General features: G+C 42.4%; 5 protein-coding genes and 1 long non-coding RNA gene across 18 annotated transcripts in view; 2 read left to right on the plus strand and 4 right to left on the minus strand.

Annotated features, from left to right (window-relative positions):
- LOC131721086 (uncharacterized) overlaps positions 1-1,448 on the plus strand; it is an 8,101-nt gene extending 6,653 nt beyond the window's left edge. Inside the window, exon 2 of the long non-coding RNA XR_009319849.1 lies at positions 426-1,448. This is a non-coding gene — a long non-coding RNA (uncharacterized LOC131721086). The remainder of the gene's footprint in view (positions 1-425) is intronic.
- A 3,812-nt stretch (positions 1,449-5,260) lies between these two features.
- LOC117401366 (sphingosine 1-phosphate receptor 4-like) lies at positions 5,261-8,908 on the minus strand. 2 transcript variants are annotated; one of them, XM_059014279.1, is made up of 2 exons: positions 8,737-8,908; positions 5,261-8,092 (listed from the first exon to the last, which is right to left on the minus strand). In XM_059014279.1, exon 2 carries the CDS (start codon positions 7,977-7,979, stop codon positions 6,816-6,818), a length of 1,164 nt encoding a protein of 387 aa, XP_058870262.1. In that variant the 5' UTR covers positions 7,980-8,092; positions 8,737-8,908; the 3' UTR covers positions 5,261-6,815. The 2 variants fall into 2 exon arrangements, with proteins under 2 accessions (XP_058870262.1, XP_058870261.1); XM_059014278.1 differs by having other exon boundaries at positions 5,261-8,097; positions 8,737-8,907.
- Positions 8,909-13,165: 4,257 nt separating this feature from the next.
- LOC131721080 (hemicentin-2-like) lies at positions 13,166-22,319 on the minus strand. Its single transcript, XM_059014277.1, has 9 exons — positions 22,266-22,319; positions 21,139-21,417; positions 20,305-20,613; positions 19,611-19,883; positions 18,492-18,767; positions 17,311-17,586; positions 16,259-16,534; positions 14,837-15,112; positions 13,166-14,725 (listed from the first exon to the last, which is right to left on the minus strand). Exons 1-9 carry the CDS (start codon positions 22,309-22,311, stop codon positions 14,595-14,597), a joined length of 2,142 nt encoding a protein of 713 aa, XP_058870260.1. The 5' UTR covers positions 22,312-22,319; the 3' UTR covers positions 13,166-14,594.
- A 5,641-nt stretch (positions 22,320-27,960) lies between these two features.
- LOC117401211 (hippocampus abundant transcript 1 protein-like) lies at positions 27,961-43,837 on the minus strand. Its single transcript, XM_059014153.1, has 12 exons — positions 43,607-43,837; positions 39,102-39,197; positions 37,060-37,122; positions 36,059-36,186; positions 35,579-35,693; positions 34,429-34,647; positions 33,695-33,808; positions 31,873-31,944; positions 31,319-31,431; positions 30,678-30,775; positions 29,865-30,031; positions 27,961-29,486 (listed from the first exon to the last, which is right to left on the minus strand). The coding sequence occupies exons 1-12, from the start codon at positions 43,688-43,690 to the stop codon at positions 29,274-29,276; spliced, it is 1,482 nt and encodes a 493-aa protein (XP_058870136.1). The 5' UTR covers positions 43,691-43,837; the 3' UTR covers positions 27,961-29,273.
- A 2,237-nt stretch (positions 43,838-46,074) lies between these two features.
- LOC117401214 (unconventional myosin-IXb-like) lies at positions 46,075-106,277 on the minus strand. Of its 11 annotated transcripts, none has more exons than XM_059014222.1 (42): positions 105,918-106,277; positions 90,317-91,228; positions 78,805-78,899; positions 76,240-76,302; positions 74,666-74,765; positions 73,916-74,013; positions 73,191-73,320; positions 72,752-72,841; positions 72,506-72,622; positions 72,037-72,171; positions 71,598-71,719; positions 71,215-71,356; positions 70,572-70,767; positions 70,403-70,478; positions 70,105-70,197; positions 67,148-67,261; positions 66,087-66,126; positions 65,399-65,521; positions 64,753-64,833; positions 64,362-64,472; positions 63,836-63,958; positions 62,985-63,134; positions 62,475-62,632; positions 61,114-61,923; positions 60,927-61,020; positions 59,006-59,172; positions 57,932-58,065; positions 57,146-57,309; positions 56,776-56,883; positions 56,491-56,667; positions 56,082-56,120; positions 55,436-55,547; positions 55,183-55,256; positions 54,709-54,901; positions 53,971-54,099; positions 53,546-53,651; positions 53,075-53,206; positions 52,622-52,745; positions 51,898-51,942; positions 50,748-50,863; positions 50,403-50,530; positions 46,075-49,694 (listed from the first exon to the last, which is right to left on the minus strand). In XM_059014222.1, exons 2-42 carry the CDS (start codon positions 91,151-91,153, stop codon positions 49,261-49,263), a joined length of 6,480 nt encoding a protein of 2,159 aa, XP_058870205.1. In that variant the 5' UTR covers positions 91,154-91,228; positions 105,918-106,277; the 3' UTR covers positions 46,075-49,260. The 11 variants fall into 11 exon arrangements, with proteins under 11 accessions (XP_058870205.1, XP_058870206.1, XP_058870204.1 ...); XM_059014223.1 differs by having other exon boundaries at positions 67,148-67,234; positions 73,916-74,016; XM_059014221.1 differs by having other exon boundaries at positions 73,916-74,016.
- Positions 106,278-109,280: 3,003 nt separating this feature from the next.
- Positions 109,281-115,636, plus strand: LOC117428839 (vesicle transport protein USE1-like). 2 transcript variants are annotated; one of them, XM_034047798.3, is made up of 8 exons: positions 109,281-109,450; positions 110,213-110,262; positions 110,381-110,459; positions 110,659-110,811; positions 111,032-111,044; positions 111,263-111,293; positions 111,710-111,872; positions 114,332-115,636. In XM_034047798.3, exons 1-8 carry the CDS (start codon positions 109,349-109,351, stop codon positions 114,512-114,514), a joined length of 774 nt encoding a protein of 257 aa, XP_033903689.2. In that variant the 5' UTR covers positions 109,281-109,348; the 3' UTR covers positions 114,515-115,636. The 2 variants fall into 2 exon arrangements, with proteins under 2 accessions (XP_033903689.2, XP_034767667.1); XM_034911776.2 differs by lacking the exon at positions 109,281-109,450 and adding an exon at positions 109,520-109,759.
- Positions 115,637-126,240: the final 10,604 nt, after the last annotated feature.

Here is a 126,240-nt window from a genome sequence, read left to right on the forward strand (position 1 = left end):
CACCTTGGTCTAGCACAGGTGTTATAAATAAAAACGACACAAACTGTTAGAGGAGCTGCTGGCTCAGTGGGATAGCACATGGGATTTTAGAATCATTCAGGTTTATAAGATACAGGATGCCTGTCACCACCATGCCTTAGTTTGAACCCACTTGTATCAATGCTCTGCAACAATGGGGCCAGAAAACTAGTTAACGGAGACAGTCGGGGGAGCGCAGGTACGGTCCTGGTTGTGTGAAGTCGCCGGTCTTCCTGGTTTGCCATGATTATTAATCTGCTTTATCATACTTTGCTATTCTTTACAATGCTTACCTGTGTTTTGCATGCTTTCACTGTGCTTTATTACACTTTGCTGTGCTTCTACTATGGGAAACGTTTATAAGGGTTCCCCATCTTTGAATTCTGTGTATCTGTTGTCTTTGACAGGGTCCACAGCCATGCAGGATCAGGTGTGGATCAGAGGCAGCCCCCCAACCCCGCCACCCCCCCGACCGCTGCGGCAGTGTGGGTTCCTGGCATCGTGATTTGAAGCAAAAAAGGAATCAAAAATCACATTGCCAGGGATTTCCACACAGCCACAGTCCTCAGCGGCCTGTCACTGGGGATGCGACTCCAGCTGTCACTGTTCGTGGGACGTGTTGCAACAGCAGACGAAACCGAGAATATTCTCCATTCTAAAACATCAGTAAAATCCATGTTACTTTTCTCAAGGGCTTGTCTTTCCTGCATCACCCAGCAGCGCAATCTCTTTCTGAAGGCACAGAGCTTAGCTAATTGGCGAGCATTGTTCCTCCTGGTATGTTGTTCACAGTGGCTAAGTTCAGTGCCCTAGGAGAGCATGAGTCCGAGATCCGAGCTTGCCTTTCAAGGAAGGAGAATCTAAAGCAGCAGCCCGGAAGGGAGCCTGGCAGATTGCTCAAAAAGCACTCAGGAATGTTGCATGCAAGCTGAGCCAGTGCAGACCTGTAGAGTTCCACTTCACTCAACCAAAAGTGTGTGTGCCTTTGACAATTAACAGGAGGTTTACAGCAGAGCGGCCAGAGCTTAGAAACTTTTAGGTGAGTCAGGATCACAGGCACCCTGCCCAGTGTCGTGAGCGGCTGGGAACTTTTCAAGTACAGTAAGTCTGCTACACCTGGTTATTATTATTATACCATACTATACTATACAGCTATGGCCAAAAGTTTTGCATCGCCCTATAGAATTAATACATTTTGCTTCATAATGTCGAATGAAACCTGCTGAATAATGTTACGTTAACATATTGAATTACACACCGCTTTGTAGTTTTCCATATACTAAACGAAAAACTGACAAAAACTGAAACACGTGATATTTCGAAATCTAACATGAAATACTGTACTACTATTATGGCTTCCGGTAGACTTTTGCAATATCATTTTGTAGTTTCTTTGATTACATGATGTTAAATAAAAGATCTAAATCATGTTCCTATAGTTTTTTTTTTTTTTTATGTCTCAATCCTAGAATTCTAGGCCATAGCTGTGTAGACCCAGGGAATGTATAGAAGTAGAAGCAGCAGATTCAGCTGATGTTAATAATAATAATACATTTAAGGAGCAACAAGACATGTGCTATTTACTGGAGGTCACTGCATTGGCTGTGAAGTCTTTATTTTATTCCACTTGCATTGGCCATGAAGACCCAACCCAAAGCAATGTTCCCTCTGAGCTGACTTGTAGCACCAATGGGGTTTGGATCTCCAGTGCCTACTGAGCTGATATCAGTGTGTCTACAGAATACTGGCTCAGTTCAGCAGGAACAGGAGTGAAGCCCAATTCAACACTGTCCAATCAGAGTGCAGAAAACCTGCAGCACAGCCAATAATGTACCTTCAAACACCCAACCACATGCCCCGCCTCCCTATTCCCTTTACATAAACCAGCAGATTGCGTAGCATTTTGATTGGTTGTTACATGTTTAAAAAGCCTCGTTTTCTGATTTCTGACGCTTACTGGCTTTGATTCGGTACGTGACGGGTGCTGTAAAAAGGGAGGGGAGAGAGAACCGCCAAGGTAATGTTTGGAGCTTCTACAGACTGGGCTGGTGGAGATGCTTCTGTGGCCCACCTGGTAGAACACTATCTTTGAACATATTATCGAAAATGAAGGGATTTTTTTTTTTAATCAAGTGGAAAATAAAATATTTTATTAACAACTTATTTTATGAATGCTTGTCTAAATGTATTCACTTAAACAGCAAACCCCATACTGGGGATCTATCTTTGTGAGTGCAGTAATACTCTGCTTGTTTGCATACTCATAAGCAGCAGATCCAGGCACATTGTAGCCCGAGCTTCTGTCTGGGTCAGCATTGACTGATTGGCATCTCCTTGCAGGCTATTAGCTTCCTGCTGTGCTGCATTCAACTGCCACAATGTTTTTAGCAGTTCTTTTATATCTGTTCAGCTGCCACCAGGGGCACTGGCTTTGCATGGCTTCCATCATATACAGGGGTTACAGTTTTGTTCAATGGCTTTCAGCACCCCCAAATTGTTCCAGTGCCAATGGCTGCCACCACCTGTAACATAGCCTCTTAAACAGAATCTGATATCATAACTCCTCAAATGAAGACCATGACACTTAATTTGCTAAAGAACTACTAAAAATCAAAAGCAACTGACAATACACAGGAGAATGAAACCCAGATACTAGTGTGGCATTGACCAGAACAGTACACAGAGGGAGTAACGCAGGATGGAGATTAATATTAAGGGAGTGGAACAGGCTCTCTTTCCAATAAAAAGACCCACACCCTGTGGCACACAATACTTAAGGACAGTAACAAGCCCAATCAAGTAAGGAGGTGCACTCTGCTCGGCTTGGGAAGGGTTTCATGGCTGGCTGCCTGCTCCCTTGCACCACACCTGAATGCATTCCCTTCAGTAAAGAGAAGGATACCGAGTCTGCACACAAGAGTATGAACTCACAGTGTAACATTTCAATCAGGACAGGTGTAGCGAGACAGAGGGGGGGGCTGCTGTGAAAGAAGGAATCAAGTGATATCAAGGGGATCGGTTTGTGACACGCTGGATAATTTATGGCAGGTAACTTATCAGTTAATCAACAAAGGAATTTCCGAAGGAAGGCTTGTGTTTCAGAGGCTGGCAGGGTGCTGTCGGGGGGGGGGGGTCGTGAAACTCTTTTAGCTTGCCGTTTCATAAATAACAAACCAAAAAAAAACAAACCAAAAAGGAAAACTAAACTCAACTGTAAAGGCAGGCAGTTTCCACATTATAAAGGACTGCGATTTCTGAAGCATTGCTGAACCAGATGGGCTAGTGGAGTTCTTCTTCAGCTCATCTTACCTACTTTACATGGCCTGCACCATCCTTTCATTGTGCTGTCCTATGCTTTCTCAAAGAAAATGACAAAGATTCATTAACGTTCTGGGTCTACGTTAAAAAGTGTTGGACTCCTGTGCCAAAACCCCAGAGCCACACCACCCATTCTGCACATGCACATGTTCATGTTTTGAACTTGTAACCACGCAGTTCCCCCCCCCCCTTTTGATTCCCTCTAAGCTCTGTCTCGACAGTTTCTTGTAAACTGTGGTTCTTTTAAACAATCGGGGCTTTGGGACTGGCAGGTGAATGGGGAATTAATCTAATGCAAATCCTGGATGTTTTTTTTTGTGAAGAACTCTCTTTTCATTTGGCACAGACATTACTTTTACAGAATGCCTTTCAAATTACCTCCTGAGTAACTAATTATTAGGCGAAGATTGCAAGACAGGACAAGTACTGGGATATGCACAGTGCCCAGGTGTTGTGGCAATGTTTCCTTTCGTGCTTAATTATCGTTGGCACTCATTTACTGTATTTAAAAGATCAGGGATTGTACTATTAAAAGGATTCTGTGTTTTTTTTTTTTTTTTTGCAGGGAGGAGTTGGTGGGAAGGGTTTTACTGTAATTATTGTTAGAACTTTCCCCAAAGGAAAAATACAAAAAGCATTTAAAATATATATATATATATATATATATATATATATATATATATATATATATATATATATATATATATATACTGTATATATATATAGGAAATGAAGGATTCGGAAATCCTTAATTGAAATATAACAGCAATAATACTTTCAAATAACTTTTTACTGCCAAAAAAAAAACCTAGCCTTCTTATTGGGTATGATTGACCTCCACTTTACGATGTTATTGTTTGCCTTTTATTTTAAACACATGCCTCTTTGCTTCTACCTATTAGAATCCTTATACCCTGCACACTTGATCATATGGCACACCACATGGCTCATCTCCTTTATCTCTGTTTTAATTTTTCTAACAGTTCCTTACAGGCAAGCTTGGTGGTCCAGTGGTTAGAGAAAGGCGCTTGTTATCAGGAGGTTCCCGGTTCAATTGACTCCCTGTGTGTGACCCTGAGCCAGCCACTTAACCTCCTTGTGCTCCATCCTTCGGATGAGAACTTAGGTAATAAGCCTCAAACACACAGGCATCGTTTTTCACACAAAATAATAAACCCACTCAACAAGGCCACCTGTGTTCCAGCTGTGAAAAATGAAAGCAAACGTCAAAGTAATGAGAAAAGTTTGGAGCTGGAGGGAATTCTCCTTGTGTTCCCCCAGACTGTGGATCTATTTGTTTCCCACGCTGAGATGTAACTGTAGAAAGCACTCGCTAAAACCCTTTCATGCATAGCGACCTCATGTGGGAACGGATTAAAAAAAAAACTCTCTTCTACTCTTTATATGGGAACATATGGAGGATGCAAATGCCTGTAGCCTCATATGAGGATGCCATTTTCCCCCATATAAAACAATGGAAAATAAAAACATGTCAATGGAAAATATATTCATTATGTGCCAATATTTCATGCAATTATTATTATTATTATTATTATTATTATTATTATTATTATTATTATTATTATTATTATTATTATTATTATTATTATTTTAATACATATATCTTTTTTTAAAGAACATGTTGGCTGTTTTTTTACAGACTTTTTTTTTTATAAACTGCCTCTACACATTTTCCATATTTGGTATGTTAATTGTATTTAAAATATTGTATATAAGTTCTGTCATGTAACAGCGCCCCCTTCTTGAACAATTTAGAAATGTCGCAAAGTTCAAAACAGCACATGCAAAAGTTTTGATCTTCCTTAGTTTTAGGGGTTTTTTTTCTGTAGTCAACTGAATCTGAGAGTTTGATCACAAGTAGAAGAAATCTGGATGGAAAGGAAAACTGATTCTGTCAAAAATAAGCGGGTCCCATTTGATAATAATTATCTTTATTGGTATTGCTTCAAAAGCTACATTCAATACATGTACAGTTTTACAGCATTTTCCCACTAGAGGGCGCGCACAGCTTGCGTCAAGACTATTCACACTCTCCTACAGTTCAATTATATATAAAGCTAACAGAAGAGCATCTACACAACAGGCTGACCGCTTAATTTTCAGATGCATTCATAATCCCCTATAATTAAAATATACAGCCAAACCAGTGTATAAGATTACCTCTCTGTACAGCTCCTAATAATAGAGGCACAAGTGGTCTTTATGTCCAGTATGGTGTCTATTGGTGGTCTTTAAATACAGGGTAGACTTACATCCCTCATAATCCATCAGATACGTAGGTAGGACCTCTGTATTTACATACCTCAACAACGAGTGACTAAGCAATACAGTTTTAATTTCAGGTCTGAGTAAATCTGTTCAATTGCTATAGTAACCATGCCATATAAAGCAATGCTTTGCTGTGCACTGAAGCATTTTAAAGATCTTAGCAATCATAGCCTATAGATGCAACAACTGCAGCCTCTGTGCAATCCATCAAATACACATACAGTACTCACAGCCTGGTGCAAATGCTGTGCTGCATCACAATTAAAGTAGGTGAATGGACATAAGTAAAAAATGTCACAGCTATGCATCTACAGCATTGGTTAATAGGGCTTTGCTAGCAGATCTTGGCTCAGTCTGCAAGTTTTTTTTTGCCACTCATGCTTATAATTCAGGGGCAGTGACAGTGTTAGGGTCTGGCCCGTTCTGACTTCCTTCTCCACAGCTGCATGCAAATCTTGTTTGAGGAGCTCCTCATTGGATGTGGAGCAGAGAAACAGCAATGCATGAGGGGACTCACTCCATTTCAGGATCTAGTCTGAGATACAGTCCACTGCTTGATGTTTCAGAAGAGGAGGACTTATATCATCAACTAACCAAGGATGGGAATGCAATCCATAGAGTGCCATGCTTATCTGATTCCTGGGGTTTTAAAAGTCTTTTGTACATCGCAATTTTTTTTTTTGGACTGCAGTAACTCTTCGCATTACAGCTATAGCTAAAAGTTTTGCTGTGGCCAAAAGTTCTGCATCACCTAGAAATTTAGGATTGAGACACAATTAAAAAAAAACCCAATGTGACCATAATTTAAATCTTTTACTTAACATCACGTAATCAAAGAAACCACAAAATGATTTCGCACAAGTCTACCGGAAGCCATAATAATGGTACAGTTTTTCATGTTAGATTTAGCAAAATCACATTTAAAATTTTTTGTCAGTTTTTCGTTAAGTATAAGGAAAACTACAAAGCGGTATGTAATTCAATATGCTAACGTAATATTATTCAACAGGTTTCATTCGACTTTAGAAGCAAAATGTGTTAATTCTGTAGGGTGATGCAAAACTTTTGGCCAAAGCTGTACAGTGCAATTACAAAAGATGTGAGCAACAGCCTGAGTAAAAGGAGTTTAGTTGCATTGTAACTACACAACCGTCTTGTTTGTTGCACATCCCTAACCCCTTAAAGCCTCCCTACCCACTGGATATGGACATCGACATGGACACGCAGGAGTTGGTGGAGTTGAGCCGGCTCTTCTTCGCTCTCCCTGCCTCTGGGGAGTTGACGCGGTGCGCTTTCCGGAAACTGTTCCTGAAACTCTCCCGCACTTTCAGAGAGCTCTCCGAGGAGACCACTGTCTCGATGGACAGCAGAGAGGACGGGTCAACCAGGCCAGTCTTCAAGCAGAAGCAGCACAGAACGCTGATGATGGCCTTGCGCACCTCCATGCTGCCCAAGGAGTAGATGATGGGGTTGATGGCTGAGTTGAGGACGGCCAAGGCGATGGGCCAGTCCATGCTGTAGAGCTTGGCACTATTGGGCTTGCAGAAGAAATCTAGGAGCAGGAGGACGAAAAGGGGGCTCCAGCAGATTATGAAGGCGCCCACGATCAAGATGACGGTCTTCAGCAGCCTCAGAGACTTGTTCCTGCTGCGTGATGAACTGACCACTCTCTCCGTGCTGTGTTGGACGTGGAGGTAGATGGAGATATACAGAAACCAGATACCGGCCAGGATGACACTAAACATGATGACGCTGAACAGGATGTAGTTTTTGGAGTACAAGGGGAGGAGAGTGGAGCAGTCCTGCATGTTGCAGAGGCAGTTCCAGCCCAGCAGAGGCATGAGACCGATGCCGAAGGCCATCACCCAGCTCAGGGCGATCAGGACGTAGACGCGGTACCTCTTGCGGGCGGACTTGTAGGACACGGGTGTCATCATGGTGGTGTAGCGCTCCACGGCGGTGAGCAGCAGGCTGAAGATGGACGCGGCCAGGGCCACGAAGAGGATGCCTTCCCGGAAGAGCCATGAGCTGGGCGTCAGCTGGAAGGTACGCTTCCCGGACAAGCACAGGTTGACAATGTAGGCGATACCAGCCAGGAGGTCGCTCAGGGCCATGTTGACGATACAGATGTAGATCCAGTTTCTGAAGCGGATGTGGGTCACGATGGCCACCAGCAGAAGCAGGTTCTCCATGATGATCAAGCAGCTGATGAAGATGAAGCCCAGCTTGACCCCGTCCACCCCGTCCGTCTGCGGCCTCCGCCTTGTCAGCCGCCCCGTGTGGTTGTAATGCTCCAGGACGATGTTGGAGTTCCACATGCCGTACATTGCAGAGCACGAGCTGATGTTTTCCATGGTGAGCAAAAAGCTGAAGCTCCTTGAATTCTGGGACTCTGCTTCTGTCTTGTTGAAGCCCCCTTGGAGAACGTATCGTCTATGACTTCAACAAACCACACACTGTCAGGGAGCTGGGCTATGCAGAGAAAGCAGAATAGCAATTAATAGGATGCAGGACGCTAATAGCACTAGTAGTGCGACACCCCAGCACTTGTCCCAAACTCTCATGCGCTCTTGGTTATGTTAAAACCACACATAAAAAGAACCGCATGTTTTGAAAAAAAGTGAATTTATTATTGTAAGAAATATTTTCCAGTGTAAATTTCATAGTGAAGAGCTTAACATAAGAATGTATTGTTTGCTGTGTAAAAGTAAACACTTTAACATGTACTATACTGTAGTCAAAATGTAATTACATGGGAAATATACAAATGTATTTACAATACAAAACGCTTCTATACATATACAAATATTTATGCAGATATTCATAATATATATATATATAATTTTATAATTTTTTTTTTTTTTTGCTAATAGTAATTGTAATGTAAGTAACTACTGTACTCTAGTACACATAATTGATTACAGTGTAAATGCACGCAGTGTTTCAGCCTGCACAGGTAGTTCAAGTATAATCTGTATAGATATTTGCAATGTCAGTGTTACTAGATGTAATATCACCTCAGTTAGAGGATTACCCTGCAGATGTTTTTCAAACAATGTAGCACTAAACCTCCACTATACTCATTACAATAGCTCCCAATGAGTCACTTACTCGTTTGTTTCCTCTGATGCAAGCCCTTCTCACTGCTGCTCCGCTCTGCAGCCTGTCTCCTCCACACACTGGCTTGTATCTGCAGATGCTTTCTGGTTATATATAGAATAAGGGAAGTGAACTTTCTCTAGCTTCTTCACAGGTTGATGCCACTCATGTTCAGCGTTGTAAGCTACGAGGTGGAGTAACACACCCTCTTCAGAGACCGGAATCTTCAAAGGCAGGTTACTGTGTGACAGAGTGCGTGCAGAAGGTTGCGCCTGTATTGCAAACAGAGCGACACGAACCCATTATTCAATTGTTCGGCTCGAGCGCTCAACTGGTGCTGATCGTTATGTAGCACTATCTGCACCCCCTGCCTCGGTGCGTCTCAGAGGCATGGTTTTATGAAAGAGCTCTAAACGGACATTTCTTGGTAACATTTTAGTTTAGGGACCCGTTATAAGTGCATGTATATTTTCTATAAATTAATTATGTATTGAGGTATGTTTTATCATTTTTATAACACCTTCAGCAAAAAATTTAAAAAAATTAATAAAAATTCCAACGTGTGATTCAGTGTTATTATTTCCGATGATTGTCAAAGTAAAGAACATGATTAGTGACATGTTTATGGAATAGTATATAAGAACATAAGAAAGTTTACAAACGAGAGGAGGCAATTCAGCCCATCTTGCTCGTTTGGTTGTTAGTAGCTTATTGATCCCAGAATCTCATCAAGCAGCTTCTTGAAGGATCCCAGGGTGTCAGCTTCAACAACATTACCGAGGAGTTGGTTCCCATAGCTGTCCATTTCTTTAAGTAAGCAGTGTCCCCCACCTGGGATTGAACCCACGACCCTCCGGTCAAGTGTCCAGAGCCCTAACTGTTGACCTTCTGGATATTTAGTCTCATACTGGAGAAACATATTCAACCTGCATCTTCTATTTTTACACTATGAACCTACATGACTAATAAATAGGCAATACTTTGTAAGAGTTAACTTATTTGAGGGCAAAAATATGATTTTTTTTTATTATTATTTCAGATGTAGTTAAACCGTAACTATATTGTAACTTTAAAAATGCTTTTTACATTTCGTAATTTTGCTTAGCATTGCAATTTACACGCGAGGTCTTGATACGACATTTGAAGCTTCTTACAAAAGCGTGTCACATTACACTCGAAAACAACAATGCTCCGCGTGTTTACAAAGACTTCTCAGAAATGATAAGCTAACTTAAACCAGACCGGAAAACTATCGAAATCTGCTTTATCAAATGAAGCAACACGTCCCCACCCTTCATTAACATTGGGGATATGCAGCCGAGAAACCGATTAACAGCTGTTTGTAACCCTCCCGACAAATATATATATACACACACTCACATATTAGATGTTAAGGCAGGGCATAAACTCCGTAGAGCATTGCACAGTATTGTTCAAATGCAGCTTTTAATACTGTCATTTTATTAAATGTATTTAAAGACTAAAAACGTGTGTTTGTATGCATTAAAAAAAAAAAAAAAAAAAAAAAAAAGCCAATTAAATTGTGGCCGGATTTATAATTTGTCGAGAAAATACATTCATCACATTTTCTGACACACTTGAAGAATAAGAGGAAGAGTTGAATCAGTTATTTAAATCACATTTATAATTTTAGCAGTCCAGTATCTAGAAATGCAATTCCACTGTCATCTTTGTGCTGAATTAACATTCAGCTGGGTGGAGTCGATTGGCTTCTTGCCAGAACTGTGGTTTTTTTTAAAAGGCTCGGAGCTGAGAAAAAAAAATGTGGTTTACTTTCCCATGTGTAAATGCACATGCCTTATTCAAATCAACCTGCAGTCGGTTCTGGTTAAATGGCTACTCGCTGAAGCTTATAGAAACCTTGCTGTGTGCAACTGAAGGGACTTCATCTTAATGTTTTACCATAGTACCCTTTTAGCCTTTCGGTCTCCATACTTTACAGATACAGGTGCAGTGCCCCATATCGTTTAAAATAGCAGAGAGGGTTATTATCAGTGTGCAGCTCTGGGGTCTAGAGGTGTCATGTGATTTACATCCAGAAACCTGGGTTCAAATATATTATAGTAAAAAAAAAATAAGCAATTGATCTGTGGGACTGTGATTCTTTTAAAGGATTGTGGGGTGCAGCCAGCTTGAGCTACTGCCTAAACTGTTCATGTTGTAACTGCATTGTGATGACACACAACACAGTGTGATTAAGTGATTCCCAGCTACAGCACATGCTGCAATAAGACTTTACAAATGTGCACTGCGACGCTGCTGTTTCCAGTGTATGCATTTACCAGGCTTTTTCATGCTTTGCCATTCTTTCCTATGCTCTTATATTGTGCATCTTCCTAGGGTGTCACAGTAAAACTTTGTGGTTGATCTAATACAAAATAGAAACTTGTGCCAAGGGGGCCCTGCCTACAGAAACAGGTATTGAAACTAATCTCTGTGACACAAACGGAGCCCCGGGACAGCCGGTATTCATGAACACTTATTATAATTTATTTATTTTTTGCTGCTGCGCTATTAAGAAACTAGATAACTAGGCACTCTCTGCAGTTCCAAGGCAGTATATCTCACAGTATATCTCTTTGCAGAAAAAAAGGTCCCGTTTGTCTTCTAAACACAGGTCTGAGAAAAGCAAAAAGGAAAAAACATTCTTTGCCACCACATCCTGAGGTGGAAGCTGACCTGTTTGGGAGTGGCGCATCACCTCATCAAAACAGACCCTGCAGGCAGCATTCAAACCACAACCCAGAAGCTAGATGTCTTTCAGTTGTTGGTGTAGAAGGTGAGATTATTCGAGTAAGTCTACTACTGTACCAAAATCTGTTTATTCTAATTGATGCCCTCATGAAGGTGTAATACCCCATCCAGTATTCAAAATAGGGTTCATGTAGCAGACTGAGGCTGCGTTTAAATTGGCAACTAGTCTCTCTTTCCTGAGCCGTTACAGTGCTTGTAACCTCATCTCATCCACAGTGCTCACAATACATAACAGCAGCGTGACGCACACAGGGAGGCTTTGATACATGTCCTGTGAAATGCTATCAGAATAACAGACACATCATGGGTGCCTGCACCTTTAGGGGATTCAAACAAACTGAAAAGCCAACCAGGCCTGGTTTGTGATTGTAGACTGGACAACAGCCAGCCATAACAACATATACACATACACACACAAGCGAAAACACAGTAATGATTACAGTTGTGTTGTCCATTCCCAGTCCCTTTTGCTAAAATAGAAACATACAAATTGTAATACTAGGGTTAACATTGGGTTTGGATTTCAGGTTAAGTCAAGGTAAGGGTAAAATTGGCAGTTTGACATATGCACCAAAAGTTAATAAAGTCTAAACATAGAATATTTGAACAGCAGAAACCTACCTTAGACCAAAATCTTACATCGTATCACATGACACTATACCAGTGATTCAAATATAAAACGATTTGCTTTCGAATAGTTTTCTATTGAACCCATTCAGTACTGAACTATTTCATCTAGCGCCACGGCCAGCTATAAAAATGTATGTCGCGTCATGCAGCGTGCAATAAAAATGCGATAAGCAGTTTAGTTAACCAGTCCTGCATCTTCTGCACGCTAGAGGGCGTTATCAACGACATACATTTACTCACAATAAACACTTCACCAAACATCGTACCCCATAAGTACTGGCTCTTCAAAAAAAAACACTTTAAAAATGATGCTATCACACCTTTAATGATTGTAATAACAGGATGTCGATTTTAAAGGCAGTGCTAAAATTACACTTAACCTGGCTTGTCTGATGTTTGGTGCCTGTGTGATGTTACCACACCCTGAAGTGTCAATTCCTGGCACTCTTAGCTGCTAATAAATGTGTGATAAGACTTTTTCAGAAGATTTCTCTTAAAACATCAGGGTGCCCTGATTCAGTCCAGTACTACTGAGCAATATACTGATTTATTGATCAGCGCGAGTGATTGATCGGTCAATTTTTAGTTTCCTTTTACAAACATCTATAAGCAAGTTGATATGTTTGTGATTGTTAACAAGGGATACGTTTGTTACAATTTCATTTTAATGATGCACCATGTTGGGTTATATGTAGGACTAAAACCGCTAAAACACCTCTGACCCAAAAAAAAAAGGATATCGGTGTATAGCCAATAAATACCGGAAAACACCGGAAAAACTGTGGAAATCGATACTCAATTCACGTTGACAACCCCTTTCCTATTAAAAAAAATACTACTAAAAAAAAACCCCAAAAAACTACATTTTGACTTGTATCATTGATTCGCTCTGAATACTTTGAACCCACCCCAGTTGCAGCACATCAACACATTTCTATTGGAGACTGGCGAAATTTAAAGAGAGATTACAATCAGGAATGGAGGCTTGTTCGCAGGATTTAAAGTTGTATTACAGTTAAGATACGGAGGATTTAAAACAGAATTGCAAAATGCCTAAACACACAAAAACCCCAGAAGAATGTGCCCGTGACCAGAAGGATTTCGTTGTGGAAGACAGCGAAGGAAAGAAGGGACAAAGAAGGTACTGTCCAGTCACTACTATCCACATTTTGACAGAAAAAAACGCATCCAGGTTTTGGAAAGTAACCGAAAACAATAATTTCATACAGTATATAAAAAGCGAAAGCCCCGAGTTTTGACATAAAACTCGAAAATAGCTAAAAAATAAGCATTGAAAAATTAAATTAATAAAACCCGAAAAAAAGAAGCCCTAGGTATATGTTATAGTGCAATAGTGTATGTTTTAAAACCCTGTACAGCTACAGTCAATATTAATGCTAGTCATTTTTACCATCCCACTATTTACAGATGCATTAATAATGATTTATAGCAGAACCCTAATAGGTGATACCTATTTAAAGAAACAAAAATCAAAATGACACTCTTTCAATTTTATCTACCATATTGTTTTCTTTAGTATTAGCCCAGAGAAAAATGTCTTTGCAGTGTTTTGCTGAATAATGTGATAAGGCTTTGTTATTGACTTGATAAGCATCTGACACTCAAAGAGATGGATTACCACCCATTCTCGGAACCACTCTAAATTGCTAAATATACATATTGCTACATATTGCTTAACGTGGTAAAAAATAATGTCTCAAAGCTACTGGCACAACATTATCAGAAAGGAGAGCAATGAGCAATAGCTTTGAGCTTCGGGCCAAGCAGTTTTGATGTTTTGGATTAGGTGCGTTAAAAAAATAAATGTAAACGATATGAAAATACATATTTAATCTAGCACTTGTGAAATAAGGCACAGACGGTAACATACACTAACTTGTTCTGCAAGAACGCAGCATTATTCCTTCATGACAGTATATGTACAGCAACAAGCAGAGGCGTACAATTAAAATATTTACACATCTTTGGAAATACAGAATATTAAAGCAAGCCGAAGTTTTACACCGAGATTAGCTGTGAAGACGTTATCAGTTCGATGGCCCAATCTACCTCGCCACAGTGGGCTGAATCAGATCGAAGTCTGGGCTGATTAGAGTGTGAAAGTTTCGATGCCTGTGTCCTGAGATCCATGGAGGACAGGACAGAGCTGGGGAGTTAGGAGGAGTAGTGGGTTCTGCCACATTGCACCTCTGCTGGCTTCAAAATACAGCTCAGATAACGAAACACAAAACTTAGCCCCCCCCCCCCCCCCACATTACACCATTAGTCCACATCACAAAGTCACTGCCCAGCTGACCACTCAGGTGAATGGCAGACAGGAATGGGGGGGAGAGGGTGGGTGAAGGTCAAGGCACGGTGTCTTACTGTAGCCAGCACCATTGTCCCGCTACGCTTCAAAAGCCACAACGAAACAAAGGTAAACTAGGGGAAGAGCATGCAATCACTTATGGGTTTATACTGAGTGAAGACTGTCTGTTCTTTCTCAACCGACCCACAAGAGCTCCAAATAATGACAAGACCAGTGCGGGCAGCGCAGTGGCTATCGTTATGGTCATGGTCTGCACTCCGTGTTCACCTGAAACCACAAAGAGAACACAGGGTTAGCCTCCACACATTTGAGAACCTGATGCACGCTGTCCTTGGCGGTACCGACATGCAATAAATGCTTCGACTTGACTGTGCTTACCCGTCGCTCTCACTGTTGTGTTACTGTGGATTTCCCCCATTTTGTTTCTGATCAGACAGGTGTAAACCCCGAGATCATCAGATCCCAGGGCATTGATCCTCAGCTGGGAATTCTTCCCGGATTCTGATATCTCCCAGTGATCCTGTTTCTCCGAGCCCAGTTTGAGCCACTGGATATCCGGCTTGGGATTTGCATCCCAGCTGCAGTTGATTTTCAGAGACTGGCCTTTATTCCCTGTGATGACTCCAGAGTCGGCTCCGATATTCCTGGGACTGTCTGGAAAACAAAGCAAGCGACATCAGCATCACCCTTATTAAGGTTTACGATAGTAAAAGCACAATGAAATGTAACAAAGCAAAGTGAAAGTATGGAAAACACTGTAAAACCGAGAGAGGTATGGAAAGCATATTACCTTTGGTTACACATTGTTAGAAACTTTCAAACAGTTTGTGGGAGTTCGAAAAGCTGCCCTGCCATAACTTTGAAAAAAATTTAAAAAGCATTATAAAATAGATACATAGATAGGAAACCTAACATGGGACAACTGCAAGAAACTGTGTGCAATAACCCTGCGGCAAACATCTAGAGCAAATGTAAGAACTGCAAACAGATGGTAAAGTGTGGTTGAAGAAATGTTTCATTTCAACAAAAAGACAAAAGCAGATGAGTCCAGGGACTATTTTGCCGTTCTTTTCCCATGCCTAGAATACGTATTTGCCAGAGTTTAACAGTGCGTTACCATGCTGCCCTGTGCTTTAATACAATTGGAGATTCTTTTACAATATTACACTGCAGAATTTAAAGCCCTCTCATTTTGTTTTTCTCTCCTCTCAGAGCCCCCCTCTCTCTCTCCCCACGACATTCTCTTGAATCTTCTTATCACTGAAGTTACGCGGTCTCATGCTGACAAGCAGCGAGTGTCGAAATCTGATGAGGAAAAATTGCACCATTCTGAGACTTTCCTGTTTATTCTCAGTGAGACTTGGACTGCGTTCAACTTGGCACAGCTGTATGGCATACAACTGTGTGCAATACCTCAACCAGTGTGCCATATTAGGTTGTAAAGCATTAGAAAACAACTAACATCAGTCCAAGTATAAGGCAAGGAAATGCAATCTAATGCGTGACTATACTTTGAACCAATGCTGTTTTTCCACTGCCATTAAAACCATTGTCGATGACTGCCGATTGCTGATTTTTGCAACAAACAATAACTCTGATCAAACAAGCACAGCGCTACTCAATTGCGGCTCTTATTGAATAACAAATAGTATTATTTTTGTACACGTGTTTTATATGTGCTGGGCTCTCGTCTAGATGGTGCTTGCGGTTCCAAATTACAATCAATCAATTTATTAAAGCACTAAGTCCCTGTGTCTTCAAAGTTCAACAAAAACATTCCAGTGTTCAAAGCTAACTTACACAGCACGTCGAGCGTTGTGGTCAGGGCCTCCCTGCCAACGACGTTGCTGATTTCACACTGGTAGGTGCCGCTGTGCTCGGGGGCGAGGGAGGGGGCTGTCAGTGTGGACTGCCCCTGGCCTGTAGAGAGGCTCCAGCTGTCTGGTAATGTGGAGTTCAGTTTAGTCCAGCGGATCTGAGGCTCTGGGCTGGCGTCCCCCCTGCAGGTCAGTGTCAGGGGGTCTCCTTCCTTGACTGAGGGCTCAGAGGGGGTCAGTGAGGTATTCTTAGGAGCGTCTGTAAGAATTCAGAAAGATGTCACCTGGAGGTTTCACATCCAGTTATTGATCTTACAAGTCTTGCCCACTTTGTGAGATCTGAGACATTTATAGCTTTGATTTATCACATACATCTTGATCAATGACCCCTGTCCTATTTGAGATTTTAAACTGGATTGTAACTTAAACACACAACCCTATGAGATCCGACTCACTCACAGTCTGAAGTCTTGTATTACTATTGCAATAAACAATTTTCTCTAAGCACACACACTGTACAGACACATTAAGTGTCTCCTATCACTCGCTTCACCTAGTGGCCATATCAAATAATACCCTAATACTACAGCTGCCCCTTTCAGCAAATCGCATCGTAATTGCAAATGCAGTTACGTCTTAATGGAGATTGGTTAATTCTAGTATGGGAAATATTTCATAATCTTAGGAGCTTTTGTACGAAGAGCACACAGGATGTTGTAAGCAGCCTCAGAGCCTATGTGTTAATGTGCTGTAGTGTTACGTCACGTGTAGTACAGCCCGTGGCTTGGCTGTGTGGAAATGGGGAGGTGCATTTCAGAAGCCACCTTGGATTTGCTCCCGTACCCCAGGTTGAGAACCTCTGTTCTAAAGTAAGTAAAAGCCGTTTGGGACGCTGCACGGTTACAATAGACCCCGGAATGGCAGAATAAATCAATCAGCTGGAATTTGAATAGCTTTAGTAATCAGTACACATGGGCACAGTCGCTTTTCACAGAGGGCAACATCCCAGTGTTCCTGTATATTAAATGAACTTACACAGCACGTCGAGCGTTGTGGTCAGGGCCTCCCTGCCAATGCTGTTGCTGATTTCACACTGGTAGATGCCGCTGTGCTCGGGGGCGAGGGAGGGGGCTGTCAGTGTGGACTGCCCCTGGCCTGTAGAGAGGCTCCAGCTGTCTGGTAATGTGGAGTTCAGTTTAGTCCAGCGGATCTGAGGCTCTGGGCTGGCGTCCCCCCTGCAGGTCAGTGTCAGGGGGTCTCCTTCCTTGACCGAGGGCTCAGAGGGGGTCAGTGAGGTATTTTTAGGAGCGTCTGTAGGAATGGAGGCATTTGTTTGCTTTATATATTCCTGTACCTTTATTCTTGACAAATCACATTTGTAAAGCACAGTTTTTTTCAAGTATCACTAAATGTATGTATTGTAGTTATTAAGTTAGCTAGTTAGTTATGTGAAACTTTTGCTGTCTAATAAAGCCCTCTGCAATGCACATCTTTTTCCCAAGGGGGTCATGCAGGATAGCAGTCATGCACAGCCAATTAGCCTTCAAACCAAAGCACCCTGTAATGCACCAATAGACCAGCTTTACAATAGAAACCCTTGCATCCAAACTACACTGAGGACATGGAAAAGTTCATATACAGGGCTGGGTAATGGTGACTTTATGTCCTCCAGTGGAAAGTATTGGGGACACTCCTCCAGTCTGGATAACAGACAGTTTATTATTTACATAACGGTACAACACACACGTCCGACACGGCAAACCTTAAACACTGCTGAATAATGCATTCGCGCATGCAGGAAGTGCAATCCAGCAGGAACTCAACCTGTCCTTGCCTGTCTGTATACTGCACAGTAGATCAGCTGCGACTTTCAAAATAGAAGTGAAGGGCGACATCTGGTGGCCTGACATGGTAATTCAACAGAACCAATACAATACGTGATGCTTTGAGCTTTCAACTCAGTTGGCTCCACCTGTTTAATACTATGGAGCCCACTCCCTGGGGCCCCCCAGCCAAGAGAGGCCACTTGACGTGAACAGAATTCAAACCAGCAAGCTCCTGATTGCATGCTTCACACTGCACTCATTGGTGCCCAAGCAAGGTGAGCCACAGGGACCCTTTTTAATTTGAATTGCTTTAGTAATCAGTACACATGGGCACAGTCGCTTTTCACAAAGGGCAACATCCCAGTGTTCCTGTATATTAAATGAACTTACACAGCACGTCGAGCGTTGTGGTCAGGGCCTCCCTGCCAACGCCGTTGCTGATTTCACACTGGTAGATGCCGCTGTGCTCGGGGGCGAGGGAGGGGGCTGTCAGTGTGGACTGCCCCTGGCCTGTAGAGAGGCTCCAGCTGTCTGGTAATGTGGAGTTCAGTTTAGTCCAGCGGATCTGAGGCTCTGGGCTGGCGTCCCCCCTGCAGGTCAGTGTCAGGGGGTCTCCTTCCTTGACCGAGGGCTCAGAGGGGGTCAGTGAGGTATTCTTAGGAGCGTCTGTAAGAATTCAGAAAGATGTCACCTGGAGGTTTCACATCCAGTTATTGATCTTACAAGTCTTGCCCACTTTGTGAGATCTGAGACATTTATAGCTTTGATTTATCACATACATCTTGATCAATGACCCCTGTCCTATTTGAGATTTTAAACTGGATTGTAACTTAAACACACAACCCCATGAGATCCGATTCACTCACAGTCTGAAGTCTTGTATTACTATTGTAATAAACAATTTTCTCTAAGCACACACACTGTACAGACAAACTCTGTGTCTCCTATCATTATCTCCACCTAGTGGCCATATCAAATAATACCCTAATACTACAGCTGCCCCTTTCAGCAAATCACATCGTAATTGCAAATGCAGTTACGTCTTAGCGGAGATTGGTTCATTCTAGTATGGGAAATATTTCATAATCTTAGGAGCTCTTGTACGAAGAGCACACAGGATGTTGTAAGCAGCCTCAGAGCCTATGTGTTAATGTGCTGTAGTGTTACGTCACGTGTAGTACAGCCCGTGGCTTGGCTGTGTGGAAATGGGGAGGTGCATTTCAGAAGCCACCTTGGATTTGCTCCCGTACCCCAGGTTGAGAACCTCTGTTCTAAAGTAAGTAAAAGCCGTTTGGGACGCTGCACGGTTACAATAGACCCCGGAATGGCAGAATAAATCAATCAGCAGGAATTTGTCCTATTAGAGATTTCAAACTGGATTGTAAGACACCAGGGTATAGTCATACAACCTGTTACAGCTTCACAAGATGGACGTGCAGATACCGAAGCAGGAGTATTGATCTATCTAGCGGACTGATTACAAATCATTATTTCCATCCCTGAACTTACAGGAAACCTCAATGGTTATGCTGAGCTCCACTTTGGTGGCTTCGTTGTTGAGGATGCAGCTGTAGTTTCCGCTGTCGCCCGGCTGCAGTGCCTCTATGTGCACCAGTGAGAAGCCCGCGCTGACAGAGAGATTCCAGTGACCCGGAGGACCCCATGCTCCCTGGCTGCCTAGCTTTGCCCAGGAGATGCTGAAGGAGGGATCTGCCTTGCATGTGAAGGAGGCCGGCTCCCCCAGGGGCTTGCGCAGGAACGACGTGGACATGGAGGGAACAACTGCAAAACAAGTGATGGGGTTACATGGGGACTGAGGAGATTCACTTTCTAAACTGGGAAAAAAGTGCCCAGTATTAATAATTCCAGTTAAAGTTCTATATGAATTCGTTCTGTGAGTTAGGCGTTTTGTTCCTGCAAAACCCACCATGTGACCAAAAATGTGGGATATGCGTCACGCACATTTGCGTAAATGTCGTTGTCTTTACTTCTGAACTGAGCTGAGGGATGTCTCACTCACTGTGTACATATTTACCGCAACAAATATTTTCACGTGAAAATTATACATATCCTATATATAAACTGAATTACAGTAATTCTGCTCATTTTGCATTTGTGACTATTTCTTGCCAGCAAACATTTCAGTGTTACTGTTACTAAACAAGTGCCAAAATGTACCCGAAAGCTTACTGAAATGGCTTACCTTGAAAATGTAACGGCAGGGTTTGGTTTTTCGTTTTTATCAGCTTGTTTGGTAAAACCAGGTCTGCTTCGCATCTGTATTCTGCAGTTGTGGCGTGAAGCTGCTGTTTTGTCCTGAGCTCGTAATTGTAAAACGTGTCGTCTGCGCTTTCCTCTGCGCCGGCGGGTCCTTCGATGACACGCTCCCCGTGTAACCAGCGCATCTTCACTGAGCCGGGAGGGTACACCCCATGCAAGGAACACGAGAGGCTGAAGGGCTGCCCAGAGACCGGCTCTTTGGGATCACATTGCACGGTCAGATCCGGCAGTGCTACACAAACAAGGCACACACAAATCATTCACTACCGTATACTGAAAGATATGCAGCAAGTACGACATACCCTCCACTCCCCACAATGCATTTTATTTATGTTTCTTGTTTATCGTTTACATGTAGCACCATCTAGCTGAAAAAGGATTTTAATAAACACCAGTAGAATTTTTTCACAAGTCTGTGTCTATTTCCTGGCAGGAGATGGAATTTAGAGCATTTTACAGCACACCACAATCACTCTGGATTGCTTTAGTCACCTATGTGTGGTTATCCCGGGATTATAAAAAAACAAGAATGTCTTATCTGATTATCTGGCAAAATGCTCTAAAAAAATAAAATCTGTGTTTTAACCCGTCAGATTAATCAAATCAACACCTTAGTTTCTGCGTTTATATTTGTAAAGTTGTTTTGAATACACCGATGCATCTAAGTTTAAACACCATTTCATTATGCATGACGTACACATTGTCCTGTATGGAAGTCAAAGTCACGTTTTAACAGACGTAGCGTGCTGTTACTTACAGAAGACTGTTAACGCCAGTATCTTTCGAATTGTTTTTTGCTCGCACATGACCATGCACATGTACGTTCCTTCGTGTTCAGTCTGAGCGTCTTGGATTTCTATTTCGCTGAGTTCCCCGGATGTGCGAGGTTTATAAGGGAGAGCGTCGAGACCTTTCTTCCATTCTGGCTTTCCATTGGGACAGGTAGTGGAGCAGATCAGTGTGATGCTTCCCCCAATCTGCACTGTGGCATCAGCGGGGCTGACTGCTATTCTGTCGTCTGCACAGACCACTGGAGCTGTAAGATAAAATTACATCTGATTCGAGGCTTGCATGTGCTTCTCTGGTATACCTGCTTGAAAGAAGATCCAAAAAAAAAAACCTAAACTAATTCTGGAAAAATGAAGAGCACTCACATTAAAATATTTTGCATGTAGTGTAAGATGGGAAGTTTATCCGTTCAGGGATACCAACATATTATTATTATTATTTATTTCTTAGCAGACGCCCTTATCCCGGGTGACTTACAATTGCTACAAGATATCACATTATTTTGACATACAATTACATTATTTTTTACATACAATTACCCATTTATACAGTTAGGTTTTTACTGGAGCAATCTAGGTAAAGTACCTTGCTGAAAGGTACAGCAGCAGTGTCCCCCCACCTGGGATTGAACCCACGACCCTCCGGTCAAGAGTCCAGAGCCCTAACCACTACTCCACACTGCTGCCCTATATTCAGTGAGGAATGGGACTGAGTAGTGGGTCAGAATACTGTTATCACCATTTTTCTGCTGCTATGCAAATATTTAGATATGCAAATAAGTTTGATATATACCAGCTTTAAAAAAATATTATAAAGTTACTAAACCTTGTTTTTAAGACATCCAATTAAAACATCATGCATGTCTGTTTCCTGCCATCTGATTTATCTGTACATGTTAGTCAAGTCAGGTCTTAAAGGATCCCAGCGATTCTGCATCACCAACATGGCTTGGTGACCCATTCCATCCCCTCACCACTCTCTGTGTGAAAGAAGTGTCTCCCTCCCTCTGTCCTTAGTCTTATATGGAGCTCACGGGCACCAAGGCAGCAAGGTCTGCAATGAATATATTAAACAAGAAAATAACAGATCACTTACACTGAGGTGCCAACAGCAGAATGGTAAAGATGAGCAAGACTTCCATTCTTCTCTCCTCAGGGCTCCTTCTACAATGGCAATGTCGTTTTAGGGTGTGCAGTATAACGAGGATAAATGAACAGCAAGAGTGTGAGGACACTGTGCTAGAAAGCCAGGAGATCAACGTGAAGCCCTGAGGTCTCTGTTTTGCTGACTGGTTTGGTTTGTCTCCCGATTGCATTTTTGAAGTGATCTGAAACAGGGTTGTGGGGGGCGGTGGTGTTTTAATGCTCGGGACCCCCTCCCTCATTCTTTGCTGATACGTCCCAACGTGATTTATGTAAGGAAAGTCCCCCTTAGTTTCTGGCCCCCCCACCCTCACCCACACACTTCCTCTCCTCACGCACACACATACTCTCAAACATACCATAGATTTGCTATAGAGTGGACAATAAGCCTGTAATTTACAGACACTTGCTCTCTCTTGCTTTCAATGCTCTTTAAGCCTGATATCTGTCATTAGGTGTTGTCTAAATTCCTATTTCAGGTATATAAAATAAATATTGATTGATTGGCAAATATAAGCCATTTTTGTTAATATTGCATATATATATTGGTGGATATTGTATGGTTTGTCCTAAAACTTACACGATTCTTACAGTATTGGCAGCAAAATATGTTCTTGTTTGAATTTTTGCTGGTTTGTTTCAATGTAAACTTGTAAGGCTTCTAATTTGGAAACAGTTTGCTGGGTTTGATCAACAGATTGTCGTGATAAAGGGTTGCCCTAAAACCCAAATGCTTATTCTCTTAGATATTGTTACATGGATGCTTTAAATCAGGATATGCAAACATTTCACACACAACACTATGGATGAACGTCTGCTCCCTGCTGCAGGTCACATGGTCTGACTGCCGCTTATTCCATTGGAACGATTAGGGTGCGATTAGCCACCAGGAAGCAGAGTCAGCATTTCATCTACACCGCTGTCTTTGACACATCTGCACATTTTTCATTTAAGTTTAAAATACATGCAAAGAATGAAATAAGATCTTCAACTGGGAATGTAGAATGGAAATGTCATGCGAAAGAAAATGTGTTGTAACGTTAAATCAGTTTGCTGAAAATGACTTTGGCATTAAGAACATAAGAACATAAGAAAGTTTCCAAACGAGAGGAGGCCATTCAGCCCATCTTGCTCGTTTGGTTGTTAGTAGCTTATTGATCCCAGAATCTCATCAAGCAGCTTCTTGAAGGTTCCCAGGGTGTCAGCTTCAACAACATTACAGGGGAGTTGGTTCCAGACCTGCATTAATAGGGTTGCTATGGTAACTTAGGCTTAAAATGATTGGAGAGACAAAGCATGTGCAGAACTGTCTGGGGAATGAAATATGGTGAATAATTAACCACAACAACATTGTAAAAGAGAGTAGTTAGCGGTTGGTTGCACTTGAATGGAGTAACATCTGAATAACTAATATCTATTGATAGGTACTAAGATAACAAAAACTAAGTGTATGTTCTGAGCCTGCCATAGTATAAATACCAGGCATAGAGGCATAGACAGACAGAGAATACCTCCAGGATCATGGTGGACCATCAGTGAATCAGACTGAGGGCTCTTTCCAGGGGGGCAATTAATCTGATCACTTGCCTATCTCTACTAGTGGCACATACTGTATCTAAACAATAACTTGTAATGTTAAATGTAATGTGGGTACTTCAGAACTGATAAATGGTAAATATTATTAACATTTAAAACATGGTCTGGTCTCACCCTTCTAGCGTAACAAAGTAGTTGATTCCATGTTTACCTTAATTGAACCTTACAGGAATAGTCTTAATAGTACTAGGGGTAAGAACATGGATTAAAACCTTGGCTAGCTTCCCTAGATTTCCCATCTTTGAAAGGAACATGCCTTTGGTCATATCACAGTGTTCTATAAACCTAAACCATTTTATTTTCCTGTTATGACTCCTGCACGCAAGGATGATGGATTGGGGGAATGCCACAGTCCACTGTTGAAGTTTCATTTAAAAATAATCCAGCCAGTTATGAGAGATTTAGCACCTCAGCTCCCCCAGGTGGACATGTTGGACTCCAAACTGCTGCAATTGTATCTATAAAACTTTACTATTCATCAGTTTTATTATAGAGAACACTTGCAAAACTTTTGGCCATAGCCGTGCTGTTTCCATCAGTGTGACGCGCTTGATTAGTTTTATTTAGTGAGATCTAAAGAAAGGTATGAAGTATCACAGGTTCCTGTCCTATTCCGACAATGTGGTATGCAAGAAGCAGAGGCCATGCACCTGGCATAGCTCCTATTTACTTATAGTCTTGTCTTTTGAGTTATGAACAGGGGTCATATATACAGCGAGGGAGCAGTTCAGCTACGAGCCCCGGTAAGATTTTTGGGTCGATTATTTTTTGCAGGCATCCTGTAAGTATGAACCCTGAACGCTGGATATGACGGTTCCTTTGAAGATAAGAAAACGTTCTTCTCGCTATAAAGTTCCACAGGAACCCACAAGAGAAACTGCACTCTATAATACAAAGGGAAGGAGTGTGAACATGAGTGGGAAAACACTGGCGAAGGAAGTCGTTAAGGGGAATGTGACGATGTAATTGATTAAACTTACAGTGTTGTTTTAGGGCCCTTATTGTAACTGCTGTACGTTTCATTGGATTAATGACCAAGGGCATTTGCACAAGATTAATCAGCAGTACTGAATGTCATGAGAATGTTATTAAAGACTCATCTGAAACGCTTTAACCCAATAAAAGCCATTGTCCTCATTTGAGGACTGTCATTTTGTGGAGCAATTTAACTGGCATCTATCTGTTATTTAAATGTTCTTTGTAACTATGTTGTTATGATAACTTGCTCTGATTTTGTTAACTGCAAAAGTGAAGTCTTAATGTAACTGTTAATTCTGCAGATCTAGATCTTCAGATGCTTTTATGACTCCTCAGTATAAAATAAGAAACTGAAGCCTAAAGAACGATAAATGACTTGGTGTTTTCTTCCCCACAGTGAGATAAAGCTACGTGTTGTGCTTCAAAGCAAGCGTGAAATTTCACTGGTCTGACTGCATCCTCGTCTAACTTGACTCCCCCTCCCAATTAATCAAATCATTAGACCAATTAAGTAATTGAGAGCTCGGGTGGAACAAAACCCAGAAGACACTGCAGCCCTCCAGGAATGGAGTTTGACAGCCCTGATTTAGAATGTATGAAATTACATAAATACAGCTTGTGTTCGGAGATATATATATATATATAAATAAATAAAACTTATTTGGTACTCAACAGGTTAATGATACGAGATGAGTAAGAAACTATATTTCAAGGTCAATCCATTTAAAGAAGTTGCTGAATTGGCTAGTTTTATTAATGTTACCTGGCACGTGTGTTTTTCAAGAAAGGGAGATTTTAAAGGAAGCAAGCCCTCGGGAACTTCCAAATGAGTTTACTGGACTAAGTGTTGATGAGGACAATGGCAGGTGATAACACTGTCCTGCCTATTGCTTCCTTTATAAAGAGACAACTTCTACTTCAAAAGTCTTGATGTGCAATTTACAGTTTCCCCTTATGAGCAGGAGGGGCAGACCAGTGGGAATGCTGACTCTAATGTAAGTCATGCAAAGCAAAAGGTCACAGGATGTAACAAAAGCATCGATTTGCACTCCTTTCAAGTGCATAATGTGGGTATTTTACCTGTGTTTGTTTTTGTTTTGTTTTGTAATTAACATGTTTGTTTTTTCCCTCAAAAAAAGAGAAATGTATTCTTTTAAACTTTGAAGCCAGTATCTCAAAAGGAAACTGGCTTTACACCTTATTAATGTACCCTTCCCCAACAGTTCGGAGTTCTGTCTTTCCCATGATTAGATTTCTCATCTTGTTGTTGACTCTGTGCACTATACACTGTACACTACAGCAAGAAGCAGGTGGAGCCAATAGAGTTAAAAGGTCACCATATCACCAGGAATCAAAAACAACACAGACCTGCAAGCAAATTGGCATTCAGTTAGACAAAATAGAGAAAAATCATACAAACAAATCAATAAATCCCAATTTAGCAGAAACTAAACTTGCAAACACCACACACACATTTTCATTTATTTTTTCTTTAAATGGATGCTATGTCCTTTAAGGGATGACAGCGGCTTGAAGTCAAATTAACAAAAAACAGATGGGACAGTGGGTTTCATTTTGTTGAAGCAGGGTGAAGGTTCACAACTTGTTCACAATCTTATACAAATAAGAAATACTTTAGGAAACAGAAGAGAGAGTCACCAATCTAAAAACACTTTAAGGACAGACTTTCCCAGCACGGGAGACAATGCACTTCCTTAAACTGTAATAAGATAAAATACTTTGAAACACAGAAAGATTGAATAATTGCTGGATTGCTAAAGGAAATGTGAAGGAAAAACAAATAGCAGATTTCAGGCCAAACAAACTTATCTGTCCCTTGAGTGCAACAGGAAACACTGTGGAAAGTCGAACTCGAACTTGCGATGTCCAGACTATAGAGCGCATCCTGCACTCCACGTGGAGCGCCTTTACTGGATGCGCCACTCGGGAGCCCAAGGGCTGTTTTTAAAGTGTTTACTCGCACGCACGCACGCACGCACGCACGCACGCACGGTCCCATTTTGTTCTCTGCTGCTAAATGAGCAACAGCTGCCAAGAACACATTGTTAGATTATTGCAATTGTAGTTTCTATACAGCTTGGAAAAACAGGTTATTTTCTGTGTAAATTCTCATTAAATGTTGATGCTGGTATTAAGCACGTTATTGCGGATTGCAATGTCAGTGCCCAATGGAGCGTTATCTTCCAGTAACAGCACATGACCACTCAAAGCCATTAAGGAGTAGTTTACTGTAAGCACATTGCTCCCTGAAGTCATCCTTTATGGCACAGCAATGATTTCCTTTACTTCAAGGTGACTCGACTTGTATGCATCCAACACAGAAGCAATGATCTAAGTGACAAGGATGTGAGGTAGCAGTCCCAGCCTTATCTGAGAATTGAAACAATAGCGCATAGCTGTCCAGCATTGTTGGCTTACTCGGGAAACCATACATAAGAAAAATGATTGAATGATTAATCATTAAGAACTGCTTGACCAGACTCCTCACTGTCTCGGGACTTCAGTGCTAAAACAGGTCACACGTTTAAGATAAGCCGTTTCTGGACTTGAAATGATTTCAATAATAACTAATATGAACCATACAAAAGTACAGTTTTGTATGCTGATCATTTTGCTTTGCGTTCACGAAGATATTTTCAATATCAGCTATAATCTTATATTAATCATATTCGAGCACACAATGCAAGTCTCTGACAGCACAGCAGAGAACTATGCAAGGTTTTTGCTTCAAGCCCAGATGATCCAAGTTTGTAATTTAACAGTATTACTGCAAATGAAACACAAACGAGATTAATAAAGAAGTGGTTACTATTACTTTCCTTTGAGAGTCATGGTTACAGTTATAGTTCAGCACACGATCCTGCTTTGCAGCGTTATTTAAAGTTAATTGCAAGGCTCTTGCCTGGACAATCTGTTAACAATTAAAACTCTGAAGCCACGGCTGGAGACAGGACCAATACTCTTCTTGTTTTATTTTAAAATCCCTGCATTTTCTTTAAGCCACATACAAACAATATTCCACTGAAGCCAGGAAAAATAAACGTGTCTTTAAATACTTTTTAAAAAATGTTTTTAATTGTGTTAATAATTTAAATAATACATCAGTTACAACATTTACAATCCTTTTTTATAATGCATCATCATAATAATAATAATAATAATAATAATAAATTTAACTTCCTATTGCTGCAGCACAAAATGCAACACAGAACTCTTATTTTCAGTCAGATCCTTGATCAACAGTAGAAATCTTAACTGTGTGTCAGCAGTTAAACCACACCCAGACTGCAGGACTTTCAAAAATAACCCTGACAGTAGAAAAATCACAAAGTCATTTCTGTTAAAGCAATGTTGACATTTACAAAGACGTGGTATTAGGAGAAGTAAAACGAACAGGATTATATAAATATATATATATATTTATATATGTATATACTTGCTCCAATGGGAGCAATATTAAGATTACTAACCGTTCAGAATGCCAATTCTTCATTCAGGTAATGTAATGTTAGTGACTTTAAGGCAATTTATTATTATTTTTTTTTCCTAAGAGATTTTATGTAGCTTCTGCTCAACCACCCATGCAGAGAAGGAACCAGTCCTCACAACGTTTACTTGTGGGAATTACCCAAAATGTACCAAGGAAACCAAATGGCTGGTAGAACAAAGAGCATTATACTAAAAAAAAAGAAAGAATCACAACAAATACAAAATGGGAAGAAAAAAAACAAAACATTTTATATAAAACAGAAAATTTCTGATCTTCGCAACAACATTTTTGGCATCTCGTGGACAATTAATGCGCTATTGAAATGCACAATGAAATTAACTACAAGCCTGCATTCTGCTGTACATTGCATATCTAGTGATTTCCTTTCAATCCCGAGTGGTTGAACCCATCCACTTATCTCGCCTCAATCTATAAAAGTAAGCCGTGGCATTTGAGTTTCAAGTTTGACGACGAAGGTTGGCTTTTGTTAGTTCTTACCCAGTCTATCCAAGTCTGCAGTTTAACCTTTGGACTGGGAGTATTAGTGATTTTGTTTAGGCTCGTTCAGACAGAAGCAGAAGAAGCAGCAGAAGAAGAAGCAGAAGAAGATAATTTTACAAGCCAGAAAAAAAAGAAACAAACAAACAAACAAACAAACAAACAAACAGTCTGACAGAAGCACCTTTCTACTCCTCCATCGCCCCTAATTATAAAGCAAGCTCCAAAGTCCATGCCTGCCCTTCTTCCTGTCTTCAACACCGAGTGCAGACCCAATCCGTGCTGATCCTCACCGCTGGGTGCATCAACGGCCTTCTCTTGAAGCATTCTTGATCTCTGAACCGGGTGGAGAAGCTCCTGCTCCCCCTGCGGCTCTGGCTACACGTTGCTGTCCTCCAGCAGGGGCTCCTTGCTGTCCAGGAAGCCCGGCTGGGGGCTGTGGAAATGGCTCTGGGCTCCGTTGCTGTGCCTCTTGTAGCTGCCTGGCCTCACGTTGGGGCCGCTGTGCTCAGGAACAAACAAAGCAACCAGGATGGAGAGGAGGACAGAGCACGCTCCGAAGAGAAAGGGCGGCCCGGGAATAATGGAACTCTAAAAGAAGATGAAGTAAGAAAAAATAACGAGAGAGAAATTGTCTTTACTCAGAAATTGACCATTTTTGAGTTACCCACAAAGAACCATCATGTTTTCTGCCCCTCGCGCAATTAACCATGTACTAATGATGACAGATTCAAATCAGGTCATTTATCTCTGTTTTATGGACACTGCCATTGCTGTAGGCTGTTCGTGATGTTACAGCTACAAGCTAGCCACTGAAATACTAAAAATAAATACGCATTGGAACACCAAGGCACATTCAAAACTTACACACACACACACACACACACACACACCTCGCTCAAAGTGAATTAAGTTATTTATCTACTGCAAAACTGGAAACCGTTCCTTTTCACGACAGGAATCCCTTACCTCGTCAGTGGGGTTGACCATGTTGGGGTTGACAGCTTTGTCCAGGTCTTCCCCGTCATCTATTTTATTGAGCTCCACGTGGAACAGGTAGAAGACGAAGCCGTAGAGAGCCGGCCCCAGACCGTTACACAAGCCCCGGATACCTGTGACCATTCCCTGCACCACTCCTGCAGGAAGGAAGCACGGGTCAGGGGAACAGAGACTCAACCCTCCAGATTGCACACGAGGACTGCTGTTTAATGCGCAACTCGCTTATAACACATGAACAAACATTTTTACAAAGTTAAAAAAAAAAAAGCAATACACTTTTGCTGTTTCGTTGCAGCATTTTCCCTCAAGAACTTTAAAAGTTTTTTTTTAAGCACGTGCAAAGTGGAACTTTGATCTTCATTTCCTTTCCCACAATCAGCGTTACATTTTACTTAAAAGTGTACGGGATAGATTTTTTTTTTAAATCCTGAATTTCTTGTAAATAACTGTAATGTTATCATATAACAAAATTAAATAAAAAAGGCTAAACACTTGCGTTTCTATTAAAACAAACAAAAAAAGTAACAAGGCTTGTAATCTATCCAGGAAATGCATGTCCAGACAGTGTTTCCTTGCTATGTTGCTATCAGACAACACGTGTGAATGCAGCGAATCAGTTAAAGGGTCCTTGCACAATCAAATTTAGCAGAAGCACAGTTTCCAGCCACACCTGACTTGTCGGGAATCAGATTCTAAAGCAACGAGGGCACCCTGACACCCAGTCACGCTGCACCACTTTAACCTTCACATGAGGAAGGCGTCCTGCACAACAACGAGTCTTACCCTGCTGATCGGGGTCCGCGTTCCTGGACACTATAGCACTGATGGCTGGGAAGGTGATGCTGGACATGGCAGCCAGGGCACCTGCTGCCCACATCATCCTGCATGGGAAAGAACGGAACCCGCCTTCATTAGGTATACAATGGCAAGCAGTGTCCTAGGTGCTGGAACAACACAACACCTTTAATGACTGGTGCCAAGGGTTAACATCTGCTTGACTTATATATATATATATTTAAAAAAATATAGGGCAGCAGTGTGGAGTAGTGGTTAGGGCTCTGGACTCTTGACCGGAGGGTCGTGGGTTCAATGCCAGGTGGGGGACACTGCTGCTGTACCCTTGAGCAAGGTACTTTACCTAGATTGCTCCAGTAAAAACCCAACTGTATAAATGGGTAATTGTATGTAAAAAATAATGTAATTGTATATAAAAATAATGTGATATCTTGTAACAATTGTAAGTCGCCCTGGATAAGGGCGTCTGCTAAGAAATAAATAATAATAATATAAAATCAAGCAGATGTTAAACCTTGACTGCCCCCTTGTGGTCAATCTAAAGAATACAGTCCAAAACAGCATTTAGTAGCGCAGTGATCTTTTAACCTGCAATTCACACAGTTTATGGCAGGAAAGGAGGTGCTCACCAAGGCTCTGATCCGAAGCCATACCAGGCTAGCTGCAGGATCTGGAACCCCAGGCCCAGAAGGATGGTGTTTTTGTTCCCTATGGATCTCATCAAGACACCCAAAACCACTGTCTAAAAAACAATAAAAAAAAATCAATCCATCTTTTTCAGCACTGCAGAACACATATGCATTCTGATTGACCTGCGTTATGCCACAAAAGCCTTGGATTGGCTGGGCAAATATTATACAAATGTCACAAATTCATAATTCAAAAACTGAGAATTCTCAACAGGTACAAAATGACCTGTCAAAGCCAATGGACATGCACATGAATAGATAACAAGTCCGATCCAAGACATTATTTGACTGCCCAGACATACAGATTGATTAACAGACAGACAAAGTGCATCAGTGCTTAATGCAAAATAAACAAAACCATTTCTGTCGCTCATGCAACCTTCTTCAGTGCAATGCTTGACTTTTTAAATCTACTTGCCGACCATTTTTAACTGCGAACAAAAGAGGATTGCAGGCAGATTACGAACAGGTTTGTAAAACACGGCAGTGCTCACCTGGGCCAATATAGAGAGGATTCCAACCACCGCTATGAAGGCAGCCACTGTGTCAGAAGTGAACCCAATTACCTGGAGATGAAGATCAGCAAGGGGGCATGAAACACACAACACACTGTCATACTGCACCAGCAAAACAAAATTTCACAACACATGGACTGCATGCAAACAGACCGCTGGGGACGATAAACCTAGTGAGCTGGCAATGTGTAGTGAATGCAAATTGAATTTTAAAATCAACTTGTTTATTATTTTAAGCCAAACCTACAAAAGCATCAGGAAAATATTTTTTTTTACAGACTCACTACTTTGTGTCCATCTGGATTAAAATGAGTAAATGCTTAACCAATAATGCACCCAACCTTGGAAGAACTCGGCTTAACTTTATCGTCCTTCAGAGTTGTGCAACATTGTCAGACTTCTATTTTTTTCCATTAGGCACAAGTGGTTCAAACTGCACCTCACAATGCAGCAAACAAACAGGTGTGGGTAAAGGGTCAATACTGGGGCTGGAGGGCTTTGTGTTTCCCTTGCTGGAGGCTGGTATAGGTAGCAAGCACAGTAGCTGGGAGGGTGTAAACCAGAGACATCGTTAAAAGGTGTCAATCACCTGCACAAAGAGTTGAATCTGCTTGCAGGGTAAACAGCGAGGAAAGACAAGTTCGATAGGATATTACAAACAGAAACCCGATGCCCAGCATGGAAGGATCAAGAGCTTTACTTCTTGCTCACCGAGCAAGTTTGTACTTTTACTCAAAGTGCCGTTGTCGCCATTACTCTCTTTAGCTAGACTGTTTTGATAACTTACTCAGATTTTGTTCACCGCAAACGTTAAGTCTAAATGTAACACATCTAATTACGTAAATACAGCTTGTGTTCTGATTTTTTCAAAGGAAATGTAATTTGGTAATGAATGTGTTAAACAGCACGAGTACAGCATGCGAGTTAGACTTCAATTTATCAGGGTCTGTGAAACAAACCATACATGGCCCAGTTAAATGTAGAACTTTTTTTTGCACAATAACTAAACATCTATGTAAAAAGGACACACACACTATATATACACACACACACATATGTACACAATCAATGTTGTGTATTTAAATGAGTGACATTTCAATGCATAAACGTGTGGACCACAGGTCTGTTCACACCAAGCGTTCAGTTTTTTCTACTGTCGTCTGTTTGTACAGCAGATGTTTTTCTAACCACCTACAGCCCTCCCTGTGACCATCACTCAAGCCTCCCTTTAGAAGTCTAGACTGAACTGCTGCACACACATTGCAAAGGGATCAATGTGTTCATTACAGAGGGCGGCAGCTGTTTTGTTGGAAACCCCACCTCCACTTCCCTCAGTAGGATTGCTTTGTTATTTATACAAGCAGGTGGGGAGCCCTATTGTTTTCTTCCTGCTCCCAGTAGAACCTGAAGTTAATTGGATCTCAGTGAATACTACAGTTTTAAACCTTGAAGAAACGAGCATAACTGGTAGTGATAACAGCACAGGTTGGACACTGGCAGACAGACAGAACTGGATCCTGGAAGAGTTGTGTCAATGCAAAGAGATGTCTGTCTCTCTCTAAAACCAGACAGGTGGTTCCCAAGACACTCGACTGCCTAGTCATGTTTGTACGATTGTCTGAGTTACTGAAAGCAATAAGTACGTGCGGGTTTGGCTTCTAAATCCCAGTGGTGTTGACAGGCATATTCAGAGATAATTGCCTGATTTTTTTCATACATTCAAACCTGCCCACTGTGCTGTTATTCTGGAAACTCACCCAGTGAGTGTAACAATCAAGGAGCTAGTGATATATTATATTACCTGTCTCAAGTAAAGGAAGAAACATGAATACTGTCCGGCTTCAGGAAGGTAGGAAAGAAACACGGTGATGCATATGAGGAGAACCGTCGAGTCTTGGCCCACCTTACGAAGAGACTGGGGAGGGAAAGGAATTGATACACAGTCAGTGCAATACTGAATTAACATTCCACCCTTTATCAAAAGCAGAAGACTGCAACCCTAACCTGGAAATAGATCATGTGAAAGATATTACCTATCCTTTAACTCTGGCTCTTGCATACAACTAAACTCCCCACACGATTACAACGTCTAAGGGTTAAAGCATGTTGTGTTTTTGTATCAGGTTACCTGTCAAAGCTTTTTGCACTCCTTTTTAGAAATGATAAACGTTGCTCTTACACAACGCAGGTGCTTTGTTTAATCAAATTGCTTCCAGGTGTGGTGACATGAACAGCATCCCCCACCTCACCTCACCTACTAACTACCTGTTATTTATTTCAGACGTCATTTCTTCATTGGATTCATTTGCACAGTATCCTTGAGTCGTTTACAGGCAATATGAACGTGAACATTTTTGCACCCGAATACATTTCAAGCAGCGTTTCTTCGAACAATTTCAAGATTTGTCCCAGCACTAATATACAGCTACAGACAAAGGATTTGCATCACCTAGAATTTTAGGATTGAGACATAATGTTTTAAAAAATTAATTCTATGGGGGGGGGATGCAAAACTGATGTTCGAGGAGCTCTCACAGAGAAGGGGTCTGCCTGTTCCCAGGAGATGGGCGCCCCCCAGGATGCTGGGCGCATCTTCTCGGGCAGGGACTCTGGCACTGCCACCAGGATGAAGCAGATGTCCAGCAGCGCGATGGCGGTAGCCAGGATCACGACGACGGTATCACCGTACTCGTGAGACAGGTAGGCACCGATCGCCGGGCTGGTTACCAGGCTTGCAGCAAACGTGGCCGACACCTGGAACAAAAACAGGAACGTTACAAACAAAAAAAAAAAACAATGATTTACCATGTCTGTGTTAAAATGGAAAGAAGTCTTTGGTTAAACATTGAAAATCTTCATGACTGTGCTGTAACCAGCTGCTCTCCAGCTTGTAAAACCTGTCCTGGGTGATCACCCTTGCTTCTCAATGAAAGTGGTCTGCTGCTCGCTCACTCAATAGCAGGTTTCAAAGCATGCAACAGGCTTCATTTGTTCTGAAGGCAAGAGGTCTTTTAGGGGAGTGTCAGTTCTCCACCTATTCACTGCCCCCAGGCAGCTCCGCCAGTTTAGTACACCTGTTGTTTATATGAAGAGAACTTACTGCAGCTTTTGGTAAATGTGCACTCTATGTGCAGGGCAGCAGTGTGGAGTAGTGGTTAGGGCTCTGGACTCTTGACCAGAGGGTTGTGGGTTCAATCCCCAGTGGGGGACACTGCTGTTGTACCCTTGAGCAAGGTACTTTACCTAGATTGCTCCAGTAAAAACCCAAATGGGTAATTGTATGTAAAAATAACATGATATCTGTATAATGTGAAATAATGTATAATGTGATATCTTGTAACAACTGTAAGTCGCCCTGGATAAGGGCGTCTGCTAAGAAATAATAATAATAATAATAATTACGAAGCGCCACGGGACGGTCATCAACTGTAGTGGAACTGTAGAGAAACTAGAAATGCAAACTCAAAAGGCGCGGCACAGGAGTTGCTATACGGTCACATCCTTTATATGGTGCTTTAAGGATGTCCGCATTACCAAGAACAGACCTCGAGAATGGATTTCACATAGGCTTTCCTCACTGGAACCTATTTAAAAAAAAAAACGCCTTTCTACAAGCAACCTGGGAATTTTCTTTTTTTTTTTTTATTTAATGCAAATGAAATGTAAATGCAAGAGCTGTTCTTACCAGGCCGTAGGCAGTGCTCCTCTCGTGCTCCTGAGTGATGTCAGCGACATAGGCAAATATCACCGAGAACGTAACAGCAAAGACTCCAGACATTGAGATTACTGCAAAGTACCACCTGGAGGGAAGCAAACAGGCATGACAACAGCAATAAAATACTAATGAAGAAATAAGATTTTAATAAGGTTTAAAAGTGTTTTTCATTTTTCTTAAGAAGTACTAATAGTGGGCTGCAGTACCTAATGCAGCTGAACAGGTGGGCCTCAGGTAAGTTTGAGAACCCCTGGCCTACAGCATAAGGAAAACCACATTAGTTTATGTGAAAATAAATGTTACATTTTAGAGCCAACATTCTGCATGTAGTTGTTCATTTCAAATCTAGCGTTCACACACACACACAGCCTGCTCTGTTGAAGCTATCCAAGTACAATCCTAGCAGCAGTAACAGGGGCGATGGAATGCGAGCGTGACTGCGAGGCTCACCAAGGGCTGATCTGCATGAGAGGTATCGGGGCGCAGGTGAAGAACACAGTCAGCAGGAGGAAGGACTTCCGACCCCACACGTCCGAGAGAGCCCCAATCAGAGGGGCGCTCAGGAATGACAACAGCCCCTTCACGGAGAGAGAGAGAGAGAGAGAGAGAGAGAGAGAGAGAGAAAGGGGAGCGAACATTAGTGATGCAACAATTCATTCAATACAGGTATGCATCGTTTGTATTGTGATACAAGGCCCACAGCACAGCACAGCTTGTAGCAGTTCGCCAAATGGTCCTTGAAATTAAGAAGTGTGATTTATTGATCATATAAATATATACCGCCTTTCCGATCTCATTAGATTTTTTGTCTTTTAACAAAGTAGCCCATCGTTAACGAAATTTATATTATACATACAGGTATCACATCAGGACCTTGGCGCATCATGACCAGCCTATAGTGATGCTTACTGGATCATGACATGACAGAACATTACAAGACGAGTGAAACACTGCTAGTGATCTCTCTGATCTCCTCTCAACTGGAAACTGGATTCGACAGACAGAGGCACAGAAATTAATTCTAGAGTGGCCAGCTTTCCTAACCTTTCTAAAGTCGCTTGAAAAGGGATGAAGAGACCTTTCAGTTCCAAGATGAAATTCTGCATGTTTGGTCGCTGCGCACTATTTCCCTGATTCAACAGGTTTGGTTGTTTGGCGCTTACTGATTACAATGCTGCCACTGAAACTCTTTTGATTTTATTTATTTAAAGAATGTCGTTTAATGTTCTCCAAGACTAGAAAGTGTTTTGAAAACATCAAAATTATTCAAAACATTTTTTTTTTTTTTTTTTGCATAACTGTATAGTCTTTATAACTACACAATCATAAGCCTGAGATAAAGTCTATATAAGATACTGATATACTCCTTCAATTGCCTTTGATAGGAGCCAGGCAGACATGGAAATATTCCACTCCTTTGTGTGCTTATCTAAACACTGCTCCTATCTTACCTTGACGCCATGAATTAGCCCGTTCATTAGAAATGTGTGCTGCGGGAAAGTCTGACGCAACACCTGTGAAAAGGGCAACAGAGGGGAGAAAATACAGGGTCATATTCAATGATATTTCTGCAGGAGAACCTGGAATGTCAAAGACGAACAAAAGCATTTTTCTTCTAAAAGGATACAGATAACGATTCCTGAATTCAGTTTGTCCATGCTGACAGTAAATTGCATCTGTACTGTACAGCTGTGGCCAAAAGTTTTGCATCACCTAGAATTTTTGAATTGAGACATAATACAAAATAACAATAAACTAGAATTTAACTATAACTTAACATCCTGTAATAAAATAAACTACAAAATGATATCGCAAAAGTTTGAAACCTCGCATTTTTTAATTTGTCATTTTTTTCGTTCAGTATATGGAAAACAGCAAAGCGCTGTGCAATTCAATATGTTAATGTCGCATTATTCAGCAGGTTTCATTCGACTTTATGAAGCAAAATGTGTAATTCTATAGGGTTTTTAATATTTTACGATTTTTCTGATGTGCAAGTCAGACAGCGAAATAAGGGATCACTGTAAAATATATTTTTAAAAAAATATATATATATTATATATATATATATATATATATATATATATATATATATATATATATATATATATAAAAATCAGCGAGCCACTTTGCAAGGCTGCTGTAAAACCTATTAGAAGGACGTCCACCTCAAATGTCAGGTCACCATTGTAAATGAGAACCTGTTCTCAGCTGGTCTTTACCTGGTTAATAAAGGGACTGATTGATTGATTGATTGATTGATTGACATCTTGCAAACATGGAAGTGTGTTTGCAAGGCAAGACCAAACCGGTTGGCAACGTGGATCAACACAAAACTGCTTTACACGGCTCTTAAGCCAAGCATCTTTAGCTTTGCAATCATTATAGAGGTAAGCAACCATTTAATTTGAAGTTGACAAATTGCAACAAGTCTAATGGAGGGCAGAATGTAATATAATGTTCAAGCCCTGGCAATAGTGTTGGTACTTCCCGTCAAAGGATGCCACAAAGTGGAGCATCATTTGGAAAAACTCTTAAAAGCTCAGCCACTCAAAGTTCTCTAATGAGAACAGTCCTTTGCTTAAGCCAGTGGTTCAAAATGGGATCGAAATCTCCCTGTTACTTTACATTCTCACAACTTGTTATTACATCTGTGACTGCATGCTTCTGTGTACACAAAAGTGCCTTTTATCCTCGAGTGGGACTGGACAGAATCTGTTATATGGGGTTCAAAATTACTTCTCTGTTCATTAGTAAGAGCCACGCTCAAGTGATATAAAAAATCAGGAGTTTAAATATTTGTGTCACAGTGTGTTTTTTTTTATTTTGCAATCATTTTCTTAGTTTCCATCGAGCTTCAGATGTGATTTGCCTGGCTCTTTGATCGCCGAGGAAGTGACAAATTAACAAGTTTGCTTTTGTTCGTAATTAAATCTTTCATCGAAGCCGGTGCTAGAACAGGAAACATCTACCTCACTAATGAATAGGCTTAAAGCAAGCAACCGATCACAGAATATCGTTCCCAACGGTGACTTGTTTTCTTATCTCTGCCCCGACTGCAGGAAATGATGAATCCGTAGGGCAAGTTTACTGGTTGTCTAGACAACCCAACGATAGCCACATGCACAAAAATAAAAAATGACAAAACCCTGGAACGCCTTTCTGTTATGAATCTGCACCTCCTTATAATTCACACTCAAAACAAACTTACATTTCTTACAGATGACTTGCCAACGTCTACTAATCACTAGACCCAGATCCTGCACATCAATATCCCTTCACCCTCAGTGAGGTTTAAGAAGACACACCTGAGCTTGATAGCTTTACACTGCGCCTAATCAAGCTTGGATTTAAATCTGAAATGGGCGAAACTGCTATGCAATAGGAGTCTTGTCTCCACCCCTTACGGCACTGAAGAGCTAATGTTTAGCGCACTAATGCATGCAAGGTGTGTTCTGTGAAGCAGCCGTGCACACAGGATTACAGTACTTACAGTCAGCATTGGGGTTGTAAGCAATCCCCAGGCAAAGAACTCAAGGAAAATGACGACCACTGCATGGTAGACGCTGGGCTCTCCCATCCCTTGTGGCTGCAAAGAAAAAACATGATAGCATGAATTCTTTAAATCAGCTACAGAGTGGTATAGATATTTTTAAGATTTGTGAGAATGTCTATCTGATAGGAGGTGAACTGTATACTTGGGTTAGTATTTCACATACGAGTAATATACCTCAAGGGTGTTTTTAACAAGGTAGCATACAAGAAATATGTAAAGCATGCAACCCAGCTCTGCTCAGCCATGTTATTATTTATTATTATTATTATTTATTTCTTAGCAGACGCCCTTATCCAGGGCGACTTGCAATCGTAAGCAAATACATTTCAAGTGTTACAATACAAGTAATACAATTAGAGCAAGAAATACAATAACTGTGATGTATATGCTTGGTTGTTGCTGATCTGGTGCAAGTTCTTGTGTCTTTGTCTCCTGATTTATTCATATTCGTAGACTGTAAACTAAAATTCATAATTTAATCAATCTTAATATTACATTGAAACACAAAGATCACTTGAAGAATGTGCTGTAAAAGAGACACACTGTCTGCATGAATACCAGCTGCCTAAATACAAAAGAACCATCACAGTGCCATACCATCTCGGATATATGATGCAAACGTGTCTTGAAAACAATAATGGGAAGACGTTTGCGTCTCGGAGTCTCCTTGCCATTGTTTGCACTACACACGGTTGACTGTCCAGTTTGTTTACATTCCCGGACAGTAGTTTTGGCTGCAGGCACACAAGTGGCTCCTGCCCTGAAGCCTTATCTCTGTCAACTAAACTGGTGGGATCCTGTTTCTACTGGGCAGTTCCACAAATGAGGCGACCTCACAGTCCAGAGCCTCCGAATAACACACATACGGGGGGTCATTTCAAAGGTAATTAGCTATAGTTTTAGAAAATACAGCTTATTTATGGAATGAGTCAAGGGTTTGACACATACACTAAACTGAATGCAAACCAGATGATGATTGACATGCATCCAGGGATATGTTGTAGTTATTTTCTCGTTGTGATTTTGAACTGCATTGTGATTTACTGAAAGGGTTCTCCTGTTTAATAAGCACTTGCAAGTCATTCTGTTCAGACCCACGAAGAACTATACAGACGAGTGTAAAGTAATATCTCAGCTACAGCCAACACCACTCAACAAAATTCCTCCTGTTGTCTACAGCAACAGCACTAACTAATCACAATGAAATCCAGGAGTGAATGCTTTCCAGCAGGGAGGGCTCTAGATCAGACTTTCAGCTGCATGCCGTTATCGGCAGACCCGGGGTCAAATGGAATTGCAATTATAATTACAGCAGAAGTTTGCCAAGGACCAATTACAAACATATATATATAATTCCAATTGGGTGGAGTTTTGTGTGGTATAAAAACAAGGGCAGGGAAGCTATGGCAATAAAGTGCAGAGGATGTTGATGCAGCTACAGCAGCTGTAAATAGCCTGTCCTCATTCAAAACTGGACCAGCGGACCTGCTGCAACAACACAGAGCTGTGATGTAGATTTCAGTCGGGCACGGCGCTAGTACATTCAGGACTGCTTTGTACCCCGTGGGTCAGAACAGAGTGCGATCTGAACCACTAACTCTTCTAAAGCTCAAGACTTCAGGGGCCGTCCACAAATGATCGACTTTTTCTGAAAGCGTACAAAAAATGTCCTCAGTGTGTGTACATGTTTGAAGCTTTTCTTGGGCTTATCAAATTCAGCATGTGATGATAATGTTGGATGACCCCTTAGTTATATGGGTAGGAATATTCACCCTAAAGCAAGAACTCAAACAAGATCATTTTACAGTATTGTCAGTTTTACACAAAACTGCACGTGTGTTGCTACTCACTGTACAAACCAAAACATGCAAACTGTTAAATCACTAACCTAATGGTTTCTAACTAGACTGCATTTCTAATGGCTTGAGAGACATTAAGCCGCAGAAGAAGCTATAGGCTACTCAAATGACGCAGAACAGATACGTTATCTCTGGGTTATCTTTCTGTATCGTTACTGAAGTGTTAAGAGCAGCTCCGGACAATCCAATTCTGGCCTTGGAGAACTAGGAGAGTGGGAAAGTTAAAAAGCTATCTGGCATCGCTAGATTTGCTCTTCAATAGTGAAAAATGGACTTCGATTAAAAGATAGCAGTTTCGTTTTTTACAAGACAAAAAAAAGGACGTATAAATTAATATCCAGTTATTTTATGACCGGGTTGTGAATACACAGCAGTATAAATATCATACCTTTGCAACTTTTTTTTTTAATAAAGTTGTGCTTTATTGATAGCCAAATTAACTACAAATCTTGAATGGTAAATCTGAGGAATCTGGTACTACCGGTGTGTTCAATTTGAAAACAGTTCAATTCAATTACCGGCCAATCTCCTTCAGGATCACCTGCAGCACAGGAGCACCACAGGGACGGAAATAAGACAGTTGTGTCACCTATTCCCGGTTTAATTACAAGCTTGATTAGGGTTAGTATAGTAAAACCAGGAATGGATCAAACTACTATGCAATTGGGTTTTTTTTACTGGAGCAATCTAGGTAAAGTACCTTGCTCAAGGGTACAGCAGCAGCACCTGGGACTGAACCCACGCCCCTCCGGTCAAGAGTCCAGAGCCCTAACCACTACTCCACACTGCTGCCCATAGTAAAGTTAAATTCAAATTGACCTAATTGCCTCCCCTGAGCCTCCCTTGCTCCTTGCACAATCCCTGATAAACAAACAAAAAAAACCCCAATGATTTACCATGTCTGTGTTAAAATGGAAAGAAGTCTTTGGTTAAACATTGAAAATCTTCATGACTGTGACCAGCTGCTCTCCAGCTTGTAAAACCTGTCCTGGGTGATCACCCTTGCTTCTCAGTGAAAGTGGTCTGCTGCTCGCTCACTCAATAGCAGGTTTCAAAGCATGCAACAGGCTTCATTTGTTCTGAAGGCAAGAGGTCTTTTAGGGGAGTGCCAGTTCTCCACCTATTCACTGCCCCCAGGCAGCTCCGCCAGTTTAGTACACCTGTTGTTTATATGAAGAGAACTTACTGCAGCTTTTGGTAAATGTGCACTCTATGTGGAGTAGTGGTTAGGGCTGTGGACTCTTGACCGGAGGGGTTGTGGGTTCAATCCCAGGTGAGGGACACTGCTGCTGTACCCTTGAGCAAGGTACTTTACCTAGATTGCTCCAGTAAAAACCCAACTGTATAAATGGGGAATTGTATGTAAAAAATAATGTGGATATCTTGTAACAACTCTAAGTGGCCCTGGATAAGGGCATCTGCTAAGAAATAAATAATAATTGCGTAACTTCACACCCAGTTAAAGAAATGGGTGACATGAGACTTAATTGTTAGAGGGTCACCGGTGCTTTAAAGGGGGTGTCGGTTTTTTACAAAACCAAGTAGTCCAGTAGCTTTCAGAAGTCTGATCTTCCCTCCTCTGTTACTTTAACTGAGCATCTAAAAAATTCAATATGACAACACAAGCACCAACAGATTAACGCCTTGCATGAGTCAAAAAACTACTGTGCAATCTGCCTTACTGGAAAAATCAAACCCAAAATAACCCATGGATTTATCAAGGTATGTAAATAATCAGTTCTGAAAATGTTGCAACACTTCCCAGACTTGCTTTAACAAAACACACATTCGTTTTCATTAAAAACACACACACAGCAGCTCAACCCGATGGAATAACAATGTTAAGATGACACATTGAGATATGCAGAGTGAAGAACGGTCATTCATTAATTTATTTGATAGCCCAGTCTGTTGCTCATCAGTTAAAGTCACATGCATTTGCTCAATTGTGAAGAAAAAAAAGACATTCAAAAGAACTTTAAGGGCCAAACTCGTTTCAAATGGGCGTTTCCTTGTTCTCTGAGCTCAAATCATTTGCGCAAGCGTACACGGTGTAGCATTTTTTAACGGTAACGTAAAACAACACCACCCCTGTACCAATCAATATCCTCAAGGAAAAGCACGTTACTGACTTTTTTTTTTTAAAACAATTTTTCAAACCAATTCATAATCCAAATGACTCAGTTTAAGGGAAATTATTTCCAAATAATTTCTACAGCAGTATGTTTAAGATAAGATAATACGCACCTATTACAAAACCATTCAAATACTTGCATGAAGTAAAAAACGACGTTGTTTTATATCACTATTTTACTACATGTTTACGTTATTGGGACCGTGTTGTTAACACTCATTAAAAAAAAAAAGTTAAACACACATTTATGCTATAAACAAATAAACTTGTTTTTGGTCAGTATTAGCGATCCTTTTAAAATTGTAGTTCAATTACATTTGACAGTAAAAGTACAGTCTATGTACACACACACACAGGACCACCTTAACGGAAAACAACAACGATGACACGAAGTTCACAACCCACCTACACCATGTATTGCTTAACTCATAAACAAACATTTAACTCACAGTGCCTCCATCTTTTATAACAATTTTCTTGGCCAGTAGATTGCTGCGGGTGAGCCGCTTTTTCTTCTTTTTGTCTCCCGTCATTGTAATCTTGCTTCCATCCTTCCGTACAGTAAAGAAACGCACACCTACCTACATTCAAAAATGTAAATTATTGAAACGATCCGACCTCTCTGCCTTAGTTAGCCTCATCTTCCTGAAACACACAAAGACCCGCCCACCTCAACCGAATTCTTCGATCTGAGTGGTAATCCTGCTTGCCAATCGGAAAAATGTCCTTTTCCGATTGGTAGAAAGCTACGCCAACTTGATGCTATTAGTGCAAATCATTAGCTTTTTTTGGGTGGTATTGAAGCTATAGACTGCCATATTTGTTATGGTAAATAGATTATTCTCCCATGTAAACACAAATTGGTGTAACTAAGTGTACATTTGTAATGATGTTGCTGCATTTGCCATTAAAAGGGTTTTCAATTAAATCAAATGACATTCAGGACACAGCTTTTAGTGGAAGCCAATACCCGAATTGTTACAGGAAAATAACTCGTTTGCTATAAAATAAAATGTAGCTCTCTCAATGGGAATACAGAGTATTTACACTGAACATGTCCAACTACTGACCAATAATGAATCCAATATTTCTGTATCATACAACAAAGTATAATATTAGACTAACAGAAACAATGTGTGTGTTCTTATTTAATAATTAACAAATTAACGATTCCAAATATACTGAACAGCTAGAAAATAGTGTATCAAATCGTGTCGCTTTTCATCACCGTATATATTATTATTTATTGTCAAAAAAGAAGTTTACACAAGTATAGAACATTATAGTACTGTTTTTAACCTTTATCTATGCCATTACCAAACATGGCATCCTAAATCAAACGGGTTTAACAAGCTGCCGCCCCCAGCTTCAGAGTCTTTCATTTGATTTGCTCCTAAGGACATGCTACAGACACGACCCTGCAGGTGATTGGATAACGCGGTCGTCAACAAGAGAATCCCTCCCACCTCCGAGCTCATGAACCGAGTGTTTCGCGCAACAGTATTGAAAACTATTGTCATAGCAACAACTTCATGCCTTTCACCCCTGGTTGTAAACATCTGAGATGCCAAACATACTTCTTGAATTCGCATCCAACCAAGAAAGTCGGAACTTTTGCTTTGTTTAATTGGATCCCATTATCCGTGACTGGAGATCAAACAGGGACCTGCCTTGAACACACCCCGTATGCTAGTGATAGACGAAATAAATAAAACTCGACCAAAAAAATAAAATAATGCAAAACAGAATTATCGACCATGTGCAATCTCAAGTATCATAGTGGGAATATGTTCCAAGTTAAGTTTCACTGTACATTTGAAACACCTTTATTATAATCCAGATAAATTAACAAAACATTTTTTCCTCCCCACGTGATTCCCTAGCTAAGACGATTTCATAGAACAGTTCTGCATAGCAGGAATTTTTTGGCAACTGTTTGGTAAGGATTAAGACAACACTGCCCATAGCTCTGTGTGTGGAAACTTACAGCTGTTTATGTTCTCATCAACCGTATATCCATCACTGCTGACAGAAGGCTTGTGCCTGTTATTTACATAAGCTATGAGCATTTATACAAAATCAACAGCATGTTAAAGTCAGAGCAAACATTTGTTTGAGTTTTGTGACGTGTGCAATCTGTGTGTGATGCAGCTGCAACCTCACCTTAAAAAAGCAACCATTTTTCCCCCCCACAGTTGCTTTTGCCAGACAGGGTTTACAACAACATTTAATTGTTAAAATAAACCGATGTAATCAGTGTGAGAACATTTTATTAATTGCTAGAAGTCCAATTAGAATTCTGCCATTTAACCCTTTAAAAAAGGTACAAGGGACAACCGTGTCCCAACAATAAAATGATGCCAACTTTGTTTGCAATGAGGTGGACAAAACAGGGTTTAAAATGCACTGAGAGGTTGGATCCGGTCATCCAAATTGCCAGTTTCCTCCTCGTGATGCTTGAGTCGCTCTCAAAATGTATTTTAAGACTGAACCGTTTGAACAGCAAGCGCTCAATTCCATGTGTAACTTAATTTAAGGGATAAAAAAAATAATTTATTTAGGGCTTCCGGTCATTATAATAAACCCTTATGATGGATTGCTCAGTTTCAATAGACTGTCCCCACATACTGTAGAATGTCAATCACCTCTTCCATTACACACAGAGTTTATTAATAAAACCACAGGGATGGAAATACAACTTTTACTGCATAGCAGTTTCACCCGTTACAGGTTTTACTATGAGCTTCCTAAGCCACAGTGTATAGGTAACAAGCTCAGGTGTGTCTTGGATCAAACTGCTATGCAATGGGAGTCTAATTTCCATCCCTGAACCAGCATTTTTTTTTTTTTTTTTTTTTTTAGGACAATTAGATTAAATGCCACAATGCAAATGAACAAGACAAGAAACACACGTGTATATAACCCTGCATAAATATATTTAAAATGAAATAAAAAACAGAAACACACAGATAAAAAGATAGACAATAGATCAACAATTGCATCCTGCTTGGACCATTTTATTCTTTGAAATGAAAAGAAAACATAAATCTGGCTTTATAAAAAGGTGGTCCACATCCCTTTCAACCTGCTTGCTCTCGCTGAAAACAACATGCACCCAAAGACTTGTACGACATTAAAAGATATTTCTGCACTTCAATCACCCGTGTGTAATTAGGCTTCAGTACACTTAAGTTGCCCTTGGGAGTAAGTATTGAATTTATTTTAAACATTGTATCCTGAAATATGAAATACATTACAAGACCATTCTTACAAAAGCATCCATGTACTTCATGAGTGAGAAGGGTCATATAAAATTAGAGAAGAAAACCACCACGCAGGAGCTGGAACACACCCTGCTTCACTCTGTCCAGGTTTCATTCACCACACTGTACAGTACACTTGATCACCGTCATACACCCCGATAACCAACAAATTAAAACAGGGAGAGCAGACCTACACAGACACACGACTCAGCTCCTCAGTTACACACAACATCCTTTATAAAAAAATAAAAAAAAACACACACACACCACCGCTGCATCTAAAATGGAAACTTCAAGAAAGTTCAAGAAAAAACTGTTTTTTTGTACAATACATTCATGCATTGCATATCAAGGATTTGGTCCATACAGCTTAGTGCTAGACAGCACCAAAAAAAAAAAACACACAGTATTGTATCAATCAAGGCACCTGAGTGATTGATTGCTTCACCTTTACTTGCAACTGCCATGGTTGTCAGTCTCCTACCTAGCAACTATACAATGCAAAGCCTTCTGCATGAACTATCGCAGCAAGTGTACAGACCGGACAGATTAATGCAATACGCACTCGTTGCAATAGTGTAACACTATAGTTTGCACGCATGCAGTATTAGAAATGGCCGTTTCCTGATGCAAAGGGGGCAGCATACAGGATGTAAAGGTAAATTACTGTCATAGAGACTTCACCGCTAGCAGAACATTGCAGTTTACTTTTACAGGGGGACACTACCTGTAACTGATCAATTACAGTAATGACGATGCAAAAGAGAGATGCATATGCAGTCCAATGACAGAAGTACCGGTGTTATAAGCTAACTTTGAAACGATCAAATTATACAGTGCACCCTCATTATAAAAGTCAGGGGGACTGCATTAGAGGCTTCTACCAATGAGAATGGCGTTTGAAAACTCAATGGTTCCTTGCTTTAAAAGGAGCACAATAACAATAATAATAATAATAATAATAATAATAATAATAATAATAAGACAAATGAAATATGTATTATAAATACAGCTTTTAATTCAATTCAACTTGCAAACACTGCCTGGGTGAGAAACTGGACTTGGGGGGCAAAGGATATCCAACGTGATAAAGACGTGCAAGATCACTTCGGAATAGGGGCTACTACGACAGCGTGCTTACACACTGCAGTGAAAGATGTCACTGTTGTAGATTGAAGGAGGACCTTGACACCTTCTTATTGGGACTTCAGAACAATAAAGCAACAATTTGGGTCAAAATCTGAAGCACTGAAAGTAATTTATATATATATACAGTATGTATGTATGTATGTATGTATACATACTGTATATACTTTTTACATTCAATTAAAAAAAAGTACATTATACCATCTAATGTTTTCCAACATACATTCCATTATTCCACTACGATTCTGATAGGCTCAATAAGATTTTACACACATTATGTGAACATTAAAATTAACATTCATTAACATAGGCAGATGTATGTGTGCGTGTGTGCACTAGGCTGAGGCAGAAAGGGTGCATGCAATACTCTAATTTGGGAAACTGGACTATGTCTGTGTATACAGGTATAATAACTTGCATGACAGATGTGCAAAATGGCACAGCATCAGCTGGGTGAGCTAATGGCTCATTATTTTTGGGCTATTTCAAATCAGAGACATTGGGAGCCCCTCTCGCAGGAAGGCTGGCAAGCTCTCCGTGGCACGCTTCCAGTGAAGGATATTTTGTGTTAATTATGTATCAGACTTTTTTTCTCTCCAATTACTACCCCTGTACTGTATGTTCCTATTTCTGAGGGGCGATGCTTCTGTCGTAGCGGAAACGAAAGCACGAGAGGTTCCACTCCAGAAAAAAAAAAAAAAGCAAATAGTTGGGGTGCAGGGATGCTAACCCAGCTGATGTAGTGCTCATTTCTACACTGAGGCAACATAATATACAGAACAACCCACCTCTGCCGAATACTTCCATTCCAGCACCTAGCTAGCACAGTATACAATACAAGGGCTGGCATCCACCGTCCTTTAATTGTTCTTACTGTGTGGCTCTCGCAGGCATAACAGGAAACACCATGGGACCAAAATAATAAAATGCTTTGTTTATTTTTTTGAAGTCCTCTTTCTACCTTGAAAATAAGCAACAGCCTCGAACAAACTTCAGGGAACAGACTGGTGGTGTAAACCCTATTAAAAAAAAAAAAAAGTCTGCAGGTTACGGAGAAGAGAGTTAATGTTTCCTGTTAAAGAAAAACCCAGAATGCAAATATCTGTTATGTACAGGCATTAACAAAGCTTGGGGAGGGGGGGGGGGGGGGGGGGGGAGTGTCTAGGTCCAGTTCAGGCACCATTGAAATACTTAAAAGATTTGGTCCACTTTCCAGTAAGTTCATACACACCAGTTTAAACCCCTAGTTAACCCATTAAAAAAGACAAATAAACAGTCATGCATTTTATAATTCGGAATAAAAAATAAGGCACAATTTGAAGACGGGAGTCCGATTACTCCTTTGGTCCTATCAGACAGCACAGAGAAGGCAGCAGGGAATGGTGTAAACGAGCCAGATTTACAGCATAGATTAAAATGTAGTCCCTTTCAAAAATACACACAGCAATATACAAGATTGTGCCACGTTTTATAATAATCCCCGTTTTCTCAGACAATAAAAAAAGTATAAAAATATTAATACAAAAAAAACGTTCAGCTTGACATCACCGGGTTAAACAAAAAAATCAACTAACATAGAAAAGTGCTTCGTGAGACAGTCTTGCTGCTTCACCCCCTCTTAATGGAAGCGAGACTGAACTGTCTTGTCATCTCCCTCGTCGCCATGACGACAGTAATGGAGCTCTTGTTAGGAGTCAGTCAGTGTAGGGAACGTCGGGATCCGAGAACCTCCTGCAGACCGCGGCGCTGGGATGGCAGTCGACGGGTCTGGGCTGGGCTGGGAAGGGGTCCTGTCCTGGGACGACGTACACAGACTGGATGCTGTCTTTGCGCCGCGCCGGCTGCTCTCGTCCCTTCACCAGACGCAGGATGACAGCGTTGCGGAAAGGCAGGGTCTGGGAGCTGGTGCGGGTCAGGATGCTGGGGAGCAGCTTGATGTTGTAGGTGGGCATGGTCGGGGCGCGCTGGGGCAGCTTGGTGCCGTGCAGCGTGGCGGAAGAGGATCGTACCGTGGGCGGGGGGAGGCTGGAGTTTGACTGCACCAGCAGCGCTCTGGAATTGTGCAGGAAGGACCTGGGAGGCTTGGCAACAGGGTGCGATTTCTGTTTTCCCAAATGCTTTGCAGGTCCTGAGAAAGTAAAAGATTTGCTTGAGAAAGCAGACAAAGTATATTAGTTATCGATTGTTAGTCAGAGGACATCTAAACATGTATATGTGTGTGTGTGTGTGTATATATATATATATATATATATATATATATATATATATAGACAGACACACACACACACACACACACACACACACACTACAACTACAATCGCATAGCAGTTTCACCCATTCCAGGTTTTACTACCAGCTCGATTAGCCACAGTGTGTATAGGCATCAAGCTCAGGCAAGTCTCATTATACTCCTACTAATACCAGGAATGGCTCAGAATGCTATGCAATGGGAGTCTTATTTCCATCCCAGCACTCGTACACAAGATATATACACATAAAATACATATATTTTTAAAGTACAACCGTGGACTAAAACATTTGTGCTATTGGTATATAAAGCTAGCATTACACATTAAGAATATGAATGATGTTTGTTAATGAACAAATAAATAAATAAAACACAAAACAGGCTCAATAGGGACATGACCACCGTCTCTGATGAGTAGGACACATTAAAAGTCGTTGATCCCCTGAAGTTTTAAAATCCCATTCTCCTAAGTCTTGGAAGCAGCCCTTTTTCTATGTGCTTCCCCCACACCCAGTGGACTGCGAGCCCAATGCAGCATGCAAAGTAAATAGGAAGTTAAAAGCAGGGCGACTGTACCTTAATACTGACCTTCGGAGTCCAAGATCCCCGTCCGCTCGTCCAGCAGGCTCTCGGTGCTCAGAGAGGCTTCAGAGTCGAGGTTCTCCTGATCCGAGCCAGGCTGCTCCAGCTCCGGGAGCCGGTAGACTATCTCTTCCCTGGGAGGAGGAGATCAAAATACAGCACTGAATTTGGCTGAAAGGCGATTAGCTACAGAACTCCCTGATAAAGAATAAATCACATTCGAAGGTTACTAGGAGTTCTGCCCGGTGAAGTGGTGGCAGGTCTTTGAATGGCGTGAGATTTAACAGACAGCGCAAGTCTAGGCATGATTAGCCTACCTGGCCTCCACAGGGCTCAGGTATGAGGACTTACTTCTCTTCCTTGATGGACTTGATGCGCTCCATGAGCGTTTTCTCTGCTTCGATGTCCGAGTCCGTGGGGCTGTCCTCATGAACAGGGCTCAGATCCACAGAGGACTTCTCATTCACCTGGGGAGCACCAGGGAGGAGACTTCATTAACACAGGGATGCGGCTGCATTTACCAGGGCTACCAGAGCAGTAGTAATCCCTATACTGTGCATCAAACCAGGTTAGACTACTAGCCTAAACAAATAAGTTAAAGGATGTTTGGTGGCAGTTAGCACCAGGTTAGATAGAGTGTAACCTCAAAAGTGAATCTACCATCTGGTTTTAAGGCAACAGTGAATGCACACAGCAGTGATGGAGAAGTGTGACTTTTCAGATACATTGGGATCATGCCGTGCAGGTGTTAGTGCTTTTTGATGACTGGAAGGAAGGTGGATGGGCGCTGGAGAACGGCAGTCTGCAAATGCTGGATGTCCAGCAGGCTACAGGAACCCCTGGAGGGAACTGCAGCAAATGAACCCTTAGAAAAGGGAGCTGGGAATGAAAAAAGGGCAGTCCTATACTGCCTCCTACAGGAGAAACAAAAAAAAAACAACCAAAACCTCATGCAATGAAATATGCAGGCTGGTATATTCCATTCTGAACCCTTGAAATACAGTTCAACTACTACTAGAATTTACTTTTTTTAATAGATTTTTTTTTATTTGGTGTAAATGTACACTTGCTGCACAAAATTATTACTATCCAGAAATGTTACCTATACTACTGTCAATGGAACAAATCAGTTTGAAATATGCCACAGTTTTCTTTAGCAGCAGGTCTTGCCACTGTCACACAGGATTTCAAAATGAAAAGTGAAGCGGTATTAACGGGCACCGCTGTGTAATGAAATCAGGAGACCCCCCTGGGCTGCCGCTGTGGAAAAACAGCCTGCCATGAAGGAGGCGATCCAGCGACACTCTGGAAAACGCAACCCCGTCGAACGGTGAAAACCAATATACAACCACCGCTGTGCATTGCTGGTAATGAAATAGGATGCAGAGAACGTCATGCCATGCAGGAGAATGGGTAGGAGAACGAGCGAGTAAACGATGGGTAGGAGAATGAGCGAGTAAACCTGCAGCAGCTGCAGGGACCAGGCAGGGCTGATACGTACCACCACTCTCTTGTAAGGAGAGAACCTGAGTTCTAAAGGCCACAGCTACAGGAGAGAAGGAAACCAGAAGAAAAAAAAAAACATTCAAAATCAACAGGGCAAAGTGTGCCAGGAGAGAATCCCCACAACCTGTCACCAGCACAGACCCCCAGCGCCACACCAGGGGAGCCCTGCAATTAAACCGTGTATCAGGTGTGGGCAACTCCGGTACCCCCAGGGCTACTCCACTCCAGGTCAAACAGGATGAATTAAATGATTAAAGGCATTAGGACCTGTGTAGGGGTTTAATTGGCTCAATTTTTAAAAGGACATAAGAAAGGTTTTCGTTCACATTCTGCCCATCAAGGCTCGTCCCTTGTTAGCGCACCACTCTCTCCTACTGGGAGGGAACTTTTTTAAAATGCTCCCAGTGTTTTAGATGAACTACTTCACCTGGTAGGCTATTCCATGCATTTATAACTGTGTAAAAAGTGCTTCCTACCTTCCGTTCTAAACTTCCTTTTACTCAATTTCCATGGTTGATACCTGGATTGAATTTTTTCCCACCCATGCAGTATAAAACATCTGCACCAGTTAAAGACTGTGTGGATTCAAGAAAAAGTTGCAAACACTTTGCTGAAATCCACACTTAGTTTTTGGATTACAGCTCCCTGTAATGAATGACAGACGCCCACAGCATAGTGCCATCCGACCGGAATCAATGGCAGAGCTCATTCTAGATTACCGTGTTCTGTCTCTTCAGCTTGAGCTGGTTGACAGCCAGGGCCTCTGCATATTCCAGCTGCTCGATTTCTTCAATCCTCTCGTTATATTTTCTTATCTGCTCGTTTATCAGCATTTCCACACACCTGCAGGCAAAATAAACCCAGGCAAGTTAATTCCAGACTCTGGGTTTGCTTATATTGGGTCTTTTAGGTTACACCTTAAACAATGAATGACATTCATTCAAACAGACATCCTACATATGCAACTTTATATATAGGTAGGCATACAGAAGCCAAGCAGGGCCAACTTATTGATATAGATGCTAGAGTCAGAATTGGGGAGGGAGGCACCTAGCCCTCTTACTACAGCTTGATCTGGACTACCTCCCTAACACACCCCCCCATGCTGGGAAACTTCTGGGATCAGGCTACACAAGTCCCCGATACGAACAGCCGAAGTCAGAAACACTCACATAGTAGTCTTTGCAACATCTTTCATGCTGGTCAGGGGGTCTGCGTTATCGGGGCAGCGTAAGATACAGGGAGCGTACACTATTGCCAAGGCATTGGGGGTCATCCGGTTATGAGGCTCCTCTTTGGCCACTCTGCAAGAGAGGAAACACAACAAAACTAGGTACAAGTGCCGGACAGCAACATGCACTACCACTGCCTAGGACAGAAACAGAACATTACTGTGAGCTGCATCAACAAAACATGGAACAAACACACTTAACCAAAGTTAAAAGCCATCTGAGAAATTGGAGAAGTGCAGAGCCCTGGAGTTCTCAATATATATCCTTTACTCCAACTAACCAAAGGCCTGAACTCACGCATAAAGGAGGTCTGTACCAAGTTCATTCCCAGTTGTATAACGAGGCTCCCTGACGTTCTGCACCTGGCTGGGAAGGTTAGAGTGGCGGTGATGCTGCTGGTATGTGTATTACCTGACCAGGTGGAAGACGAGTCTCTCCAGGGTGTTGTAGTTAGCCTGGGGGAGTTGCTCCAGAATGCGATAAATGGCCTGAAGCTGCTCCTGCTTCCCTGGCATTTCTGCAGGAACACAGAGAGACACACACAGCCACACAGAGACAGACACCCACACAGAGACACACAATGAGTTGGGATCCACACTACACGTGAAAGGGCCTGATGTTACTAAAAATCTGAAATACCTGGCCATAAACAATCTGGTTTTGTGAAACAGACTTTCATCAAATTTATTTGACAAACATTTCGACTAGAATATTTCAGTGTCTTCAATGCATTATCATTATTGTACAGCCAGTTTGCATAGATTAGTCCAGACCAGTCTTGCTTGCTCTCCAAGGTCCTGTATAAAGAGGGCAAGGGGGCACGCAGTGTCACTTACCCACGGCGTGCAGGAAGTCATTGTAATAGGTGAAGGTCATGAGAGGGTCAGGGAGTTCCCTGAGCCACTGTTTGAGAATGCCGGTGACAGCATGGATAGGATACTCCTCTAAATTCACAGCGGTGGGATCTGTAGAGGAGGAGGACAGACACAGGACAAGGGGAGAGGGGTGATTGAATTATTCCACGAATTTACAATTTATAAAAACCACACTGGATGATTTGGCATTCGGAATACGCAGCGTTCACTCGTTATTCCACGATTCAGCAATTCAAGCTTTTCAATATTTCACAGAAAATCGGGGGTTAACAAGCTGTTTTAGGTGAATGAATGATTGTCAGATAAAACAATTCGAGCAAGGGTGTTCAATCACAGTCCTGGGGTGCCAGTCCACTGCAGTTTAACAGGTACAATTAGATCATTAACTACTTCAGGGTCTGGATGGAGGTTTAATTAGTTAAATTAAACAATTTAGAACAGGGTTGGAACAAAGACCCGGAGTGGAACTTTGGCCACCCCTGATTTAGACGCTTGAACACACTTTTCTAGAAATACCTCTAGAAATAAACCCCCAAACGCATAGCAGTTTGATCCATTCTTGTTTTTTAACAAGACACACGTAAGCTTGTTACATACAAACGGTGGCTAATCAAGCTCATCATAAAACCTGGAATGGGTAACACACTGCTATGCAGCAGGAGTCTGGTTTTCATGCCTGGTCCTTCGCCCTTCACCCACCTGCCTCCAGCCTCTGCCACAGCTCCTTCATACGATTGGCAGAGCCAGACTTGCGGTAGATACCCTCTGTGTACAGCCCATTCATCTCCACGTGCTCCAGCAGGATCTCCAGGACAATGGGCACCGGGTTCCGCTCGCTAGTGAGAGCACAAACCCGCACGCCAAAGTGCCGGGAGCCTGCCTCCGTCTCATTCTGTCAAACAAGAAAACCGGGATTGGTCTGTGCTCTGTCCGAGAAGTTCCCAGTAATACACTAGCTGTACTGTGAAAATCGACTGCTCTGTGTAAGCCAGCCAATACAAGTATTTCCCGGTTTGATTTACACCAGTCCGGACAAGGGCTAGCGACCAGAAGTTATGAACCGGAATGCAATTTTTACAAAACCATAAATGGATATACACATTGAACTATCAACGTATATTGTATCAAACTGCACAATCAGATTCCCAGATCACTGCCGCGTATGGAGCTTACCTTCATCACACAGTAGGAGGTGCATTCGTTTTGGATTTTACTGATGCATTTCTTGTGACAGATAATCTTGCAGTCTGAGGAGACGAAAGAGAAGCAGCATTAGCGGCCGTTTGTTTTTACAGGACACGGCCCCCGGCTTGCCAATATCTCCAGATGTCTTTTTGCCTCACTGCTGTTTGGTTGCAGAGATTCCGGCAATGCATTCAAAATGTATGCAAATTGAAAAACAGAGCTAGACCCACAGAACACTCACAGCTGCAGATGAGGGCTTTCTCCATGGCAAAGATGTACGAGGTGCACTGATCACACGACTGGATGATGTTCACCTGATAGCTGCTGAGCACGTGGCCCATGCGTTTCTCCGACTGAAAGAAAAAGGGTTTTAATATCAAATACACTTGTGCTGTTACAAACATCCTGCAGGTGCAGCTCTAGGACTCAAGTTGGGCGTGGGCACAGTAGATTTAATACATGAGCTTGGAAGTACATTTCTTTAGATACTAGAGATACCCACACCCAGTCCTCAGGACCCCAGTGTCTTCTGGTTTTCAATGCAACTGAGCTCTCCTAAAAAGTTGCAGATTTCAAAAGGTACTTATAAAATGTTATAGTTAACTTGAAATCTCCAACTGAAAACAATCAGAAAAGGTCAAATGAAGCACATTAGTTTAAAGTAAGGGTTTCAGTTAAGTAATTGGGAGCTCAGTTGGAATGAAAAACAGAAGATACTGGGATCCCGAGGACTGGATTTGGGAAGCGCTGCATTAGCAAAAGCCGATAGCCAGATCTCTAACGCACATGCAGATACCCTTGAGAAAGCAGGTCTGCTTATTTATGGTAAAGTAAACAACATCCATCTGGAGTCTTCCCATCCCCAATGAGAAACGGGTCATACTTACACACTTGTCTTTTTTTCTTCTCTTCCGAGTTTTTGTGGGCTGGAAAAAAATAAAAAGGAACATTTAAAAAAAAACCCTTGTGCTGTTTATTAGCTGGACTGGGAAGGGGTGTTCTTAATTTCTAAATCACCTCTGGATAGCCCCGGAGTCACTATTGCCTTGCTTATGTGCCCAAGCTAAAATCAGATCCAAGCTACCCGTTTGAGGAATCCCACATCATCTCCCAAATATTCTGCATGCAAACCAGTTTGGAATCGGGTCGAGGGGGTTTAATCCGATTCAAGTGCTCACAGGTCCAGCAGTACTGACTCTACCGAACCCGTTCCTCTGTAAAATGTATTTTTGAATTCAAAGTAATCCTCTGTTTCGCGGCACGGGTGCGGTGCTGAATGACCGGGCAGCGCTCTACCTTGGCGGGCTCGGCTTCCTCCTTCTTGATCTCGGCCCGGATGAAGCCGTCCAGCACCGACTGGAACAGGTTGACCACCAGCTGCACCTCGGCCTTCTGCTTCTCCCCGGCCAGGCTGGCCACCTTCAACTGGTAGTTCTTCATCAGGTTCCTGTAGCGAATGTTAGCCGGCTGGTTCTGGAACGAAGACAAGACAAACAGTGTCTGAGTACCACAGTAGAAGGAACCGGAACCTGCATCGATGTGCCCGAATCGTTGGTTTCCGATGCTCTTGTGCTGTTTTACCTGACGGCTGTACATGGTCTTGATATTCTCTCGGAACTGCATGGTGGCCATGATGAAGATGTTCTCAGTGTCCGACAGCTGCTTCCCACGAGACCGCAGGTCGTTCACCTGGCCAGAGAAGAGAGTTCACTTAACAAAAAGAAATAAACTAAAAAAAAAAAAAAAGACCTATTCTAGGTTTTAATACAAGCTTGATTAGCTACAGTGTACAGGTAACAAGCTCAGGTGTGTTATTAAACTCCTAGTAAAACCAGGAATGGATCAAACTGCTATGCCATGGGATTTTTTCCCCCCAATTTTTATAAGCAGTAGGTGCTCAATAGGATTGTTGGTACGGATCCCCAGCGAGGGCAGCAGAGCTCAGACGGACCTGGTTGCGGAGGAACTCGTCCAGCTCCTTCAGCTCGTTGGTGTTGGTGATCTCGCGCTGCAGGGAGGTGTGCCACTGCTCCGAACACGGGGGGGCATTGCTGATCTTGATGTCTGTGTTCTTCCTAGCCTTTGGGGAAGGGTCCCCTGGGCACTGCGGGGGTCCTGGGCACAGGAAAGAACACTCAGGGAGATAGACAAGACACTGGGGGGGCAGAAGCACGGGACACAGGGTCCTGCTGGACAGAAGCAGTGTGGCTTTTGTTTGTAGAAACGTGGTGGATTCTCAGTTGGAAGAGAACATCTCAGGGTTTTATTTTTTTATTTATTTGCATCGATCTAAAACTGGGGTGGATCTAAACAGCACCATTAAAAATGTTTAAAAAAAAAACAGGATAAAAACCCCACAAGCTTATGTTAGAGGTGTGGGTTCACACAACACCTAGCCTTTGTGGGTGAAAAAAATTAATAAAATGCTCCTGTGTAAGTCTTAGCATTTTAAGCCACTAGAGGTCAGTATAATGTAAAAGAGCAGTGTAAGCAGTGCAGGGCCCTTCAGGGAATGATTGAGGTGAATTGGCATGGCTTTGTGAGAAAGCCCAAATACCGGCTTCCCACACCGTGCTTCACCATTGCTACAGCAGCTATGCAGCTGGGGAGTTTATTTCCATCCCTGGATAGGTTACTGGCAGGAGGAGGGAAAGAGCGTTTCAAGGGTCTAATTCAGGAGTGGCCAAAGTTTTTTTTTGTTTTTTTTTTAAAACCTGTTCTTCGTGAAAATTTTTACCTTCGCTGACTTTATTCAGCTGCATGCATTCAGCCACGGCCTGGGAAAACGTAATTTCAGGTTCTTCCGGCGTGTGCAAGTCTTTGTTAGAACGCTTATCGTGTTTCTTCAGGATCTTGCGGAAGAAGCCAGGCCTGGAACAGACACAACACAGAACGTCTGTCAGAGACCGTCAGCATTGCATACACAGGGATGGAAATAAGACTACTATTGCATAGCAGTTTCACCAACTCCAGGTTTTACAACAAGCTTGATTAGTCAGTGTATAGGCAACAAGCTCAGGTGTGTAATTCAAAGGAAAACCAGGAAGGGCTCAAGCTGCTATGCAATGGGAGTCTTATTTCCATCCCTATTATACTTTTTTTTTCTTTTTAAATACTAATATTTACAATTGAAAGAGGTTTCTCCAAGTTAAACTTCTTAAAGGACAATATTAACTGCAGTACAAAGTTGCATTATTTAGTCACGTTTATTAAATCATAATCTCAGAGTTAAAACCATGTGTGCTGGCTCATGACACCGGAACACAGGTCTTGCAGTTTAATATTTGATCTGAAGAGAAATGCATCAACCACATCCGGTTCACGGTTTCTAAGTTTCTAGCTACTCTCTCGTTTGTGTTACAAATATTACATCCCCAGCTCCACCCCCCACCACCGAACAAACATGCAAAAATGGATCACTATTTAACACATCGGACATCATCTGCTAGTTCTGTATTTACACACATCATCTCAGCAGCCTTTTCAGGACAGCTTTGTGGAAGTATATTACTACAGATCTTCTGTATTGAGAGCAAAGCCGCTCGCTCCAGCTGTCCTTGGGAACCGGACACTAACATGAACACATTACAGGGAGGAATTCTAGGAATCTTTAAAAAAAAAAAAAAAAAGTCCCTGGAAGTGTTTTTATTCCTATATTTGGAAAGAAAACAGCCGGTATCGTTTTCCACACTGTCTTGTTTTTAGTTTTTTTTGGTTTACATAAGCGCAGGGGTGATTTCCCACGAGTGCGTCGCTCTTCACTAGAATGACGTCATTTATCTCAGCTAACGGGACGGTATCTGTATCGTACTTGGAGTCCGGTGTCGGGGGCTGCGGCTGGGGCTGGGGCTGCGGCTGGGGCTGGGGCTGGGGTTGAGGCTGGGGGGCAGCTACAGTCTCCTGGTGGCCTGGGCTCTCGTTCACACGTCTCTTCAGGTTGGGCTGCTTCACAGAGTCTGCGAAGGATTTGGCAGGAGACTGCGAAGAAAAGAAAACAGGCATTATATGTGGGAATGCAGGGTAACTTTTGACGGTCAAAGCCTTTCCCATCATGCCTCCTAACAAGGGACTCAGGACTCCCACAGTACCTGGAGATTCAATACCCAGCAATAGAAAAAGGCACAGTGCAAGTGTCTATGCAGGAGGTACACTGGGCATGCACAGGCATAGCTGGAGGTTAAAACAGCCTGAATATTAGTAGCGTCTCCGAATAGCAACCCAGCTCCAGTCCTCTACACAGGTACCACTGGGTTACCCCAGACAGGGGCTGTATGCACAGATACCCCCGCACCTCATTGCACCCGGAGAAGGAACCGTGTAAAACCTTTGTGTCGTTGTCGTGCAAAGACTTTTATTTGTAAGGTAGCACCTGTTACAATTAGCCATGTTTTATTTTAGCCATGAACACATCTGATTTCCAGTAGATCTTAAAAAACACCAGATTATCAAAGAGTTACGTTAGCTACTGAATTTAAATCTACTGGTGTGTTTTAATGAAAAAAAAAAAAAATACTAATAGCTACGATCAAGACAGAGGCCTAGCTTTTAGACATGAAGAGCAGTTAGCCTCATTACAAATCAATACTGTTCTACATTAAACCAGTAGCTACAGTACACAGACACAACGATTTCATCACAGTTCCACCAGTGTGTTAAACCTGCCCCTCAATCCAGTGTTGTACCTGCCCCTTCCCCTTGGGGGATAAGGGGGAGACGGGGGTAATAGGAGGGAGTGGGAAGGTCCAGTACTCCATATCTTCCATCTCCGCACTTATATCGATCAGACGACTGCGCATGAGGGCAAGCCTCCGCTTGTGATGCCCAAACTCCTAAAGGTTCAGAGAATTCAAAAATCAAGCAGCAGCCGTTTATCGAAAGCAGCCGCGCCCCACAAACTGCCTCAAATCGGTTTGGTGGAAGAAAAACTGCCAATCTGACTACCTTCTCAAACCTGCGCCCCTTTGAGAAACAACCGTCTGCGGAGGTGTTAGTTAGAGACGAGGGCGATTGTTGGGTTATGATTCTGTGCCTGGTCTCACAAACTGCATTACACGGTAGCACCGTCAGGTTACAGGTTACCTTTGTGTGTGAAGATCTCGTGGCGTTTTCCCGTCTTACAGAAATGTATGAAAACAGGATTTGCAGTTTTCCCAACTTCTGCTTGGCATCAACCCCCACCTCACTCTAATCACTGCCTCACAGTGACATTCTGTACAGGAGGCGTGACGAATTTACGTTTGCAGATCCCAGAACTCTCCTTTGGACCAAATTCCCTAAGGATTTGCTCCAAGGTGTACTACAAAGTTCAGAAACAGCTTTGTGTATTTGTTTTTCAGGTACAGGAACGTAAGGTTTGCGTAGGAGTATTGCTCTTTCTTTAAAAAAATAAATAAATACATGGGTGCCCTATGCACAAGAGCACATGCTTAGTGATTCTAGCCCATTTATAGCCCCACACCAGCAAATACAAAAACAATGCAACAATTTAAAAAAGGGTCAACACAACCTACAACTGTTGGATGTCAAAAATCCAATCCGAATAAATTTTAGATTTATAAAGGAAAATGCCAGCATACCTATAAAAAGACTAAGGGGGAGATTATTATTATTATTACATGTGTCTATAATAGGGCAGGGATCACAGCATTAACAGAGGGTGATTAAAAGCTAAAATCAGCCTGTCCTGAGAGACCTCCCCAGCGCAGCAAGAGAAAGACTTTAAAATCCTGTACCACTTTTCTTCTGTATGTTCCACAGGTACTGTAGTCCAATCCCGGGAGACTCTGCTTAGGCAAGTCCTCCAGGGAGGTGGAGATCCCTTTAGTCCTGGGGGGGGAGAAACAAAACAGTTCCATTACTGAAATGCAACACAGAACAAACCATTAAATAAAAGCACACAACTCCGCTCGTCATCCTTACTGTAAAAGCTTGGGTTTCTCTGGCGACGGGCTCTCCTGCTGGCCTCCTTCAGTTTTGATCTTCTCCTTCCACCTCTCGCCCTTGTTCCGGAGCGCGGTCTGGTTGCTGTACCGATGGAGAGTGCCGCCGGTGGGGCTGCTCGGTTCCTTCTGCCCGTTCCGCTGGGCCTCCTTGCCGTCCCCTCCGACGCTGGAGTTCGGGGAGCTCAGCGGGAGGGAGGAGGGCCTGGCCACATCGGAAGGGCATTTCCCTTCCTTCTTCCCAGGAGAGTCCTTCATCTTCCACTCCACGAAGGTGTACTGATCCAGCTCCTTGCTGTCCGACCGCTCCTTCAGCTTGCTCCCGGTGTCCGCTTTCTCCCCCTTGGCGGGGGAGGGTGCCGTGGTCGGGGCAGGGTGATCACCCTGCCCTGGGGGGGATACCAGCTTGTTCTGCAGCTTGTCGTGTTCCAGCCCCCTCTGCCTCCTCCTCTCCCTTTTATCCTGGCTGCGTGGGAGCTTGTCGATGCTCTCGGCTGAAGGGGTTCTCAGGTAGAGGGGAGTGTCTCCCTTCCTTGGTTCAGGCTTCGAGGTCTCCTGCTCTTCCCCTTCCTCGCTGGGCTCTCCCTTTGCCTCCTCTAACTCCTTCCCTGTGTCGTTCACCTCTGTCTGAGGATCTGTCTTGACCTCCTCTGGTCCTTTTTCTCCCTTCTCCTCCTCCTCCCTGGCTTGCTCTCGCTGGGCTGCTGCTGTGGCTGCTTCTTCTGCCCTCTTTCTGGCCGCTGCCTCCTCTTCCTCAGCCAGCTGTTTCTCCACACTCATGGCTCGGTACCTGGGGGACAGTATCGCAAGGGCATAAACAAATTGAAGCTTGGAACACCTGTCTATCTAAGGGGTGTTCAGTAGGGCAGTACTGTCTCTCTTCCCTCCGAACTCAAACACCACCCCAGCATGACTAGAGAGCACTGTCCTTCTAATGAGACTAAACTACAGTCGTGTCTAATTTGTGACAGCAAAGGAAATATAGGGGTCTACAGAACTCTGCTAGGTCTTAAATCAACAATAGAGGGGCTATCGAATTATGACATGAATGTGGGTATAAAAATAGGTGAAAAAAATCTAACCATGCAGTAACAAGAGAACTAGAGTTTGTTTGACAGGTTCCTTAAATATCAGGTATAATTGCCTCTAGAGGCTTGAGATGGAATAGCTCAAAGTAGAAAACAGACACACTGGAGTACAGCATCTCTTTCTCGGCTCTTAAAAACAGGACGCAATGAGAAAAACAGCCAGAAGACACTGGGACCAGGGGAGAATGCCAAGCTAAGGCAGCCAGGGTCCTTCAAGGAGGCAAGCAGACTGGGAAAGCGCTGTGAATCCTACCTCCTGCGTGCGGCGTGCCCTCGGACCACAGCCTGCAGCTTCCGGATCCCGTCCAGCTGTTTCTGATAGGCCATTTTCTGTGAGTAGCCGCGCCACAGCGCTTGGATAGTGGTGGCAGCACTGTGCTTGTGTCGCATATTATAGGAGCGCCAGCATTTCTGTAATAAATCATCATCATGAAGGTGGGCTTACCAGCGTAACAAGAAAAACCATTTATATATATAAAAAAAGATCTATATTACTACTGTAATATTAATATTGGTACCTATTCATACTGCAGTGCAATTTCTCTATTACAATCACCAGTTTAAAATAAATATTTTGGTTTTGCAAGATGTGCTATTGTACCATAGAAACCCTCCCAGGAGGGCATTAGAAATGTTGACCCCTCATCGCTGTATTAGAAGACACGTGCACAGCGTTCACTCAACGGCCCTTCCTTTGATGGGTTTAACAGCGCACGTGTGTTTGCTGTAAGGGTGAGTGTGCGGCTGGGTGAGACGGGACTACCTGAATGGTGGTGGCTGCCTGCCTCATGCGCAGGTAGTGTCTCCTCTCCAGCTGGGCTCTGAACCAGCGCTGCAGGAAGATGATCTTCCGGATCACTTCCTTGTGAAGGGTGTCCTGCAGCCTCTGACGCTCCGCCTCCTTCATGAACACCTGCACACACACACACACGCTAATTACACATGGCACCATAGGCGAGACTGGCACACACTACTGCTGTAAACCATGTCGATTACAGCGATCAGACAATACAACGTTAGGGGAGTAGATTAAACCTAAAACTAAGGCGGATGTGCGTTCTAGCACCACAGACACGCTATTACTGTAAACTGGGGTGACTCTAATGATCAGACCTGGGGTTTAAAAAAAACAGGGATGGAAATAAGACTCCTATTGCATAGCAGTTTCACCTATTCCAGGTTTTACTACGACCTTGATTAATGTGTTGGTAGCAAGCTCAGGTGTGTCTTAGTAACCTCATAGCAAAACCAGGAATGGATCACACTGCAATGCAATGGGAGTCTCATTTCCATCCCTGTTTAAAAACATGCCTTTAAATTTTTGTTCGATCACAATCATTGTTGTTTTTATCTACTATGTCTCTGCAGGTAATCCCAGTAAGCAGCAACGTCTTCAACAAAGAGAAATATTATAAAACAGTAGGCAGGTTTTTAAAATTGGTGTTTACTGTACCCCCCATTTCTACACATACTCCAGTTTTGATTCACTGGCTTCTGAAGCCAGAATAGCTTCTATACAGCGTTCTCTTTGTCTCTAGTAAGCACTGTGGGTTCTACCCACATCCCAAATAAAAAAAGCGTGACTGGAATCCAGCAGTCTATGCTGAAACTGACCTTTGTCTTCCCGATCTGGTAGTTGTTCTTGTTGAAGCCCATTTTCTCAAACAGAGCCGAGATCTCTTCTTGGGAAGTGCGGGAATTTTTGGGCAGTAACACCCGGAACTGTTCCACGAATTCCTATAGAAAAAAATAAACACAGCAGCGTGCAAACGTATTAGAACACTTCAAGATGTGTCACTGATATCCTTTATATCAGGGGTATCAAAACCCCAGTCCGCTCTTGTGCTTTAATTAGGATTATTCCTAAAAGAATCTCATGCATTTTACCATATGTGGCTGTGTTCCTTTTTCTCTTATTTTAAAATGCATGTGTGTCCTATTAAAGTCAATTAAATTGGACAATCACAAGTTGGCATATTTTGACAATTTCCCTAGATGTTCAATTACAGTGGTTTGATTTCATCTGCACAACAAAATCCAAACAGAAGCAATGGGGGGGATGTTCTAATAAATTTGTACTGTACACAAATAAAAAAAAGAGTGAATCCAAAACGCATCATTCTCGGCTCTTCTAGCTTACCTGGAAGGTGTATTTGGCACTGTAACCGGAGTGCCGAATCCGAACCGTCTCCAGCATCCCGGTGTACCTGAGCTGCTGTAGAACCAGCGTGTCATCGAAACGCAGCTCCATCTGCATGCAACACACAGGCGAGTTATCGATGCAGAACCCGTACACAAGGGTTCTGAGAGGGCCACACAAACATCTCTATGAGCAGGGCTGGTTTTTTCATGGTAATAAATTGCTCATTTCACAGCTCCGTGCAGTGGTCAAGGTCAACTACTAAAAGACCCTACTAAAGAGAGTAGAATGCTTGTCAAATCTATTACGATGTGATTTGTGGAAAGCTATCTGGTTCACTAATTCCGGGTCTTCAATACGGCATCATGCAAGCCCGTGTGTACAAACCCACCTTCTCAGAGTTGGAGCGGATACATCTGATGAAGAACGGCTCAGCTCTCCCCAGCGTCTCCATTAACTTGCTCAGCGAAGTCTACAAAACACAAGCTTGTTTAAATAAACACACACTGCACTCACACACACTCGAGCACAACAGCCAGTCTTGTAAGATCTTAGGTTAGTTCCCTATGATCCTGTAAACAATCAACCATATAGTTACCTTGTAAAAGAGGGTTGTTAATGGTTGGTTGCACTTGAATGGAGCAAAAGCTGAATAACTCCTTTCTATTATAACTGACAAAATAACAGTAATAAACTGCAGTCACGTGGTATGTGAGCCTGCTAGAGTATAAATCACAGGCATAGAGGAGACAGACAGAGAAGCTCCCAACACCTCCAGGACCATTGATGCATCAGTCTGGGTATTTGGAACGAATGGTCAATAAATTGAAACATGTTCTGGTTTTAATTTCAGGTTTACCTGAATTCATAAACCTGACAACAACGAAAGCTGAGCAAATAACCTGCACTCTACTCTGCTGTACTATAACAAGACGGCGTGGGTTTAGGCCAGCGGTCCTCAAAGCTGTGCTGGTGGTCAAACGTGTGCCCGAGGACCCCTGGTCTCAGCTGCAGCGGGAGAAGCAGCCTCTTCTCACCTGGAACTGAGCGCTGATGCTGGGTGGTTTCTTCTTCTTGTGCAGGTGCAGCAGAGACTTGGTGGTGCGGTCGTGCAGGGTACGGCTCACGATGTGTTTCAGGGACTTGGAGTCCAGCAGGTTCTGTAGAGCGGAGAGACAACCCGACAGTGGAACCTCCAGTACCGTACACAGGGATGGGAAGAAGACTCCCATTGCACAGCAGTTTCACCCATTCCAGGTTTTATTAGGAGCTTGATTAGGCACAGTGTAAATGTAACAAGCTCAGGTGAGTCTTATTAAAACTGATAGTAAAACCAGGAATGGATCAATCTGCTATGCAATGGGGGTCCAATTACTGTGCATAGATCTTTACAGGTTTCAATACAGCAAATGTGGAAAGAACACCTCTTATTGCTTATCTTATTGATATTACTGTGCTTGTTTTTTATCTATAAAAACTATCCTATTAATTATAATACAATCATTTTAAAGGATTCTTCAAAAAAGGAAAAAAAATGTCTTCATATGTCTGGTAAAAAATACTACCCAGCAAAGGACTGCCATGGCTATTTACAATTCTGCATATTCACAATAAATATTTTCTATGCAACAAGCTACAAAGGAGAATGAAGGACAAAAACACTGGAAAACACATAGCAAAAAATGATATTTTTTGTGTTAAGATTAAGAAATAAAACATGTTTACCTTAGGAATGAGCTGCCTCTGTTTGGTACTTTTATTTTTCCTGTTGAAATGCAAAGTTAAAGAGAGGTTTTGTTTTGTTAGGGAGAGGTACGGCATTGTAAAAACTGAGGATCGTTTGAAGAGGAGTTAGTGTAGAGGCGAGCCGTGCGATGGGAGACAGTAACGAAACAAAAGGGGATAGATGATGAAACAAAGACAAGCAGCCTGCCCAGCAGGAGGGTGTCTGCTTCCAAGCTGTGAATCACACAGTGCAGCGATTACATGAACGCAATCCCAACGCTGGAAACAGAGACAACATCACAATAACAGCAGCCCGTTGCTCTAAAATGCTGCTGGACTGAAGTGTACAGCAAGTTGGTTGCAAAAAGGAAATCATGATTTGACAAGCGCACACTGTTCCAAATTCAAAACACACTGAATTTGGATGGTCAGGGCTGCGGCTAAGGGAAGTATAAGCAGCAAGTGCTACGTAAACAAATGACCTTCTTTAAGTAATGCATGCAAAGGACAAACACTGCATTCCCTCCCTATATGAAAAATGGACTAGCATGCTTGCTTTAATACAAGCATGGATTAGCTAGAGGGATCCAACAAAGCATTCTGAGCAGAATTCTAAAGTGTGTCTTGTGTACATACTTGTTCAATCTAACAATCTAACAATCTTTTTAAGTGGCAAAAGATGATAAAACTATTCTTTAGTCTCATTTTATGGCATTTACACTACGTAACTTTGCAGGCTACCCAAGGATAATGAATGAATGAAACATTCAGTATCATGTGAAGCCATAAATATTTGCAAGCCTTTTATTAAGCGTTTTTTCACATATGCAAAAAAAAAAAAACACAAACATTTTTGGCACGAATATCAAATTCCATTAGTAGATTTGATTACCGGCCTGTCGTTTTGAGTGGAGTTATCTTTCCTAGCCCTGCAGTGTTGAAAGAGTTAACTATTCTGAATGCCCGCGATCATCCTAAATTCTAGAAGCTCCAAACACCCCCTAGAATACTTCCATTAGCTACAGCCCCACGTTGGCAGCTTGCCAGGTCAGCAAACTCACAGGAAGTGATCACGGGGGTGCTGCAGACGACTCCAGGACTGCAGCAGCTTGCGTGGGTCTTCACCGTCCCACGGCAGGCCTTTGATACTGCGGATGATTTGGGCATGCATGTCCCTGATTAGATTGCAACCAGGAGGACAGGGAGAGGAGAAGGGAGGGGAGAGCACAACAAAGGGAAGGATAGGGTTAAACAACTCCAGGACCCACAAACCACACCGGTGATTAATCGCAAGCAGGGCAGTTTCAGGAGCAGGGTGTTTTTTCAATATCAAGATCACCAGCAGCAATGAGACATCAAAGGCAAAGCTGAGCCACCTATCAAAACCCAATTAGTTCACTACAAGGGATGTAGAAAATAACCCGAAATCACTCGCCTAGCAATTTTTACTAGCATTTTTTGCACAGCCCACAATGTCACCCAGTGACAAAAAGTTGAATTGCGGTTTCTCTAAACCAGTTTTTTTTGCATCTCTAACTTTAAAAAAAGTTAATGCATACAAAACATTTTGACCACTATAGATTATCAGCTATAAAAAAAAAAAAAAGGCAATTGTCAAAGTTTCTCGACCTTTACAAGGTTTCCTTTAGGTATAACTCAATGCTGATTCTTTCACAGCACACAGTGCCACCAGGTGGTTGCATGCAACTGCATGTAAAACCAGTGACTGTGGCGAAAACTCTTTGAATAAATAAATCCTTGCTTCTCAATCCCTGCATGTGTTAATACTGCAGGTGATCTTAACACCCTCTGGGTCCCTGCATCCTGAAACGACACTGCTTGTGAACTTGTAAGGTGATTATCACGTTCATTTGCTGTCCGCACACCATGCTCCACACCTGCTCCATCGACATGCTTTAGTTGTTTTAGTATCCCAGTGATTCAGACTGTGTTACTGTTAACCCCACACCTCCCAGACGTGAATCAGAGGTTTAGTGGTGGACCTGACCCATGCACTGCATTCCCTAATTAAACTGGAGGGCAAACCCTGCCTGGAGAGAGGGCACCGGATCACAGGGGAAGCTCAAGACACACTGGAGGAGGATCCTAGGATTGTCACCACCACCCCCCCACCCACCCACCCAGATTGGACCAAACTGATTCTCTTAAAATGAGGGGAGCCACTTTCACAATCGTTTGGGATCAAGGTGTGGGTCAATTCCTATTCCATTTCCAATTCCTTCTTAAAATCAATTCCCAATTCGTACAGAGGAATTGGAATTGATGTTTTAGAGACATGATAATTGGCGTGATTGTTCCACTGCTTTCATTTGAAGCCAATTTAACTGACTAACAGCAACTTCAATTGAAGTGATTTGTTGCCACTGCGAGAATTGATTAAAAGGGAATGGGAATTGGAAGTTGGAAACTGAATTGAGAAACAGGAATTGACCCCAACCCTGTTGAAACACGATCCCTGGTCAACCTCCCAGTCCCCAGCTCCAATCAGCTCATTCCCTCTTTCTTTCTAAAAAAAAAACAAAAACACCACCTTTAAATATGAATGCTACAAACGCACAATCATGATGGTCTTGTATGATATATCATTACGGTTCTGCTAAACTTTATTTTTTTGGCAGTCTGTCGCACACAAATTAGAGCCGCTATAAGTCAGACAGCGTGATATACTGTACTTCACGTACTGAAATAAATCAGACGGCTAAATTAGCTAACTGAAAATCTAGATATCTGAAACTTTTATTGGGTGTCGCTGGTGTAGGCAGTAACAGGCCATATTTGACAAAATATTTAGCGGAAGCCCAAAGCTGCATTGATAGATTCAATCTCTGGCTTGCTCAGCTAATTTATTTTACTGTTCCATTACAATGAAAATGGCCCACACTGTTTTTCCAGCCCAAGTCTTGCGTTCTTCCAGGACCTGCTTCGATTCACCTTCTCCACCCTTATTTAATTTCCCATGCAACCTACAGGTCTTTATTTTCTTTTTGGTAGCTTCGGTTATTTTGCCAGCTTCCTCTGGTTAATGGTGCTTTATCAGGCTCTGGCAGCCTTTCTAACTTTCCTGTTCTTCCCAGAGACTGTATAAATCATAGCAAGACCAGACTGGATCAAGTATTGCACAGCGTTTCGAACGGCTGAGCAGTGATTTACAGCTTTGACAGAATAGCAGTTATCGTTTTAGAAAGGATTCTGGAATCGCAAAGGAACTGGTTTGGATCTGGGTGGCTCTAGTGCTTTTAAAAGGAACTTTTGCTGCTTTGAGATATCGCCTTTAAACTGACTGTTCTTGTGGTTTGGTAAGAAGCCAGATTTCATTAGGCTCAACAATTTGTACAATACTACTGTGCTAGCTGTGTTAAACTTGTAATGCAATTACATGTTAAATAATTCAAGCTGTCTATGTCAAGTGATGGTGGGTGCTAGAATCAGCGTCAGCTAATCCACAGTTATCAACCACCATTACTATTTAATCAATTGCACACGAGTAATTATAACCAAACATATTTATCTTTAAAAAAAACAGAACACAGCTTGTATTTATGTAATTTGATACACTACATTTAGACTTTTGCGGTTAACACAATTGGAGTAAGTTATAACAATGTAGCAGAGAATTTAAAACACGTAGATGCCAGTTAAAAATGCACCAAAAAATGAAAGTAGCCTGTCTTCAAATGAGGACAATGGCACTTAATGTTAAATGCATACTTAACAAATGCCAGTCATCTTTACTGCACACTAAATGTGCTCTGGTTATTTTATTCCTATTGGGGGAGAAAAAACAAAACACCAAGTAATAAGCAAATAGAAGACAAATTAAATGAATCGTATCCCTATTGCATCTTCTTGGTTCCCTAGCGCCTGGGTTTTAAGGAGAGGAGTTCTAAAGTGGTTTGATTTCGCTCCGGGAGATCCTCCCGCCCCCCCCCGTCCACACCCACTCTGTCTTGAGCTTAGAGCCCCTCCCCCTGGTGCCCGTCTCCTCCAATCCACTTACTTCTTATTTGAATAGCTAGTAAAGATGTCTTCGAAAACGTCTAGGGAGCACTCATCCAAATTATCAAAGGAGAAATCGAGCAAAGAGAAGCGGCTGTGGAAGGAAAAAATGGCACAACCACCGTGAGCAACCCGAGTGCCTCTCACAGGGGGTGGGACAAGCAGCTCACGGACAATTCCCTAAACCGGGATTAAGAGATTAGGTGCCTTTCATAGAGAAGATTATAGGAGGAAAGCGCGTTGTGGAGGACGCTCTCCAAAATAACTTAATTAAAAAATGATTCTAGATTTCTGCTTACCGGTACATTTTCTCTACGGGCGTGTTTGCTCTCTGGAGCTCTCCCAGCGGCACACGAGAACCACGGCGTACAACACCTGAAGGGTGAAGGAAAAATAAATCAATGCATTAAATATCCTGCCACGGAGCCCATCTGCTTTATGCTAGCCTGCTTTCTGTGGGAGTCTCACCTGCCGTCTTGGCTGCCCAGCGCCGCCCCGCCTCACAGAAGGCAGCTATGCCCCGGATGGCCGCGCGAAGGATTGCCCAGCGGAACACTGCCACTGGGTCCATGCCCACCAGCTCGCGGATGTAGGCGCGGTCACTACTCCTCAGCAGCGCCACGATGTCCGGCCGCATGTAGTCCGTGTTCTTCTCCCTGAAGTCCTGCAGAAGAAAATTGAGAAAGGCTTGTAGTCGAAACGTTTGCCATTCAGTTTCTTTTAGTGTGACCACCCGACCGATGCCCACTGTATACTAATTCACTGCAAGGTAATATAACCCCTTATAAAAAAGTTTCCCCATAGTAAAAGCATAGCAATGTGTAATAAATCACAGCAAAAGCATGGTAAAGAATAGCAAGGTATGGCAAAGTATATTATTAAACATGGCAAACCATGGGAAAAGCACAAGGAAACTGCAGAAAGAACATGGTAAACTTTTATAAAAGGTAATATGCGCATATGCAATCTATATGAAAATGCCTTCCCTACCAAATACATACCCCAACACACAGTAAAAACATGACAAAAAAATCAGATTTGCTCAGCTTTCCTTCAGCATTGGGACAGTGCTTCACATTGGGGTTCAGAGCACACACGGCTGGCTCCGTACCTTGATCTGATACTTGACTTTCCCTGCAAAGTGTCTGATGATGAAGGCTGGCTCCATCACCGGGGTCCCCACAAAGAACTGGTTGCCGTCGTGTTGCTGCTTGAACTTTGCCAGCAGGGTCTTGTTGGTAGCATGTGGAAAACTACAGAGAGACAAAAAAAAAAAAAAATTGAAACACTCCCGGAGCTGGGATAGTGCTTGAAGAGGCACTATAACCACCTCCTGCTGCAAGTTTGCCTAGCAGTTGTAGCAGCAAGACAGTCAAGGCAAGGAGAAAGCTTGTGACCAAACTGGGGAATGCAAACAAAACAAGCTGGCCAGTAAGGGGTGCATGTTGCTAATAAAGTAGCAGCACCCAATCCTAGCTCAGGCAGGCCTCTTACTTGCTCTCCTCGTCCAGCAGGTGGAACAGACCGGTCGGTTTCTTGCTGATCAGGTGAATGCAGCCCACGTTGTCTGTGTAGTCTATGTTGTGCCAGCTGATCCCCTCGCTCTGGTACTCCTCCTGCAAGACAGACGGAAGGCGGGCTTGGTGATTAACCGTCATGCATGAACGATCGATAATAGCTGAGAATTGCTTTATATGGGGGAGAAAGAAGTTGCATCCTCATAGGAGGTCATCATGCATTTGCATCTTCAGTATGTCACCATATAAAAAAAAAACAAGAGTAGAAAGATTTTTTTTAGTTTGTGTTACTCTGTTCCCATACAAGGTCGCCATGCATGAAAAAGTGTTAAAGGCGTGGCTTTGGGTATACAAGCCTCATGGCAGGTAGTGTAGAGAGTGGTGTGAAGTGCGTGCTGGACGGTCAGAGCGCTCACCTGCTCCAGTTTGAAGATGTGCTGATTGAAGTAGTACTGCAGCTGCTCGTTGGCGTAGTTGATGCAGAACTGTTCGAAGCTGTTGGTTTCAAAATCTTCAAACCCAAAGATATCGAGAACCCCTATAGATAAACACTGGGGGGGGGGGGGGGGGGGGGAGGAGGCAAGGCAACTTCAGGTGGAAGTCAATGAACATATTGCTTTTACAAAATACTGCACAACACTAAGCAATGCATTAACATATCACTTTTCCCTATGATTACAGGAACTCAAGGTCCTCCATAAGGCAAGGATGGCCAATCGCAGTCCTGGAGGGCCAATCCACTCCAGGTTTAACAGTTACAATAAGATAACTATTTGAGGGTCTGGATGGAGGTTTCATTGGTTCAATCAACATTGTTTGACACACACACAGACATGCCCATAATCTTCAATACCCTACACCGCAGGTTAAATCTCCTATTCTTACTGTAACAGACTCCTCCATGTCCTTCTTGTTCAGAAGGGCGTGGTTGATTCGCAAGACGATCCAGTCAAACAGGGCGCTGTACAGAGACTTCGCCATGGAGTCCCGAGCCGTGATAGCCTGGAACAGAGCAGAGGAGAGGAGATGAGAGTTCAGGGGACAGTGGACACACAGCCCCAGCAAGGCACTACTCTACACAAACCGAGCCCCCCATCACTGACCCCCTCCCTCGAGAGCTCTCTCTCTCACCTCATTGAGGCTGTAGGGCAGGATGAGCTTCTCATTGACAGTCACTGTCTTGCGTTTGGTCAGCGCCTCCACCAGCATCTCCTCTCGAACCTGGAAAAGAAAATTCAAACCGGGAAATGCAGGGTGGATTTACATTTAAGAAGCAGGGTGCGGCTAATTATGAACGAATAACTGCACTCTGCATTTGCGGGTCTCTGTTTGCAGTAATATTTCAAACGAATGCATTTCGCTATCACGGATCGGATTAGCGAGGGTCTACTGTGCCACGTTTTGCTAACGGCCGTACCAATTCAAATTAAAAGCGCACTAAACGTCGAGTGCACTTTTTAACCTTAATTACCTGGAGTGACTCCAGCACTCTGAATGCTCAGACCCTGTGTGTCATGACAGGGTCATGGAAACAGACAGGCATGGATGTGAAATTGGTGCAGCCAATTACCTTGAGAAGCTCGGACAGAGTGTTGAGGACCTCCGGAGGCCCCACTTCCAGGCCCTCGTCTCTGCCAGAAGATTTTTTCTGATACGACACATTGCCCAGGTAAAGAATGGCGGACAACACAGAGAAAATTCTATTAAAAAAAAAAAAAAGTGGGAAAAAAAGAAAGGATGTTTGAAAAGACACAATATATACAGAAAGGATGTGAATTCATTTGCAGTTTGACAAGCAGATCAATGATAAAGGAGGCAGTATTTAAATGCATCACAGATTTCTGGCACTCTCTGGGGCTACCTAAATCCACCATCACAATACTGAAGCCATGATAAGAAACAATAAAAAAGAAGGGTCCTTCTCTCCAGTATAGCATTTAACTTGCTCTGTATACACACACTTGTAAAGTCATCCGTGTATTGTTACAAAAAAAAACCTGAACACTCATTTTAACCAATATGACCAGGGATGCGGTTGCTGTAGTATCCAGGGATATAATAATGTCACTGCTTCAGTTTAGCACAGAGAGTAGGGATAGCAAATTCGGAACAGAAGGTAGGGAAGCCCACACAGTTATAAACGCATGAAATCGGCTACCAGGTGAAGTAGCATCTAAAACACTAAGAACACTATATAAATAATTCAACACTGTCCTGTTAAACTAGATCCCCTGGGTGAGGGAAATGATTTGCTAAGAGGGGACCAGCCTCAGTTGCCCTCCCTGGCTCACTCACTGTTTTTTGGTGGACGGTAGGAAGCCCACCATCTCCATTGCCTGCTGGAGCCTCTCAAAGTCATGCCGGAGGTCCTCCCCGTCTTCAATCTTAAAGTTCTGCTGCAGGACAAGACAAGAGGGACAAGTTAAACCAAGCAGAGCTCTTCAGAAAGCAACGGAGCCGACACAAGCATGCAGGCCGCACAATGGCTCAAGAGAGCAATCCCGGGAAGACGTCACGTTTGTTACAATGGACAGGTCATCAATATCAGACTGCTGACCACAGCGTTACCTTTTGATGATCAAAGTAGTTTTGTGTATTAGGATTGACCAATGAAGATTAAAACAAAGCTCATAATTAGTCTGATAATTAGCCCTAATCCTTCAAAACCTGATAGAAATTAGTAAACCCGAAAATAAATCCTTTCCATGTCATTAAAAAAAAATTATAATTATTTATATAATTATTTTAATTATCTATTATAATGAATACATATTTTTTTAGAAAAGAAAATTCAAGACGATGGATTAGCATGAAAACTATTCCAGAACACCGTACTATCAACACTTAAATTTGAACAAATAAAACCTCTCCTACACAAAACAATCCTACTGAGGCCTGTGGTCAAATGCGGCAGCATTGCTCAATTTTCTTTATTTCCAAAACAGAGGATTAAAAGGTGATGACAATTCACACAGTTATTGCAGTGCTGCAAACTTTTTGCATGGGGGTAGATGGCCCAGGACTGGGATGCTGTGGCAGACTGACCTGCTTGAGGTAGATGTAATCGTCTGGCTGAAGAAGCTTAAACTCCTTGCGTTCCTCCTCAGAGGCACCGAGCAGCAGGTAGTAGAACACGTGGTAGTTCCTGAAGACGAGAGAGAGACGCAAAATGAACAAACTGCACAAACCAAAAAACACGCCCCACCTCTAGAGTCTTTAACCTCAGAATGATGCTTTGAATGCAACCCAGCGATTCTAAATGAACCGTCTCTGACCAGATCAAGAGACTGGGCATCACACAATGCCCAGTGTGACAATTACACTGGACGTACAAAACCCTGCAGTTTAAATCACAAACAGCAAGCAAGCTTCACCCAAACTGGGATCACTGGAGAAAAGTGACACTGATAGGAGGTCTCAGTATCACTGAAAGTGATGCCCCTTTTGTGAGGTTTCCAGAGTGGAACCACGTGCTGTGGGAGGCATGTTTTGAACTGGAAAGCCAGCCGTCCATTACAGGGGCAGTGCTGGGATTCTAGAAATCTGGAAAGCTTAGTGATCTAGGATTTGGGCTTTCCAGCTTGTTTTAATAGCAGTCAGCTAATTCACCAGGCCTTCAGGATTTTTAAAATGGCTCAGTTTCAGGTTTTTATGAAGTAGCGTAAAGTGAAATCTGACTTCTACAGTGCAATAAAATGCACAGCCAGGCTGGTAGGATTTATACTTCACTGCTACCGAATAGCAATGCTTTCGGTTTCCTTTAGAAAGCTAAAGAAAAAGTACCTGTGATGATGCTGGGCATGTTAAGAAAATTTTCCAAGTTTCCAGTAAAGTGTTCCCCGGTCACCCCCTTAGACACGTGAAAAACTGTAGTTCTCCAACAAAAGCCATAAACAAGAAGCCCTTATGCAAACAAAGCTGTGCAGTCAGGCAGCATTGATATGAATGCAAATCACAGTGTAACAGAGTTGCAAATCAGTTTAGCAGTGCAGAGAAACAGCCCCGCTCAACTGACTATTCAGTTACCCTGTGAATCTGCTCCCCATTGCGCCCACATGGTACGCAGAACTGCACAGCACGGCGCGGTTTCTATATGAAATGTTCTAATATAAAAGATCAAAAGGTTTCCATCAATCTTTTTCTATATTAAAATTGTGTTATCAATTTGTATGCTAAACAGACAAAGTCACTCCAAATCGGAGGAGCCTGTCCGTACCGATTGTCTCCTGTAAAAAGGAAAGACTGAAATCCAACGATAAAAAGGTGCTTTTTTTTTTGACATTTCCAAGTCCCGGTTTTGTATTTCACGCTGCAAGCCCTCCCAGCTATCTGCAATCTACAAGAACGCCCTTCAGCTGCTGTGATACTGGCAAGACGTCACTATAAACAAAGTGCTGGTATCTCGTATCTCAAGAGACCACCCTTTCTCAATAATAATCCAGACAAACATAACTGTTCCTGGTCTGGGTAATTAGTGAGGCAGAGAGGAATACAAGTCTGTGCTGCCAGTCCCCAGTGTATTACACAGCACCTCTCACACAGCCACGCTCTCATCAGCAGACCCTCTTCCTGCACGCAATACAGGATTCACGGGGTCGTGACCTGCTACGGTTCCTTACCTTTCATTCTTCTCCCGGGAGACCAGCCGAGACTTCTCAAGGAGGTACTTTTCAACCACGGCTCTGGAATACAAGAATAGAAGAAATAAAGAATCATTAAATGACGGGCTATGCAGTGCTGTACAGTACCGGGTCCGGCCCATTTGGAACCCTTTGAAGAAACCCTATTAGAAACAGAGAAGTATTGAAAAGCAATGGCAACACAGTGGATTGGGAACTCTTCACAGTAGCAATTCTGATAACACACTAGTCCGGTACGCATATGGTGCAGCAATGGATAGCCAGTGTGTATTTATTCATTGATAGGTCTACCAAGGGCTTGTGCCATTGTAGCTGCCATATTGTAGCTACAAGTTTCACTTAATATCAGGGCTTCTCAATCCTGGTCCTCGGGACCCCCTGTGTCTGCTGGTTTTCATTCCAACTGAGCTCTCAATTACTTAACTAACCCAACTAATAATGTACTTAAATTAGACCTTTTAACTTGTTTCAGCTCTTGAACAGTTGCAGATTTCACATTAGCTATAACATGTTTTTAAGTAACATGAACTCTGCTGCAACTGTTTAAGAGCTGAAAATTTTTTTTAAAAAATTGTTCAATTAAGGGTTTTGTTACATAATTGAGAGCTCAGTTAGAATGCAAACCAGCAGGACCAAGTTTGAGAAGCCCTGGTATAGATGCTATGTATTGTCAATGCAATAGTGCAATGCAATAAATGCTATGCAATAGTCTTATTTCCATTGCTGCATTTAGTAAATTATGGCAGTGTACATGGGACTAGTTAAATAATAATCTGATCATACCATTGAATCACTATGCACTGAAAATGGTATTATTTACTCTCCTGCCATCTCTATACACAATTCAGGCTTCTCCCAGGACTCTGTCTATTAGTATTTGAGCCTGATCAGCCACACCTGGTTCAGTTTGAAAGCACTCTGCACGTAATCAAGGCTCTTTGAGGGGCAGTTTGACAGCCCCCAGCCTGCCAGGGCATGTCAGTTCAATGAACCACTGCAGACATTCAGCACAACTCCTCCGGGTGCAAAACGGAAAAGGAACAAGACAGCCTGAGTCACTGCAGGAGGAGTCGCTGATTCAACAGAGGGGTTTGATCAGTTAGAACAGGGGAAACAGAACTCTCTCCTCATCAAATACCACACTAGTGACTATATCTAAATGGCATGCACATTAAACAAACCTGTACGAGACATTCACCTACTTTAAGAAGATCTTCCATACACTCAAGTTAAAAACTATACAAAACTAAGCCAAATCTAAGAAAAACTCACGTTTCAGCTAGTGCCGTGTACACTGAAGAATGCACGAGCTGAAACATCTGTCATCTTGACCTAGTTTCTTATAGTATCCCCTTGTATAAGGACCCTGCATTACGGTGTAGAAGGATTGAGGTTTGGTTGCAATACATGGTTTGTGTTTTATTTTTTTTATGCATGTACAGAAGTCCCCTCCTACACAGACACAGCACTGCATGCTCATTAGGACAGGATCATTCTTGTACTAACGAGTTCCGACGCACGGTTCTGACAGTTTTCAAACAGCTCGGTATCTATGCCATTCTAGATCAGGTTACAACAGTAGAGTAAAGCTGCAATACGTGGGTGAGAATCCAAATTGTTCTGCAGGCTATTTACAGAAGACAGGAAACCAATTTTGCTAAATATTTTGGTGCAATGGGAAATAATCCAAGCCACAGTTCACACACACACACACACACACACACAACATCCGGATGCAAATCAAACCATACAAATACAAGTATGTTCCTGAGAAGATCCACTTTCTTTCACTGAAAAAAATCAGCTGAACTGTGGAAAGGCTTTGCTATATGCTATCTGTTGCCAGCACAACCTCATTTTGTTCTATTGCATATGGCAGGTCTAAGATTAATGACAATTAAAAAGCACACTCTACAGAATGGAGGCAATACCAGTTGATGCTGCAGGAAGTCACTGGTTTATACAGCAGGTTAATTCACCCACCACTATTCCGACTTTCTGTAAAGTGAGGTCTCTTGCACCATGGCACAGTTTCCCTTTTACTGTGCAAGTCTGAGACAAGTACTCGGGTATATGGATCTAGAGGCTAACATGCCAGGCACTACTCCATTCTAAAAACACCTACCACTGGTTTAACAGAGCCTGGTAAGCACTAATCGTGGGCTACCTTTAGTTGGAACACTACTGTTCCAATAGACAGGTGTCAGTCCACTTGAGGGGTTTTAAGTTTAAATTACAGTTCATTTCTGAAGCTCATTTCTTCTTTCACATTTAGTTACGCTTCCACTTTCTGATCTGTATCTCCCTATTGAAAAGAGGAAGTGACACGTTAGAGAATTTTGTTTCCGTGGTAACAGGCTTGAAGACCATGTGACTTCCTCCAGGTCACACAGCAGGTCATCAAAAGGAAGCCGATATGAATGAAATGGGGAAAGAAAGCACCACAGGGGATCAAGTAAGGACAGTTTGAAATGCACAGTAAATTCTAAAATGGCAAAGCCCTTATGCCGGCCAATACACTCTTCACTGAATGCGATTGCTTACCCTCGGACGACCCCACTTTCCAAGTAGTTGACCTGGATGAATTTTCCAAAGCGGCTGGAGTTATTGTTGTAAGCAGTTTTCGCGTTTCCAAATGCCTGCAAAACAAAAACACAATGCAAAAGGCACGTCAAAAGAACGGCAGCAATTAATATTTATTAATTATTAGTTCTTCCAGCTGACAAACGTGACTGACCCCGAACCACATGGAAATTTGCATGCTTGGGGAATCCCAAAGTCTGTCTTATCTACTATATTCACACAGTTTTATTCTGCACGCGGTACAAGTCTGTGCTACTTGTATTATTTTTATGTTCAATAACACGTGCTAATAATCAGTTATAAAACCATTCAAAGTGTACCCCGCACCCACCACCCCAATTGACCTTTTCTGTTACATGCAAATATACATTCAGTGCAGTCTAACCAATTGCCCAGAGAACATTCAGTTAAATCATTTTACTTGTGGTATAAAACCAGACCCAAACCCAACCCAGAGGTTAAATGGATAGCGCGTTTCCCTCCCCCATCTATTGTAGGTATTTCCAGAAAATCAGAACAAATCAAATGTCATGGCTTCTGGGCGGGAAAGCCAGGAGGTCAACTGGTCTACGTGCTACCAAATACAAATAAAAAATAAATAAAGTTGATCAGCATCACAAGACCTAAAAGTCGCGAGGGCAATGACACCAGAACTGGCTGTGGCTCATGTTGATCAATAGGGACGGCTGTCTAGCGATGCCCCACGTTCTACCCAACATCCCCACTGGCTAATTCCTGTCCGAGCCATGAGGTTTTCAGGCTGCACTGGTGTTGAATAGGCATCACTGTTCTGCAAGCACTACAGCAACAAGGCCTTTGTGGAAGGACACAGGCCCGGTATTGTTCCAGCGAGACAGTGGCAATCCGAATAGGATACAGCACACAGTCGGGTTTCAGGCAGATGGTTAATTAAGCATTTCACAGACTATTTTAAAGTCCCCCCAGCAGATTAATTACCCACTTCATGTCCCATCTTGGCTCGACGAGAATGGTTTTGTTTTTCAAAATGCTGCTTTAAATGAACCTAGGGTTTTTGAACCAGTCAGTCTACTTTGAGAACAGCTGTCTATACTCTTGGGTATCGAGGGGACTTGCATAAAGCTAAACTCTTTTTTTCTTCTGTGCTGGCTACTTTATCAGAAGACAGTGTGTTTCAGCTTCAGACATTCAACTGTTTCAAAACTGTTACATTCTGTTGACTGCCGTTTGTATACCGATAACATTTCACACCAGTAATCCTGCTCTCTCGATTTGTTTTATGATGAAAGCTATACAGGACTCTAAACCCAATAACATACAAGTAGTGACCCATCCAAAATGACCACACACACACACACACACACACACACACTGACTTGGCTTACAAACCAGCCTGCTTACACCGCCTCTGCTAGATCTGTCATGGATTACCGAGACTGCAGTTGTGCAATATTCCTGTTTGGTTACTGCTGATGTTTAAATGTACTCCTGGCATCTTTCCCAAGTTCAGTACCTGCTTGAACACATTGAGATGCTGCCTTCTTCCCACGCGGCGAAGGTTCCTAATATATTTCAACCAAATCGGAGGAGCGCTTTCTCAATCCAGGCTGAAATCCCTGTATTCTATTTTCCATGAAAACCCTCGAGCTGTAGGCCTCTGGGATACCGCCCTGTTTGTAGTGGCACTGTGGCAGATCCACTCAAAAGGGCAATGGGGTTTTGAAGGCAGCCATCCTGGTAAGGTCAAGCCTGCTAGTGTTTGGTCATAACCCATAACAGCAACACCTACCATGCCATAAACAGCTGGTTTATACAAATACATGCAAGTCTATATAGATAAACTCACAGATACATGTACACACACGCCGTCTATGGAGAGAGACATCATTTACCTCTAAGCAACTGATTTTAAAAAAGGAATTGGAATGGGAATTGAAAACAGTGGAATGGACCCTGACCCTGATGAACTGTTCTCCCTTGTTATAGGGTGAGGAAGCACTTACAGTACAGTCTGTATGGTTCTGGCTCCTGTTTGCCTCATATTGCCATTTCACTGGAACTCGTTATAAAGCAAAAAACAAACACTATACTGCAGCCCAGTCTAACTATGGTTATAAAAGGGGAAGGACTTTGTATTATTAATGCCTGAAAATGAACCGTCTTTCTGACCTCAAGGGGGTCACTAAACCCGGTGAGGAAAACGGTATTTATTTCATAAAATAATATTTCTGCTGCTCCTTGAGGTGGCCGTTTTATAAAAAGGGGTCCAACAGATGAATGAAGTTATTATTAATACTGGTTATAAAATAACACAGCTGCAGGCGTAAAGCGCAACGAAGCTGTATACTTTACAATGGGTGGTCAGAGCAGGCAAGGGTCTAAAATTAAACCAAGCATGTGAATCCATCCCGGCGATATGACTGAGACAGACCCAGGCAGAACAGAAAGCTTCCTATTGAAGGGCTCCCTGAATACCCAAGCTAGTTCTTTTTTTTTTTTTTGTTACTCCCCACCGCAGCTTAAAACATTATTACAATATGCCTTGTTTAGGAAAACCTTGGTAAACTTTTCTATGCGAAATCTGACTCTGCAAGTAAAGCTATATGAATAAATTAATAAAAAATGTAGTTAATTTGAACTTCAATAATTTATTTTAAAAACTCAAAGTCGTTAGCGATGATTTGCATAATAACCCGTGCAAATCGCAACCGTTTTTAGCAATTGTCGATATTTACTGCACAATTAAAATGCAACGCGTTTTAAATAAAGTAAAAATCATAAAACGGTGTATAGCTGATATAGTAAGAACGCAGGAATATGCAAAAGTGAAGCTAGCAGATACAGGGCTCACGAATATTAACATATATTTGTATAAAAGCCAATAACAGAAAGATAAATATTCAAATGAAGTAACACAGAAAGGTCACAACACAGATGCACCAAAAGCACAGTGTTGGGGGATGGTTTGTTTAAACAGCTTTTCAAAATCACACCAACTGGTACATGCTAGTAGTAATTTGATTTTCAGAAGTGCACTTGCTATAAATGGAAATCCAGCCTCTACTCTATTTCTAGATCAAAGTACTGTAATTGCAGATTTCTCCTCTTGTGCTTCCGCCAGGGAACGCCAATGCAAATTACAGACTACTTAAAATCACGTTGCAGAAATTTGCTGGCTCAAGCGAGATGCAGCTGTTTCGAATTTTACATTTTTATTTCCTCCTCCTTTTTTAGACGAGCACCCCAGGTTATGCGTAATATTTCACAAAATAACATGACATCACAGAGACGTGTTAAATACATGTGTGGCACCCACCACAGACCAGCATTCATTTTGGACAGTCTTGTTTCAACTCGGAAATAAAAATAAAACAAATGATTGTCTTACGGACATAGCGTGGTCATGTGGTGTAAATCGGTTTATTTTCTGGGAGATACAAATGTTGCTTTTGACTAAATCACTCACAACCGCTCAATTCCTTGTGTACCTCAAGGGTACAAAAGGAACCCCTCCCAAATGGAAAACTACAGGAAGGCTAACGGAATACCAAAGGAAAGTCTAGAAGTAACAGATCTACTACTCCACAACCTTGTGCACAATTCCTTCAAGCGCAGAGTGGCTGTACAGCGAATCCTTTCAGATACGTTCTAGTAAAAAGGACTGCCCAAGACAAAACAATGAGAGAAAAAAAAAAAAATTCTATTTCACTTCCAGTTCCTGTTCAAACAATACCGGACCTGTGAACACCCTGGAATGCGTAGAGGTCACCATCAAGGAAGTATCCCGCGGGAGGCACTTCCGGGGCAGAAACCCAACGTCCCGACTGACGGATTAGGCCGGGAGGAGATTCCTATCTACAAATATATCACCGTGCTGAACCAAGGCTGTCGCTTAGTCTCGTAACCTTCAGATCCGTACGGTTACAGCAACAGGACCTACAGCCGGGTCTCTATCGGAGGTAGAAGCCTGAAGAGGCTAGGCTGGACTTTACGGCCTTATTTGGCGTGGTCGAGTGGCGCAGTCGGTTCATTTTCTGGGATGAAAACTGGAATTTGGTGATCTCAGCTAAGCCCACGGTGGGCAGTTGTTGCATGACTCAAGTCATCTATTTGTGCAGTGAGCAAAGAAAGCAGGACCAGGGTGGGTTTCAACAGGCACCAAAATGATTTGACTTGGGACCAATGCCAGGCCTCCAGAGGTTAAAGGTGAAACACTACCCCCTGCCCCCTCCTCCCTCTCCATTTCAACAGCTTTCCTGACATCTGTACAAGACTACCTGATACCTGATCAAAGAAAGAGATTATCTTAACAGCCATATGGTCCCTGGATAGGAATAAATCACTTGCATTACATCTTCAAAGCATGATATACCTTTCAAGGAAATAAAATAGTTACAACAGAAGAGAAGGCTTGGTCTGGACATTATAAAACAAACGGCAGTCTATGCTATGCATGGGTAGTGTAGCGTGATTTCACAATCGGCCTTTTTTTTTTTTTTTTTAAAAAGAAAGTTGTCTGTCAAACACCATTGTTTAAATGCCCTCTGAATAACCCTCAATATTCTTACTGTACCATGCCCAACAACCCTGACAAAGTCCTTATTCTTTTAATGCCTACCTAGAGGCTAGCTCTCCCGACTGCAGGCAGAATAATTCCACAGTAAACTCACTAAACAAGCCCCCCTCGCCACCCCTCCCAAAAAAGCCCTAGTTTCCAGTGTTTATCAATGGGAGTTCACACTGACCCCTGGCCCTCCAGCAAGGCACAATGGAATATACGGCAATTTATTTTGTACAGAAAGTAAAGCCAGCACCCCCCGTTGATGGATCTGTTTAGATGGAGTGCTTTGTTTTCAGTATATCATTTATCTATCATATCCAGCATACTTCAAAAAGGCAGTTATACTGTACTTCCAAATACAGCTTTCCATTCTGCAGCAGACACAGAAAATGTATTATACAGGGGCCCCTTTTTAAAACGATATGTCAAATCGCATGCATATACAAATTAGGCCAAATTATGTTATCTTGCCCCTTAAATAAACTATACAGGAATGTGAAACAGCAGCATTGCTATAGTGGTTGGGATTTAAGATCTAAGTTTACGAGGGATAGAGGCAGCCTGGTTGTAAGCAGCTATGATCAGGAGATCCGGGGTCTATGTTCTTGGCATTGTGCCTCAAGCGCAATCCCATCACTTTACCTGTCTGGCACTTAGTCCCCAGACCAGTTTATTTAGGGAACAGAACAGCAGGTAAGGCTGATGGCTAAGACAAGGCACTTAACAAAAAAAAAAAGAAGATATGGTCAATTACATAACAGGCATATGAAATATCTTTTCATTAAACCATTGCATTCGGTTACTTGAAAAGAAGCCACCACCGCAGGGATCAAGTGTTAAAAAGGAGTAATGCATGAGGATTGTATGCCTAGCAGGAATCCACTGCTGGGATAATGACCAGCCTACTCAAAACCTGGCAGACTGAGATGATCCCAGAGGCGATCATAAAAAAAAACGAATACTTCGTATGACAGGCAGCTTACTGAAACCCAGATCACATGACATTCAGAGAATCTGGAGCAGCCAAGGGCTAAAGCAAGATCAGGCTTGTAGACTTGCACAGAAACTGAAGAACCAAAGTGCAGAGCCCAGCCTGGTATGCTGACGAAATGTTCCAGGGAAGAGGATCAAACCTCACTTTCGAGTCAATAACAGGCATGGTCACTTTTGGGTCCTTTATTACAGCTCAGATTTGCAAAAAGGTTCTCTGCCCGTTTGATGCACCCAATCTATGAAACGTTGTATGCCAGGGATGGAAATAAGACAAGATAAACAAGACTTTTATTATATAAACCTTGGGGTAAAGAGCCAACAACATTCAGTCTTTGGCACATTTCCAACCAGCTACTAAACACATCATCTAACTCTGGTTAACACCTGATGCCCAATTATAATATATGCCAACAAGGAATGGGCAAAACCAATTCTGATATACAAAAATGGAAAGCAAAGTATGGAGTGTGGACTAGAAACCATGCATACCCGTAATGCACATTCCCTATTTATAACATCAATGAAAAAACCTTTGAATAATACAACATCCTCTCTATAGCACTATGCTGCAACAGGACTGCATCGCAGTGCGAGTTACCTCACCTGTCTGGGATCCACTTCTTACCCTGAAACTTCCAGCGACAAGAATCCATTGCTTGCCGACCATGGACGGGAGTTCCCAGGGGGCGGCGCACAATTGGTCGAGCGCCGCCCGGGAGGGGAGGGGGGGGGATGGAGGGTTTAGGTTGGCAAGGGTGCCCTAGGCTCACCGTGCACCAGCGACCCCTGTAGTCTGGCCAGAAGGCCCAGTTCATCTGGATTGTCTGGTGATAGAAAGTTGGCTGCTTGCACCAATGAGACGTCTCTACACAGCGTTGTGGAAATGGCCATGGGGAGCCACTGTTTGTCACTCGCTCCCATAAACGTGGATGGGTCTGTACATTCACACTACACAAACAAAATAAAACTTTGCTAAGCAACACAGGGATTATACACACCAGCGCTACAGAGCACTGTCCCCCGTCTGTATTAATCTACACCGGAAATGAGATTACTGATTAAACAAATCCATCTGACCTTGTTTGCACCATTACAACACAGGTGTATGCTCGCTACAGTAAGAAAACAAACAGACCCAAGAACCACGCAGCAGATCAGGAGCTAATAATAGAATCTGTTACCGGGGGACTTACGAGTGCTGTTTGCTCAGTAAGAAAGCTGCTGCCACAGAGACTGATCAATCACATGCAAACAGGTCTACATATAAAATCAGCACTTCAGTCAGTACACAGGCACAGCTCGGCAAGTTCTACTGTGCATTACTGAACAGCGCAGACTTAACCCTTCACGGCCCGGAGACCGCAGCAGTAGTTGCTAGCGTTATCCAAGTGAGCAAGTATCTTTTAGACCATGGATGCTATGCCCCTAAAAGAAAATCACTTCCAAAGTACTGTGCAAAGCCAGCCCCTCAAGCACTTACTCTTGAGCACTGGCAGTTCTTTATGGAATCTGTATTGGTGATGAGGTCCAGGAGTCCAATCCAAGATCGTAAGTTTTATCCTGAGCCAATAGCTCTTGCTTAAAGAGAGAGATCAGCTCTTAACAAACGAATGATGTTCTTTTTCTTCACAGCTGACCATTACTGGCAGGGATGCAAAGACAGAGGGCTTGACTCCAGCATGCAGGAGTTTCATACAAGGGTTTACTGCAACTGTGAGACGAGAAAACAGACCTAATTCCAAGGGAAATCTGACACTGGACTTAAATAAATAAATAAAATAAAATAAAATAAAATAAAATGTTGATTGCGTGCTTTTGAGAAAGCGATGCAACAGTATGATAGAGTTTACCTGGATGCTTTAATTCATCCATAACTAAAACACTTCTACTTTAAAAGTTGTGATAGATTGTGCCTTATTTTAAAGCTGCTGGGAGCGTTTAAGTGCACTGTGATCTTCCTCCCTGGAAACGCTGTTTCCGCAATGCTTTCATGTGGATTTTTTGGTTAAGTATTTGGAGGGTCCGTGAACAGAGCCCCCTCCGGCACGTTGCTGTCTGTGCCCCTGTGCCAGAGGAGGAGGCCGGTACACAGGGACCAGTCTATCCCACAGCTGCTAGCCATTACACCGACTTCCTGTTCAGCATTACATTACAAACAACTGACTGACCGAGGCAACCCCCTTCGAAACAATCAAGAACACATTTAAAAATACACAGGTCTGCCATAAGGTACCTATTATATTGCAAACTGACCAAATAAAAGCCTGCTGGCACAGCGATAGCAATTAGAACTGAAAAAACAGTGCACTGTATTGCCAGTTGCAGTGCCTTCTCAAATGACGGTATTAGTAGAACAATATCGCTTTGAACAATGTACTGTAATATCTTCATGACAGACCAAGCAAATTCACCAGTCCTGGTAAACTTTCAGTAGTGGCACATTTCTTTGTCACATGATGGTTCGATGCATAAAACAGTGGCGTTCTACCACCTTGCTGATGAATGTCAAAATGTCGCAGAGGTCAACTGAGAGCAAAGGTCAACTGAGAGCAAAGGTTGACAGCATGGGGGGCTGGATGGGTGGGCGGGGAGGGGAGTCTACTTATTTAATTTGGCACTGTAGCCTGCAGCAATTTCTATTACTCTTTAGTGAAACAGGGCTGTGTACCACACACACACACAGCTATATTCCAAGACCAAGGACTAATGCCATTGGCTGTCCGGTCATCGGATTCAGTGACAAGACTCTTACGAAGCATCCATCCATGCATGGCACCAAGGAAAGTCGAGAAAGTAAAAGTTCAGTTAGCTGACCTGGATTAACAAAAGATCATTTAAAAAAAAAAAGAATTAAAACAAGATTTAAATGTCCTTTGGAATACATGGTTATGACAAGGAACAAGCCCTGAACAGCTCTTATGTAAAAGAAACACAAAACCATGATGCGACACTTCCTTCCTGTTGAATTACCCTTCACGTGGCAGAGCCAGGGTTAACTGGACAGTAGGAGGGGCGACTTGAATGACTGCCCAGCATCCTCCCCCACCCACACCACCAAAATCACCCAAGTAATTGAGCCGCTTTCCTCCTAAACTTGAAAGGGGAACTTGGTGGCACTGTGGGCTCCACTTTCTGCAGACAGCCCACATCAAGGCTGGAGCAAATCATTGCAGCATGACGGGTGGCTTCTGGCTAGTGCTGGAGCTAGATCAGTGCTGCGCTCAGCCTAGCCATCTCAAGCCTCTTTATAGTTATGTTATGTGTCCCGCAACACCCCCGCCTGTACAGCACAGCCAAGCCTGTGAACAAATGGATTTACAGCAGAGTTTGATTTCAGCATTATTAGTGTCTGTCCCTTACTAGTTTTGGATTAACTGAACTGGCATCCAGCAGTGGAGTTTGCAGCCTCTACATCCATTCTCTGTGTGAAAAAGTTTGCCTTCAACAGAACGTTTCAATTAATGCAACTATGTGAATCTGCTGTGAATACTTCTGTTTAAAAAAAATAAAATAAAATACCAGGACCTAAAAAGATTGGTATGCTGTACCAGGACATTTCCACGCTGCTCCACCCAGCCTGGCTCATGTCTAGTCCTGCCTATTTTTACACTGCAGGCCTGTCTATTGCAGAGCTGGAGAAAGGGACACCTCCTGGATACACCCGCAGACACAGTTTCTGTTACAACTTCTTTCAGAGAAAACAGAGCTTTCATCAGAGCTCTGACCTCAGTCAAAACTGCAAATGGAGAGTTAACTGTTATTCAAACACTAGCTTTCCACGCCTCGAGAGTCTTCTGGTGTAAGTGGCAATTTAAAAGAAACAAGTGATGGTGTTTAGATTTTGGAATATTCAGGGATGGAAAGAAGACTCCCCTTGCATAGCAGTTTCATCCAGTCCTGGCTTTACTGTGTTTAACAAGACACATCTTAGCTTGTTACCTATACACACTGTGGTTGATCAAGTCTTATTTCCATTCCTGAAATCAGAAGAATTGTGCTTAAAAAAAAAAAATGACAGAGTGACTGTCACAATAAGTAACTGCAGGAGCAACAAAAGTACTAGTAATACAAGATGTGCTACGTGTTTGAGAAAGCAACATTCCGACGGTTTACATATCGTAGTGGGATAGAAAGCACCTCGTCTTGATTTAGTCCATAACTAACGGAATGAAATCCGTTCATTTCAGTTCCCAGGTTTTTCTGTTCTTGATAAAAATCCCCCCGGGCTGGAACATTAAGATCATCCAAAACTGTGATCTGATACTGAAACATCATCTCCTACTAGTTAAAGTAAAACTATATATAAAAAAAAAAAAGATTACCGAGTTAAACGAATGCATTCAGCCCTTGATGGATCTGCGGGCTCTGGGAATCGGAAACAGACCTGGGGAATGGTTCACACCAGGCCTTGCAGACCACAAACATGGCAGCAGCTCCCAGCCCAGTCTAACTTGCTTTTTAATTTTCCTTCCCTTAGACCAGAAGGGCAGGTCTACCTCATGCTGCATCTTCTTAAATACCGTCCTGTGGGCGCTTTGAAGGAGACAGCAGCCTTGCTTGTTTTGGAAGCCACCTCAAGTTGCATTTAAAAGGATTAACCCAGCACACCCCCTCCTCCCTTGACCCTAGTCAGTATGGCACAGCATGATTTGCCTCTTAGCCGCAGCTAAGAGGCCCAAGAGGTTGGCCCATCCATCCAGGGTAAATTCAAATGAAAAAATGGTTGCATCGCGGGATGCAAGACACAGGAGGTTTTGCAGAGCAAGTAACACTGGCTGTATTCTGTATGTCAGTGTTGGTTGAAAGGGTTAAGGAATGCAGTTCCTCTCTTCTGGAGGGCGTTTCCTGACCCCAACACTATGTTTTAACTGCGGCCCTCTCCAATCAAGCCCCAGCTTGACGGCCAGACCATTCCAAGCATTTCATGCGGCTGAGCCCGACAAACTGGCTTTGGATCAAAGCTGGGGTTGTTCATCCAAAACACTGTTTTTAAAAATAAAATAAATGGAAGCTGCACTGAAAAGGTCGGAAAAATCAAAAACATGAAAACTTTATGACTGTAGTACAAAGAGCTATACCAAAAAAATATATATACGTTTCAGTAGACGTGAAATATTTTCCAACACAGCGTGCGCTCTACGTTTAACCCATAATTACACAGTACTGTAGGAAACATGTTACTCTTATTTCAGTAGGGACATGATCTTTAAGAATCGTCAGTTTTACAGCATCAATCGCTTTCGAATGTCAGTTCCCTACTGGAGTCGCCATGCAGTTTGTTAAAAGGTAGCTTTTAAAGCCATGCAGAGACAGGGGCTGACGGTTTTTGAATGCTTTGCTGCTTAGTCATACTCCACAGCTCACTTCTCACCCAATGGGCTGAGCCCTTGAAATACTAAACCCTACACCAGACCGACAGTATTGCATGAATCCCCCTAGTATTCTCTTATACTCAAAATGGAGAGAAAAAAAAAAAAAAGGATACAGGCAGAACACAATGAGCTAACCAATGGAGTCTTAGGCACGCACTTAGGTAACAGGAGTGATACAGCAGTGTTTACAGGTTATCTGCCAGCAACAGAGATGAGTGCTCTGTCCGCTAGAGGCACATGGAGGTCAAGCAAAAGGTTATCTGAGAAACAAGAGACAGAAAGATGAGGGATGCCAAATTGGCAAAGCCAAACTTGTACAGTGTGAACCACATCCTCTGAATTCAACACGGGACACACAGTAATACTTGGATTGGTTCCACTACAACAATATTGTACTGTAATCTGCTGAACAAGTTTGTCACTTTCCTGTAACGAATCATGGTTATTAGCCCATCTTTCCCTTTCTTTTTTTTGTATTCCCCTGTAAAACACAAAGGCTGACAATTAATGCAGCACAAAAGAAATTACAATTATTTTGCACACAGTCTGCTGCTAGCCTGGTTCTTACCTCTAGCACGGGTCCGGCCCCCAGGATAGTCCTCTCAACCCCGCTGGCGTAGCCCTTCTGGCTGAGGGCGGTCAGGCAGTGGATGAGGAAGTTGGTGCTTTGGGTCTTGCCGGAGCCGCTCTCCCCCGAGATGACGATGCACTGGTTCACGTGCTTCCTCAGCATGGCGTGGTACGCCACGTCAGCGATGGCGAAGATGTGGGGCTCCAGCTTGCCCAGCTGGTGGTTGTCATACATCTTGACATACTTGGGGTTGTAGATGGGCAGGAACTTGAATGGGTTGATGGCCAGGAGGATGCTGCCAGCGTAGGTGTAGATGTTGTGCTTGTGGAAGCGGTTCTTCAGGTTGTCCAGGATGGCTTCCTCCGTGAGGTGGGGCAGGTTGCACAAGTCGTCAAAATCCGCCTGCTTGGGGGGTAGAAAGCCCCGGGCGGTCAGCCGCCGAGCTTCCTTCTCCTGGCAGACGACCGGCAAATGGACGTAGCGGATGGAGCCGTCTGCGTTGCGTTCCTGGAGGAGGAAGTAGTAGCCCTCGCTCTGGGGGTGCTCCTGGTGGGCCCGTCGAGGCCAGAGCAGCACCCTCTGCACGGGGAGGTCGCTGGCCTCCAGGACCCACTCCTCCCCGCCGCACTCCTTCACCTCCGCCAGCACGTAGCACTTGGAGGGGTCCAGCTCCAGGTGCACTGTCACATCATGGATGACTGCTGCGGCCGTGGCCGACTTGGGGACGGTCAGTGTGCAGCATGGAGAACTCTCCGCGGCCAGCCGGGGGTAGATCTGCAGGGGATAGGCCTTCCCGTCCTGGCTAGCTGTCCCACCAGCCTCTGTGACACTCATTCTGCCGCTCTGAGGCCCACGTCAGCATACCGCACAGCCTGGGGGGGGGCGTGGGGGGGGGTCACCACCTAGCACCTGCAGCACAGACAGAGAAAGAATTATGCAACAGCTTAGTAAAAAAAAAGACAAAAAAAGTCAAGCTAGTGCCATCGTCCGTAACGTTTCAATACTTTAATTGAAAACGAGAATAATCACACTTCTGTACATTGTGGGTTATTTATCATTTATTTCAGAACGTCATTCGTGTATAGATTTTCTTTGCATGATATTTTGTCATTTCTATTGTGTGCACAAACGAACATGGTCATTTTTGCCAGCTCAGAAACACACAAGAGCATGCATTCTCTATGGAATACATGCAAGAAAGCTCCACATTGGTCCTGTATGCTTTATACAGCCTGGAAGAAAACACACATTCCTTTAAATGCGTGAGATCTAACTAGAACTTGCAATGACCAATTCAATGATACTGTACACTTCCATGCAACCTTACATCATCAGTAAAATTTGTCACAATAAGAGTTGTTCATGCAGCTATGTGTCAGGGAGACCATTTATTTATCAAACTCCTGATCATTTAAATTATATAATTGGAAGTTCTGAAACCCAGGAATGGGTGCAGGGCTAGTGTGAGTTTCTAGCCTTCCTGTTTCTTGAGTGCCTTAAAAAATACTTTTTAACTTTGCTTTGAAAACCAAGTATACTTGCAAAGGTATCGACGGTATAAAACCGGTGACTCTGTTCATCTGACTCCCCTTTGTGCTGCACCCGGCCACAGAGACAAGCTGTGATGTGAACAAAGCTATGCAGAGCATACAGTACCTCTCTTCGACAGCTCTTCAGTGAGAAAAATAGTGAAGCCGCAAGCCAGGCAAACACAACACAGGAAGCTGTGGTTACCATACGGGGCCGAGCGCACAGCCTCCTCCTGCAGCCCTCTCTGCAGGGTAGCTGCAAATCTCAAATTTATTTATTTCTTAAAAACTACCTTTCAGTAGAGCTTTTTTTTTCAAGAACACGCGCGGCTTGCGGTGGGATGCTGACTTAGTCATGCGGCCAAAATAGATGCCCAAAAAACAAATCTGTCAGTACCGCGGGATCTGTATTTAAGAAACCGTTTTGATACAGTAGAATATATTGTGGTCCACAGTCCCCCATTGTTTTCCGGCTTTAGGTCACGGATTTGGTGTTGAAAGGCTGTTCTCTGCAGAACAACTTTAAATAATCCAATTGCTTGAATAAGGTTGAGTGCAGGTGAAGTGGAGTCTGTTCTCCAGCAAGCCCAATTTAAAAATGGACAAGCTGTCTCCAGCACACAGATCTGGTGTGATACTATACAGTTCCTCTGATGTCTGAAAAAGAGGAAGCGAAGTATTTCACAGTCAGATCAACACTGCTTCCAAAACACACCATGGAGTCAGCAGGTTTCCAGTTCCGTCACAGATTGCTGACTTTTTGCTCATAAATTACAAGAACATTTAATCCCGTCGGAGTTTCTACCTGGGTCATTACCGCACACTGCGTGCCTGATCAACTAGTCACAGGGCGGCGAGTGCAGAACTTTCTTTTTCTGAAGAAAAAAAAAAAAATCACATGCATTGTGCGTGCTTTAAAACAGTCCCCCCCACTTCATATAAAAACTTACAGTTGAGCACTTCCAGTCAAAACAGGACAGCCAGTTCAGAAGGTGTTGTTGTCTACTTGGTAATTTACAATTGGTGGCTACAGAAACCAAAAACACGCATCATCCAGAAGTTCCCCTAGCAGTATGGTGTTTTGGATGCCTGTGTTCATCTTTTCGTTTCCTTTTTTTTTTTTCAGCGTTCCTGCAGTTTGCAGGGTTTCATTCAAACTGCACTTGTTAACTCACTCCAAACATGTCCTGGATTCCCCCCCCCTCACAAGATCTCCAAAAACATTTACAGTAATACAAAATAAAATGCATTGTATTCACTGGAATTCACCATTCGCATGTGTGCTTCAAAAAGGCTGGACTGTACCAGATGGTAACGACTGTTAAACCCAGGACTAAAGGTTTCAATTCAAAATTCCCCTACAGCAGAGCAGAGATGCCGGCATTAATCATGACTTCAAAATGACAGAGAAAGGCCTGGAATGAACTATGTTATCTACCCTCAATTCATATGAAGATTTCTGAAAAGCAGCTCTGTCTGCCCCTGAGCGCACAATGCTCTCTGTCCCCGAGCGCACAATGCTCTCTGAGCGCACAATGCTCTCTGTCCCTGAGCACACAAAGCTCTCACTCCCCTGGCATCTCGAACCTCTTCCATTGGAGACGCTTCCCACTAACTCCTCAAAGAGCGTTCGGAAATGGCAGTCTAAACACTCATAACACAACCTCTAAATATTTGGTCTATGTGCTGCAACAGAGCGAGATGAAATACAATTCCAATCTGTCTCTTTAGCAAGCTAGAATTATAATGAACTCCATAGAAAAAAAAAGTTTTAGTTATGTTTTTATTTCCTTTCAAAAACTGAGGGTAGAATTGTGCAACACTGTTTTCTCCAGTAGTGTTTAATTTAATGTTAATGTAACATTATTCAGCAGGTTTCAGCAAAACTAGTTAATTCTATAGGGTGATGCTAAACTTTTGGCAATAGCTGTACAGTACACACACACACGTGAACAAATACAGGACAAGAAAATAAATGCCCAATTTACACAATGGGGAAAAAGCAAGTAAATTCCACATACCATCATATGTTTTTACTGGTGTTGAAACAATTTGTGAAATCTAATGTAAAACAGACCAACTCCAGAATTTACAATACAGGAGTCACCTGATTGATTGACTGAAAGACAAAGACTCACAGCGAAAGTGAGTCACTGGCATCAACACAGCAGCACCTTTAAATAGAAATCAAACCGACATCCCAGTATGCAAAAGCTCTCCAAAAAGCAACATCTACAAAACTGGAAATGCAGCGACTGCTCCTCCAGTGTCTAGCTGTCTCTGCTTCAGCTGGCCTGTGAAATGGAAGCAGTCTTGTGTGCATGCAATTTGCACTCACAGGATATTAACACACACCGCAGTCTATCCAAGGCTGGGCTCCAGTTTTGCATGGTTCCTGTAGAACGATAGGCATCAAGGTTTACCTAACTAAAGCTTGTTAGATCTAGGATCGTGCTCCAGATTGAAAACCTACAGCAGAAGTAGACTCAACGGTTTTGCTTTTTTTTTTTTTCTATTGCAACGTATGCAATATAAATACTGCTGTACTAGAGTGAGATATCAATACACAGCACTTCTGGTTTAATTAGAAGAATAAGGGTCGATGGAAACAGGTGTTTGAGGCTTTGGAAAAATTATGCTAGGACACAGTACAGTACTGCATGAGTAATGAGTTACAAAATACTTAACCATTAGCAGAATTAGCCCTTTGGACAGAATTCAGCCTTTCTGCCATTCATGCAATGAATGGAAGGGTGTCCCTCTTCCACTCATGAATGAATGAAACAAAGGCTAAGTTGTACAGTAAATGAGGCACACGTGTTTTCCTACCCCTGTTCCCTGGTTTTAAAACAGTGGTATGCAAAATGCGGTGAAGATTACTTATTTGTTTAATTAAAAATATGTTATTTATAAGGGGAAGCCCAGCGATGCATGGAAATTAATTCCCACAGAGGCCTATGTTGTGCAACAAGGAGGGGTCAAAATACAAGCAGAGAGCCCAATGAAGATGCTTCAAACCCTCCATTTCACGTCTCATTAAAGGCCTGGAAAATGATCTAAAAAACAATCCATCCATGACTCATCCCAGCGGGTACAAATTCACCAAATCAACCCCCGAAGCAACGGATACATCTGGGTTATGTTCAGAATTAAGAGTGGATTAACCACAGAGCTACATTTCTCCATGGAGAGGTCTCTCTGCAGTTCATGCTTGTAAGCCCGAATGCAGCTCCCTGGTTTTACTCCCTGCTATTGCACATGTGTGAACAGTTTCCTCTTTTAAGATGCTACAGTATCACAGACCCACTCAAAAGCCTGCGAGCCACACTGGCAATATTATAATACATCTTAGCCTTTTTATTAGACCAGGGATGGATTTTTTTTTTTTGCCCTTGTAGAGCGTACTCTGTATGCTTCTGCAAAGTTCCGCAAGACTATTGAGTCTCTGAGCAATTCAGAAATCTGAAACTGTGCTGAAATGAAAAACACAGCCATCACCCGCCCCCTGCTCCCCCAGAAGTTTGGAAAGATCCGAGACAAGGGCTGCTGTACCAAACAGATCCAAGTGTTGACAGAATGAAGTTCCTGGTTTCCTGAAAATCTTTTCCAGAAGGAGGCTTTTTGTAGAAGTTTTACCAGGTTACAGTAAAACTAAATCCTTCATCAGTTTTTACTATTTTACTCTGATACAAGGACAGTCCACTGGTTGCAAGGAGAGTGGATTAGCCCAGCCCTGAAGGCTTTGAAATTCAATGGTTGAGAGAGTGCCCACATCTTCCATTGACCAGCCAGGCAGGGGGTGTGTGTGAAGAGAGTGCTGCCCATCAATGCTTCACTTGTCAACTTGGCATTTGGAAGGGGGTAGCATAAAAAGCAAGCTACGTGTTTTACTTCCGAGACACGAGAAAATGCTGAGCTTGGCATGTTCCTTTAAGAAATCAGGAAGAGCGAAAAAAAAGGGAAGTTTGTCCAAAAGCAGACAGAAGGGTGGTTGTTTTGGCGAGGTCATGTGGGTCTTTCTGAAACTGTTTTTCAAGCACGTGATCCCATTGTGATGCGGGGGCTGGCACTCGGGGAGAGGCACACGCTGTGCTCCCTGGACGACTGTGGCGGTCAGACAACGTTTACTTAAGCCAGAAGAGCACATTTCAAACAGGTATGATGAGAGTTTCAGTGTTTTATACACCTTTCACACAACTTGCTCACAAAAACTACTGGTAAAAATGAAACAACCCCTTTAATGTATGGAATCACAAGCCAGTGGAATTCCCCAGATTCAATATTGTCATGCTTTGATAGTTTTGGGGAAATACTGATGTAAAAGTAACCCTCCACCCCCTCCTGTACAGCACATGCTTATCATTTACTAACTTATGTTAACATAGGAAAAGTTTGAGAACGAGAAAAGGGCATTCGGCCCATCAAGGCACGCCCCTTGTTAACACACCAGTCTCCCCTACTGGAGGGCTTGTCCCCATCTCTCCCATGTTTAAACACTGAGATAACTCCTAGATTTTATCACAGTGGCGCAGTGTACAAGGACATTGGATCAAAAGCACCAATTAAACACAGGTATAATTTTAATCCACCAAAAAGAACCTTAAATGATGGTATTTCTGGTTGTCACAACTAAACGCTCTCCGTTTTAAATGTGTAGCTGTTTAACAAACGTCCCTTCGTAACAATCATTGCATAACACATTATATAAAAGGTGTACCATCCTAATGTACTGCGGCCAGCATACAGTATGAGGGTGCTAATCGTAGATGCAGCTTTAGTGCATTGTTACACTGTGAATATCCATCCTTAATCAAGTAACTGAGCAGTACTGCCCTGCCTTTCCTCTGAAGTGATCAGCCGGATCTCAGGTGATGCACTCGCATACTGCAAAGTCAAATTAAGTGCAACAGTTGTTGTCTCGGTCCAATCTATCAAAACAGCATTTGTTTTTGAGCGTACGCATTCTCAAGCAAAGATGAAAGCCTTGGTGTAACTAGTGAGACGGTTCGATGTGCACTTGAGCGTTTTCGGGCTTGCGTACGCCTTTGTTGCAATGCCTCTGTGGGTGCAGATCAGAAGGCTTGACCCACCGCTTATTCTGTGCAGTAGCTCACATGGTCTGACTGCAGCTAGACCGTTGGAGTCGGTCTGAACCAGACCTGGGATTAGTCATAATTACAATTACAGCAGCGTCGTTTGCTGAAATTACAATTCTAGTTTGTTCAATTCCAATTACGCAGCAGTATTTACAATTATACTAAAAAAAGTAACATCAACAGCTACACAAATGAACATGTTTTACTCCATTTGCTCTACAAAACGGGGTCACTAGAAATGGTTAAATACGTGAATAGCGATCGCTCAGTGCGAAACAGCATGGAAATGCGAATGATTAAGCTTGGAAAGTTGTGTAATTGAAGTGTCATTGAGTGACTGTATGGTATAATTCCAACTACAATTACGCAGGTGTGCCAAGGTTCAATTACAAATTACAATTGTAATTGTAATTAGGAATTACACAATTACAGTTGCAATTGTCCAGTCTGAGCTGCAGTGCAGGACGGGCTCCGGCTCCAGGACATGTTTAATCTGCAGCGCTGGAGCCCAGGTTTGTTTGTGCTGCAGTCTGGCACAGTGTATTAAACACAAGAGCAGGTCAAAGCAAGATCAGGAAAAACAGAATTTAGAACAGACTGTTGGTTTCTGCACTGAGACAAGAGATGACCCGTGCAATACCACACAGGACTGTCCCGTCACAGATCCAGCGGGTGGGTATGGTTATCTGCTGCAATGGTTAAGCGGCAATCCAAAAAAAAAGCATATTTGGGTAGTGAAATCATACTTCAGCTTAAAGGGGAAGGCAAACATTTCAGCACAATTGGAAGGGAAGTGGCATTTCTGTCACTGGTCAGCTACGGGTATTTCTACTCTCTCTTCCTGTGAACAGACACAAGATTCTCAGCACTTAGTTCATTTTGTCCCTCTTGGAAAATAAAGCCTTTGTCCGATGCGCCAGTTTTAGGAAATCTATCCAAAACGCGCTGAACCTCTTCAATAGCTTGAAGCAGGTATTCCTAATATAAGTAAATTGTAAAACCTTTGTTTCATGCAATACAGGGATGGAAATAAGACTCCTGTTGCATAGCAGTTTCACCCATTCCTGGTTTTACCACGAGCTTGATTAGCCACAGAGTATAGGTAACAAACTCAGGTGTGTCTTATTAAACTCATAGTAAAACCGGGAATGGATCAAACTGCTGAGCAACGGGAGTCTTATTTCCATCCCTCCAATAAAGCTCAACAGTAGTGTCACGTTGCAGCAGTTAAAAATCCCCCATTAGTTTTTTTTTTGTTACCTGTTAACTGCCTGTCAATTCTGACTAGCTTGGAACCAAAGATATACATGTGACGCCAATGATCTAAACTGCCTACAGCACATGTGCTTTCAGTAAAGGACAAGACTCCAGTATCGCAATGGGCCCTAAAAAAATACCCTCAGCCCCAAACTTGTATTATCGAAGGGTTGTACTGAAAAAAATGGATAATATTTTGGAGGCTGCATTTAGCCAGAAATGAAGCGCATACAGTAATTCAGTTGCAGTGCCAAGTTAAATACTCCCCGGCTCCCCAAGCCTGGCTGGAGTTTTTTTTTCTTCTCTTTCTCACTCTCAGCAAGGTTCATGTTGCAGTTCTGCTCTATTCAGACCCGCAGAGATAAGCAGCTTCATCAGAATATAATGGGTGATACTGGACTCTGCTCAGGTACACAAGACCTGTGTGACTGCAGAAGATGCATTTCCATTACAGAGCCTCCTTGGGACATGTGGACACCAGGCGCTCTAGAGAGAGAGAGAGAGAGTCGACAAAACCACAGAAAAAATAAATAAAATAAATCACAGATGACAAGGTCTACTCTTCCAGTTCCCAGAAGTGTGTCAGCACAGTACCCGCAAGCCAGCCCCACATGGCTGTACAGAACTCAGGGCTGGTCTGGATAAGTCACAGCTGGATCATTCTGGGTTTTTTACAGCACCAGAGAATCCACCTGGATTGCATCTAACTCCTCGGATAACTGATGCAATCCAGGGCAATTCCAAAGGGCAGCAAAAACACCCTAAAAACGTTTCACTTGACGGATACACAATAGGATGAGCAAATCAACCGTATAGTCTAAGCCATCTGCTGTGCCGAGTGTAGTTACAAACAGCTTGAGCAGAATATGAGGGAATCAGTTTATAATCACATGCCTAAACATTTGCTTTAAAAGAGGTCAATAGCGAGACATCCTCTAAATGACATTGCCGCAGATATTTCCTGTTTATAGTACTTGCAGAACCAGGCAACTGGCAGCTCCGAGACGGACAGACAGACAAGCAAACCAGATGTGTAGTTTCCAAGTTTCACTCAACGGATATACAGTAGAATGATCAAATCAACCCCATTGTCTAAGCCGTCTTCAGGCCCTGGGGCTTCAAGTGGTCACTCAAGGGTTTTCAATTATGGGTTTTCTCTGCATACATGGAAAAAAAAAAAAAAAACCTGAAACCTTATAACTTCAGCATGTTAAAAAAAACAAAAACAAACAAACACAATACAACTCTTAAACTTTCAGTTAGTTGAATAGTTCTATAGGACAGAGTACCGTAACTACACTCAACAAAGCAAACCAGTTAACCAGGCCCAGCCTTGGGTATACCGGCTACAAGTACTAGAAGGAGCAAGGCCCTTAGGCTCACAGTCTCTACCTAGAGCTACAGCTGCTTACAGATACTCAGAAGTACTCGCACGTGCCTTTAAGAAGCAGTATTTCACAGCAGGTATTAAATAAATCCATTCATTGTGTCCATTTCAAAACAAGAAAAGCTGTCCTTCCCTCACCTTTACAACAGACTACCGAGCAACGGCAATTAAAGTCTGCATTGAGTGTTTAAAAGCCGCATGGAAGTGAACTTTCAACTCATCTGGGGTGCCGACATTTTTACTGCTGTACTAAAGCTGTAAACTTTATCACCCCTAATAAGCACACAGAAGTCTATCCATCGAAGAGTGTGCAGGAAAACAGACCTGCGTCAAGGTAGATGATCTCCCGGACTTTCAGTAGAATTTTCACTCCTCCCCAGATCACCATGCAGCTGAAGTGCAGCCTGAGTCACTCCCTGGCTCACACAGCAGGCTAGTTTTTACTGTTTCCTTTTCCAAAACCCACCGGGCAGGGTCTTCAGAATGAAAGAAACCCTGGAAGTGTTTGCATCACCCTTTTAAAAGGCAGCTTTTTATTAGGTCTCCCACTGCTCGCTCGTTGTTGGAGGGAGACTGTCGGCTTTGTGTCCCCAGAACCATTCTGCTAGAGCCTGGCAGACACAGAGTCACAATAAAGGGATTCTTTCTGTTTCTAATGAACACAGAACACATGGATCCAGCCTGTAGCAAGGTCTTAGTGTGGCAATGCTCATATACTGACCTACTAGACTGCAAGCCCTAAAAAACTTTTAGTAAGCTCAGGGGTTAATTTGTGCCGGACTGCACCGGATCCTAAATCCGGTACCTTTTTTAATTTGAGAATTCAACAGCTTTCAAACGATGAGCTGTATTAAAAAAAACCTGATTATGCTGCAACATGGCTAGGCAAAGGTCGGCATGCAGCTACCAACAACAAGGCACGAAACCAGCAAGCAGATGAGAACATGAAGCATATATGGGATCTGGTACCCCTGAATAAGCTAATACTGCAGGCAGGGGACAGGTCTCCATGCAACATTAAAAAAAGAACTATAGGCCTAAAATGAAATCCATATGCAATTAGAAATTACAGGACAGTCATTTTGAAATAACGCTTTAGTCTGCTTGTTTTTCACTTGCTGTGATTTCATACAGCTCTTATTTAAAACGTATGCCCTGCAGCTGCGTGCATAAAGACCTACCTGGTATTTCTGGCGCAAAGCAAAGTAACCAGCAGCAGGAACAGCTTCTATTGAAAGTGCCTCAACGAGGCTGAGAAGGAACAGGATATCCTTCAATGAAAGCCACAATAAAGAGGCAGTGAATTACTTATTCAGAGGAGCGCTACAGTGACATCAGCTGCAAGGCCAGGACGGGTTATTGGTGAAGGAGAGGACGTGCATGAAGGACACAGAGCCAGTTATTCAGGGGCAGCAGTTTGAACAAGCCCCTGACAGTCCTCTTCCTGAGAGCAGGGGGAAAAACACACGTGGGCTGCGACCTTTGATCTTCGATGACATCACGCTTGGCCGTGTTTGTTCCTGCGCGGGTGCTGCACAAGAGAACTTTGATGTTCCGTCTAAATTTGGAACAACGCAGCTCTGGTCTGCTTACAGGCAAGCCCGCAGGCGCCTGGCCAGTCTACAGGGGTCGCTGGTGCGCGGTGAGCCGAGGACATCCTGGCCGACCTAAGCCCTCCCCACCCTGGGCGTGGCTCGGCCAATTGTGCCCCGCCCCCTGGTAACTCCCATCCACAGCCAGCAGCGTAATAGCCTGGACTCGAACCGGCGACCGCCAGGCTATAGGGCACATCCTGCACTCCACATGGAGCGCCTTTACCAGATGCACCACTCGGGAGCCCCAAGTTTTCTTTAAATTTAAAACACAAATGTTACACTTAAATGTTTTAAAATTGAATCGAGCTTGTCTATTCAAACCGCAGAATAAGCTTGAAAAGATACGCAAATTAATCTGTGAAATAAACCATTAGATCGCCCGAGAACGACTTTCTGAAGCTATACAGCAACAATGTATGCTGTACTAGTCAGGGGTGGCTGTCCACACACTTCACTCTCCCTTTCCTACACAGACACACCCATAGTGCAGCACATTCCTTTCAAACTGCACAGCGAAAAGACCAAACCAGCATCCTGTATCAAAAACACAACAGTCTAAACAAAGACAACATGTCCTTTTAAAAAGGGCCAGCTCTCTCTTTTCAGGAATTGTAAAGACTGAGTTAATAAAAAGCACAACGAACATGATTTTACCTGTTCCCACGGAGAGGGAGAGGGGGGGGGGGGGGGGGGGAGAGAGAAAGGGAATATTACAAAGCTTTGTCTGGATAAAAACTGTTATTGCAACAATCACTGCAGGACATACAATTATATATATATATATATATATATATATATATATATATATATATATATATATATATATTGCCAATTACATATTGAGTATTGCCAACCTACTTAGACCAACAGTAATGAGTCATGCAATCCAAGTCATGGGGTGTGAGTATAAAAAGAAATGCAAGCTTGTGTTTATTATCACAGAGTTGCATTGAGTACATCTAAAGCTCCCACTGTGTGGTGGAAAGCCAGCACTCAAACACCTGGCAATTTGAAGTTACCTGTAACATCCATAAAAAAAGAGATCTTCATAAGACAGCAGTGCTTTGAGGTCACTGTTTTGCTGGAAACTCAATACAAGCAGATTTCATTAGACCAGGGTAATGGCAGGGCTCATTTAATTGAGCTGGCTCCTGTTCAAGTCAGGTTGTTGGCAGCAAACATATGGTACTGGGAGGGGGGGGGGGGGGGGGGATTAATTGTGCACCCACCCTGCCTAGCCATTTATTACTGGACCAAACCAAACTAAAAAAGAACTAGCTAAAAAAGAGACGCACACACAAAACCATGTTCTTTACACAAGGTTACGGCTACAGTGACGTCAAAGCTTTCAACTCCTGCCGACTACAATTGCATCCAAATACCAGTTAACAGGAGGGGCTGGGAATTACATTATCATAGAACAGGTATACAAACAACTCCTGGGGATTATGGAGCAGCAGTGTGGAGTAGTGGTTAGGGCTCTGGACTCTTGACCAGAGGGTCATGGGTTCAATCCCCGGTGGGGACACTGCTGCTGTACCCTTGAGCAAGGTACTTTACCTAGATTGCTCCAGTAAAAACCCAACTGTATAAATGGGTAATGTGTATGTAAAAATAATGTGATATCTTGTAAGTCGCCCTGGATAAGGGCGTCTGCTAAGAAAGAAATTATTATTATTATTATTATCCTTTAATCCTGAATGAACAACAATTAATTAATACCCAACAGCCTGGCTTTGTACATAGAGCTTAATTAATACTTCAAAACACACTGATCACTGCCGACTCAAGCAATGCATGGCAATTCTGATCGCACTCCAAAGACAAAAACAAGGCGTGTGGTAACATTATGCCTTAATAAGGCTGCTCTCCAGCTATAGATCTCATCTCACCTGTCCCAGAAGGCTGGTGTGCATTTCTAATTTTTAAATGCCTTTTTTTTCCCTACAGACAGATGGAACCTTCAGATGTTTGAATTCCAAAGAAGCTCCACACCGGTGCACTGAATGAACGAATGCTGGGCTGCTAGTCATCAACTCCCATATTAGAGAACTATCCCCCAGACCAGCACAGACAAATAATTCCAGTACAGGTCACCTACTGGGAACCTGGAAAGCAACGTGCAAAAAAGATCAGCACCCTTGACTAAGCCAAGGTGCATTTGTGCAGTGCGTGGTAACATTGCAAGCTGACCCGCAGTGCGTTTAAACAGACCGTCTGGCTTCTTATCTGACAGCCAAGCCTCAAGATAACTGGAGCTTATCTCCAGTATATTAAATCCACCTTTCCAGACCCAACTGCGGGAAAATCCCTTCTGTAAAAGATTCAATTAAGCTCAAGTAGATCAACACTGCTCTAACTAGTGCGAACTAAGGCTGGCTGCTTGAATGTGGCCCGAGCTAAATCGCTAATCTCATCTCATACTGGACATCAATCCAGTTTACATATATCACATGCCTAAACATTTGTTGGTTTAAGTAAGTCTATAGCGAGACATCCGCTAAATGACATTGCTGCAGATATTTCCTGTTTACAGTACTTGCAGAACCAGGCAACTGGCAGCTCTGAGACAGATGGACAGACAAGCAAAGCAGATGTCTGTCACCTATGCCAACCTCCCAGTGTGTCTTGTGTACAGGGCATAAAAGTGTCCCCTAGCCTGCTTTTTCAAGTACACAGTGATAAGGCACAGTAGGTTTGGGGCAGTAATCTATAGGTTTATTCCGTGAGCAGTCCTAGCAGCAGAGCTACAGGGTGGAGCTGCTAACAGCTGCACACCCATCACGAGTGCTTTAACCACAGGTCCTGTGCCGAAGGCGTGCAGACCACCACTGTATAACATAAGGGCATTTGGCTGCTTAGATGCTGTAAATAAAAAAAAAAGTGGTTAGCACAATTGAGCGCTTTAAATAATCCTTGTGCTGTATGTAATTTGAACACGCTGTGTGAACATTAAACACAAGCAGGTATGAAACCTACGCCCTTATTAATGCACATGATTATCTAATGGGGGTGGGAGGAGGTACACACTGCATTAAGTGGCTTAATGAAGGTCTAATGGAGGAGCCCAGCTGGTTACCCATGACTGCGTTTTTCCAGGGCTGTACTCTTTACTCTTGTAAAATGAGTCAAGAATCCACTGTCTGGGCCATACCCCCCATGCAGGCCACAGTGCCAGCTCAGTGGGAGGAAGTTCAGGATGATAAATAAGGTTTTTTGACAAACACTAGACTGGCTGCCCAAAGGCGCTGGTGTGTGGGTGCAGACGTCACATTGTTGACAACAGAATTCCAGTTTTAGAGGTCACACTGAGAGAGCTGGAGGTGTCAACAACGTCAAAGATAAGGACATGCATAACACTGTTTTATCCACGTGCTGTAGCTAATGATTAAGGGACCAGCATGCTTATTGGATTGGGTTTGAAGCTCAACGCGCGTCCCAGTGCTGGGCTTCAGAACTCCCCTCGTTAAGTATATTATTGAAATGATTAGGTGCCACGAATTTGACTAATCTGTTTCAATCTGCTCTGAACTGATCCCATTAATCACAGCACTAATACGTCTCACCGAAGTCTATAGGGTTACAAACAGGAGTTGTTGAGAATTCATATATTTAACGGGGCTCCTAATCTCATTCATATATATATATATATATATATATATATATATATATATATATATATATATATATATATAATTTACTTAAATGACGTCACTTCTGAAAGCAGATCCAGTGAATTGTTAACCCTGCTAGATATATGACTGTCATAAACCGACTTAACAACGCTAAATAAAAACAAGAAATGTATTTGACTTATTTTAAGTGTGTGGAGGTTTACAGTAATTAGCTTTCTTAGATACAACGGGAGACCTCCGGGCTGGCTATATCACTCTGCTAACGACACTTGTTATAGCATGCAATACAGCACCTCCATCGTGCGTGAATCACATTTACATAAATCATTTCGAGGTCGTGTGATAGGAATCCAGGGCAGAGTTTCACTTCAAAACAGAAGCACATTCACACGTTACATCAATGCAGCGCAAACCACTTCCTCGCCCGCCTCACCCAAACACAGACCCGTCTTCAGCGTCTGCACGAATAGAACATTTCGAACGCTTACGTGTCTGTCTGGAACTACAGTAATCTGTTTAGATATTTTAATTGATTTCTTTTTAAAAATAGCTTTATTCAGAGGGAGACCGGCATCAGTCACCCCGCCACCAGATCTTTCTGATCAATGGTTAATCACTCCTAATATGGTGTGACAGACACAGTACTCTGCAGTGACTTGTTCCTGAGTAATTGTGTAGACTGTATTGTTCCCGGCGGGTTTCACGTTGTATTTATACAGTAACTTAGTTCCCAGCAGATCGTACAGTTCAACTTGTTAGTAGCTCTGTCACACCGATTCATGTGTCTAACGGTACAATAAACAAACACTACAGCCTGGGTAGAACTTAGAAAAAACCAACAAATACATGCAAGATACGACTAATATGTGCACACGTCACCCACTTTCAAACAACTCCTAAATTACCCGTTGCTAAAAATAAAATCTCCAAACCCGATCATGTGAAATGCGTTAACAAATACCACCAGCGTAGACGCGTCCTTAGCAAAATAATGCGAGAAGCTGCAGTGAGGCTTATACTTTTCCACAAGACGTACTTTTTACTGTCGTCTGTATGCACACTAGTACAGACAAAAGAAAAAAAAACTAGACAAACTTACCTAATTGCCATTTTTCTCTCTTTTTTGCAAATAACATACGTTGAAGAAAAATAAACTTGTGCTTCCAGTAAGAACACTATCGAGTGAATTAAAAAAAAAAAAAAAAAAAAGTTGAAAAAACTGTGCGTTTCAAACGATTAGATTATAGACCCCATGGATAAAGAACGGGCTCGCTGGAGAAAGGCGGGCTTTCAGTTTAAAGCAGATACATGAAGATGTTAAAAACGTTCTGTTTTTGTTTTTCTATCACGTTAAAATCCCGCAAATGTAAAGTTTGTAAGTTTACCGAGCGCCCCACTTCCCTCTCACACTCCGTTTAGGAAGGGAGTGCTCTGAACCAACGAGTTTCACGCAAGCTTGGAAGTTCAGAAACTTCAGCTTTCGTTGCATACAAACTACGACATAAGGATTTCTCAGCGCCGCCTTCTGGCCGGAGGAGAGTATAACATAATTCTACCATTCAATCCTACGAAATGTGTGAACCAGACACCGCCTATGGTTTTATTTTAAACATAGCAAACACATTAGAATACTTTATTTAATATTTTATTTAGCAGACGCCTTTATCCAAGGCGATTTACAGAGACTAGGGTGTGTGAACTATGCATCAGCTGCAGAGTCACTTACAACTACATCTCAAAAGACGGAGCACAAGGAGGTTAAGTGACTTGCTCAGGGTCACACAATGAGTCAGTGGCTGAGGTGGGATTTGAACCGGGGACTTCCTGGTTACAAGCCCTTTTCTTTAACCACTGGACCACACAGCCTCATAGGGAAACTTCTTTCTTTCTTTTTTTCATTAATCTGCGGTCATGTGGGACAAACACAATTATTTTTTTAGATATAGAAACACAATTAATAAACACGATTTCACTTTTATTTTAAATATAGTCTCAAACAGAAGATGAGATCCGTACCTGGCAACATAAGACTCCCCATCATAATGCGAAACTACAATCAGTATTCTTAGGTAAAACTACGCAACAAACTAAGTTTCTGCATATTTCGTCTACTTAGTTTCGTTCAGTTTTACCTTATAGAATTGAGATTGAGCGTTTGAAGTTAGGAATGATTTCCCATCATAACCAAAAAATGCAGACTACAAAAACGACGAAACAAAGTAGAAAGCATGTGTGTCCTTGTGTCTAATGTATATGCTGCTGCTCTATATGAGAAAGTCTGTTTAGCATTGCAGGTTGCAGTTCCAGCGCCTCTATATTAACACCCTCACTGTGTTTTGTTTAGCATTGCAGGGTGCAGTTCCAGCTCCTCTATATTAACACCCTCACTGTGTTTTGTTTAGCATTGCAGGTTGCAGTTCCAGCGCCTCTATATTAACACCCTCACTGTGTTTTGTTTAGCATTGCTGGTTGCAGTTCCAGCGCCTCTATATTAACACCCTCACTGTGTTTTGTTTAGCATTGCAGGTTGCAGTTCCAGCGCCTCTATATTAACACCCTCACTGTGTTTTGTTTAGCATTGCTGGTTGCAGTTCCAGCGCCTCTATATTAACACCCTCACTGTGTTTTGTTTAGCATTGCAGGTTGCAGTTTCAGCTCCTCTATATTAACACCCTCACTGTGTTTTGTTTAGCATTGCAGGGTGCAGTTCCAGCGCCTCTATATTAACACCCTCACTGTGTTTTGTTTAGCATTGCAGGTTGCAGTTCCAGCGCCTCTATATTAACACCCTCACTGTGTTTTGTTTAGCATTGCAGGTTGCAGTTTCAGCGCCTCTATATTAACACCCTCACTGTGTTTTGTTTAGCATTGCAGGGTGCAGTTCCAGCGCCTCTATATTAACACCCTCACTGTGTTTTGTTTAGCATTGCTGGTTGCAGTTCCAGCGCCTCTATATTAACACCCTCACTGTGTTTTGTTTAGCATTGCAGGTTGCAGTTTCAGCGCCTCTATATTAACACCCTCACTGTGTTTTGTTTAGCATTGCTGGATGCAGTTCCAGCGCCTCTATATTAACACCCTCACTGTGTTTTGTTTAGCATTGCAGGTTGCAGTTTCAGCTCCTCTATATTAACACCCTCACTGTGTTTTGTTTAGCATTGCAGGCTGCAGTTCCAGCGCCTCTATATTAACACCCTCACTGTGATTTGTTTAGCATTGCAGGTTGCAGTTCCAGCGCCTCTATATTAACACCCTCACTGTGTTTTGTTTAGCATTGCATGTTGCAGTTCCAGCGCCTCTATATTAACACCCTCACTGTGTTTTGTTTAGCATTGCAGGTTGCAGTTCCAGCGCCTCTATATTAACACCCTCACTGTGTTTTGTTTAGCATTGCAGGTTGCAGTTCCAGCGCCTCTATATTAACACCCTCACTGTGTTTTGTTTAGCATTGCAGGTTGCAGTTCCAGCGCCTCTATATTAACACCCTCACTGTGTTTTGTTTAGCATTGCATGTTGCAGTTCCAGCGCCTCTATATTAACACCCTCACTGTGTTTTGTTTAGCATTGCATGTTGCAGTTCCAGCGCCTCTATATTAACACCCTCACTGTGTTTTGTTTAGCATTGCAGGCTGCAGTTCCAGCGCCTCTATATTAACACCCTCACTGTGATTTGTTTAGCATTGCAGGTTGCAGTTCCAGCGCCTCTATATTAACACCCTCACTGTGTTTTGTTTAGCATTGCAGGTTGCAGTTCCAGCGCCTCTATATTAACACCCTCACTGTGTTTTGTTTAGCATTGCAGGGTGCAGTTCCAGCGCCTCTATATTAACACCCTCACTGTGTTTTGTTTAGCATTGCAGGGTGCAGTTCCAGCGCCTCTATATTAACACCCTCACTGTGTTTTGTTTAGCATTGCAGGGTGCAGTTCCAGCTCCTCTATATTAACACCCTCACTGTGTTTTGTTTAGCATTGCAGGTTGCAGTTCCAGCGCCTCTATATTAACACCCTCACTGTGTTTTGTTTAGCATTGCAGGTTGCAGTTTCAGCACCTCTATATTAACACCCTCACTGTGTTTTGTTTAGCATTGCAGGTTGCAGTTCCAGCGCCTCTATATTAACACCCTCACTGTGTTTTGTTTAGCATTGCAGGTTGCAGTTCCAGCGCCTCTATATTAACACCCTCACTGTGTTTTGTTTAGCATTGCAGGGTGCAGTTCCAGCTCCTCTATATTAACACCCTCACTGTGTTTTGTTTAGCATTGCAGGTTGCAGTTCCAGCGCCTCTATATTAACACCCTCACTGTGTTTTGTTTAGCATTGCAGGGTGCAGTTCCAGCTCCTCTATATTAACACCCTCACTGTGTTTTGTTTAGCATTGCAGGTTGCAGTTCCAGCGCCTCTATATTAACACCCTCACTGTGTTTTGTTCAGCTGGTTCTCTTTTCCTAAAAGCCCCTCCTCATTGGTCTGTCATTTTCCGGTTCCCTCCCACTTGGGTTGCAGACGTTTTCCGGCGTGCTCGTGTAAACATGGCACCTTCTAGGTTGGAGATCAATTTTATCCGGTTGCTCTCTCGCTGTGAGTCCATGGCGTCCGAGAAACGGGGCGATACGGAGTGGAGGCTGGAAAAGGTGACGCGAGGGAGAGGGCTCCTGTTTGTCTTGCGACGAACAGGATTGTAAATTCACTGAAGTGAAGACTCACACACCCAGAGCCACGTCATAGTGGACAAGACAGACGCTTGCTAAATTTTACATCTTATAATGAAAGCGTTGAACACAGTTCGTATTTTATTGCTTTTGACTTAGTGACACGCACGGCAGACATATAATGTGGACCACCCACCCACACACGACCACGTAGCTGAAGTTTAATATGTGACAGAAGAAATACGCTTTGGAACTTCCCGTCAAATCTGTATCGCAGGTTTGCTGGAATTCGTAGGTGATGTCATTCTGAACTTGGGTCATGCATGTTCTTGTAAATATATTATTATGACTGTCGGCTTACTGATTTCAGAACGAGTAGGAATGAAGCAAAAATGACGTGGGCTGTCAATCGCACTGAACTTTATGTTCAGTTATGCAAATATGCTTTTAAGGGAAACGTTTAAAAATAGCCACACGGGTGAAACTTCCACTGTTGTTGACTGAAGATGTTGCACTGTGCACTAATATTATGCAATGTATTATACTACAGCTCTATGCAACACTAATGTACATTTCTTCTTAAACTTATTGTAAGTTTTTAAAAAAATGAGGCACACCCTAACCTCCTTAACATAAAGGTAAAGCTCAGAAAGACGCTAACTGGTGTCTTTTAAAAGAGGGTTATGGAACTACATAACAAAGCTTTAAAATGAGTTTGAGATTGAGATGTTTGTCTCTTTCCAGTATGTAAGCGCCCTTGAGGAAATGCTGGCAGCTCTAAAGAAAAGTACAAGGTAAATAACTGCACGGGAAGCAAAGAATCGCAGCACGCCCAGTGTTTGACTTGTGATTGTTCAGTATATGGGAAGCCTATGACTGTGCAAATAACGTCAGATTTTTAATCTTTTTTAGTAAACCTGTTCCAGAGGCCTTGACCGATTACACCCGGAAAGTAGAATTTCTGAAAGGATTATTGGAAGCTGAGAAACTGGTAAGATCTTTTCCAGACCTATTATTATTATTATTACAAAAAAAAAAACCTTTATTGTGATAGTGTCCCGGTATACGTTGTATATTAAGCCCAGAAAAAAAAGTTTTTAACAGAAGAAAGTGCTTTTGAAAATCCAAAAGTAGAACCTCCAACTGCATTGATGTTTTCAAACCTCACGTTTGTTTTTTTGTTTTTGTAGACGTCTCCGACAGAGAAAGCTCTGGCCAATCAGTTTCTGGCCCCCGGAAGAACTCCGACCACTGGGAACGAGAGAACGTCAGCCAGCAAAACCGTCCACCTGCAGACGAAAGCCAGGTGTACTGGAGAGATGAGGAACGAGCTCCTCGGCACAGTATGTCTTTGCTATTGAAGAATCAATGAGGGGAATCTCTCAATGATACTGCGTCATTAAAGACTTTATCATACACTGCACATGCAGGGCCAGTGGATTATGTGCAGTGCAATTGGTTTGTGGCTAGGAGACATGTTGTAACATAAGGCCAAGTCTTCAAAAAAAAAATATGTTTTGCCTTCTCTCTATTCAAATTTTTTTTTTTTTTTTTTTTTTACAGACATCAAATACAGGTAAATGAGTTCTTTCATTTTTACGATTAAAACTGATATTTTGCTTTATTTATTGAGGATATTGAGCTAGTTGCTATATTATGCATCACTGTAGTCAATGTAATATAGGCACAACATTATCATGGTGTGGTAAATAATAATATTAAAAAGGTTTTACCCCAGTTTACCATGCTTTTGACTTTTTGAATGACAATGAGTTCAAATGTCTTTCCTTTCAGGTGCTGGAGATGCAGAGCTGAGAAATAGGAGGTCTGTATTTATTTATACATGTAAGAAACGTAGCAACATTAACAAACATTTCAACTGAAAGTGTTTCTTACCCCCGCAAGGTACACAAGGAATTGAGCGATAGCTGTTCAAACTGTTTCTTCTTAAATACATTTGAGAGCCACTCAAGTAACACGAGGAGGAAGCACCTCGTTGTCAAAATAACGAAGTTAGCGTCATTTTTATTTGTGGGGGACACATGTCCCTTAAAGCGTTCATGTCTTCTATGATGACAACAGCTGATCCTGGTGTCCACATTTAAATATAAACCTCTCCTCTGATGTCTGTGACAAGCAAATACATGCATAAATAAATAAATAGAAAAAAAAGGTTTATGAGGAAACCAAGATCATTACAGAAATGATTTTAGCTCCGGTATTCTTTGTCTGGACGTACAGGGGCACAGCGCTTGATGAGAGGCAATCGGCAACGGAGCTCGACACAGTCCTCCAGCACCACCACAACATCCAGGAGAAACTAGCAGAGGAGATGCTGAGCCTGGCTCGCAATCTGAAGAACAACTCCCTAGCAGCACAGAACGTCATCAAAATGGACAATCAGGTACAGATTGCTCGTGTGTGTTTACCATTATTTATTTCAGTTATTTTATACGAAGAATAGTCCTCCCCTTCTCCCTGTCCCTTCGCCCTCTCCCTCTCCCCCTCCACACAAAGCATAAATAACCAGTGGTAATTTGTGGTTTCCCTACACTGCTCTGCAAGCATGCCTGAAGGTGTTGATTTACCAGTTTAATCTGTTGCACTAAATTTGTGCTGTCAGGAGTCTCCACTTAGTACTGCTAGTGCACTCCACAGGTGCAATATCCCCTTCCAGGATCCCATCATTAAAAGCCCCTTTAATCACCGTCATCGGTGTTTAGAGCCAGTTATCCTCATCTAATCCCCCCACATTGGATTTCACCTTCCGGGCTTTGTAATAGTGACAACTGCAGGAATTGAAAATCCTGTTGCTGGCATATGGGATTTACTGTCTGTTTAAAACCCTTTTGTTGAGAGAGAGAGGCGATCACATGCAAACGTAGAGTTTGAAGTCTCTTTTCTCATCTTAAAACATTATGCATCGTGGAGATTTTGTTTGAACGAGAGATATTTGGTAGATTTATTTATTTATGCGACCGTTTCCGTCATTTCTGTAACGCACATAAAACTGATTGAATTGTGAATTTTGATTCCACGATGAATGCATTAATTATGAATTATGGACATGGCAAATTCAAAAATGTTTATTAATTTAGTATTTATAGTACGGTTTGAATAAAGAAACAGATCTGTTGTGCAGTGGCCATAGACCGATATATCTTGTTCTATTAAATTAGATGTAATTTATTATTATTAATAATAATAATAATAATAATAATAATAATAATAATAATAATAATAATAATAATAATGTTTGTCGATAAAGTAGTAAATCCATGTTTTTTTGGATAATGTTTTTGTAAACCTTATTGCTTATTGGAATTTCAGTTAAGGCAGAGACTTAGCACATCCAAATTAAAATAAATAAATAAATAAAAATAAAATTACTATCTTAGGTTTTCACCTTGTATTAGATCAAGGGACAGTAGCTTTGTATAGAAAAGGCATTCCTGCTTACAGTTCTGGTTATCAGTGAAGATTTACCAGTTTCACCCAGCAGGGGGCACTAAAACACAATCTGCACAGTATTGTTGAAGGATTGTGTTCATGTGTAACTAAATGCTTAAGGGGATGTTCATAATGGCTTTCAACAAGAACACGTCATGATTCAAATGGACACTAGCTATACTGGTTAAATGTACATCTTGGGGGGTAGGTAAGTTAATGCAAAGGTGCACTGGAAATGCATTGCAGGAGAAAGGTTGTGGGGGGGTAGGCAGAGCGGTCTAGAAGGAAGGGCACAGAACTGTGAGCAAGTAGATCCTGTTTAGTATATGCAAGTTCAGCCTCTGACTCACTGTCACATTGGGCAAATCACTTGACCTCCCTGTGCCTCGGGCCCACCCGAGCAGTAAAACTGGGTGGGAGAAAGACTGCCACAAATAATAGGATGTTGCATCACAATCGGGCTGAGCCCGGAAAAAAATGATTTCTTAATTCAGTAATAAAGTTGTAGGGTTACATGTAGCTTAATGTTTATCCATGTTTTCAACTTTACGAAAGAAGCAGAGAACAAAACGCAGCACTGAATTACAAAAGGATATGTAGCGGTTACCAAAGTCATTTAGAAGTGAAAGTAGAAACAGATCAATCAACTAACAGGGCTTTGAAAGCCAAAACTACTAATACAGTAGATTTGCGTGTTTATCTGTGTGACGGGGTTCGCACGCCCCTGTGTTTTGAATGTATTTTGTATTAATATTATTATTAGTGTGGTTTTGGGTTGGCAGGGAAGCAGACAATTATTGTCCTTGCCAAAAATAACATGTGGGAATGTGGCTGGAGCCGATAAGTGATTAAATGATTAATTAGGTTAGTTTTGTGTGCTGTGCTGTGGATATGTGAAGAAATCATCCTTGGTGTTTAGGGGAGTTGTGAAGCTGTGTGTGTGAAAACGAGCTTGGTCTAAAACCCCAGAGTTTAAAAATATATATTGTTTTTGTTTAAACTGCTTGTTTGGCCATTGTGCCTGTTTGTTTTGTTTTGTTATTATTTATTATTAAAGTGTGCAAAAGAATGTTTAAACCTGCAGCTTTCTAGTGTCTGAGTCTCCATCCTGGTCAAAACAGCCTGGCCAGTGACGTCATCCTGTCACAATCAGATACTACTTTGACTTCAATGTACCTGCTTTATAAAGCATACATCCGTTTTGTTTTAACAGATCAGTTTTATTTTTTATTTTTTCATGATATTAAGATGCATGTAAAATAAATCTGAACTACAGTGCGGTTTGCCTCGTAGAATAAACAGCTAGTGGAATCAAATGGTTTGTATGACCGTGAGATGGTTTGTATACAGATGGGGGGGTGTCTTTTTAACTTTTATTATGTTTTATTCCCCCCCCCCCCCCCCCCCCCCCAGACACTGACCCAGTCCATGAGGATGGCAGACGTGAACTTTGAGAAGCTGAAGACAGAATCAGAAAGGCTGGAGCAGCACACCAAGAAATCCGTGAACTGGCTGCTTTGGATCATGCTGATCATTGTCTGTTTTATTTTCATCAGCATGATTCTGTTCATAAGAATCTTTCCTAGACTTCGCTGATTCTAATAATAATGATTCACATAATCCTCTATATTGAATTATCCTTTAATACAGATGATCTATATATAGAAAGACACCGGGTGGAAGCAGCAAAGAGTCTTCATGATGATCTGTTTTAGACAAAGGACACAGCAATGTCTGTCTGCGTACAGGATTTAGCTGTAGTTCCCTGCAGACAATATTCATAATCTCACCCTTCACCTGCTTCTGTAGTCAAGAGTCGTCCTGTTCACAAATGCATGATGAATTCACGGGTCAGTCTGTTGCTGTTCCGTTTGAGAGTCATGCGTTTTCAGACCACACCTCTCAACCTGCAAAGAAGCTAGCAATGAATTAAAAAACATGACACTTAAGGAATTAAGGAAATGAGCAGATTCTGCACTCAAAATCACTGCGTGGTCGTGATGCTGTCTACACAAAAGCTTGACGTGGTGCTGTTTGTGGATTGCGGAACGTGGTCTGAAAACTCACGGCAATACCCCTCTTTCCCATACAGCAGGGTCTGTGGGTCAAAACAGCAAGTCTGTATTTTCTGTGCCTTGGGTAGCTGAATTTATCCAGAATTACATTTTGATTTATTCTGCCACTGTTTTTAACATCGTTCAGTCTTATTTGATACAGTGTTATCCAGTGCGTGTAGAAGATATAATTATTTAGCGAAGGATTTGAAATAACATTGGTTGGATACTTGTAGGTTGATCATTATGACCTACATCAACCAAAAAGCACATTTTGTTTCTTTCATTGTATGTCACCACCAATTCTGACCCATAGAAACCTCAGATGTAATATTCTAATTATTAATAATTGTTTTTCTTGTAAGTATAGGTCTCCAGTTTTGACCAAAACATTATTTATGGCCTTGGGCTCACTGACATAAGTGGAACTGGTATATTGTTGGGTGGGGGTGATTGCAAGTGGTAACATGAGCTGTTTAAATAAAGTCATTGAGGCCACGTGTACTGACACAGTATACTGTTATATAGTAATGTATTATATATTTTATTTAATAATTTAAACTCATTCACAGGTGTCTTTTTTTGTGCTGGAGAACAAATAATTGAGTGTGATTGTTTGGGGGGGTGTGATGTTTGGCTGTTTGATGAGAATATTCCTCTTCGATCTTTGGAATCGGTACTTGATAGCATCGTAGATCAGCCATTTCCATGCCAGTACTGTCATTTATTTACTTTGGTACTGAGTCCATTCTGTCGTTCTTGGACTTGCATGCAAAAGCAATTCCATGCAGCCACCTGTCCATTCCGTCCGTCCTTGGCATCGACTTTTACTTCATTTTGAAAAAAATTCTGACAATGGCTTGCCATTCTATTTTTTTTCTAATAAGGAAGCATTACATTTACATTAACATAAAGCCTAATTCGCAGCGGATAAAGCAGATACATAAAATAGTGAATACTTTACTGCAAAGAAAAAAATTCAATATAATAATAATTAATAATAACCTTCCAATACAGCACTGAATGAGCAGGAAATCTAACACACGAGTCGAACTGTACACTAAATAAAAAAAAAAAAAAAAAGGTATCGCTGCTAAAAATTCCTTTTTTTGTATTTCAACCCCTGGCTCGCTGCCCAAAACACAAGACGTGTTTTCATTCCGCACCTTGTTAAAGGGAAAACAGTCGGCTCTTCAGACAATAGACACTTTAGCATCTCCTGTATCTGTGCATCTCAAAGAGTGAACTGAAGACGGTGCTGCCAGACTACATGCGTGGAAAGCTTTGTGCACCATACCAACCTGGCCTGGTTACAAATATTCTTTTAAATGCTCCTCTGACCTTCAGAAACAGCCACTTAATGGTCTGATTTCAAAATAGCACTGTGCCGGTACTTAATTAGTAACTGTCAGGTCCATTTATTGACAGTTTCCTTGTTTTGCCTGAAGATGTATTATTTTTACCGAAGTGAGCTCAGCAGTAAAATACGTGCTCTGTATCTGTGCAGAACACACTGAGAGAAGCTGGAATATTGGATAGAACTGAGAAATGTATACTACATTACAGGACAAGCTGTTTTAATGAATACTACCATTCTTGTCTTTAGGTAACCTCTTCACTAAAGCTTTATTATAGCGTAATGCTGTTGAGCTAATGTACATCTAATGTAGGTTAATTCCTTAAGTTTATCTGATTACAGAGACCTCTATGCAGGGATGTCAAATTACATACTCCATTAAACACACACTGCAATTTATACGGCATGCTTTTGCCAGTCTCACGTTTTTACTTTAGAAACTTGCAGCTGTGTCAGCTCAGAGCCGGACTGCAGCCAGGACGTCAATTTTAAGAATATGATGGTGTCACGAACACGTGGAACGTATCCACTCGAACCCACTACAATTGGGCAGGAAGTCAAATTTAGGAAGCCCGTCTTCTGGAGTAAATACCAGGGATCGGATTGCAAATGGGACATCGTTTTGACAGGTAGAGGTACTTCTAATTTGGAAGGATAACCCTTCTGGAGTAAACCCTGTTGAGGTGTATACCATGCTGGGGGTGGGGGTGATAAACCTGCTTTTGCTTGTTCCTTGTGTCCACGCAAGCTTTGTCAGCTTCTGTTTCTTTGCTGTAGCTCATTCTGGGGCTTGTTTTGGTTACTGGGTTGGTTCAAATTAGATAATAAAGTGATGCAGTTTTTCTTTTTCTTTTTTTTTTTTTTTTTTTAAAGTAGGAAACATCACCAAACTAAATAGATCTACTGAAATGTGCCTCTGGGAGCTTATTTCAGCCTGGATCCACCCTGGCTTTGCAGTCTACCCTGAACCAGCTCCTTAGCGCTTCAGTTCAAGTCTGGACACAAAACTTCATACTGTTACCGGAGATTCAAAAACCAAGCAAACTCCACCCAAGGTGAACTCCAAATGCGAGAGACTTTTTATTTGTTTCCTTGATCAAAAAGACGGTACAATACACTCCACTAGCAATGAGGGCTATCTGCTCAACGCCCAGCTGCACCAGTCTTTGATCAGTAAACCTGAGATCTGTCCTCAGTGCAAAAAGCACAGGATCAAAGCTGGCTGTTGGTATCGCTTAGAGGACTAAGAAGCAAGGGATGGGATCCATGGTGTGGCATCCTCTGCACTTCTAGCAACCCTGGTCCTGATATAAAAACAATTTGCTGCTACTTTGAAATCAACTTAAAAGCTCCCAATGGCATGCATTTAACAGGGATCCAGACTCGCCTTGCTAAATGCATGCCATCAGGGTAGCTTGCAGATGAATAATCCCCTTGGATCTGTGTCTCACTGATTAGAGCAGTCCCCATTGCTTTGAAAATCCTGCTGGCTCTCTGAGTGCCAGGGGCTCTGTTTAATCCAGTCGCATTAGGGCCCTGTCTTTGAAGAGCACTATACCTGCAGCAAGTTGAAGCCGTGTCATGAGAGTTCGTTTTTAAAGGACACGCCGTGTATTTTACATTGAAAGTACAGGGGTCGGACTTTATGTTGTTTTAGAAACTTACCATATGTAGCCCACACTTTTGTGCAACTAGACTGCCCGTGCATGACTGGTTAATTCCTTAGGCACGTGGAATTGCATGTTTTAAACCCATTATTTGCACCAAGTTTGAACTCTTTGCTGCATATTCTCCCAAGGACAAAGTGAGCAGAACTGCTGCTCCTTTAGAGCATCAGAAAACATCACAGGATTCAAGCGACGCAGAACAAAATTGAACAAAACTGAGAGCTTTTTCTTTTTTTTTTTCATTGTTGTTCACGCTGCCCCGGGCTCTGATCTGGCATCAATGATTATGAGATTTGCACGGGCACCCCTTGGAGACACTGGAACAGAGGCTCTGAAATGAGAGGCGTGCCCGCGTGGGGCCTCAGCGTGTCGGCCGTGCTCCTGGAAAGAGCAAAGAGAAGAGAGGATTAGGCAACATTATCGTGTGAACAGAGACCCGGCCTCCCCTGGCAGCTACAAGACCCTCAGGAGTGAGAGGGACCGGCGAGAAGCTGCAATAGACAGACCTTTACTGCAGGGGTGAAAATGAGACTCCCGTTACATAGCAGTGTTCTCCAGTCCTGCTTTAATAAGACCTACACACGGTGGCTAATCAAGCTTGTAATAAAACTTGGGTGCAACTGCTAATAGGAGTCTTTCCACCCCTGTGTTAAGTTAGGCATTAGTCAGTCATTTTTCTATATATATATGATTCATTGATAAGGTTTGGTATTCATCTGTCCTTTGGTAGCCGGTTATGAATGCCAAACTTGAACATGTGTAGCTGCTTCACAGTGACAAGGCGATTTGTTGTAAATAATATTTAACAACCTATAATTGATATTCATTGCGCCAGTACTTTCTAAACCAGTCCTCAAGAGCCATTCTGGACCAGCTATTCTTTCCACCCAGGTCCTCAATTAGTTACCTGAACCGACTAATGGAACATATCCGTGGACTGGAACAGACTACCAGGGCCAGAGTTTGGAAGCACTGTTCCTGAGCTCTGCAACGGCACACAATCCCCGCAATACCAAAACCAACATCTATGGGGCAGCAGGTGATTGCATTACTTTTCCCATATTTGAGTATTTTCCCAGTCTCCCCGGAGTTGCATGCTGGTTTTTCAAGGAGATTACAATACGATTTTGACACATCCCATCAAGCGCAGGCTGAGAACATTTTGCTTACCAGCTTCCCCTTGACTGGAGTTTCAACTGTGTGATCAGTTTTAACCTCGCAGTTCCTTTTCTGTTTTTCCCCTTTTCGTTTTAATTCTTTAGCTCAAAAAAAAAAAAACCCCAGTGGCAATTGAGAATATGATTGCATGCTTGATGTAAATGCACTCTTGCTTTCTGAACTGAAGGGACTGTCATGCATCACACACCGAACCCCACAGCTGCAAGCAGATCATCATTCCTATCACAGCAGTGTGCACATTTATTTGAACACCTCAAGATTTGTCATGTATACCCTTTATTAACCGAGCTGCATGAAGACCTCTGGGTGTGAGAATTTCCATTTTCAGTCAGTAATCAGTGATATAGAACCAATAGACACTCCTGTGTGAAAAGGTTAGGCCACTGCGATTTAATTAGGCATCTTAAACAACGTCTAAAAAGTCTCATGCATGTTACTGTTTGTAGCTCTGTGTTCTTTTTCTCTTAACATTTTAAATTAATTGCATGTGTGGCCTATTAAAGTGCTCAATTGAATGAGACAATCACTAATTTGTCTATTTTGGCTTTCCCCAAAGATTTTCAGTTGCAGTGGTATTATTTCATATGCACACACCAAATCCAAACTACAGAAGCAAGGGGGCGTTGTTATATATTTTCACACTACTGTATCTCAGAGTGAGGGAATGCAAACAGATTATTGTATGTCTGTGGTAAAGGGGAGTAAAGCAAAGTGCTAAGATTTGATTTCACTTTGCACCGCACAGAAGGCAAAACTAAGGACACATTTTAAAAACACGTTTATACAGTGTGCTTCCAGAAATGCATCAAGTACTGTATTTAAGAGTTACACAAATTGCAACAGATTGATACTGGAAATTAAAATCCTATTGCATCGCAGTTGCATTACCCGTTCCAGGTTTTAATGCAAACGTGATTAGCCACAATGTATAGGTACACGCTCAGGTGAGTCTTATTATACCCATACTATAGTAAAACCAGGAATGGATCAAACTGCTATGCAATGGGGGCTCTTCCGTCCGTTGCAGAATTTTCCAGTACTATATAATGTTTTTTATTTATTTATTTATTTATTTATTATTATTATTATTATTATTATTATTATTATTATTATTACTGGTGATTTCTAGAACAATATATATTTTTTTCATATCCTTTTCCCTTTTTTTAAGACCTCCCGGTTTTACTGTATTATCGTCTGGGAATGTGTTTATGGATAACATGTATTTATTTCAAGGACTAACTGAGACACCGAGATATGGGCGCCCAAGGATGTCTTTGGAGAATCTCGCCAATAAAATGACAAAATAATAATAATAATAATAATAATAATAATAATAATAATAATAATAATAATACAGCAAGCGATAAGACATAAAGAAAACATCCAGACGATTGGAATGAAGGTCTCTGTGTTTTTTTAACTAACTAATGAGCGGAGCTTGTTTCTATATATTGGACCGTGGTCAAATAAAACCTCGCAATTAACCAGTCTGAACGCTGCTTGTAAACAGAACGTAGGCGACTGCGCTTGATTGAAAATAGAGCTTTAATTGAATTACTTTCATGGCTCGCCAGAGCTGCGTTTCTCATCCCCTCGAATAGTACACAGCGCGCCCCCTTTTCATCTCAGTCTCCGGTCCACGTTTTTAGATGAATGAATCGAGGCAAGATGTGCCAGTTTGCACGTCCTGCCTATTTTGTATTCACAAACTACGTCATTCAGGTCCCACAGCAGAGCGAGTGGCTGTAGAAAAAAAAACGAGGTGAACTTGTATAACCCCAAAATAAAACAACTTAATCTTAGCGTAGTGGAAGGAAGAACTAATGTGTGTATTATATTATAAACGTAAAAAAAAACATCCTAAATAATTTACTGTCGCACAAATTAAATGCGGGGTTACAGAAAAGTGGTGGAACGTATGCAACGTGCAAAGAACACATCCGTTCAAAACCATGGAATAAAAAATAAAATAAATAAATACAATTTTACACAACTTTGGCTATTTTTGGGGGAAGAAGGTTCTCAATTATAATAATTGTTTGGGGTGAGGGAAAGCACATTGCACCCCTGGGGCTGCACGTTTTTTTTGGGGGGGGGGGGGGGGGGGGGGGGGTAATGCCTTCTATCACGTGCTTCCCTATGATGACGTGCTCTTGTGTTTTTCCTCCGCCTGGACACTGATTGGGGTCAGTGTGAAGAACTGTGCAAGGACTCGCGTTCAGGTAACACAGCGCTCTGTTTACGCTTTACAGCTTTGTTTTTAAACTCCCGTCACTCCCGGTAGTTAGGAATCTGCTACGTCTTCACACGGACTCCCACAGTCAGTCTTAATTCCCTGAAATGTCTTGCACCACTTTACCTGGCTCAACGCACTGAGGACTGAACTGTACTCGAGTGACATCCGCTCCAGAAACAGCGGGGGGCTTTTATTAGCTAGACTGTCCTTTCCACTCTTTTAAGAAGAAACATGCCAGTGCCCTGGCTGGATTCTAACTCCCGCGCGTGACGGAGGTCACTAGTGCCCCATGAAAAGAGGAAAGAGAAGTTTCAATCATTGCATAAGCTGCCTGTCCTCGTGACAGCTCCTGGCTGCAAAGCTCTTTCCAAACCACCAGAGAACTGTACAGCTCTCCAACGTGTTTCCTTAACTGGCGCCTGGTGGTACTGTTTATTCCTGGGCGGGGGGTAAAATTGCTCTTTGCCTGAAATGTCAGGTTGCCCTTCACTTCCAGCAGCAGCTAAACAAGCCAGTAAGTAGAGGCTTCAGCCTAAATGCGGAAATAAGCAGAACTACGCTATCCGTTATTTCGTATGCACAAAAAACACCCCCAAAAGACACCACATATGCTTGGAAATAGATAACATGATACCTGGAAATTGAGAAGGGGGTGGGATTAAAAACCTTGAAACTGCCAAGACGTTGGTGTTTAACTGTCATCTGGTAATGCAATGGTTTTGTGCAAGCGGGCAATGGCAGCTACAATGTTACGAGTGGTAGTACCACCATCATAATATTTTCATATTTTCTCATACCAGTTGTCCAGTAGCCACTGGTAATCTATTGCAGTGTCAGTGTGCAACACCACTGTGCGAGAGTCGTTCCTATCCTTTGTGTTGCATCCTGCCTCTGCACCCGGTTCAAACTCCCATCACGGTCACGCACGCAGAGGGCTTAGGGAGAATACTCTACCTGTGTATCCAACACGGATTTAAGAGCATCGCTGCCAGTCTGCATTACTAACCAAGCCACAGGGCAGTTGAAGCCAACTGAAGAGGTTTTGTTTGCGTCCCTAACCACCCTCACGACAGCGTGTCATTTACAGGAGCATCACGATCCCGGTGCTGGAGTAAGTGCAGACGAAGCAGGCTGTATCTGCAGGTTAAAGTTCACTCAGCACAGTGGTGACGAGCACCGCCCACTCACTGGGAAGCGATGAAGGGCTTTGACAGGAGATGCAATCTTTCAGCGAGATCTCCCAGCCCTCGTTTCCCAACAGAGCAAATAACACCACGACACCACACTGAAATAGACTTTCTAATTTGGACTTGTGAGGTCCTACGTTCTGCAAAACAAGGCTGCTGCAATGTGTGCAAAAGCAGGCTTCCTGTATGTTAGGATCCTGATGATTTTAATGACAGTTATTGCAACTATACCGAGCAGAAAGATTATCATGAAGCGCTAGGAAATGTGTGGAACTAGCAAAATAAAACAAACAATGCTAGCAGAAAAAAATGCAAACATATTGGGTAAAGGTACATCTCATAATGATATTGAACTACTCTGTGAGATAAAACAATATACGCTCCTGTTATGACTTGCAGCAGTAGGGGGTTATAATGCCATCTGTTGAATAACTTTTTCAGATTGTTACAGTGAAGAAGAAAGGCGCTGTATAGCATGTGTTAAATGTAGTTTTTATTGGAAAAGCATTCAAGAAAGCTGGGGGACTCTAACAGGGACAGACCTTGTCTATCTGTATAGAGTCGTACCTCCAGGGACTGTATTAAAATGATAAAGGATAGCAGTGAAACGCCTCAGTGACTACTCTTTTAAAATGCCAGCTAATGTTCTTATTATGTATGTGTTTCAGCTTTTCTGCATCTCAGTAGAGCTGGGCCAAGACTATCATTGCTGCTGAAATAAATATCTAATTTTATTCCAATCACACAAGAGCAGCACTGTTATGCGACAATAATGATTTCTTGGTTTTAATAAAAAAAAAATATTAAAAACCCACAGCTGATGCTTTGACATCTCCATCCTGCTGCCCTGAAGAGATTCTGCGTTGGGATAAAAACACAATCAAAGACTAAGTTCTCCCATCCTGCACCATATGAACCCCACCTATTATATGTAACCGGTTTGGCCAAGACAATTAAAAAAAATGCCCTTTCCCTCCTGCTAATTAGCTCCATAGTAAATCCAAAGCAACTTACTATCCTGTGTCTCATTAAAGCCGATTTCCTGGATCAGTTTAGCCAAATAAGCTATTATTGTAACCTCAAAAAAAGACAGAAAGACATTGCTGATTGCAAGAACAATATTATGTTTTTGGTGCTCAGTGGCATTTGATTAGGCAACAGATTCATCATACAGTCATGCCTAATTCAGAGGTTTAGTGTGGAGTTCCAAGGCAAACGATTAAAGAAACGCACCTTTGGTTATGCAAAGATTTATAACCTGTAGAAATTAATACGTAGAGCGCAGTTGTGCCAGGGGAAATAAGGACAGCACATAGTTTGGCAATGCCATCAACTAATCGCTTTTCCAGGCTTCCCTGCAAACAAACCCAGATTCAAATAACACTTTGAAAGGTGTTCTCAGTAAGGTTTTGGAATCCATTTCCCTCTGCAGCTGGACTGTGTTTCTGAAAGGCATTGCATGGGAAGAACATCAACATTATGTTGAAATGTTTCTTTATGGGAAGGTCCCCGATGTCTCCCCCAGTTAAAGCAGCCCCGTTTGGAATACAAAGCGAGTCATGCAAGCCTGGTCGAATCCTGTTCATGCTGAGGTGCCAATCAGGGGCCGATGCAGTGATCTTTGAGCTCCTGCAGAGTTCAGGGTGGAAAATTGTTTGACCCCAGCTGCAGAATTTTCAGCCTGGGCTCTTCACCTCCAGGGTTCTCTCGCTCGCTAACATCCGTGCGTTCTGTGAAAAGAGACAGTAGTCCAGACAGCAGGCCCTGGTCCACTTCATCAAAGACCGCATCGAGCAAAACAAGCTGAATGTTTTGGCAATATTGTTAAAAACAAGCAACACCAGCCTGTTAGTGGAACAGCTGAATCGCGTATATTTTGGCAACATTGCTTATAGAACATCACACTTCTGTCCGACTTCTGGCTGGCTTTTAATTAGTAGAGACGTGTAGACATAGGTAAGGCATAGCTCAACAATGTACCTGCACTAAATGTCCTCAAGCTATTGAACAACGCAGTGCACACCCTGACAAGCTCTTTGGCACTGAAAACTTTTTACAGGAAACCGACAGAGATGTTTTTCTTTTCCCATATGGGTGTATAAGGTGTTAAACTTGTAAAAACTATTTAAAACCATCTTCGGTGTCTGGGTGAGCTTTCTGAATGGCAGCCTAAGAGATGACGCTGTCTTGCCCCCTGTGGTTATTTCCCACGCACGCCTGGGTGGTACAGCCATAAAGAGCTGACCCTTCTTCACCTGGTCAGAAGAGCTCAAGAGCTGAACTCTGCTGAGCTTTGAAACCAGACCTGCAGCACACAGGAGGGCTTGACTTGCGGTTAACAGCGGAAACGTCTCCCAATCGCGTTTTCATTTACACTAGAATAGCCCTCGTTGACATTCCAGTTGGTTTACAGCCCCCCACCCCCCACCCCCCACCCCAAAAGCTGGTTACGTCTGCAGAGAGACAAGTCTGCTCTCCTGCTGGAATGAGCATGCCGCTGTCGTTCTTGCAGCAACCAGAGGTTATAAATGACATAGTCAACTACTCAGGAATGGCTTAATAATAACATATTAATGAAATACTGGAGTCTGTATTCTCAAAATGGATTAGTGAAGTGAAAAAGCCTTCTCAAATATGTAGTATGTTTCAGCTTCATGCTCCTCAGTTGCCGGGCTGTAGGAATGTCACAGTTGGTGTTACTCGCTCTGTGGTATCAAATGTCACAGAGAGACAGGGATGTCACTGGCAGGAAATGGGCGGGACTAATAGACCTCAGGCACTACAAAGGTTAAGCAATATATGTCAGACTCACTCAGCACTCAAAACAATGCCTGCTGGTGCACGTTCTGTGCATGTCATTGTCAAACAATGTCAGATATCTGAACACAGTTTTGTTTCCCCCCATATAGATTTACTGCAGTACATTGGGGGGGGCAATTTGATGAAGTGGACCAGGGCATGCGTGCATGCATTTGGGTAAAAAGAACAGCACTATACCAGAAATCTACAATTTACCCCTGTCCTCTCCCCCTTGTCCCTTCTAAAAATGGTATTATCTTAATTTTCCATGTTTTTTTTTTTCCTTGACTACATGATATGCTGCAACAAATGGCATTCACGCCTCTGCAGGGCTAATGTGTAATATGTGCAAAATCAGCACATGTACTGTTCCTCTTAATGAGACCCTTCACGCTTTATCAATTGGGGGTGGAGTCCTCATCACCCACTGATATAAGCAACTCATTCCAGCATTGAAGACTTTGATCAAACATTTGTCCTTGAGTTGCTTACGTTTCTTTTAGTATTTTTAAATTCAGCCCTATGGAGTTTTTCTTCCCTGTTGGTTTTGTCTTTTCCTTGCTCAGTATCTGTCCGTTACCCATTCTGTTTCTCTTATCCTATATAATTTATGGATACAGTCTCTTCCTTTATGCGCTGGGATGGTTTATTTGTTCAGTTTAAATGGAAGGAAGCCGTGACACATGCAGAAACATATTGAACCATGGGAATGAAGGACTCGCATTATTTTTTTGCCCAGAAAGTTCCTTTCTCACTTGTTCTGTTTTCTTTTACGGATGAATCAAAACATCGAATTCCCACAGTCGTTCATTGCTTCTTTTCAATGCGTGTTGGAGATGA

Source organism: Acipenser ruthenus, chromosome 47 (assembly GCF_902713425.1).
Source record: "Acipenser ruthenus chromosome 47, fAciRut3.2 maternal haplotype, whole genome shotgun sequence".
Taxonomy (NCBI): domain Eukaryota; kingdom Metazoa; phylum Chordata; class Actinopteri; order Acipenseriformes; family Acipenseridae; genus Acipenser; species Acipenser ruthenus.

Coding starts and splice junctions, on each gene's coding strand:
- LOC117401211 (XM_059014153.1), bottom strand. CDS start 43,690: ATGACGGGAGACAAAAAGAAGAAAAAGCGGCTCACCCGCAGCAATCTA. Junction 39,198..43,606: donor TTATAAAAGATGGAGGCACT/GTGAGTTAAATG, acceptor TTTTCTTTGCAG/CCACAAGGGATGGGAGAGCC. Junction 34,648..35,578: donor GGAGCACTGCCTACGGCCTG/GTAAGAACAGCT, acceptor TTTTTGTTCCAG/GTGTCGGCCACGTTTGCTGC.
- LOC117401366 (XM_059014279.1), bottom strand. CDS start 7,979: ATGGAAAACATCAGCTCGTGCTCTGCAATGTACGGCATGTGGAACTCC.
- LOC117428839 (XM_034047798.3), top strand. CDS start 109,349: ATGGCACCTTCTAGGTTGGAGATCAATTTTATCCGGTTGCTCTCTCGC. Junction 110,263..110,380: donor GCTCTAAAGAAAAGTACAAG/GTAAATAACTGC, acceptor AATCTTTTTTAG/TAAACCTGTTCCAGAGGCCT. Junction 111,294..111,709: donor GCAGAGCTGAGAAATAGGAG/GTCTGTATTTAT, acceptor CTGGACGTACAG/GGGCACAGCGCTTGATGAGA.
- LOC117401214 (XM_059014221.1), bottom strand. CDS start 91,153: ATGAGTGTCACAGAGGCTGGTGGGACAGCTAGCCAGGACGGGAAGGCC. Junction 74,017..74,665: donor ATTACATCTACCTCAAGCAG/GTCAGTCTGCCA, acceptor CTTGTCCTGCAG/CAGAACTTTAAGATTGAAGA. Junction 53,652..53,970: donor TGACTTCCTGCACGCCGTGG/GTAAGTGACACT, acceptor GTGTTCCTGCAG/AAATGCCAGGGAAGCAGGAG.
- LOC131721080 (XM_059014277.1), bottom strand. CDS start 22,311: ATGGAAGTCTTGCTCATCTTTACCATTCTGCTGTTGGCACCTCAGT. Junction 18,768..19,610: donor CATAACCATTGAGGTTTCCT/GTAAGTTCAGGG, acceptor GAATTCTTACAG/ACGCTCCTAAGAATACCTCA. Junction 14,726..14,836: donor CACAACAGTGAGAGCGACGG/GTAAGCACAGTC, acceptor TTGTGGTTTCAG/GTGAACACGGAGTGCAGACC.